Source organism: Schistocerca piceifrons, chromosome 8 (genome assembly GCF_021461385.2).
Source record: "Schistocerca piceifrons isolate TAMUIC-IGC-003096 chromosome 8, iqSchPice1.1, whole genome shotgun sequence".
Lineage (NCBI taxonomy): Eukaryota > Metazoa > Arthropoda > Insecta > Orthoptera > Acrididae > Schistocerca > Schistocerca piceifrons.
Genome location: NC_060145.1, coordinates 73,652,345 through 73,796,523, shown reverse-complemented (window position 1 = coordinate 73,796,523; position 144,179 = coordinate 73,652,345). Strand labels below are relative to the sequence as shown.

The following is a 144,179-nucleotide window of genomic DNA, read 5'->3' as shown; positions in this document are numbered from 1 at the left end:
CCACCGCATAACCCGTCTGCTGTAATTACAACTTCAGCCGTTCTGCCACTAGGTGGCAGGCCGTCTACACCTGACTTGTATACGTCAGGTGTGTCGTGTAGTACCGGCTAAACATAGCGGCTACAGACGAGGCCCACCTCGCTACACGCAATCGCACGCGGGCTGGCTCGGTCCGCGGATGAGGGTCGCGTGTCGTAGGTGGCGCAACAAGGCACTTGAGGCGAGATGCCGCTGCCGCCGCCCACAGCGGCCGCTCCCAATTAATCATCTTTGTGTTTTCCTGCCGGAGCAAAGGGCGGCTCGGCCTCCCGCGCCGGATGTCAACAATTACGGCGGGCGACCGACCGCTCACACCGACGCCTCCAACTGTCGCCGGATTTGTCATCTCTTCGCCGGCCGTGGTGGCCGAGCGGTTCAAGGCGCTAGAGTCTGGAACCGCGCGACCACTACGGTGGCAGGTTCGAATCCTGCCTCGGCCATGGGTGTGTGTGATGTCCTTAGGTTGGTTAGGTTTAAGTAGTTCTAAGTTCTAGGGGACTGATGACCTTAGAAGTTAAGTCCCATAGTGCTCAGAGCCATTTGAACCATTTTTTTTGTCACCTCTTCAGGCGATATGCCAGGGCGCTGTTGGCTCCGGAACCGTAGATTTCACGGGGCGGTTTCGACAGGCCTTAGAGACTTTGTGGAAGACGATACTGTGTAAGGAGAAAACGGCGTATAAGCTGTAGGTGGAGGTCTGCACAGATGAAGTTATCCGCGGGTAATATCCACCTTGCGGACAAAAACCTCCAAACCTGCGCCGACGCGGATTTCCACTTGTGTACCTGTGAATACGTTCGGTAATAATTACTTTGTGGTTAAAAGTTGTAGGACGCTGTCATTATTTCAATTTTCGTCAACTTTTGCAATACAGATGACCAATAATAATGGTATGATTCATCAGTTTCTCCCGGCGTATTTGTTGCTCGAACAGTCCACGGGTATACTGCCGGTTCATAGTGTCCAACGGGCACAATATTTCGGGCAGTTCGTCAGGGCACCTGACGATGGCAACATGTCTGATCGCTGAAATATTGTGCCCCTTGGACACTATGAACCGGCAGTATACCCGTGGACTGTTCGAGCAATAATAACGGGTATTATTATTGAAGTCATTATCTTAGAAGATAGGTTAAGGAAAGCCACACTTACGTTTATAACGTTGTAGACTTAGAAAAAGCTTTCGGAAATATTGACTGGAACACATTTTTGGAAAGAAAAATACAGGAAGCGAAAGGCTATTTACAACTTGTACAGAAGCCAGACGGCAGTTATAAGAGTCGACTGACATGAAAGGTAAGCACGGATTGAGAAGAGAGAGAGAGACAGGGTTGTAAAATGGTTCAGGTGACTCTGAGCACTATGGGACTTAACTTCCTAGAACTGAGAACTACTAAAACCTAACTATCCTAAGGATATCACACACATCCATGCCCGAGGTAGGATTCGTTTCAGACTGTAGCGCCTTGAACCACTCGGCCTCCACGGCCGGCGACAGGGTTGTAGCTTACCCACGATGTTATTCACTCTGTGTACTGAGCAGACAGTAAAGGAAACCAAAGAAAAATTTAGAGTAAAAGTTAAAGCCTGGGGAGAAGAAATAAAAACTTTAAGGTTTATGAATGACACTGTAATTCTGTCACAAACAGTAAGGGACATGGAAGTGCAGTTGAACGGAATGGAGAGTGTCTTGGAAGGAGGATGTAACGTAAACATCAAGCAATGTAATCGATTAAATCAGGTGATACTGAGGATATCGGATTAGGAAAAGAGTTTTGCTATTTTACCAAAAAAGTAACTGATGATCCGAAGTAGAGGGGATGTACAGTGTTATTGGTAATGGCAAGAAAATCCTGTGTCAGAAAGAGATATCTGGTAGCAACGAATATAAATTTAAGTATGAGGAAGTCTTTTCTTAAAGTATTTACATGCATTGTAGCCATGTGTGGAAGTGAAACAAGGACAATTAATAGTCTACACAAGAAGAGAATACAAGCTTTTTGAAATGTGTTGCTACAGATGAATGCTGAAGATGGTGGGCAGATCATGTTACTAATGAGGAGGTACCAAACAGAGATGAGGAGAAAAAAATTTGTTGCACAACCTGACTACAAGAAAGGATCAGTTGATGGGACACATTCAGAGACATTAAGACATAACCAGTTTAGTACTGGAGGGAAGTGTGCTGGGGTAAAAATCATAGAGGGAGACCAGGAAATGAATACAGTGAGCAGATTCAGACAGATGTAGCTTGCAATAGTTACTCGAAGATGAGGAGTCTGAACAGAACAGAGTAGCATAGAAAGCTGCAGCAAATACGGCATCGAACTGAAGCCCACAACAACACAAACAAGGTAAATAAATGGAAATGTCGTGTGGCTAGGGCCTCCCGTCGGGTAGACCGTTCGCCTGGTGCAGGTCTTTCGATTTGACGCCACTTCGGCGACCTGCGCGTCGATGGGGATGAAATGATGATGATTAGGACAACACAACACCCAGTCCCTGAGCGGAGAAAATCTCCGACCCAGCCGGGAATCGAACCCGGGCCCTTAGGATTGACAGTCTGTCACGCTGACCACTCAGCTACCGGGGCGGACACAAACAAGGTGTACGTGTGGTTTAAATGATTCTGTTATGTTTTTTATTCATGACGACAGATGGCTTCGATTTACTACAACATTTTGTTTGTTTTTACTAGTATGTATCCTAAACTTTAATTTGCGCGAGATTCTCGCGCATAACACTCGTGCCTTCTCTCGTTAGAAGTGTTCCTTAGCGCAAGCTTCACCTGCTTGACACTAGGACACAGGAAAATTGGTGTTCATATTTTCTGTTGTAGGTGTTTTAAATGGTTCTGATATTTTTTTATTTTTTAAGACAGAGGTTGGATTAGCACAACCTTTAAAATTTTGATGCGCACAAGCATGTATCCCTGGGTTTTAATGTGCGCGAGTGTCTGGCGCATACCACAAGTGCTCTCTCTCTCGGTGAAACTATCTCCCCTAGTGCTTCCACACCCTCTTCAAACTAGTTCACAGGCTAAGTACTGATAATATGCCGTATTCGCATCGACCATCTCTTCATAATTATGCTGTACAGATGGAGGTGATATTTTAATTTTAACTAGTGACGACGCCTTTGGCACGATTGTTTTATGCATCTCCACTGCAGGATGTGATTTTAGTAAGTGACTAAAAGTTTTTGTGCTTTTAATACTTGGGTAATTTTCGTGGCTACTTAAAGCTATAAGTGTTTTTTCTTCTATCTCAGTTACGTTGCTAAGCTTTTTGCTAATGAATGTGTCTTCCTGTTCAGGTGTATTTTTGCTTCTGATGAAGGTATATTTAGATATACCGAAACCGTGTGTCAAGAACTTCAATAAATCTTTACCCTGCAACTATTTGGCTGTTATCATTTACCGTGAAGATTTTCAACAGTTGCTGCTTCAGTCATATTTAAAATTTTGAAACACAACCAAATCATTATTATTACCCTTTCGGGGCGGAATGCCGCTGCGTTAGATTGAATGCAGTATCCTCGAGACGGCAGATGCGTTGTTGACATCTGCGAAGCCATAATGGCGGCGGCGATCTTCCTGATTTTCCGCACAATTATACGTACATCCTGTTTCCGTCGCCCCAGCACCTGCCTTACCTCTGAGTCACTCCTGTTTCATTTGCAGTAACAGAGGTCACTTACATAATTACACAAAGCTTTCTGAAAGCGGCATAAAGGCTGTTCAATGACACTCCGTCCACTGGGATATTTGCTTCTTGGTTTGAGTGCTGTTAGAGGACTGCATACAGCATGAATAGTGTTAGGTATAGAAAAAAAGGTGGATCTATCAACATTCTCTTAAAATTGTTTAGAAGTGCACAAGTCAACGCTATTTACACTAAGTTGTTTAGAAAATTGATCTATTTCGGCGAATTCAGGTACGTCTGACAAACTAACAATAATGACCAAATTTAACTATGTGCAGGATGTGACGACAACTTGTAACATGACTTCATTTCACGTCCCAATGCTTTGGGAGTGTTAAGCATGCAGTTTCAATAAATCTGTTTCATTAATTAGGTAGAAAGTTCAATTTAAGGAACTTATCAAGATTACGGAAGACTACATTTATTAAAATGTCACCACGATCGACACTGCAGTCTCAGTCTACGGTGTGTGACTTTCAGACTTCAGCAGCCTAAAATTCTTGCCAGGTGTTAGCCTACCGTCAAATGCAACAGCATTTCGGATGGCTTAAAGTGGTTTTACAACTATTTAATATCCACGGATGTGGATGTAGGTAAGACGTGCGGATACGACCCGGATAGCAAATTTCTTATCTGTGCAGAACTCTAGCTGTACTCAACATTTTTGACAATCAAGAAAGAACAATAAGAATATAAGACCGAGAAACAGTTGGTAAGTTTAAAAGGATGTAAGGCAGACATGCAGTCTTTCTCCCCGACTGATCAATTAGTATCTCGAAGAAGCAATAATGGCAACTGAACATGAGTTCAGAGTGAAAATATGAGAGTGATAAGATTCGCTGATGACATTGCTACCTTCTGTGGAAATGAAGATGAATTACTGAACCTGTTAAATGGAATAAAGTCTCACGAGTACAGAGTTGGAATGCGCATAAACCAAAGAAAGGTGTAAATAATGAGGTGGTGGCAGAAAATGATGAGATTAGAAATAAACTTAACATCAAAATAGAGGCCCACGCCTCATTCAAGTCCTGCAGTTCTCCTCCTCTAACACAGAGGACTCCAGTTCCATTAGCGACTCCAATCATTGACATCATTTAACCCTCAATTTTAGTCTCACCTCTGGTACTTTCTTTTATTCCTTTCATTTCTTCTTCAATCTACTGGTTGTACAGTAGAGAGGAAGATTCCAGCTCTGCCTTACACCTTTTTTAATCGGAACGTTTCTCTTTTGGTCTTCCATTCGTCACGTTTCCTTCTGATTTTTATACGCAGCGTTTTTTCCTCTCTTTTCCTACAGCGAATATCTATTTTTCTTAGGATTTCATGTGTCTAGCACCATTGTACGTAGCCATGGGATTTTTCTAGGTCCACAGTTTCTACAAAGATGTCTTGATGTTTTCCAGTTCTTGCTTTGGTCCTCACCTAACAGATCTTTACTTTTCTTTTCCTCTGCTCTATACTTTATTCTGATCAGCAGTTTAGATGCATGAGTTTTCAAGTTAATTGTGTGATAGATCTTGTAATTATCCGTCTTCGCTGTCTATTGGTTTTTGTGTATAAGTCTCTAGTGATAGACCGATGGTATGCGCCTCACTTGTAGGTTCAACACACTATCTTGAATAATCGTTCGGTTACCATGTCTCTCAATGACTTTAAAAATTCTGTAGGAATGTTCTCAACCACTACAGATAGTTTGATGTCATGTCTTGCAAATCTTCGTAAAAAACTGGATCCCTTATGTCTTCCAAATCGGCAACCATTTCTTCTTCCATTACGTCAGCAGACAGTATCTCCGCCTTGTGGAGGGCCTCAGTGTAAACTTTCCACTAATTCGCTCTCTGTTTTCAACATTCGGTCTCCTAATGTTGACTGACACCTTTGCGTTTAAATTTTCCAAAAGTTATCAGATTTTTTGCGCGTGCTGGATGTATCGTAACGGTGACCATTCCATTTTCAATTTCTTCAGCTTTCTCTATTAGCGATACAGTTTTCTGGCACTTCATTTTTGTTTAATTTCTTATGGAAACTGCTTTATTGATGAACGTTTTTGGATTTTCTTCTTTCGCCAATCGTTTTCTCTGTACCTATAAATTCTTCATAGTAATGGTCTTTTAGTTAGTATGTCTTTCAAGCTTCAGCAGTAGTCTTCGGGCACTGTAGTATTAACAATTTTTGATTCCAACGCACATGCCTTTCTCTAAAATTAATGATCCGTTTGAGTCGGATGAAGTAAGTGAGAATGATAACTTGCAAAAAATTAGAGAAGAGGTGTTACATGAGATACTGATTGTGAAGTTTGATATTAATGTAAACTTTCATAAAGAAGAGGAAATGAGAGAAAAAATATTAATTAGTAATTGTCATACGGAGGCGTAGTGTTCAAGTTAAGAGTGTCTCACTTGGTATCATATACGATACGAAGTTCCAACTAAAAGGTTGTGATTTGCATGGAAAACAATGACGAATGGCGCTAACCATAATGAAAATGCTTTTGTAATATTAGTGGTGAGGTGTGCGTGTGGAATTTTGAACTGATAGGATGGGAAAGCTTGTCTTATAATCAGTGGGTAGGCTTTAAATTTTGGGCGTGCATCCGCATGAATTGCAATTCTTCTTCTAATATTTCCGCCATATAGCTTTCAGCCATCTTCAGAGCGAGCTAACAGACTGCCTGAATCTAGTATTGCGCCCTGAAAGCTTGAAGATGCAAATCTGTGCATATATTCATGTCTTTTCGTAGTTATGAAGTATTCAATACGAACTATTCGTCTGATATTGAATGGTTGAATTAAAAATTAATAATAAATCGTTTTTAAAGTGAAACTGTGGCTTTGGGTAGGTACTAGGGACACAGCCAGACTTTTTAACTTTGTCATGTTTACATGTATGTTAAGTTCTACTCCCAGCTGACTAGATTATGATTCCTTTAAATAATCTTTCGACCGATAATGTTCTTGACAGATAAAAGTCATGGAGCAACGATACACTGGGGGAAATAAGTGAAAACAAAGTAGTTATTACTTTTGGACACAAGGTTAACAGAAAGAGTAATTCAGCTACTGTATATGGTCTTTTTCCAGAATAAATAATTCATTCTGCAATGGAGAGCGCATTAAGATCCAAGGTGCTACTCCAGGCAGATGTAAAATAAATGTGCGCAACGGAAAATACTGAGCGCTATAATCAAGATTTGGCCCTGTCTGACTACTGCCTGAAGCAGATCTTAGGATCTCTTAATCGTGATATTATTTCCTCCTTCTTGCTCTTTAACGTGTAAATTACAACCTAAACATGAATGATTACGGGAACTAGTAACTACTGAATGATATATGTTGTTTCAGCTTATACATTTACTGTAGATTACAGACACCTTTATATTATAAATGTTTATATTTCCTAACTAATATTACTGATCAATTTTTCCAAATCTGCCCCAGTTCTACAGACAAGAAAGTCGAACTGCACGGGGTAGCCGTGGGGTCTAAGGCGCCTTGTCACGGCCCGCGCGGCTCACCTGGTCAGAGGTTCGAGTCCTCCCTCTGGCATGGAGGTGTGTGTGTTGTCCTCAGTGTAAGTTAGTTTAAGTTAAGTACTGATAACCTCAGCAGTTTGGTCCCATAAGACATTACCACAAATTTCCAAATGTGTTTTCCAAACTCGAACTCCCAGCCACAAGCACGGAATTCAGATAACATTTCTACGTGAGTATAGACAGAAGAAATGCTCTCTATCAGTGAACGCTGCATACTCAACGACGACTCGCTACACGGAGGCGAAGTTCAGAATCGTATAAGTTCGCAACAGCACAGTGCCTAACTGTTCTAACTACAAAATCTCCTGGGAGCAAAGACAGCAAGTCCGTCTGTATCAACAAAAGCTGATACTAAGCGACCGTCAAACACGGGCACTCAAAACGGAAGACCTCTTTCTCTCCACCGCTGGCTTCCCAGCAAAACTTGGCTCCCCTCCCTCGTAACTGTAGACGGCGAATTATATTCTGGAAACCACGGAATATTCTCCGTCTCTACCGATTCTTCCGAAAGCCGACCAACCATATCTTTAGTAGTCCATCGCGGAAAGTTTGTGAGGAAATACCTATCCTCGTTAATTAGGAATACATACTATGGTACGCTTCCCAGAGCAAAAATTCTCGGAAATAACCCAGCCTGCGTGGTTTACGAGGTAACGCTTCCTCGTTCCTCTCTGCTGCGTCCAAGATTTCCAGACTTTCCGAAGTATTATCCGGTTATCCTTCAAGCACCGCTACAAAACCAGCCGACCGCCGCTGTATTGCACTTCAGGTGAAACGACCCTCCGTCTTCGCTACTTCCTGTGTTAAGCTGGACTAAACACACCTGTGCGGGCTTTTCCACCCAAAGCATGAGTTACGCCTGCCGTTTCATTTCCACTGACGCTCCAACCTCTACTAGTATAGGCAATCATTCATTACGTCGTATTGATAACAAAAACATTCCATCAACTTTCATGCAGTAAGCTTTAACAACTACACTACCGGCCATTAAAATTGCTACACCAAGAAGAAATGCCGATGATAAACGGGTATTCATTGGACAAATATACTAGAACTGACATGTTATTACATTTCCACGCATTTTGGGTACATAGATCCTAAGAAATCAGTACCCAGAACAAACACCTCTGGCCGTAATAACGGCCTTGATATGCCTGGGCACTGAGTCAAACAGAGCTTGGATGGCGCGTACAAGTACAGCTGCCCACGCAGCTTCCACACGATACCACAGTTCATCAAGAGTAGTGATTGGCGTATAGCGACGAGCCATTTGCTCTGCCACCATTGACCAGACGTTTCCAGTTGGTGAGAGATCTGGAGAATGTGCTGGCCAGGGCAGCAGTCGACCATTTTCTGTATCCAGAAAGGCCCGTACAGGACCTGCAACATGCGGTCGTACATTATGCTGCCAAAAATTAGGGTTTCGCTGGGATCGAATGAAGGGTAGAGCCACGGGTCCTATCACATCTGAAATGTAACGTCCACTGTTCAAAGTGCCGTCAATGCGAACAAGACGTGACCGAGACGTGTAACCAATGGCACCCCATACCATCACGCCGGGTAATACGCCATTATGGCGATGACGAATATACGCTTCCAATGTGCGTTCACCACGATGTCGCCAAACACGGATGCGACCATCCTGATGCTGTAAACAGAACCTGGATTCATCAGAAAAAATGACGTTTTGCCATTCGTGTACCCAGGTTCGTCGTTGAGTACACCATAGCAGGCGCTCCTGTCTGTGATGCAGCGTCAAGGGTAACCGCAGCCATGGTCTCCGAGCTGATAGTCCCTGCTGCTGCAAACGTCGTCGAACTGTTCGTGCAGATGGTTGTTGTCTTGCAAACGTCCCCGTCTGCTGACTCAGGGATTGAGACGTGGCTGCACGGTCCGTTACAGCCATGCGGATAAGATGCCTGTCATCTCGACTGCTAGTGGTACGAGGCCGTTGGGATCCCTCCTGAACCCACCGATTCCATATTCTGCTAACAGTCGTTGGATCTCGGCCAGTGCGAGCAGCAATGTTGCGATACGATAAACCGCAATCGCGATAGGCTACAATCCGAGCTTTATAAAAGTCGGAATCGTGATGGTACGCGTTTCTTCTCCTTCCACGAGTCATCACAACAACGTTTCACCAGGCAACGCCGGTCAACTGCTGTTTGTGCATGAGAAATCGGTTAGAAACATTCCTCATATCAGCACGTTGTAGGTGTCGCCGCCGGAGCCAGCCTTGTGTGAATGGTCCGAAAAGCTAATCATTTGCATATCAAAGCATCTTCTTCCTGTCGGTTAAATTTCGCGTCTGTGGCACGTCATCTTCGTGGTGTACCAATTTTAATGGCCAGTAATGTATTGGAAGGTGTACGTGACAATGTCAGTCTTCTTTACATACTCATATATACGATGTACAACCTATCAAATGATACCTACTTCCAGTTGTATATCACAGCAAAGTATGTAGACGAGTGTTTGTAAGGTGCGAAATTAAAGCCACCTTACAAAGGCAGTCTGCAGCAAGAGAGAATGGCGCTTAGGATATTTGGAAAATGGCAATTGACTAGTAGTTCAAGAACAAAAAAATTGTGAAAGGAAATTGAATTTTCCACTGGACGGAAGGGACGACGAAGAGCAGAATGGATGGAAAATGCGTTCTCTAACCTTACAAACGTGGAGATCGCAGGACAGAGGAGGAAAGCGGAAGATACAGATTTATGGATGTGTGCAGTGACAAAGACGAGCAAGAAGAAGGGATTAACATCTGTGGTAAATGTTGATGGAGGAGGTTAAGGACTGATGGATTTGTTACGAACGCATGGCTTTTTTCCCTTTCAGAAATTTCCTCTTGCAAAGTTGCACCAAGAACTGAATATCCCTGAGTCTTGAAAAGCATCCAGCAGTAAACGACTGCTGGAGTGGTGTGCTCCTAAGAAGGCGGATAAAGGCCACAGGACAGTGGACCACATGACGCACAAGCCGATTAGGTCCTTCTGGCGCGTACGCTTAGGGATGCGTGCAGATTTAGTGTTGATTTTCGCAGTAGTTTAAATATAGTGAAATATTTAGCCAATATAGTATTAATTATGGGTAGTATGAAGTAAACGCAGTTATTACGCCAACACGTGGCAGTGAGCTTTCGGAATACGTAAGAGTAAAAATATGTCAAGGGAAAGACAGAAACAAAAACAATGGCCCAACGTGACGCTTACTCCAGAGTTGCCAGTTACCAGGAAAGGCAACATTTGGAGCCCGTGGAGTGGGTCAGAGGCAGATAGAACACTGAGAACGTCACGAAGTATCCTCCGTCTCTTTCTGCATTAAACATCACCGTAACGATATTACACTGCAGGTATGGGCAAGCGTATTCAGAAACAGAGATATGTAAACAGGCAGAATACGGCACTGCGATCATCAAAGCCCATAGAAGACAACAAGTGTCTGGTGCAGTTGTAAGACCTGTTACTGCTGCTACAACGTAGGTTATCAAGATTTAAGTGAGTTTGAACGTCGTGTTATAGTTGGCGCACGAGCGATGGGACAAAGCATCTCCGAGATAGCGAAGAAGTGGGGATTTTCCCGTACGACCACTTCACGAGTGTATCGTGAATATCGGGAATCAGGTAAAACATAAAATCTCCGACATCGTTTCGGCCAGAAAAAGACCCTGAAAGAACGGGACCAACAACGACTGAAGAGAATCGTTCAAGTGACAGAAGTGCAACTCTTCCGCAGATTGTTGCAGTTTTCAGTGCTGGGCCATCAACAAGTGTCAGAGTGGGAACCATTCAACGAAACATAATCGAGATGGGCTTTCGGAGCCGAAGGCCCACTCGTGTACCCTTGATGACTGCACAACACAAAACCTTTGCGCCTCGCCAGGACCCCGTCAACACCGACATTCGTCTGTTGATGACTGGAAACATGTTGCCGGGTCGGGATAGTCTCGTTTGAAATTGTATCTAGTGGATGGACGTGTACGGGTATCGAGACAACCTCATAAATCCTCGGACCCTGCATGTCAGCAGGGGACTGTTCAGGTTGGTGCTGTAAAGGTGTGGGGCGTGTACGGTTGGAGTGATATGGGACCACTGATACGTCTAGATATGCCTCTGACAGGTAATCATCCTGTCACTAGCATCAGTTCATGTTCATTGCACATTCCGACGGACTAGGGCAGTTTCAACAGGACAACGGGACACCCCACGAATCCAGAAATGCAGAGTGGCTCCAGGAATACTCTTCTGAGTTTGAACACTTCCGCTGGCCACCAAATTCCCCAGACATGAGCATTGTTGAGCATATCTGGAATGCCTTGCAACGAACTGTTCAGAAGAGATCTCCACCCCCTCGTACTATTACGGCTTTATGGACAGCCCTACATGATTCACGTTGTCACTTGCCTCCAGCACTACTTCAGTCATTAGTCGAGTCCATGCCACGTCGTGTTGCGGCACTTCTGCGTGCTCGGGGGGCGTTACACAATATTAGGCAGGTGTAACGGTTTCTTTGGCTCTTCAGTGTACAGCGTAATGGACACAGGGTGCTAGCACTATACCCAATCGTTGCTCTGGTATACTTACAAAATTTGACTGAGAACTGTACAAACTAATCGTTAGGTATCCTTGTCATCGATTGCAGAAGACGATTAGCAGTTCAGATGAGAGATGAGTGACAGAATGATCTGCCAAGAAACGTAGGCCCAACTGTTCTCACGGATATGCTGTTCTTCATTAGTTGCACATTCACAATAAAGAAAAGTTGTAATCAGACCAATTACAGTTCAGTTCAAATTAGGTTGTGTTTAGTAAGAGATTTGCATACGAATTTATATTGGGTACCATTTTGTGGCTACATCGTTTTGGTGTTGTTGTTGCGGTCTTCAGTCCTGAGACTGGTTTGATGCAGCTCTCCATGCTACTCTATCCTGTGCAAGCTGCTTCATTTCCCAGTACGCACTGCAGCCTACAACCTTCTGTATCTGCTTAGTGTATTCATCTCTTGGTCTTCCTCTACGATTTTTACCCTCGGCGCTACCCTCCAATACTAAATTCGTGATCCCTTGATGCCTCAGAATATATCCTACCATGCAATCCCTTCTTCTAGTCAAGTTGTGCCACGAATTTCTCTTCTCGCCATTTGCATTCAGTACCTCCTCATTAGTTATGTGATCTACCCATCTAATCTTCAGCATTATTCTGTAGCACCACATTTCGAAAGCTTCTATTCTCTTTTTGTCTGAATTATTTATCGTCCACGTTTCACTTCCATACATGGCTACAATCCATGCAAATACTTTCAGAAACGATTTCCTGACATTTAAATCTATACTCGATGTTAAAAAATTTCTCTTCTTCAGAAACGCTTTCCTTGCCATCGCCAGTCTACATTTTATATCCTCTCTACTTCGACCATCATTAGTTATTTTGCTCCCCAAATAGCAAAACTCATTTACTACTTTAAGCGTCTCATTTCCTAATGTAATACTCTCAGCATAACCCGATTTAATTCGACTACATACCATTATCCTCGTTTTGCTTTTGTTGATGTTCATCTTATATCCTCTTTTCGAGACGCTGTCCATTCCGTTCAGCTGCTCTTCCACGTCCTTTGCTGTGTCTGCCAGAATTACAATGACATCGGCAAACCTCAAAGTTTTAATTTCTTCTCCATGGATTTTAATTCCTACTCCGAATTTTTTTTTTCTTTACTGCTTGCTCAATATACAGATTGAATAACATCGGGGATAGGCTACAACCCTGTCTCGCTCCCTTCCCAATCACTGCTTCCCTTTCATGCCCCTTGACTCTTATAACTGCCAACTGGTTTCCGTACAAATTGTGAATCGCCTTTCGCTCCCTGTATTTCACCCATGCCACCTTCAGAATTTGAAACAGAGTATTCCAGTTGAAACGTCCCCTTAGAAAAATTTATGAATTACTGTACTGATAAAAGTCTTACGCTATTTGATTTTCAAACAGCTGAGCAAAGCTGAACGTACTCAGACATTTCGCTCTTTACCTATTCTGATCATCACTAAACTGACACATAATATTTTTAGCGCAATGCAATCTGACGTTCAATAATCCCTACAAAAGCATGGCCCTGACTAACATTAACCTATACCTTTCACAAATCACTTACCTCGCAAAAATCTTCGTTACTCGAACTACTGCAATACAGCGAGCGCCAATACTGCCAGGTAAATAAAAGATTCGATCTACTGAAGGCACTAACTACTGATAGGCATAGTTATCCAATGAAAGATTTTGATAGAGAACAAACAATGTATTTACCTTAATAGTGTTCAAAAGTCATAAAATACATATCTGTTCATGACATCCAGTCTTACAAATTTACTGTCTCTGATGGACACACGTCAGATCGTCTGCCCTCAAAACTCCGCCATTTCTCTCCCCACATACATCACTGCTGGCGGCTCTCCTCCAACTGCGCAACGCTACGCGCTGTTCGCATCCAGCTGCCCAACACTACAATATCAACTTCCAACAATGCAAACCAGCCACAGACTGCACACAGCGCAGCCAGTGGTTTTCATAAAGAACGATACGGGGCGTTACCAACATAAAAACCTAAACAACCTACTTACAGTACATCTTTTCGACAATACGTAAATTTTATAGTGGAAGGTTGATTTGGACTAAATTTCAAGAGAAGCAAATATATTGCCGAGGTGGTAGGCAGTGGCTGTGAATGGAGCGGGTTTGTCTTTGGTGGAGTTACAACACTCGCTCCATTCAGCACCACCGCCTACTGTCATGGTGTGAGGGACGCTCAAACACTGACCGAAATAAATGTTCTTGCAGTCGAGGCTGGTTTTGTAATCCCTTTTTAGTGTACCTTTAGCTATACCGCTGTTTCTCTACCAGAAATGTTCTCAGAAGTTAATGGCACGGACGGTTCCACGCGTCCGGCATCTGCTGGCGTGTGAAGAAGCGCTGGCGTCTCAAGGCTGAAAGTCGAGACGTCCGTCGTCGGCGGAGCGGTGAATAATTTCCGTAATGGGGCTAATCCTGCGGCGGCGCCACGCGACGCCGCGCCGGCTGGTGGGGGCGGCGATGGGGCGCCGATGTGGGCGGCAGTTGCGGCCCCTCCAGTGGCCCGCCGCTGGTGATGTCACCAGCGGCCGCCGCGCAGCCGCCCTGATAATTGTTGCTTGATGCGACCGAGCGGCTCGGCGTCCAGGCGGCCGCTGACAGCCGGCCATTAAACCAGGCGCCTGCTGCCGGGGGCCGGCGCGCGACCCGCGTTACGTCACCGCCGACATCGACACCGGCAACGACGGCTGCACTCGCCGACAGAGACAGGGCCGCGCACTAGCCGGAAGTCCACAGCTTTCTCCACACCGGAACCCCTAGCGCACTATCCACTGTTTCCTAACCAGTGCTCCGCTGACCCTTGATGACTGCACGACACAAGCCTTTACGCCTCCCCTGGGCCCTTCGACACTGACATCAGACTGTTGATGACTGGAAACATTGTATCGAGCGGACGAATATGTAAGGGCATGAAGACAACGTCTTGAATCCATGGACCCTGCGTGTCAGCAGGGGAGTGTTCAACCTGGTGGAGGATCTGTAATGGTATGGGGCATGTGCAGTTGGAAAGGTATGGGACCCCTGATAGGTCTAGATACGATTCTGACAGGTTGAGAGGTGTCATGAGCCCACTCTCATATTTATGTCTTACTCTGAGTAATTCAATTTTCCTCTCTAATTGCATGCGGTGAAAAGTTGCTATTCCTTCACAAGCGGACTTCCCACTTAGCGTTTCTCGTCACCCGGGTGGTCTGGTGACGGGCGAGTTCTGCTGAGCTTGAAAAGTTTAAGCCGACAGGTGTGAGGGAGTTGAATGGATGCTTTCCTGACGCCGACATTGTCATAAGAGCGGGGGTGACACGCCCCACAGGGCCCTGACGGAGCGGCTGGGTTAGAGATTCCGTTACTTCGCAGAAACTTAGTGAAAACACTTTCAGGCGGGCTACCAGCGAGGCCTGGGAATGACTTGTGTTCACAGGCAGTCTTGGCGGGCAAATTCCCGCATTTTCTGCAATATCGTAACTGTGATTGGCTTGCTCAGGGCATAGCTCCGTGACGTAGCAAAATCGGCGCAGAAATTGGCGCCAAGAATCTCCATTGGTGGAATGGTAGTGCTTTGGCAACAGAGTGGAATTTTCTGCCGGTTTTCGAGTTGCTGATTGGGACGTTTTAACCACGGCCACTGTCGTGGGGGCAGGAATGTTCTGTGTTTGGCTTGTACGTGTGCTCTTGAGAGAGTCGGCTCTCGCCTTTCGGTCAGAGTAGGTTACATGACTGAGCTCTCGCTGCTCTGCACAGCCTGCCTTCCGTTGGCTGCCTAATATACTTTTATTTAATTGTAACTGTTTGACAAAGTTGCTGGAGTTTCGACTTCAACGTAACTTTCCGAGTACAGTTGGCAATTGAGCGTTCTGCGTACAAGCGGCCTATGTTGTCTGTCTTGAGCAGTTTTGGCTAAAGTTGACTATATCGGAGTTACTATGTGACTTCGCTTGTTAAAATGAGTCACTGTACCGTCAGTGATTGTGTGGCGGGCCTTCTTCGTCTCCCACAGAGCCGCATTTGTATTGCTAGGAAGTCTTTAGTCGGGAACAACCAGACCAGGATAATTTGTTTCGGGCTATACTCGCGACATTATCATCACCACAACGGGACGTCGAAGCAACCAGCCATCGCCTCCGGTACGCCAGATCGTGTTCTTGCAGTTAAGAAGACAGCTTGGTAATGTATGTCCGCAGCACCGGCAGATTAGGGAATATTGCTAGGTGATAATCAGAGCTCAGCAGAGCGCGCCTGTTCGTCTTTTCTAAGTTTGTTCTGTCTTGGGTGTTCATTGTCTGAGTTCTCACTACTGTAGCAGCAATTAATGTTGGGTTGGCTGGGTGTATCTCTTAAGATTTGAGTTGCAAGGAATTGGCTCCACATACCACTTCGTTATAAATGTCACAATCTAGCTTATGGACAACTTCACCTTCACAGCATTTATTTGAGTATCCACTTTGCTCCAATTTGATGTATTGTAAATGTTTCATGTGTTTCATGTGTTTTGTTTATTAGTCATAATAAATCAAATTGTTATTTTGGACAGAACTTTCATTCTGTTAATCGGTAGAGCAACCCTTTCATTTCTCGCTATGTTAATGAAACTTTCCTTTATCTAATTAATTTTTATCAAATTAAATTATTGCAGGTGACAAACTCTTTTCTACTCCACTTGCAGGGTCGATTACAGTCAGTTCGCTTTTCTTCTTAATCCATGTGCAACAGCAAAAGTCGGAGTTAGAAAAAGGGGGGGCTTAGAGCATCATTTACATATGAAGATTCGAGAAGAATTTAGTGTTCAGTACACTGCTAGCCCCGGCACCTCGCAAGGTGACACGTACTATGTATGCATCCTGTCTGATCACCTGTATCCATTCATGTCCATTGAGTATTCCGGCAGACTTGGGCAAATCCAGCAGTGCAATGCGACACCCCACACGTCAATAAATGCATAGTGTCTCCAGGAACACTCTTCTGAGTTTAAACACTTCCGCTCGCCACCAGACGTCCCCCCCGAGACATGAGCATTATTGAGCATACCTGGGACCTGGGATGCCTTGCAGTGTGCTGTTCAGAAGAGACCTCCACTCCTTCGTACTCTTACGGAGTTATGGACAGCCCTGCAGGAATCATGGCGTCAATTGCCTCCAGCACTACTTCAGACATTAGTTTGAGTCCATGCACTTCGTGTTGCGCCACTCTGCGTGCTCGCGGGGACCTAGACGATATTAGACAGCTCTACCAGTTTCTTTGGCTCTTCAGTGTAACTCATGAGGTGAAGGAACGTAATAAGAACTTGTACGTTCTCATAACGTTAACATATTCACAGTTTACCGGGTGATCAAAAAGTCAGTATAAATTTGAAACTGAATAAATCACGGAATAATGTAAATAGAGAGGTAGAAATTCAGACACATGCTTGGAATGACATGGGGTTTTATTACCCCAACTAACAACCAAAAAAATACAAAATTTCAAAAATCCCCGACAGATGGCGCTTCATCTGATCAGAATAGCAATAATTAGCATAAAAAAGAAAGACACAGCAAAGATGATGTTCTTTACAGGAAATGCTCAATATGACCACCATCATTCCTGAACAGTAGCTGTAGTTGAGGAATAATGTTGTGAACAGCACTGTAAAGCATTCCGGAGTTATGGTGGGGCATTGGCGTCGGTTGTTGTCTTTCAGCATCCCTAGAGATATCGGTCGATCACGATACACTTGCGACTTCAGGTAACACCAAAGCCAATATTCTCACGGACTGAAGTCTGGGGACCTGGGAGGCCAAGCATGATGAAAGTGGCGGCTGAGCACACGATCATCACCAAACGACGCGCGCAAGAGATCTTTCACGCGTCTAACAATACGAGGTGGAGCGCCATCCTGCATAAACATCGTACGTTCCGGCAGGCGTTTATCAGCCAGGCTGGGGATGATGCGATTCTGTAACATATCGGCGTACCTCTCACGCGTCACGGTAGCAGTTACTAAACCAGAATCACGCATTTCCTCGAATAAAAAAGGCCCCATAACGGTAGATGTCATAAATCCAACCCATACCGTGACTTTCTCGTGCAATGGAGTTTCCACGACAGTTCTAGGATTTTCGGTAGCCCAAATTCTGCAGTTGTGGGCGTTGACAGACCCTCAGAGCGTGAAATGAGCTTCGTCGCTCCACAACACGTTACTCAACCAATCGCCATCTTCCGCCACCCTTTGAAAGGCCCACACCGCAAATGCTCTCCGCTTCACTAAATCGCCAGGTAACAGTTCATGATGTCGATGGATTTTGTACGGATAGCATCGGCGGGTACGTCTGGTAACAGTTCATGATGTCGATGGATTTTGTACGGATAGCATCGGCGGGTACGCCTAAGTGCCAATCAAACAGTAGTGTATGGAGTGCCAGTGCGACGTGCGACTGCACGACCGGTGACTTCCCGTGCATAGACGAACCCGCTACAGTGTCCATTTCTTCCTGAACTGTCTCAGCAGCATTAGGCCTTGTGCTCGGTCGGCCACTACGGTGTCTATCGTCTAAACAACACGTGGCTTCCAACTTCGAAATCATTCTCGCCACAGCTGCATTTGTCAACGGACCTTTACCCGTTCGAATCCTCTTCCTATGGCGATAGGATCGTAATGCTGAACTAGCACATTCCCCATTCTGGTAATACAGCTTCACTAAAAGCGCCTTTTCAGGTAACGTCAACATGCTGCGACTGCTGGTGCGTCTGATTCTCTCTCTCATTACAGCTCCTTTTATACATGATTGTCATGCGCAGTCACTGACGTTTTGCTGTCCAGCGCCATCTGTCGGACATTTTGTGAACTTTGTTTTTCTTTGGTTCTAATAAAACCCCATGTCATTCCAAGCATGTGTGTCAAATTTTACCTGTCTATCTACATTACTCTGTGGTTTATTAAGTTTTCAAATTTGTACTAACTTTTTGATCATCCGGTATTTCCATATAAATATACGTACCTTTGCAATCAGTAAAACGCATAATCCAGCTAGAACATAAATGACCGAAGTTTCAAATCTTTTGATCACCATTTTGCGAAAAATAAAATCGGAGATCTCAGAACTTGAACGCACTCGATTCTTACTCGGTGCGAGAGATCCAGCGTCTATTTAGAAGGTCGGCCTTGTAATACAGGGTGATTCAAAAAGAATACCACAACTTTAGGAATTTAAAACTCTGCAACGACAAAAGGCAGAGCTAAGCACTATCTGTCGGCGAATTAAGGGAGCTATAAAGTTTCATTTAGTTGTACATTTGTTCGCTTGAGGCGCTGTTGACTAGGCGTTTAGCTCAAATGGAAACAGATGAATCTTTCGTTTCAATGATTGTGTTTAGTGATGAAGCAACTTTCCACACTAACGGGAAAGTCAACCGTCACAATGTCTGTATATGGGGCACTGAGAATCCGCGGCAAACAACTCAGTATGAACGTGACTCGCCTAAGGTGAACGTTTTCTGTGCCATTTCAGCCAATAAAGGTTTTGGTCCCTTTTTCTTCGAAGGTGCTACTGTAACTGGACTACAGTATCTGGAGATGTTAGATAATTGGCTGTTCCCTCAGCTCGAACAAGAAGCACAACAATTCATATTTCAGCAGGATGGAGCGCCACCACATTGGCACTTATCTGTCCGTAACTACCTGAACGTCAACTACCCGAGGCGATGGATCGGCCGCCAGACAGCCCGTGACAGAGCACTTCATCACTGCCCTCCAAGAAGCCCTGATCTTACCCCCTGCGATTTTTTCTTATGGGGGTATGTTAAGGATATGGTGTTTCGGCCACCTCTCCCAGCCACCATTGATGATTTGAAACGAGAAATAACAGCAGCTATCCAAACTGTTACGCCTGATATGCTACAGAGAGTGTGGAACGAGTTGGAGTATCGAGTTGATATTGCTCGAGTGTCTGGAGGGGGCCATATTGAACATCTCTGAACTTGTTTTTGAGTGAAAAAAAACCTTTTTAAATACTCTTTGTAATGATGTATAACAGAAGGTTATATTATGTTTCTTTCATTAAATACGCATTTTTAAAGTTGTGGTATTCTTTTTGAATCACCCGGTATTTCTGACTTTGCAGCCGTTATATTCAGGTACAAGAAGCTCTTCTTAGAGCAGATGAGAAGGCAGAAGTGGCAAGATGACGTAATGTGGTGTGTGGTACCGATGACAGGTGGTTTGTTCGGTACGGGTATCATGAGAAAGACCGCCTAAATTGTGGTCCTTTTCCGCGGTTGACTGCTGCATTCGGAAGTTGCGCGCCAAAATTCTTCTGTTATTAATATTAGACAAACTAAACCGCGTGCCGCGCGGGATTAGCCGAGCGATATTAGGCGCTGCGGTCAAGGACTGTGCGGCTGGTCCCGGTGGAGGTTCGAGTCATCCCTCCGACATGGGTCTGTGTGTTTGTCCTTAGGATAATTTAGGTTAAGTAGTGTGTAACCTTAAGGAATGATGACCTTAAGCAGTTAAGTCCCATAAGATTTCACACACATTTGAACACTTTCTAAACCGCGTATTTACTTGCATTTCAAATTAAAGCATCTCTCGATAGCGTCCTATCATTCCATTATTTCACTAGGACAAACAACCAGCAAAATAACAAACAACTGCTTAAAGAAAAGGCACACGAAGCACTTCGGAGATCTTCGGATCGCGCCTAAACTGAATGGCGGGCGAAGTGGTTCGGCTGTAAGATCAGAGCTGGCTCGCCTTTCTCGGATGACAGACACGTGGTATGCCGCGGTCGGCATATGTTAAGACTTTATTAGCTATATATGGTTATATGGACGTGTGATTGAGAACAGTGTGATAATAATTACAGAAATATGCAGTTTATTATTTTGTTGAAGGATGGAAATTACTTACGAGTCTAAAGTGGAATGCAATGGTGCAGTTTCTCGTGTTCTGTCAATAAAAAGCGAGTGGCATCCCATGTAAACAAACTAACAGGAAATTTAATAATTTATTAAAAAACTAAAAACCCCCCTCGATTGCGGAAAAAACACCTAGTGTTAAGTGTTAACCCAGGTTTCGGCGTAGATAACTAAACCTTCCTCAGAACAACAATGAAACCCCCAATATAAAATTACATGCGGGGATTGCCCGAAATTTTACATCGGGCAAACGGGGCGAGCTCTGGGTCTCAGGTGTAAAGAGCATATTCCTACTAGAAGCGGTGACGGTACTAAGAGCTCTACTTATGGGGAACACCTTGTGCAAACGGCTCATGCGCCGAGCCCTCCAATTAATATCGAGTTACTTCATGCCGAGGTTAAGGGCTTAAAACTGGATGTTTTGGAAGAAATGCAGATCTTTAAGCATCTGCAACATGTTAAAGACAATATCCTCAATGACCAACTTCTGCTAAGAAATAGAAATTTTTTTGAAGGTTTCGCGCCTTTACTTTGTTCTTCATACTTGTAAATCTGATGGTCTGGGGATTATCACATGCGCGCGCTGATTGGCTAGCGCGGTTGGTCAAGCTGTTCATCTTCTTTCTTTTTATCCTCATTTTCCTTTTACGATGAAGGTGATTTTAGCCCGTTGAACACCTCACGTTTTATCCCTATATCTTTATTACCACCATGTCTTTAGATTACTTCCCCTCAGCCCCCCCTCCCCCCCCCCCCCCCAAGCTAACTACTGCCTTTAGGTATAGATTTTACACTACTGGAAATGGAAAAAAGAACACATTGACACCGGTGTGTCAAACCCACCATACTTGCTCCGGACACTGCGAGAGGGCTGTACAAGCAATGATCACACGCACGGCACAGCGGACACACCAGGAACCGCGGTGTTGGCCGTCGAATGGCGCTAGCTGCGCAGCATTTGTGCACCGCCGCCGTCAGTGTCAGCCAGTTTGCCGTGGCATACGGAGCTCCATCGCAGTCTTTAACACTGGTAGCATGCCGCGACAGCGTGGACGTGAACCGTATGTGCAGTTGACGGACTTTGAGCGAGGGCGTATAGTGGGCATGCGGGAGGCCGGGTGGACGTACCGCCGAATTGCTCAACACGTGGGGCGTGAGGTCTCCACAGTACATCGATGTTGTCGCCAGTGGTCGGCGGAAGGTGCACGTGCCCGTCGACCTGGGACCGGACCGCAGCGACGCACGGATGCACGCCAAGACCGTAGGATCCTACGCAGTGCCGTAGGGGACCGCACCGCCACTTCCCAGCAAATTAGGGACACTGTTGCTCCTGGGGTATCGGCGAGGACCATTCGCAACCGTCTCCATGAAGCTGGGCTACGGTCCCGCACACCGTTAGGCCGTCTTCCGCTCACGCCCCAACATCGTGCAGCCCGCCTCCAGTGGTGTCGCGACAGGCGTGAATGGAGGGACGAATGGAGACGTGTCGTCTTCAGCGATGAGAGTCGCTTCTGCCTTGGTGCCAATGATGGTCGTATGTGTGTTTGGCGCCGTGCAGGTGAGCGCCACAATCAGGACTGCATACGACCGAGGCACACAGGGCCAACACCCGGCATCATGGTGTGGGGAGCGATCTCCTACACTGGCCGTACACCACTGGTAATCGTCGAGGGGACACTGAATAGTGCACGGTACATCCAAACCGTCATCGAACCCATCGTTCTACCATTCCTAGACCGGCAAGGGAACTTGCTGTTCCAACAGGACAATGCACGTCCGCATGTATCCCGTGCCACCCAACGTGCTCTAGAAGGTGTAAGTCAACTACCCTGGCCAGCAAGATCTCCGGATCTGTCCCCCATTGAGCATGTTTGGGACTGGATGAAGCGTCGTCTCACGCGGTCTGCACGTCCAGCACGAACGTTGGTCCAACTGAGGCGCCAGGTGGAAATGGCATGGCAAGCCGTTCCACAGGACTACATCCAGCATCTCTACGATCGTCTCCATGGGAGAATAGCAGCCTGCATTGCTGCGAAAGGTGGATATACACTGTACTAGTGCCGACATTGTGCATGCTCTGTTGCCTGTGTCTATGTGCCTGTGGTTCTGTCAGTGTGATCATGTGATGTATCTGACCCCAGGAATGTGTCAATAAAGTTTCCCCTTCCTGGGACAATGAATTCACGGTGTTCTTATTTCAATTTCCAGGAGTGTATTAACCAACGATTGCTGACGCGCTGCCATGTTGAAGGTTCTTAAATTTAAATAATTTTCATAATATCAATCCCTCGCTAAGAGTTTATTACAGCCTCAAGATACCGGATTCACGACCTACCTGCTGTTTTCTGCGCAAGGGGACAACACCTGTGGAAGACTGCAGGTCAGTGAACATTAATTAAGACTTATGCTTTCCACTCAGTGCGGTGGAAGCAAGTAGGCACCTGGCGTGTACTGCAATCTCAGTACAAATGAGATCAATGACACGTCGTCTGTGGTAACACAGAGGAGGTATGAAGGGGAGGAATTGTCGAGAGAAGGGATTTATCATACCTCTCTCAGCCTCTCTCTTTTTGAGCTTACTGTAACCTCTATGACTTCTTCGCAGGCACGGCGTCGGTTTGTTCGCACCAGGCCGGGCAGTTGCTGGTGCGTCCGCGAGTGGACAGGAGACGCAATAATTGCCGGTGACTCACCGCGGCGCGGCGCCAGCTGCCAACTCTACAACATCTGCCTCAGCCTCTCCAGCTCCCCTCTCAACTCCTCTCCTTGCTCTGCGAATCGCTGTTAGTCCCACACTCCGCGTCTCCAGGCGCCGCCTCAATTCTCAGCTTTCGCCACTTACCGTCATGCGTCATCCACAGGTCTGCTGCCGAGGCTCGCACTTCAGATTTGCCAACCAGTACTAACGCTAAAGTTATTTTCGTAGTCAACCCATTCAAATGGCATTTTCAGCTACCACTCCATTACATGTAATACATTTAATTTTATTTTTCTGGTTTCAGACATCAATGTTTCATCTGCTTCCACGCTGTACTTCATCTCTTCCTGTTTTCAGCTACACTTCTCATCGTGGTAATTTAGTATTTCAAATCTCGTCGAGAATGTGGTCAAAGTATGCTGACTGGAATATCATATCCACGACGAAACTGTCAATTTTAGTGCATCTGTGCACTTCCTTTTGGAGGGGGAGTCAAATGAAAAAAAAAAGCCCGCATCTCGTGGTCGTGCGGTAGCGTTCTCGCTTCCCACGCCCGGGTTCCCGGGTTCGATTCCCGGCGGGGTCAGGGATTTTCCCTGCCTCGTGATGGCTGGGTGTTGTGTGATGTCCTTAGGTTAGTTAGGTTTAAGTAGTTCTAAGTTCTAGGGCACTGATGACCATAGATGTTAAGTCCCTTAGTGCTCAGAGCCATTTGAACCATTTGAATCAAATGAAAATTGAATACCCACCACATCGGGATCATGCAATGTTTCCGTTCAAAATTAATCACCGCGTGCGTTAAGACATTTACCTCACTAGGAGACGCGACTATCAATTCCTGTTTAGGAGCACGCGGTCGATCGCTGACAGATCCGCAACCGCTCCTACTATTTCATTTCTTCGACCTACTGAAACAAACGCCCACGAGTGTCCTCGTTCAGGTCGCCAAAGACGCAAAAGTCACACGTTGCGAGATCCTGGCTGTACGGAGAACTTTGCAGTGATCCCAAACAAATCACTTAAAAGTAGCGTTCTGTCGACTGGGAGTGTGGGGGCGCGCATTATCGTGCACCGGGATGATTCTGTCCGACAGTACTCCTGGACGTTCTGACTTCATGGCGCGTCGCAGTTTCTGCAAAGTGTTTTCACAGCGCTAAGCATTGATTGTGGTTCCACGCTCTAGGAAGTTGACGAGCGGAGGGCGCTCTGCAGTTGAAGAAGGTCTTCATGACCTTACCGAAACTTGTGTAAACAGCTTTGGTTGCGGAGATGAGGGTGTTTCCACTACTGGCTTTGTCGTTTGCCCTCGAGCTGTCGGAATGCTGTCGGCCGGAATCGTCCTGCTGCGCAGTAACCCAACCCCACACTGCCAGTCGGACGAAGGGTTAGGACATTTGGTTGGGAAACACTGCAGAATCAATCGAATTGCGCAGATCTTTCACCGTTCGATTATTACGTGTTCGGCGATCTGAAGAAAGACGTGCGTCGAGATCGGTTTCAGTCGGACGAGGAAGTGCAAGACTGACTGCAGTTGTTGATTCATCAGCGGCCGACCGCGTTCTACAAAACAGGAATTGATTACCTCGTCTCCCAGTGGGATACATGTCTTAACGGGTTTGGTATAAAGGGAACCATTTAATGGTCCATTTGTGGCGGGTGTACGGTTAGCATTTGACTGCCCCTTATGTATAGCCTTTTAACAAATTTTTGATTTATTCTGCACTTTCCAATTCTTCAATATGCAGCGATTATCTGGAAGCGTTCCTTGCACTACAGACAAACGGCTCGCTGTAATATCCGTATGTATGTATAGTGACGCGCTTCGTTGAGATCCTAACGGACTTTGTTCGCAAGTACTTTACCCTTTCCCTTGACCTTCGGCTGTAATTGTCGTCCTCATATTTTACAAATTAAGACCTCTTCATAATCGATTTCTACACTTATATCTACACTCCTCAAGCTGAAGGAATGTGTAATGCCTGTCTTCCTAACTATAGTTCGCCCTATAGTTGAATATCCCCTAGCCGTGCCTTCCTGACCTTTGTCCAGAAGGTTCATGGTAGTTTGTCCCGCACACTCATTTCGTGGGATACCTCCGGACGTTTTCCCACTTTCTATGCCTCCCAGTTCCTGCAGATCTTACATCGCTTTGTAACGGGACATCCTCCTCTAGCATTACTTTACCTCAACAGTAGTTCTCGATATCAGTACTATTTTTCGAATTTTGCTTGGATCATTATTATCTCAGTTGTTTTTCTGAAAACTTTCGTATAATTTTTTATACACTATGTTATATTTCAAGCTAAAATTTGTGAAAAGGGATTACCTTATTTTCGATGTTACAATCGATAAGTACTAGCTCTGAATGTACAGTTAAAATTACTTTTTTAGAAACCTTTGAAATTACGAATTATTTGGTACACTTCAAATTTCTCTTATTAATAAACAGCAATCTAGTACTGTTTACTATGTTTATATCTGGATTTACTTATTGAATAATAATCGAAATTAATAGAAATTCATTTGTCAAGAAAAATTGTAAAACGTTTGGAATATAGTTATTGGCGCAGAGTGAGGGAATAGTAATCATGCCTCAGATGTGATCGGATGTATTTTTGTATTTTGGGCGAACAATGTAATTTCGGCTTTGTTAAGCTGAAAATTTAAAAGACTGTATGACATACTAAAATGTGACAAAATATATTAATGTAACAACAGAAATTCTGCAACAAGAATCTTTAGATTTAATTAGATCCATTCAACCATGAGAATCTAAAATGTGAGAATTTCAGTTTTAAGAATCAGACCCCTTGACAAGAAGAACTGGAGCCAATTCTACACAAGAAGCTAAGTAGACTAAAAAGTTTATTCTTAACTTCACTCCCCTCAGATTTTTTATAAAAGACTGTGGATAATAACTGGAATTAGGAAGGAGAGGGGAGATTACAACTTCCAATCACTCTCGTGGTGTGCAGCTACCATGAAGTTTTGGCTCTTCACTCCATATAGGACTATTTGACGCCAAAGATCATACCGAACACCACTCTCCATGCAATCATTACTCTTTCATAAGGCAACGAAAAATGATGGGGAATAAAAAAAAAAAAAAGAAATAGTGCTGAACTTTTAACATGAAAACCGTTCCAGATTTTCAGAGTAGATTATGTTTCTACCGTTGCAGAAGTAAACGTATCTGATTAACGATTTCACACCTGCTCGATAACACGCTTTCTACACACAAAGACATACAAAGAAGGAAAATATCATTGCAAAACGAAGAAAGAGTTGTGTTACAAAATCAAAATTTGGTAGCCGTGTTTCTGCATCTGAAAGACGATGTCTGTTCAGACTTCGCGCCCGTCGCATAGCAGTGGCGCGAGTAACGCCACTATGAGGATGAAAATCGGGTTTCCTTCAAATACACGCTGTAACGGTCCTTTGAGTTTGGACACGGTGAGTTGATGTTGGTCAAGAATGCTTTTAAGGTGACAAAGAAGCAATTATCAGCTCCTGACTCAGTTTGAACGAAATCGTGTAATAGCGCTACAAGAATCTGGATGTTCCTTCTGAGTTGCTGCAGAAAGACTTGGTAGCAATCTAGCCACGGTACATGACTGGTGACAGCGGCGGTCACGAGAATGTATGGTCCCAAGAAAACCGGACTCCGAACGGCCACGTGGCACTACAATGGGGAGACCATCGTGTTTGGGGTATGGCTCTGTCGCGTCGCATTGCATCTGCAGCAACAAATTGAGCAGCAGTTGACACCACAGTTATACAACGAACTGTTGCAGGTACTTACTTCGAGGACAGCTTCGAGACAGACACTCTGTCGCTTGGATTGCAGGGACATAAAACCACCGCCATTTGCGACTTCAGCGGCGTGAAGCGAGAGTTCATTGGAGGGCAGGGTGGGGACCTGTTGTGTTTTCTGATGAAAGCTGGTTCTGCCTCACAAGGGAACCTCCCCATCGCACCCCCCCCTCAGATTTAATTATAAGTTGGCACAGTGGATAAGCTTGAAAAACTGAACACAGATCAATCGAGAAAACAGGAAGAAGTGTGTGGAACTACGAAAAAAATAATCAAAATATACAAACTGAGTAGTTCATGTGAATGATAGGCAACATCAAGGACAGTTACGGCTCAGGGGCGGCGTGGTTCCGTGGTTAGCGTGAGCAACTGCAGAACGGGAAATCCTTGGTTCAAATCTACCCTCGAGTGAAAAGTTTAATTGTTTAATTTTCAGTTTATGTGACAAACTCTTATGTTTTCATCACTTTTTGGGACTGATTATCACATCCACAAGAAAACCTAAATCGGGCACGGTAGAAGAATCCTTTTACCCATTCGCCAAGTGTACAAGTTAGGTGGGTCGACAACATATTCCTGTCATGTGACGCAAATGCCGTCACCAGTGTCGTATAGAATATATCAGACGTGTTTTCCTGTGGAGGAATCGGTTGACCTATGACCTTGCGATCAAATGTTTTCGGTTCCCACTGAAGAGGCACATCCTTTCGTCTACTAATCGCACGGATTTGCGGTGCGGTCGCAAAACACAGACACTAAACCTATTACAGTGAACAGAGACGGTAATAAACGAACGGACAGATCATAACTTGGCGAAAATAAAGAAAGTAAACTTTTTACTCTCCGCAGCTGCTCACGCTAACCACGGCACAACGGCGCTCTTGAGCTCAAAGACTCCTTGATGTAGCCTGTCTTCCACATGGACTACTCAGTTCGTATATTTTGCTTATTTTTTTCATAGTTCCACACAACTTCTTCCTGTTTCCTCGATTGATCTGTGTTCAGTTTTTCAAGATCTATCCACTGTGCCAACTTATAACTAAATCTGAGGGGCGTGCGATGGGGAGGTTCCCTAGTCAGTACCAGTGATGGCGACGTGTTGATTAGAATGAGGCCAGTTGGGAGCCTGCAACCAACCCGTCTGTTGAGGTTTCGTATGTCGGCAGGAGCGCCCTCATGGTTATGGCACGAACTCTGACTGAAAATCTGTACATCTGTCATGTGATTCCACTGTATTATATTGCTACTCCTGAACAGCACGCCAGGGAGAGTTATAAAGCAGAATAACGCTCGCCCACATGCCACTGTTTTAACGTAACTGGCTATATTCAGGGTTATTACAAATGATTGAAGCGATTTCACAGCTCTACAATAACTTTATTATTTGAGATATTTTCACAATGCTTTGCACACACATACAAAAACTCAAAAAGTTTTTTTAGGCATTCACAAATGTTCGATATGTTCCCCTTTAGTGATTCGGCAGACATCAAGCCGACAATCAAGTTCCTCCCACACTCGGCGCAGCATGTCCCCATCAATGAGTTCGAAAGCATCGTTGATAGGAGCTCGCAGTTCTGGCACGTTTCTTGGTAGAGGAGGTTTAAACACTGAATCTTTCACATAACCCCACAGAAAGAAGTCGCATGGGGTTAAGTCAGGAGAGCGTGGAGGCCATGACATGAATTGCTGATCATGATCTCCACCACGACCGATCCATCGGTTTTCCAATCTCCTGTGTAAGAAATCTCGAACATCATGATGGAAGTGCGGTGGAGCACCATCCTGTTGAAAGATGAAGTCGGCGCTGTCGGTCTCCAGTTGTGGCATGAGCCAATTTTCCAGCATGTCCAGATACAGGTGTCCTGTAACGTTTTTTTCGCAGAAGAAAAAGGGGCTGTAAACTTTAAACCGTGAGATTGCACAAAACACGTTAACTTTTGTTGAATTGCGAATTTGCTGCACGAATGCGTGAGGATTCTCTACCGCCCAGATTCGCACATTGTGTCTGTTCACTTCACCATTAAGAAAAAATGTTGCTTCATCACTGGAAACAAGTTTCGCACTGAACGCATCCTCTTCCATGAGCTGTTGCAACCGCGCCGAAAATTCAAAGCGTTTGACTTTGTCATCGGGTGTCAGGGCTTGTAGCAATTGTAAACGGTAAGGCTTCTGCTTTAGCCTTTTCCGTAAGATTTTCCAAACCGTCAGCTGTGGTACGTTTAGATCCCTGCTTGCTTTATTCGTCGACTTCCGCGGGCTACGCTTGAAACTTGCCCGCACGCGTTCAACCGTTTCTTCGCTCACTGCAGGCCGACCCGTTGATTTCCTCTTACAGAGGCATCCAGAAGCTTTAAACTGCGCATGCCATCGCCGAATGGAGTTAGCAGTTGGTGGATGTTTGTTGAACTTCGTCCTGAAGTGTCGCTGCACTGTTATGACGGACTGATGTGAGTGCATTTCAAGCTCGACATACGCTTTCTCGGCTCCTGTCCCCATTTTGTCTCACTGCACTCTCGAGCGCTCTGGCGGCAGAAACCTTTAGAGTTTTTCCACGTATCTGTAGTGTGTCGTGACCATATGTCAATGAATGGAGCTACAGTGAATTTATGAAATCGCTTCAATCATTTGTAATAGCCCTGTAGAGTCTCGATATGTTGGCTTGACCCGCTCGATTAACAGATCTGTCTCCAATATAGTACGTATGGAACATCATCGGACGACAACTGCAGTGTCTTACACAAACGGCGTTAACCGTCCTTGTACTGAGCGACCAAATTCAACCGCCGTGGAAGTTCGTTCCACAAAATGACCTCCGGCACCTGTACAACACAATATTTGCACATTTACATTCCTTCGTTCACAATTCCGGCGGTTACACCGGTTGAAAAGTTCCCTTTGAAAACTTATACTGACACACAATATTTTTAGCGCAACGCAATCTGACTTTCAATAATCCCTACGAAAGAATGGCCCTAACTAACATTAACCTATACCTTTCACAAATCACTTACCTCACAAAAATCTTCGTTACTCGAACTCCTGCAATTCAGCGAGCGCCACTACTGCCAGCTAAATAAAAGAGTCAAACTACTGAAGGCACTAGCTACTGATAGGCATAGTTAGCAAATGAAAGATTTTGATAGAGAACAAACAATGTATTTACCTTAATAGAGTTCAAAAGTCATAATATATATAGCAGTTCATGACATCCAGTCTTATAAATGTACTGTCCTACTGTCTCTGATGGACACACGTCCAGATCATCCGCTCTCAAAACTCCGCCATTTCTCTCCCCACATCCACCACTGCTGACGGCTCACCTCCAACTGCGCAACGCTACGCGCTGTTAACAGCCGACTGCCCAACACTACAATAGCGAGTATTACAACAATGCCAACCAGCCACAGACTGCACACAGCACAGCCAGTGATTTTCATACAGAGCGCTACGTGGCGGTGGCGGTGGCGGTGGCGAACCTAAACAGTCTACTTACACGGTTATTATTGCACTAGCAGTTCACATTTGCAATGACTTATCTCGTATTTACATTAAGCTGTGGTCTTGCAACGCTACACATTTAAATATGTTGGTAGGGTTCCTGCACTTAACTCAGGATCCACATAGCACCTAATAAATACACGAAACCCTCCGTTGCCAAATTTACCTTCATTGTAATTTTAATTAACGTGTAAGCCATAAAAACGCTAAACATGGTGGCAAAATGTACTCATCTAAAGGCTACTTAAAAAAGAAATAAAACCACTTAATTTTGTTTCCACAAGAGGAGAATACAACGTCCCAATTCGGACCTCGCTAACACTTACATTTTACTAACATTAAATATAACAAGATAAATAATCATACATGTGACGAGAACAAATGAATAACACTATCAGTCTTTACAGATGAGAATACGACTACATCCACGAAGGTTCGCGCCTTGGCAAGGGAGATACTTAACTTCAACATATAATGTGATTACAATAAGCCCTAATTCCACTCGACAAACGTAGTAACCATATAAGCGAGACAAATGTCCTGAAGGAGGATAGCCGGATGTGCGGTAGTTAAAAGGGCCACTATCAACCCCGTCAGGACGCGACCCCCGTGAACAGGTCAGTTTCAACTACCTGCAACATACACAATGTCATTTGTAGCTTGTTAAAAACAATTAACATGAAAAGGCACAACGCGTAACACACTAATAGCCCGAAAATGCCGGCCGGAGTGGTCGTGCGGTTCTAGTCGCTACAGTCTGGAACCGCGTGACCACTACGGTCGCAGGTTCGAATCCTGCCTCAGGCATGGATGTGTGTGATGTCTTTAGGTTAGTTAGGTTTAAGTAGTTCTAAGTTCTAGGGGACTGATGACTTCAGAAGTTAAGTCCCATAGTGCTCAGAGCCATTTGAACCAAGACCGTAAAATATAAACGACTACTTCACAGAACTAGCTCCTCTTTAGACAAAGCAAATAGCAGAATATTCATAACACGTGAAATACTTCTAACCTATAACATACTAAGGTACCACGTAATAGAATATCGTCTTGAGCTCATAGAATACTCAGTTTGACTTGCCTGTTTATAGGTCTTACAACTCAACAGTATCAGCTTAAGCAAACCCGCGAATACAAAACTCAAAATATAACAGGAATAATGACCGAAGCCACTGACAATGCTAGGCTGCCACACAGAGGAGACAATAGTAATTTACAGCGGCACACAACCGACCTTACATCTCCAATTTAGTATATCAGAATAAACAATTTTGTGTATAATACTTACTTACAGTACCATGACAACCTCCGAATAACACTTATTACCCAAGGTAGGTGCTGGTATCGAAAGGCACATTTAGTAATGCAGAGTTCGAGTGTATTCACTTATTGGAAGGGTTTCAACTTTACATCCCTTTCCACATAGCTCTCTGTTTACACACTTCTATAACTTCTGCAACTAAAGGAGGGCATATAAATCCACATATAACTGACACCGTTTTAAGCAGAATAAAACAGTACCTTAGTTTGGCGCAAATGGCTTCTTTTGCATTACATGTGAGATATCTTCACCATTCAGTAGTACCGAAATATATTCAACAACGCGTGAGAGCAGACGTCGCCGTGGTATCAGCTATTTACTTCACATAATTTCCTGCACAGACACAAGGCAGACGAAGCGTTTTCACCTGCAACACATTTCCTCCGTCACGCCACAGACACATCTCAATTACAGTGGCCAGTAACAGGAACCTATACATGCCCTCGCAGCAGGAAAGCCCCAAAACACAACAGTGCACCACCGCGATACTAAACCCGAGGTCCCATCAAGTTACTGCCGGGATCTCTCGCTGACCCTGCCCATAGCGTACAGGCGTCGTACCACAGGCCTCACGGTAAACGTCAACAAGCCACCTCCCACCCTGCCAATCCTCTCCGCTGTCTCTTTTCTCTCTCTCTCTCTTAACCACCCGACCACCGGCCTGAATCGCGGAAGGCAAAGATGGTGACCCTATAATCGATGGCAGAGATTCCATTCGAAGTGCGAGGACACTGGTGCCAGCCGCGCCACTGCTCATATGTAACCTGGACGAATGTATTCCCGAAATTTCATTATTGTTGTTGTTGCGGTCTTCAGTCCTGAGACTGATTTGGTGCAGCTCTCCATGCTACTCTATCCTGTGCAAGCTTCTTCATCTCCCAGTACCTACTGCATCCTACATCCTTCTGAATCAGCTTAGTGTATTCATCTCTTGGTCTCCCTCTACGATTTTTACCCTCCACGCTGCCCTCCAGTACTAAATTGGAAATCCCTCGATGTCTCAGAACATGTCCTACAACCGATCCCTTCTTCTAGTCAAGTTGTGCCACAAGCTCCTCTTCTCCCCAATTCTATTCAATACCTCCTGATTAGTTATGTGGTCTACCCATCTAATCTTCAGCAGTCTTCTGTAGCACCACATTTCGAGAGCTTCTATTCTCTTCTGGTCCCAACTAGTTATCGTCCACGTTTCACTTCCATACATGGCTACACTCCATACAAATACTTTCAGAAACGACTTCCTGACATTTAAATCTATACGCGATGTTAACAAATTTTTCTTCTTCAGAAACGCTTTCCTTGCCATTGCCTTGCCAATACCCGATTTAATTCGACTGCATTCCATTATCCTCGTTTTGCTTTTGTTGATGTTCATCTTATATCCTCCTTTCAAGACACTGTCCATTCCGTTCAACTGCTCTTCCAAGTCCTTTGCTACCTCTGACAGAATTACAATGTCATCGGCGAACCTCAAAGTTTTTATTTCTTCTCCATGGATTTTAGTACTTACTCCGAACTTTTCTTTTGTTTCCTTTACTGCTTGCTTATTATAAAAATTTAATAACATTGGGGGTTAGGCTACAACCCTGTCTCACTCCCTTCTCAACCACTGCTTCACTTTCATGCCTCGCGACTCTTATAACTGCCATCTGCTTCCTGTACAAATTGTAAATAGCCTTTCGCTCCCTGTATTTTACCCCTGTCACCTTCAGAATTTGAAAGAGAGTATTCCAATCAGCATTGTCAAAAGCTTTCTCTAAGTCTACAAATGCTAGAAACGTAGGTTTGCCTTTCCTTAATCTTTCTCCTAAGATAAGTCGTAGGGTCAGTATTGCCTCACGTGTTCCAACATTTCTACGGAATCCAAACTGATCTTCCCCGAGGTCGGCGTCTATCAGCTTTTCCATTCGTCTGTAAAGAATTCGCGTTACTATTTTGCAGCTGTGACATATTAAACTGATAGTTCGGTAAAATGAAATTTCATTACTCTAGACTAATTATTTTTTGGTGCTGTGATTTCTTTTCCGTCAGTGTAGTCACTGCCTGGTGCGGTGTTTTGCTGCGAAATTGTGATTGGATCGTACCACGTGTGACGCGGAGAACTCCCAAAGACGGAGAGGCCGGAGGCGATAGCGCAATTAATGGCGTGCATCCCAGACGGTGATGCATCGCCGGCGAGGCAATTGGCAGCGGGCCACCGGCCGATCACTCAGCCACCACCTCAGACGTGACGTGACGGCTGCCGAGTCAGCGCGGCGCGTCCCGGGCCCCCCGATGGCCCGATAAATCACGCTGACGTCAGTCGCGTCGTTAGCCGATCGACCTTGAGCCGATGGTCCGTAGGCGGGCCAATCAATGCGGATAGGAGCCAAGGGCTGAAGCGGCTCACACACACGTGATCCCGGGTAGCTGTCTCGACTCCTGTGGGTGTCTCTATTTTGCGTCAACGTGTGACTGCAAGTGCTGCTGCAGTTTACTTGCCACCCACTGATGGTGAGACAGCTCTCCTGTACCTACGTCTATATACACTACTGGCCATTAAAATTGCTACACCACGAAGATTTTGAGCTCGAACTACTCTCTGGCGATATGAGTGGCCAAATCATTCGTTCAAATTGACCAGAATGTTGACCAAGCCAATCTCTCGGTTACATGTTTGCGAACATGAAGTCCATGAATGGCTGCAAATGGTCCCCATGTAGCCGAACATAACCATTTCCACTCAATGACCGGTTCATTTCGATCAGAGGACACAGTCCATTCCATGTAAATAAAGTCCACATCGTTATGGAGCCACCATCATCTTACACAAGGCCCTGTTGACAAGTTGCGCCACACTCGGACGCTGCCATTATTTCTTACCAACTGAAACCGGGAGTCATCCGACCAGGCCGCAGCTTTCCAGTCGTCTAGGATCCAACTGACGTGGTCGCTAGCCCAGGAGAGGCGTTGCAGGCGAATTCGTGCTGTTAGAAAAGGCTCTCGCGTCTGCCCTCTGCTGCATGGCCTATTAATGCCAAATTTCACCTAACTGTTCGTCTTAGGTTCCACATCAATTTGAGCGATAATTTCATGCAATGTTAGTTGTCCGTTAGCCGTAATAACTTTACGCAAATGCCGGTGTTCTCGGTCGTTAAGTTAAGGCCGTCGTCCGCTGCGTTGTCGGGCTATCTACACCTACATCTACATTTATACTCCGCAAGCCACCCAACGGTGTGTGGCAGAGGGCACTTTACGTGCCACTGTCATTATCTCCCTTTCCTGTTCCAGTCGCTTATGGTTAGCGGGAAGAACGACTGCCGGAAAGCCTCCGTGCGCGCTCGAATCTCTCTAATTTTGCATTCGTGATCTCTTCGGGAGGTTTAGGTAGGGGGAAACAATATATTCGATACCTCATCCAGAAACGCACTCTCTCGAAACCTGGACAGCAAGCTACACCGCGGTGCAGAGCGCCTCTCTTGCAGCGTCTGCCACTTGTGTTTGCTAAACATGCCCGTAACGCTATCACGCCTACCAGATAACCCTGTGACGTAACGCGCCGCTCTTCTTTGAATCTTCTCTATCTTCTCTGTCAACTCGACCTGGTACGGATCCCACACTGATGAGCAATACTCAAGTTTAGGTGGAACGAGTGTTTTGTAAGCCACCTCCTTTGTTGGAGGACTACATTTTCTAAGGACTCTCCTAATGAACCTCAACCTGGTACCCGCCTTACCAACAATTAATTTTATATGATCATTCCACTTCAAATCGTTCCGCACGCATATTCCCAGATATTTTACAGAAGTAACTGCTACCAGTGTTTGTTCCGTTATCATATAATCATACAATAAAAGATCCTTCTTTTTATGTATTCGCAATACATTACATTTGTCTATGTTAAGGGTCAGTTGGCACTCCCTGCACCAAGTGCCTGTCCGCTGCAGATCTTCCTGCATTTCGCTGCAATTTTCTAATACTGCAACTTCTCTGTATACTGCAGCATCATCCGCGAAAAGCCGCATGGAACTTCCGACACTATCTACTAGGTCATTTATATATATTGTAAAAGCAATGGTCCCATAACACTCCCCTGCGGCTCGCCAGTGGTTACTTTAACGTCTGTAGACGTCTCTCCATTGAGAATAACATGCTGTGTTCTGTTTGCTTAAAACTCTTCAATCCAGCCACACAGCTGGTCTGATATTCCGTAGGCTCTTACTTTGTTTATCAGGCGACAGTGCGGAACTGTATCGAACGCCTTCCGGAAGTCAAGGAAAATGGCATCTACCTGGGAGCCTGTATCTAATATTTTCTGGGTCTCATGAACAAATAAAGCAAGTTGGGTCTCACACGATCGCTGTTTCCGGAATCCATGTTGATTCCTACAGAATAGATTCTGGGTTTCCAGAAATGACATGATACGCGAGCAAAAAACATGTTCTAAAATTTTACAACAGATCGATGTCAGAGACATAGGCCTATAGATTTGCGCATCTGCTCGATGACCCTTCTTGAAAACTGGAATTACCTGTGCTCTTTTCCAGTCATTTGGAACCTTTCGAGTGAGAGATAACGCCTGGAATTCGGTATTCTCAGCACATTCTGGACACTGTGGGTCTCAGAATATTGAATTCCTCATCGATTTCCGAAATGGAATGTCCCATGTGTCTAGCTCCAACTGTCATTCCGCGTTGACAATCTGTTAGTTCCCGTGGTGCGCCGATAACTGCGCTGGAAACTTTTTCACATGTATCATCTGAGTAGAAATGACAGCTCCGCCAATGCTCTGCCCTTTTATGCCTTGTGTATGCAATTCTACTACCATGTGTATTGTGCATAGCGCAAGTTATAGGGATAGTGGCAACCGTAATGGAGGAAACTCCACATGGGCGTCTAGCTTACCCGCTGGCGACGTATGTGCTCAAAAAAATGGTTCAAGTGGCTCTAAGCGCTGTGGGACTTAACATCTGAGGTCATCAGTCCCCTAGACGTAGAACTACTTAAACCTAACCAACCTAAGTAAATCAGTCATAACCATGTCCGAGGCAGGATTCGAACCTGCGACCATAGCAGCCGCGTGGTTCCGGACTGAAGCACCTAGAACCGCTCGACCACAGCGGCCGGCGACGTAACCGCGTGGTACAGGTGTCACTGTTAAACACCTTTTACCTGTACCCTCAAATGGATGTACCACACTTCGGACGCTTTTCTGGCCCCATGTCCATATGACCTTTTCCACTCCTTATCCTTTCAGGGATAGATTCCTGCGGTTTGTCCCCACTTAACAAAATCACCCCATATAGAAAACCCACAAAGCAAGAAAATTGTACGTAAATGCAGGAAAATATGCAAAACATAAACTGTGTAGGTGCATGGACTAGTTGCTGTCAACGTCAACAAATGTTACGTACTTCACACTCACAGGCTGGAAAATCCCTTGTGGCATGATTCCCCGAATGCCTAAGAGTGGCTGAAATTTCTGGGAGTATGCATATGAGCGTTCAAAGTGGAGTGATCACAGAAAACCAATGGTAGTAAAGGTCGATTCCGTAATGAGATTCACTTGAAGAAGTCTCAGGGAGTATGCAGTAACTTACAAATTTCTCTTCCGACCGAAACTTGAGAACTATTTCTATGTCTGCGATACTCAGGAAACAACACGACATTTTGTAAATCAATCCTGCTGTTTCCTCCATATCGCCTTCTGCAACCGTTCCAGCGTGGTACATTCGACTAGCTGGTAGCATTCACGATCTCACCATGGATGAGCAAATGAAACAGCGATGTTTCCGGCATATCCAAAAAGACAGTGGCCATAAAATTCTTGTTGTTTTAAATTTATTCTCGAAGGAATACGAGGAATGCCTCCGCTAATTCGTGCTTTTTCTGTTTCAGGTGTCCCATGATGCGCCCACGTTTTGTTCACTGGGGTAACACGTTGTGAAAGTGGAATACCTTCCGCCTGATGCCGGATTAAATGCCGAAGAATCCCCTTCACCTTGCCTTCTTCTCGCCAGTTGGCCTGACGTTCATCGAGGAGTTCAGTGTTTTGTGCACGATTCCCAATACACTATCAATGGAGATGTTGAGTCCCGGCGCAACTTGCCTCGCATGAATCAGGCAGTCGGTTTGAACACTTAGACACGGATCAAGATGTCTGAAGTGGACATGCTTAGATACTTTAACCTTTGCTTGTCCCGCACGTCTGTTCAACCTTCGTCAAAATTCTGGCACCAAAATATTATCTTTTGTCGTAAAATTACGCTCTACCTGTAGACTCCAACTAGTTCACGATTAATTTTAGCTCGGGACATTTCATTAAACGCGAACACCCTGTTAAGGTCCACACAATCTGCGGTCAAGTATCCGTCAAATCGACCAACTTGAAATCGTATTTCGAAAGACAGGGACGGACGTACCCCCATCTACCTCATTCTACATTTTACAGACGTGGCATTTGAACGTGGTACTTACATTGAAGAACCAAAGAAACTGGTACACCTGCCTAATATCTTGTAGGGCCTCAGCGAGCACGCAGAAGGGCCGCAACACGACGTGGCATGGACTCGACTAATGTTTGAAGTATATCGGATATGTCCGAAAGAACGGATACCATCTTCATATAGTTACGGCTAACGGGCCATTGACCTGCTTCTTCTGTGCTGGATGCACACGCATTGCCCGAACTCTTACGGGACTCGGTAAGATTGTCTGCCGCGGGTAATGAGTGTAATGTGCAGGGGCACTACGAATGTAGCGTGTGGACATTAAGACGGGAATGTGGATCTCACGGTAAGCGTGCCAGGTATAAATCCCTGCAGTTGCACTATCCTCTTTGCCCTCGGTGGCTCAGATGGATAGAGCGTCTGCCATGTAAGCAGGAGATCACGGGTTCGAGTCCCGGTCGGGGCACACATTTCCAACTGTCCCCGTTCACGTATATCAACACCTGTTGACAGCTTAGGGTTTTTATTTACTTTTCAATGTTTGAAGTAGTCCGCCCGGTTAGCCGTGCAGTCTAACGCATTGTTTTCCGGGCGGGAAGGCGTGCCGGTCACTGGCACGAATCCGCCCGCCGGATTAGTGTCGAGAACCGGTGTGCCGGCCCGTCTGTGGATGGTTTTTAAGGTGGTTTTCCATCTGCCTCGGTGAATGCGGGCTGGTTCCCCTTATTCCGCCTCAGTTACGCTATGTCGGCGATTTTGCGCAAACACTTTCACCACGTACGCGTACACCATAATTACTCTACCACGCAAACATTGGGGTTACACTCGTCTGCAGTGAGACGTTCCCGGGAGGTCCACTCGGGGCCGAACCGCACAAGAAACATGGGTTCGGTGTAGCGCGGCGGATGGGTAAGTGAACTGCTGTAGCCTGTTGTGGGGTTGTGTGCACTGCGGCTACGGCTTGGACGAAGCCACTCTGTCGTTTCTAGGTTCTCAGATCAATACAATACAATACCATACAATGTTTGAAGTAGTGCTGGAGGGAACTGACACTATGAATCCTGCAGGGCTGTCCATAAATCCGTAAGAATACGAGGGGGTGGAGATCACTTCTGAACAGCACGTTGCAAGGCAACCCAGGTATGCTCAATAATGTTCATGTCTGGCCAGCGGAAGTTTTTAAACTCAGAAGAATGTTCCCGGAGCCACTCTGTAGCAATTCTGGACGTGTGGGGCATCGCATTCTCCTGATGGTATTGCCCAAGTCCGTCTGAATGCACAGTTGTCTTGGATGCAGGTGATCAGCCAGGAAGCTTAGGTACGTTTCACCTCTCAGATTCGTATCTAGACGTATTAGGGGTCCCATATCACTCCAACTGCACACGCATTACAGAGCCTCCACCAGCTTGAACACTCCCCTGCTGGCATGCAGGGTCCATGTATTCATGAGGTTGTCTCCATACCCATAAACGTCCATCCGCTCGATACGATTTGAAAAGAGACTCTTCCAACGAGGCAACATATTTCCAGTCATCAACAGTCCAATGTTGATCTTGATGGGCCGACGCGAGGCGTAAAGTTTTGTGCCGTGGAGTCACCAAGGGTACACTAGTAGGCCTTCAGTTTCGAAAGTCCATATCGATGATTTTTCATTGAATGGTTCGCATGCTGCAATTTGTTGATGGCCCAGTATTGAAATCTGCAGCAGTTTGCTGAAGTCTTGCACTTCTGTCACACTGAACGATTCTCTTCAGTCATCGTTGGTCCGGTTCTTGCAGGATCATTTTCCGGCCGCAGTGATGCAGGAGATTTGATGTTTTACCAGATTCCCGAAATTCACGTTACACTCTTGAAATTGTCGTAAGGGAAAAGCCCTACTTCATCGCTGGCTCGGAGATGCTATGTCCCATCGCTACTGTGGCACGTTCAAACTCACTTAAATCTTGATAACCTGCAATTGTAGCAGCATTTACGGATCTAACAACTGCGACAAACACTTGTTGTCTTATATAAGCGTTGCCGAGCACGGCGTGTTCTGCCTCTTTACATATATCTGTATTTCAGTACACATGCCTATACCAGTTTCTTTGGCGCTTCAGTAAATAAGTACAGGGAACAAAAAATTCGCCTCCCCCAGAAGACATTACGTAACATGGCCTTAGCGTTAATAATGGCGTCAATTAGGCGGGCAAACGAGTCAACAAGGTTCCTCTGGTTTGCTGCAACCAGCAGTAGCCAGTCACTTACGATTATAACCCGGATTATTATTTTCATTTTTGTCCAGATCCATCTCCCAATGTTAACATCTTTGTTCCGGTCCCATGCGTTTGTTTGACGTAGTTGTGACGCTCTCCACACCCGCCCCACTGTTCGCCCACCACATGACTGACTGACCCGACCACCACATGTTTCCATAATTATGTAAGTCCTCCACATTTTAGTTTTGGTATGTCAACCCCATGTAAGCTAGTAGTTGCTCCTCTTGTTCGCAGTTGGTGGCACCTGGAGATGAAGATTAAGGCTTAGACACCCACCATGCAAAGAATAAGAAATTACTGGAAAACTGAAGTGAATTTGTTATTATATTAACGTTCCCCAGTTGCCGATGTTCATCTGATCAAATATTTTGTACATCCTGCAAAGTTAACAAATTACACAGGTATGCTACTGGGAACCCGAGAAGTGTCTTTGATGCAAGTAAAACATTATTAGAGTTCAGTCAGGTATTCACAATGTGACCAAGTCGTCGTTGTTCTGCACCAGCCTTGGATGTCACTCGTCCTGCTGCGTGTTGTATTCCAGCTGGCATCTGTCCAGCCAGCTTAGCCATTACACACCCGCCGGCCGCTGTGGATGAGCGGTTCTAGGCACTTCAATCCGGAACCGCGCTGCTGCTGCGGTCGCAGGTTCGAATTCTTCCTCGGGCATGGATGTGTGTGATGTCCTTAGGTTAGGTTTAAGTAGTTCTGAGTCTAGAAGACTGATAACCTCAGAAGTTAAGTCCCATAGTGCTTGGCGCCATTTGAACCGTTTGAACCATTACATACCTAGGTGAGGTTTAGCGAACTCAGAGCTGTGACAACTTGAAAGCGAGCAGTTGCGGTCATTGTTCAGCAGGAAGTGATCTCATGCTGGATGCTGGAGTGTACTTGGTCCCACTCCAAGTTCTATGATGATCCTTGATGACCCATCCGCAATGTACTTACTCTTGCTAGTTGTGTGATCAGTTGACCTCCTCCCTACCACCCGGTAGGTGGTGGATTTCAGCAGCCAGAGATACCTGAGTGTTGATCATGAAGATGGACCCCAAGAGTCACTGTTGCTGACTTCCACATTGAAGTTCAGTGCGGCAGCACCTTGCAGTGTGATGTCATCAGAGGATAGTCAGTTTCTCCACCAGTAGATGGTAGCATGAAGTTCATCAGGTAAAGATCCTCAAGTACATATTCAGCTGGCTCATAGAATGTGCTGGAGCATCAAGGACATTCACTACAGTATCGTAACCATGAAAAATAGTGCTATTATTGTGAATGCCATTGGTCCCAACGATGAATTCATGTTGATAGCTGGAGAGTTGGATCATTTAAAGAGTGCTACCGTGAGGCTACGATGTGAGACTCAGTTTGTAATGAATGTCGTCTTCATTCTGCTATATTCACTTGACAGGTTGTTAACTGCGGTGGCAGTTCCTTGCTATGTGCTCTTGTGAAAGGGATAGAGTTTCTTGCAGCATGTCTTACAAGCTAGTGGATACATTTGTCTTGCCTGCTTTGGTTTTCTGTCACAGTCTCCTTTCTGGTGAATGTGTATCCTCACTCGGCAGACAGTATTGTATAGCATGATAATGCAATGCCTTTGTTGTTCAGAAGTATGATGCAATGTTCTTTCAAACATTAATGCTTGCTGAAAGAACGAGCACTGTGGCGATTACAGCCATTATCAAATACAGGAAATTAACTTGTACTCATGAATATGGACAACCATCAGCTATATAAACGAATGACAAAATTTGTGCCGCACCAGAACTGAAACCTGGATTTACCACATATCGCGAGTGGTCCATTTACTATTAGGTTATCTGATCATGCTTCATGACCAGACGCGAACTTCCACATGTCATCAACCAAGTGCCTAGACTCGTACATCCAATGTGTTTATTCCTGTACAGGGCGACAAGTGTAAATCTGGGTTCGAGTCCTGAACCCCCACAAATTTTCATTGTCGTCATTCCATTATATACTTAATGGTTGTCTTGTCCACATCTGCAGCTGCGAATACATTTCATGGTGTCATAATGTGCAAACGACCTGACCAACTTGTGACGTACTGGCTCACTTCCTATTTTTGCGTCTGTCTCTGGGATGATTTCATTTTGCCTGTAACAATGTTAATGAGTTTAAATAAAATTTCTAATTCCCTAACTCTTACTATCCTGTGCCATAACAGGTCTTATGTAAAGTACCCGACCTAAATTCTCAATGACTGCTCAGAAAATGGTTGAGGAAGATCTATGCTCACTGATAGTCTAAATTCTCAATGACTGCTCAGAAAATGGTTGAGGAAGATCTATGCTCACTGATAGTCTAAATTCTCAATGACTGCTCAGAAAATGGTTGAGGAAGATCTATGCTCACTGATAGTAGCAATACCTTTCAGGTTTGAAACCGATTTGTAACACTTATCTTAGATAACGGGTACACCGTAAAACTGGACAGTACTGTGCATAGACGGACAGTATGGCGTCAGAGTGACGTGGAGGTTACAGCTGGTGACATGGCACAGCGACGTGGCGTCATCCATGTCAGAAGCTTCCTATTGGCTGAATAGGACTTCAATATACATATATTGCAACTCATTAAGTGTATAGTGAAATGTGATGTGACTAAAACTACAGGGGCACTTCATGCAAACAAAAGGAGAGCGCCACTGGCAAGGCATGACACAAGTATCTAGTCCCTGTGGATTATGGTTCCTTTGCAAAATCTGTTCTTACCGCTGCGAATTGTTGACCATTGCATGTAGACTGTCTACATGCACACCTACATCTATATTCAGCAAGCCATCTTATGGTGTATGGTGGAGGGTACTTCGTATACCACTAACACTTCCTACGTTATATGCTGCAGTCACGAATGATCCGCGGAGAAACATTTTTTATAATTCTCCCTGTGAGCTCGAAAGTCTCTGATATCATCTTAATGGTCTTTTCCCGAGATATACGTCTGATGAAGCAATACATTGGTTGACACTTCTAGGCCTCTCTTGAGGCACCTGGCACTGAACGGCTGAGCATCTCCATTGTGCTTGGTGCTTACTGATCGGACCTCCAGATGCGCTGTTTTTCTTTGGATCTTCTTCATTTCCTCTATCAGTTCTGTCAGATCTCTGCAGGTCTTGCGGTTCGGTTCTGTTGATTGAGGGAGGAGACCAAACAGCGAAGTCATCAGTCTCAACGGATTAGGGAAGGAAGTCGGCCGTGCCCTTTCAAAGGAACCATCTCGGCATTTGCCTGGAGCGATTTAGGGAAATCACGGAAAACCTAAATCAGGATGGCCGGACGCGCGATTGAACCGTCGTCCTCCCGAATGCGAGTCCAGTGTGCTAGCCATTGCACCACCTCACTCGGTAGATCTTACGGTATTGCACTACAATTTTCCAGTATTGCGACTTCTCTGTATTCATCAATATCACCATCAAAAAGCTTCATTGACGTTTCACTAGCCTCATCCAGGCCATTTATATATATCGCGAAAAATAATAATCTTGCGCTCGAAAGATGATTTGTTGCGTTCTGTTTGCTAGGAACTCTTCAATCTAAAAACACAGCTAGCCATATTGTTACAGCAACAAATCGGTCAGTTTCATTCACAGGTTGGTCATGAGTACGTTGAAACACTACAGCTCGTTGCTGCCAGTCATATACATCTACATGACTACTCTGTAGTTCACACGCAACTGACTGGCAAAGGCTTCGTCGAACCACTTTCACATTATTTCTCTTGCATTCCACTGCCTAACGGCGCCCAGCAAAACGAACACTTAAATCTTTTCGTACCAGCTCTGATTCCACTTATTTTATTACAGTTATCACTTCTCCCTATGTGGGTGGGTGCCAACAAAATATTTTCGCATTAATAGGACAACGCTGGAGATAGAAATATCCCGAAGAGATCTCACCGAAACGAAAAATGCCTTGGTTTTAACGGTTGCCACTCCAATTCGCGTATATATCCGTGACACTACCTCTCCTATTTCGCGATAATACAAAATAAGCTGCCCTACTTTGAATTCGATGTCGTCCGTCAATCCCATCTCGTAGTGATCCCATACTGAACAGAAATACTCTAGCAGAGGACAGATAAGCGTTGTGTAGTCAGGCACTTCAGTAGTCCTGTTACATCTTCTAAGCACTTTTCCAATAAAATGCAGTCTTTGGTTTCCCTTCCCCACAACGTTATCTATGTTTTCGTTCCAGTGTAAGTTGTTCGTAATGGTTGATTCATAGATATTTCGTTGAATTTACAGGCTTTGGATTTGTGTGATTTATCGTATAACCGAGATTTAGCGAACTCCTTTTAGTGTGCACGTAGATGACCTCGCATTTTCCATGATTTATGGTTAGTTGCCACTATTTGTACCACATAGATGTTGTTGTTGTTGTGGTCTTGATTCCTGAGACAGGTTTGATGCAGCTCTCCATGCTACTCTATCCTGTGCAAGTTTCTTCATCTCCCAGTACCTACTGCAACCTACAGCCTTCTGAATCTGCTTAGTGTATTCATTTCTCGGTCTCCCTCTACGATTTTTATCCTCCACGCTGCCCTCCAATACTAAATTGGTGATCCCTTGATGCCTCAGAACATGTCCTACCAACCGATCCCTTCTCCTAGTCAACCATAGACCTTGCCGTTGGTGGGGAGGCTTGCGTGCCTCAGCGATACAGATAGCCGTACCGTAGATGTGACCACAACGGAGGGGTATCTGTTGAGAGGCCAGACAAACGTATGGTTCCTGAAGAGGGGCAGCAGCCTTTTCAGTAGTTGCAGGGGCAACAGTCTGGATGATTGACTGATCTGGCCTTGTAACACTAACCAAGTGTGTGTGTGTGTTTGAGATTTACGGGCGCTAAACAGCGGGGTCATCAGCGCCCATGTAACACTAACCAAAACGGCCTTGCTGTGCTGGTACTGCGAACGGCTGAAAGCAAGGGGAAACTACGGCCATAATTTTTCCCGAGGGCATGCAGCTTTACCACATAGATATCATGTCTAAATCATTTTGCAATTCTGAAGACCTAACTAGACGGTAAAGGAGGAGCATCATTTACAAACATTCTACGAGGGCTGCTCAGATTGACTCCTAAATTACTTCCATACATGGTGCAGTAACACGGTGAACACCGCCCATGTTCGACGTCAGCGTGTAGTAACCACTCACAGACGGCAGATGGCAGCATAAGCAGTGGAGGATATACTAATTACGCGCTAGCAATAAACAATAGCTACACTAATTACACAAACTACAAGAAAAAAGCAGAAGATTCCAGTGAGGTATCCTCGGCTAAGGGTCGACATATGAAACGTCCCCTTAGAAAAATTAATGAATTACTGTGCTAATAAACCCCTTACGTTATTTGATTTTCAAACTGCTGAGCAAAACGGAACGTACATTTCTCTCTTTACTTATTCTGATCATGACTAAACTGACACACAATATTTTTAGCGCAACGCAATCTGACTTTCACAAATCCCTACAAAAGAATGGCCCTGACTAATAATAACCTATACCTTTCATTAATCACTTACCTCACAAAAATCTTCGTTACTCAAACTACTGCAATACAGCGAGAGCCACTACTGCCAGCTAAATAAAAGATTCGAAGTACGGAAGGGACTAACTACTGATAGGCATAGTTAGCAAATGAAAGATTTTGATAAAGAACAAACAATGTATTTACCTTAATAGTGTTCAAAAATGGTTCAAATGGCTCTAAGCACTATGGGACTTAACATCTGTGGTCATCAGTCCCCTAGAACTTAGAACTACTTAAACCTAACTAACCTAAGGACATCACACACATCCATGCCCGAGGCAGGATTCGAACCTGCGACCGTAGCAGTCGCGCAGTTCCGGACTGAGCGCCTTAACAGCGAGACCACCGCGGCCGGCAATAGTGTTCAAAAGTCATATATATATATATATATATATATATATATATATATATATATATATATATATATATATCTCAGTTCATGACATCCAGACTTACAAATTTACTGTCTCTGATAGACACACGTCCGGATCATCCGCTCTCAAAACTCCGCCATCTCTCTCCCCACATCCAGCACTGCTGGCGGCTCACCTCTAACTGCGCAACGCTACGCGCTGTTAACAGCCAACATCCCAACACTACAATAGCGACTATTGCAACAATGCCGACCAGCCTCAGACTGCACACAGGACAGCCGGTGATTTTCATACAGAGCGCTACGTGCCGTTACCAACATAAAAATCTAAACAGCCTACTTACAATACAAAGTGTACCAGAGAGATGTGGAAAACAGTACAGCCGTAGTGATGCGGAAACGGAGCGATTTATGTTAAGTCCAAAAGCCCGTGATCATTGGCTTGCTGGCCAAGGTTGGAAGCATTTCCGGAACGGCTAAGCTTGTAAACTGTTTGCGTGCCTCCGTGGTTAGAGTATAATGTATTTTATAAAATGGCCTATCCAGAAGCGGTCGAGAGAACTGTAGTGGACCAAAGGCCATAGAGATAAGGATGAACGACGGCTGCAGAAATATGTACAGATGACGTGCAGCTGTTGAGCAACTAACCGCCCAGATGAACCAAGGGTCTACCAACAGTGCCTCCTCAACGACCGTTCAGTGAACGTCGCTGCGTGTGGGCCTCCACAGCAAATGTCTGTTCACGCTCCCATGCTGATTGCTCTTCATCGGCGAGTAAGGCTGGAATTTGCAAGCCAGTGTCGCAGCTTTTGGTCCACGAAGTGGCAGCAGATGGGCTTTACAGGTGATTCACTTCTTATGCTCCATCGGACAGATGGCCGTTGGCGTGTATGGCGTGAAACGACGGAGAGCAATCACGATGCAACAATAGTTGAGGGTATCAGGGAAGTGTGGTAGGTCCGCTGTTGTTTTCTATCCGCCGGCCGGTGTGGCCGTGCGGTTAAAGGCGCTTCAGTCTGGAACCGTGTGACCGCTACGGTCGCAGGTTCGAATCCTGCCTCGGGCATGGATGTGTGTGATGTCCTTAGGTTAGTTAGGTTTAATTAGTTCTAAGTTCTAGGCGACTGATGACCTCAGAGTCATTTGAACCATTCTGTTTTCTATCTACTTAAATGATCTTTTGGATAGGGTAGATAGCAATGTGCGGCTGTTTGCTGATGATGCTGTGGTGTACGGGAAGGTGTCGTTGAGTGACTGTAGGGGGATACAAGATGACTTGGACAGGATTTGTGATTGCTGTAAAGAAGGGCAGCTAACTCTAAATATAGATAAATGTAAATTAATGCAGATGAATAGGAGAAAGAATCATGTAATGTTTGAATACTCCATTAGTAGTCACGTCAATTAAATATTTGGGTGTAACATTGCAGAGCGATATGAAGTGGGACAAGCATGTAATGGCAGCTGTGGGGAAGGCGGATAGTCGTCTTCGGTTCATTGGTAGAATTTTGGGAAGATGTGACTCATCTGTAAAGGAGACCGCTTATAAAACACTAATACAACCTGTTCTTCAGTAATGCTCGAGCGTTTGGTATCCCTACCAGGTGGGACTGAGGGAGGACATAGAAGCAATTAAGAGGCGGGCTGCTAGATTTGTTACTGGTAGGTTTGATCGTCACGCGAGTGTTACGGAAATGCTTCAGGAACTCGGCTGGGAGCCTCTAGAGGAAAGGAGGCTTTCTTTCTGTGAATCGCTACTGAGGAAATTTAGAGAACCAGCATTTGAGCGCTCAGTCCGGAACTGCGCGACTGCTACGGTCGCAGGTTCGAATCCTGCCTCGGGCATGGGTGTGTGTCATGTCCATAGGTTAGATAGGTTTAAGTAGTTCTAAGTTCTAGGGGACTGATGACCACAGATGTTAAGTCCCATAGTGCTCAGAGCCATTTTAACCAGCATTTGAGGCTGACTGCACTACAATTTTACTGCCGCCAACTTACATTTCGCGGAAAGACCACAAAGATAAGACAAGAGAGATTAGGGCTCGTACAGAGGCATATAGGCATCATTTTTCCCTCGTTCTGTTTGGGAATGGAACAGGGAGAGAAGCTGCTAGTTGTGGTACGAGGTACCCTCCGCCACGCGCCGTATGGTGGATTGCGGAGTATGTATTTAGATGTAGATGTAGTCGGGAGAGTCCAGGCTGGAGGCGTCCTCTGGGTGATCTCGTCACTCTGGAAGGTACAATAAATTGGTCAACACAGGTATGCATCTATCCTTGAGGACCATGTCCACCCCCATATGCGGTTTGTTTTGCCTCGGCGCGATAGTATCTACCAGCAGGTCGATACAGTGTATCATGCTGTTTGTTTTTCCTCAGCACAGAGGTATCTACCAGCAGGAGAATGCTGCATATCACACAGCTCACCATTTATGTATATTGTTCGACGAGCACCAGATTGAGTTTACTGTACTTCCCTCGCTACCAAATTCCCCAAATTTAGACTCAATCGAGAATTTGTGGGACCACTTCGATTGGGCTGTTCGCGCCATGGATCCTCAACCGAGAAATATAGTCCAGCTGGGAACGGCACTGGATTCGGCATGGGTCCACATCCCTGTCGGTGCCTTCCAGAACCAAAGTCTCTTCCTGCTCGTCTCGCAGTGGTCCGCTCTCTCAGTGGTGGTTATTCGGGCTTTTGACAGGTGGCCGCATGAATGTGGCTGGACAGTGTAGATTAGAAACAGCGAAGACTTGTAACACTTCCAGACATTCTTGCAAGACTACACGTCGTCCCGCCTTAGAGCGCTGATTGCTTACAACCGACTGGCACATACACGCCGCTTCAATGCCGTAACATACGCCAGCAGCAGAAGATCACGTGACAGACTAGTACCATTTGCGCACTTTCTACAGCGCTCCAAATCGACCATTGAGGTCTTTCTTGGGAATGATTAATACTTTGTTCGGAGAGCTTACACTTGTGAATGGCCTTGGTACCTTACTTATCGACCTAAGTGTTGAGCATTTATCATGGATAGCACGGCGTCTTTTGTGTGGCGCAGCATAGTGGTCTCTCTTCAGCGCGAGAAGCCGTGTGAAACTACAGGACGCCTAGAGAGGAAATTCGGTCACGGGCTGACGTAAGACGAATGTCCGCTGATTTCAGCCCGGCCTGCCGACAATGCAGAAGACATTACGAGTGGTTAATTACGGCTCGTCCAGTCACTTCCTGGTCAGGCCAGGTGCCGCGGCTGCCGCATTAATAATTCAAACGGCGAATAGGAATTACGGGCAGCTCCACAGCAGCAGCGGTGGCAGCGGCGTCCTTCGGAGCGATACGGCTCGCTAGCCCCGCACAACGGCGGACGAACAATGGACGCGGCCAAAAATACTGCGCCTCATAACAAGCGCCTATTGTCACATCCTTCAAAGATCCAGATTGGAAACAATCTGAGATGGAACGGACGGCAGGAAAAGGGCCCGGAAAATAAAAAAAAGAAATGGAAGGGAACGATCTCTCACGGAGTTTAGAGCTCGGCGGAAACCGGAGAGCGCGGTGTGGGAAATGAGGCAGGCGGGCGAGCGAGCAGTCGGACGGGCGCGCGAGGCGGCCCCAAGGCCTGAGCTGGCGCTAGCGTACTGGCTGCTGGCGGCCGCGGCGGCGGCGGTGGCGCGCCAGTGACTCAACATCCTGCCGGCGGGGGCGCTAGGGCGCGACCTCCCGCTCCGGCGCCGTCGCCCGGGGCAACGAGTCCTGATCGCGACGTACGAGCAAATAATGAACCGCATTGACTCACTTCCCGCACCGCACCCAGAGGACGTTTTAAAGTCATTGATAACCGGAGTCCGCCGCAGGGCGCTCTCGCCACTGTGCGTTGCGAGAACAGGACGCGCCTCTCACTCGCTAACAGATCAGCAGGTGCCCGAAAGCGGTTACAAGGTTTACATATAAAGTACGTATCTGGGTCCATATTTACATCTGTTTGCACGTTGCTTGTTATGTTACTAACCCCTCTTCTGGATGACTGTTAGGGGTCGTAATGATTACCTAACAATATCTCCTCTTACGTTTGTTATTTTCTGGATTACTTTATTTTATTGTTATGTGTTAATTTTCTTATCTTTCAAACTAAACTGTAGCACTAGTTACAAGAACTCAAACAATTAAAATTCCACTTCTAGATATCATCGTACGAGGGCAGTTCAATAAGTAATGCAACACATTTTTTTTCTCGGCCAATTTTGGTTGAAAAAACCGGAAATTTCTTGTGGAATATTTTCAAACATTCCCGCTTCGTCTCGTATAGTTTCATTGACTTCCGACAGGTGGCAGCGCTGTACGGAGCTGTTAAAATGGCGTCTGTAATGGATGTGCGTTGCAAACAACGGGCAGTGATCGAGTTTCTTTTGGCGGAAAACCAGGGCATCTCAGATATTCATAGGCGCTTGCAGAATGTCTACGGTGATCTGGCAGTGGACAAAAGCACGGTGAGTCGTTGGGCAAAGCGTGTGTCATCATCGCCGCAAGGCCAAGCAAGACTGTCTGATCTCCCGCGTGCGGGCCGGCTGTGCACAGCTGTGACTCCTGCAATGGCGGAGCGTGCGAACACACTCGTTCGAGATGATCGACGGATCACCATCAAACAATTCAGTGCTCAACTTGACATCTCTGTTGGTAGTGCTGTCACAATTGTTCACCAGTTGGGATATTCAAAGGTTTGTTCCCGCTGGGTCCCTCGTTGTCTAACCGAACACCATAAAGAGCAAAGGAGAACCATCTATGTGGAATTGCTTGCTCGTCATGTGGCTGAGGGTAACAATTTCTTGTCAAAGATTGTTATAGACGATGAAACATGGGTTCATCACTTCAAACCTGAAACAAAACGGCGCCACAGCCACTCCCCTACCAAGAAAAAGTTTAAAGCCATACTCTCAGCCGGTAAAGTCATGGTTACAGTCTTCTGGGACGCTGAAGGGGTTATTCTGTTCGATGTCCTTCCCCATGGTCAAATGATCAACTCTGAAGTGTACTGCGCTACTCTTCACAAATTGAAGAAACGACTTCACCGTGTTCGTAGGCACAAAAATCTGAACGAACTTCTCCTTCTTCATGACAACGCAAGACCTCACACAAGTCTTCGCACCCGAGAGGAGCTCACAAAACTTCAGTGGACTGTTCTTCCTCATGCACCCTACAGCCCCGATCTCGCACCGTCGGATTTCCATATGTTTGGCCCAATGAAGGACGCAATCCGTGGGAGGCACTACGCGGATGATGAAGAAGTTATTGATGCAGTACGACGTTGGCTCCGACATCGACCAGTGGAATGGTACCGTGCAGGCATACAGGCCCTCATTTCAAGGTGGCGTAAGGCCGTAGCATTGAATGGAGATTACGTTGAAAAATAGTGTTGTGTAGCTAAAAGATTGGGGAATAACCTGGTGTATTTCAATGCTGAATAAAACAACCCCTGTTTCAGAAAAAAATGTGTTGCATTACTTATTGAACTGCCCTCGTATATTTAATAACTGTTTACAGATATAGGAGAAACGTGGGAAGGCAGCCGTCGACTATTCTATTTTTCGACAGGTAGGCGTGTAGCCACTTCTCGACCCGCTGTACGATTTCGATGGCTAATTCTCAGTACCAGCCAGGCCAAGCGTTGTGTGGAGGACACGCATATTGTTATCTTGGCTGGGGGCGCGCCAGTGGTGGGTCTGCGAGTCTTGCACAGGGGAGAGGGTGCCTAGGGAGAACTCAGAATGTTACACCCGTCCTCCTAACTAAAAAGCTCGTGGAGCTGCCTTATATTTATAGTGTAACGGAGCCAGTGAGATGCTCTTGACTTGCGGGGAATTATGCCGACCCCTTGTTAAGAAGAGTCAAACACAAAGGACAAGGGTTTGTTAACAGTCAGCAAATCAAACCTACAGCGAATAATTTTCTGTATTTATTTATTTAACTTGGACTGATTAGGGCCATCAGGCCCCCTCTTGCATTGGGCAGGGGTTTCACACATACAGCACCTATTTTACAACATACCTACCTATGAAGTAACAATTTTACGAGGGTTGCCCAAAAAGAAAGGCTTCGCATTTTTTTTCCTCAGCCGAAAACTATGCTATGAATGCGAAAGTTATGTATGTATTATTTAAATTCTCCTGAGTGAGCGCGTCAAGTTTCCGTCACTTCCGACAGATAGCTTAGATGCAGGACAGTTTCAAAATTGCGTCTGTAGGTGATGTACGTTAGAAGCAACGTACCGTCATTGAATTTCTTACTGCAGTGAAAGAAACTATCGGGAATGTTCAGAAACGCTTGTGCAAAGTCTGTGGAGCATATACTGTCGACAGAACTACAATTAGTCGCTGGGCACGGAGGGTGATGTCATCAGAAGGCGATTCGGCCGGGCTCCACGATTTGCAGTGGTCGGGGAGACTATCCACGGCTGTCACACCTGACACACCTGACTTGGCCCCTCGGACGTCCACTTGTTTGGCCATTAAAGGATGCCATTCGTGAAGAGATTTTGGGGACGATGAGGAGGTGATTCATACAGTAAAGTACTGAGTCCGACACCAGGACAAGCATGGATACTGACAGGATATACACGCCCTTGTTTCGCGCTGAAGGAAGGGCGTAGAAACGCATGGAGATTACGTGGAAAAATAGGATGTGTAGATAAAACACCACTCTTTCGTTTGTGTAATTCTCATTATGTTCAATAAAGAACAGTTGAAGAAAAATGCGATTTATTACTTTCTGGACAACCCTCATAATATGACAAACAGTATTAAAATGATCTTGGGTATTAATAACCGCGTCAGCTGTACTATATACAGCTGAAGCGGTTATTAATAGTCCAGATGACTACTCAAAGCTGTGGTTGCACTACTTACAACATTGTCTGCAGTATTAAAATGGTTTCAGTGTCTACAGTGACAACGTGAGTAAATAATACCATGAACTACTAAAGTTAATGCTGCTTAACGCTGCTCCTGCCACTAATAACGATAAATAATAAGAATAGTCATAATGATAATAATGACAATATTAACAATAATGAGGCTGACAGATATAAAAAGAATTTGTAGATGCACAAATTAGATGTTTCCCGATATTATGATTTCTGGGGAAATGAAATTTAAGAAGACTGCTCCAGCTAAGAATACCAGGAAATGAGGATAGTACTTCTTCTTAGGGAAATGACAAAGTATGTTTGCCTTGGGGGGGGGGGGGGTTATCAAGTATGTTGAAGAGGCTTTTCCAACATCCATAAAGGAAACGAGATGTAATTATATGCAGATAGTGGGGCACGTTGGAACAAACGAGGCCAGACTTCTGGCCTCTGAGATGATACTTGGATCATTCCAGCAACTGGCAGGAAAGATTGAGAATACCAGACTGGCCTGATGCCACCTGTTTCAGTATACACAAGCAGCCCTTAGCCGAAATCTTTAGTTTTTAACTAGAAATGACAGTAAAACTTTTACGTAGGATGTTTTATTATGTGACGTGGCCTTTTTGGCGTCAAAATTGTATGACGAGAGCTGTTATGCTCAACTTCTTACGTATGTAATATAAATTCTGATGAAGACTCCCTTAGTTTAGGAGCCGAAACCATGGTCAATTAGACTATAAAATCCATTGCAACCAGTGGGCTGTCTTTACTATACATAAAAAAATCACAACTGTTTTATTTGCAACACTTAGCTTCAACTTCCAGCTACTTATCTCCACAGTCACCTATCCAACTTAGACGTTTGTCGTAGTGTTGTACCAAGTTTCCAATATCCTCATTATAGAAGGCAACCACTAATGCTTTCCACCATTTCTCTACGCTGGCCTACAGCTCGTTGTCTGTGCCACAATGTTGTCTTCATAGCCAGCGGTTCATGTGAGCAGAGACGAAACTCAGAGGGAGACAGTTACGGGCTGTATTGTGGGTAATCAAACATTTCCAATTGAAAACGATGCAGGAGCATCTTCATTGCCCCTGCAGAATGTGGTTGAGAATTGTCTTGAAGAAGAAAACGCAAGACAGTTATGTAATGTTGGCTGCACAGCTTCAGGCGAAATTTCTCACCCGGCCCTCGTACTTGGCGGAGATACTATTGTTCTAGGTATCTTTATGTGCTTTCTGTTTGCTCAGAACTAAAAAGAACGATGTAACGTGATCGACGGGCATACTAGATACACTGCCCACATTAGTGCAAAACTTCATCGGATTTTCACTGTGGTTCCCATTTCGCGACCGATCGTTCCATGCTTTCCAAATAGTCCTCGTATATGAATCGACACCTACTTCAATACCAACTTCCTTTGTTAAGCATGTAAGATCATCATTGTACTTCTCACGTACATTGTCCGCCCAGTCGAGCGTATACGGCACCACACATTCCGCTGACTCATCTTGTAGAAACGCTACTACACACATAAAAAAAGTTTTGCATCACACCGGTTCCCTGAATTCCTGAAGACAGACGTTGACTGTGGATATTGTATCACAGACACAGTCCCTTTGACTGTACAGAGATGTCACCAAACCCTCCCAAAGATGTAAACAACCATGCACGAGCAGCGCCTATTGGACGGAGGGGAACCGACAGCCGATAAGTTCCAATCATTCCACCAGGAAGGAGGTACACGGCTCAACCACGCCTATACGGCCTATACGGCCACTACCGCGGTTAGATCACTTCTGAATTGTTATTTTGTGCCAGAAAGGGCTCTAAACAAGGGAAGAGTCCAGGCGTCTCGGAATGAACCAAAGCGATGTTGTTCGGACATGGAGGAGATACAGAGAGACAGGAATTGTCTTGCTCAGGCCGCTCAGCGGCTCCTACTGCAGTGGATGACCGCTGCCTACGGATTACGGCTCAGAGGAACCCTGGCAGCAACGCCACCATGTTCAATAATGCTTTTCGTGCAGCCACAGGATGTCGTGTTACGACTCAAACTGTGTGCAATAGGCTCCACGATGCGCAACTTCACTCTCGACGTCCATGGCGAGGTCCATCTTTGCAACCACGACTCCATGCAGTGCAGTACAGATGGGCCCAACAACACGCCGAATGGACCGCCCAGGATTGGCATCACGTTCTCTTCACCGATGAGTGTCGCATATGCCTTCAACCAGACAATCGTCGGAGGCGTTTTGGAGGCAACTCAGTCAGGCTGAACGCCTTAGACACACTGGTAAGCGAGTGCAGCAAGGTGGAGGTTCCCTACTGTTTTGGAGTGGTATTATGTAGGGCCGATGTACGCCACTGGTGATCACAGAAGGCGCCGTAATGGCTGTGCGATACGTGAATGTCATCCTCCGACCGATAGTGCAACCATATCGGCAGCATATTGGCGAAGCATTCGTCTTCAGGGACGACATTTCGCGGTCCCATCGTGCACATATTGTGAATGACTTCCTTTAGGATAACGACAACGCTCGAGTAGATTGGTCAGCATGTTCTCCAGACATGAACCCTGTCGAATATGCCAGGGATAGATTGAAAAGCGCTGTTTATGGACGAAGTGACCCACCAACCACTCTGAGCGATCTACTCCTAATCGCAGTTGAGGAGTGGGACTATCTGGGCCAACAGTGCCTTGATGAACTTGTGAATAGTATGCCACGACGAATACAGGCATGCATCAGTGCCAGAGGACGTGCTACTTGGTATTAGAGGTACCGGTATGTACAGCAATCTGGACCACAACCTCTGAAGATATCACTGTGTGGTGGTACAACATGCACTGTGTGGTTTTCATCAGCAATAACAAGGTCGTTGATCTCTGTTCCAGTTTTCTGTACAGGTTCCGGATCTCTCGGAACCGAGGTGATGGAAAACTTTTTTTGATGTGTGTAGTTCATCTACCACTTCTTTCTCACTCTGCTAAATTTCTTGGGTTCCTCTCTGACGAAATGTCAACTTCGGCAACTGTTGCTGTAGATAAAATGCAACGTTTGATTTGTTTATCGTTGCCACTTCTCCGCTTTGTGTCAACACCACTAGCGCTGTTGGGAGTTCCTCGTCGACTAAGCAGTTCACCTATGCCCCGTAGCCTCATGCTATGCTCACCAATCGATACATCCCCTCTAGCCCTCTGTTGCCATTAGTATTTAATATTGTGGTTGTATGGTAGACCAATCCTGGGGCGTCGAATGCCGTAAACATTATTCACCTTTTGCTACCTCGGACTAAAGAGGTTCAATGTCAGTCTAGTACAAAAGTGTGAAGCAAGGAGCAAAGATGGCACGGAGATGCAATCGTCATTCCTACAGCCAACTGAGCGAGTTTGAAAGGGGTCCAATTGTGGCCTTTCGAGAGGCAGGATAGACACTTCGCAAAATTGCCACACAATTTGGACGTTCTGCTTCAGTTCTGCAACGCTCATGGTATCGGTGGTCACGTGAGCATTCTTACACCTGCAGAAGAAGTTGTGGGCTTCCAAAGAGCACGGACATCCTCCATCATCGTCGTATTGTAATATCAGCTGTGGCAGATCGCACGGGTACCGCTGCACAGGTAAGAGGGCTTGACAAATCCTGGCTCAACTGGTGCCGTCAGAGGATCACTTGAAAGATGTAACGTGGTGCCGTGGTTTTCAGCGATGGAAGACGATTCTGGTTGCAAGCACGTGATAGACATTTTCGAGTAATACGTAGACCTGGTGAGCGCTGCCTCGTAGAGTGCATTCGTCCGAGACATGCTGGCCCCACCCCAAACCTTATGGTCTGTTGTTGTTGTTGTTGTTGTGGTCTTCAGTCCTGACACTGGTCTGATGCAGCTCTCCATGCTACTCTATCCCGTGCAAGCTTCTTCATCTCCCAGTAACTACTGCAGCCTACATCCTACTGAAACTGCTTAGTGTATTCGTCTCTTGGTCTCCCTCTACGATTTTTACCCTCCACGCTGACCTCCAGTACTAAATTGGTCATCCCTTGATGCCTCAGAACATGTCCTACCAACCGATCCCTTCTTCTGGTCAAGTTGTGCCACAGACTCCTCTTCTCCCCAATTCTATTTAATACCTCCTCATTAGTTATGTGATCTACCCATCTAATCTTCAGCATTCTTCTGTAGCACCACATTTCGAACGCTTCTATTCTCTACTTGTCTAAACTATTTATCGTCCATGTTTCACTTCCATACATGGCTACACTCCATATAAATACTTTCAGAAACGACTTTCTGACACTTAAATCTATACTCGATGTTAACAAATTTCTCTTCTCCAGAAACGCTTTCATTCTCATTGCCAGTCTACATTTTATATGCTCTCTACTTCGACCATCATCCGTTATTTTGCTCTCCAAATAGCAAAAATCCTTTACTACTTTAAGTGTCTCATTTCCTAATCTAATTCCCTCAGCATCACCCGACTTAATTCGACTACATTCCATTATCCTCGTTTTGCTTTGGTTGATGTTCATCTTATATCCTCCTTTAAAAACACTGTTCATTCCGTTCAACTGCTCTTCCAAGTCCTTTGCTGTCTGACAGAATTACAATGACATCGGCGAACCTCAAAATTTTTATTTCTTCTCCATGGATTTTAATACCTACTCCGAACTTTTCTTTTGTTTTCTTTACTGCTTGCTCATTATACAGATTGAATAGCATCGGGGAGAGGCTACAACCCTGTCTCACTCCCCTCCCAGACACTGCTTTCCTTTCATGTCCCTCGACTCTTATAACTGCCATCCGCTTTCTGTACAAATTGTAAATAGTCTTTCGCTCCCTGTATTTTACCCCTGCCACCTTCAGAATTTGAAAGAGCGTATTCCAGTCAACATTGTCAAAAGCTTTCTCTAAGTCTACAAATGCTAGAAATGTAGGTTTGCCTTTCCTTAATCTTTCTTCTAAGATAAGTCGTAGGGTCAGTATTGCCTCACGTGCTCCTTATGGTCTATCGTGCGGTAAGTGACAGTTCTCGTTCACTTTTGATGACTCTGGAGCGGATGCAAACCGGCGCTCAGTACGTGTAGAATGTTGTTAGACCCGTTAGTTTTGCCGTTCTCGTAACAGGAAAGTTACGTGTCGTTCCAAAAGGATAATGCTTGCCCACCGTCTGTCCGTGAAGCTGAAAGTGCTTAAGGTGCTGGTTAGTCTTCAATCGAGCATTTGTGGGGTTTGATGGGACGAGCAGTGACTCGTGCGGCTCGTTGGCCAACAACTCTCACAGAACTACGCGAAGTAGTCGAGCAGTCGTGACATCACGTATCCCGGGCAGTATTTGCCTTCTGTACGGCTGACTCGATGCCGGAATCAGCGCCTCCTTTGCCGCCCGTTGAGGTCACACCACGTACCACAATGGGTGTTTCAGCATGTATTGATACCTAGTATCTCAGAACCGTTTGTGTTACTGATCTATAAATGTAATCATTTCATGTAATCCGTATGCACTGTTATAACAATATATCTTTAGTGCCAAAAAAAGCCAAAATTATGAAAACATAAAATATAAAATAATAAGAACCAAAATCAACCAATAAAACTTCTAAAAGCGTATGCTAATTTTTTCCGGTATTGTATTGAGAAACTACTTTAACGCTAATTTAAGGACATGACACCTGTTTTCTGGAGATATTTCAATGACCATAGAGCTTTACGTTTCCCTTTAGAGATACAGAAGCTCCCCTGAAGGACCATGTATTAGACGACTCTCGAAAGGAAGACAAAGCATTCTCTCTTTGTCGCTCCGTACCCGATAATGGCTTCCGTTCTACCTCCAGATACCATCTGGTTTCTCTTTGGATGTAAGCGAAATTTCACAGACTTACATCACTGAAACATCCTTGGGACGGATTGTAAGGGTCTGCAAGCAGCACTTTAGCAGATGGTCGCAAATCACGGCCTTAGAGCGTTTGGAGATCGGCCCCTCGGCAGCCACGAGGCGAGACGTGCTTGTTAGGCTTCCGGATGCGGGAGTCAGCTGCCAGACGTCATAGGCTTTTCTTCAGCTCCGTTCAGAACTCACGAATGCTCTGCAGCTGAGTAACAACTGGTTCGATGGCTTTCCGAAGCGGAAGAATTTAAGTGGTTTCCGTGACATAACGAGTCACGGTCGTCGATGAAGGAAGAGTAGACTGCAGAACGAACTTATAGTGATGAGTCAGACATTACGACCGCTGCCCACAGCGAGACTGAATATAGCGTGGTGACGTTGCGCAGATACGTGACACGTTAGTATATACATGGAGAGAAACGAAGACGAAATTGTTCTAGGAACGGTAAGGGCAGCGCATGGAGAAACCAAATGACACAACCTACTTCGTTAAAGGGCAGATCGTTACAGCCCCGTGCCCGGTAGTGAGCATCTAGGAAACGGCGAAGCTGGTCAACTGCTATGAAAAGTGGTGGAGAGACAGTGAAGTGACGAGCAGATGACAACGTGCTGGAAGTCCACACTGACAATAGAACGTGAGCGTCGGAGATTTGGCTACTCTGCAAAGCAAGAAGAATGGCGATCTTTGGCATATCTGACGACTGAGGAGGGTTCTTCTGTAGGTACAGGTGTTCCAGGACACTGTTAAGCACACAGTGTTCAACAACACTCGGTTCTGTAGTCGAAGACTCCTACATGTTCCCATGTTGACACAACGACGTCTCGATTACAATTTCAGTGGGCACGGGATCACCTAAACTGGACAGCGGATCAATGGGTACGTGACGTCTTGCCGAGTGAATCACTTTTCTTGTAAAACCTAGTCGTGCCGAGATACGCCACCTTCCAGGCGAATGGCTGCTCCAGAAATAAACCCCTCCACAGGCACAGCTCGGAGAAGACAGTGTTATGCTCTGTGGAACATTCACCTGCGCTACCATTGGACATGTGGTAATGACCCAAGGGACAACTACCGAACCAACGGCATCCGTGCATACTTTACGGCAATCTCGGCTGCAGTGGCATCTTCCATCAGGATAACTCTTCGTTCTACAAAGTCAGAATCCTGGTACAGCGCTTTGAGAAACATGATAACTCATGTCAGTCTTGGGTATCAAATTTGCCCGATCTGAACCCGATGGATGACATCAGTGACCGCTATAAGGAACCAGCGCCGCGACTACGAACCACCTGGCTGTAATTTACGCGAATTGCATGACCTGTGAGTAGACACCCAGTGTCACAATCTTCATCAAAAATGTAGTAGTCGAATCCACGGCAAGTAGACTCTCCGCTTTATTGTTTTCCAAAGAGAGACCGAAACTGTTAAGTAGGTGGTCACACTGCTCCTCTCTCTTCGTATCTTTTTTTTCTGCTTCAAGATCCCAGATTCAGCAACTATTTTTTGTAATAATTTCCCTTTGCTTACGGTACATCTTTATTTAGTTTAAACTGCCTGGGGAAGTTGTCTAAGTCCTCTCCGTGGGAATGCCGTAGTATTTTCAGTATTTCTGGGCTCGGTTTGTGAGACGACGGTGGTGAATCTTCATCTCACTTTCCCGTTCGAGTGTGGTAAACCGATTCCAAGACAGCTGACGTAGCGCAAATCTCCGATAGTTAGTGAATTGTCTGTATCTGACATTCTCGGTGTCAAATGCAGACACTGCACTAATGCATTACGTGCCAGAGCCAAGGCAACCTGACGAGAAAAATAAGAATAATTCTTAAACCTCCTGTCAGATTAAAACTGTGTGCCGCACCGAGACTGGAACTCGGGATCTTTGCCTTTAGCGGGCAAGTGCTCTACCATTTGAGCTATCCAAGCACGACTCACGCCCCGTCCTCACAGCTTTACTTCTTCCAGTACCTCGCCTCCTACCTTCCAAACTTTACAGAAGCTCTCCTGCGAACCTTGCAGAACCAGCACTCCTGGAAGAAAGGATATTGCGGAGACATGGCTTAGCCACAGCCTGGGGGATGCTTCCAGAATGAGATTTTCACTCTGCAGCGGAGTATGTGCTGTGAGGACGGGGCGTGAGTCGTGCTTGGGTAGCTCAGATGGTATAGCACTTGCCCGCGAAAGGCAAAGGTCCCGAGTTCGAGTCTCGGTCCGGCACACAGTTTTAATCTGCCAGGGGGTTTCATACCAGCGCTGCAGAGTGAAAATATCATTCTGGAAACAATAATTCTTTCCCTCTACGACAGTCAAATAAACGTACGAGGGCTGTTGGGAGGAGACTCTGTGACATTCGGAGATTTGGGTCAGCCCTTGAAGCGTGCTCGGACAGCCGAAGTGGTTAAAGCGACCACTCGCGACAAGTGGGAAATCTGTATTCGAGTTCCGGTCCAGCGCAGATTTTCAAGTGTTTCCAGTAAAGTTGTATAGTTGTGCGGTATTGTATTCGCAGTTTACGAATACATTTCATGACTTAATACGGCTGTCGATCGTCGTACACGTCGGAAGGAAGGCTGTATTGAACTAGACACCATTAAATGCAGACACTGCACTAATGTATTTCAAGCCAAAGCCAAGACAACCCGTCGAGAAAAATGAAAATAAGTCCCCTACCGTGCGGGAATCGTTGCACTTTTTGTTCAACTGGCACATTTCACAGCCGGCCGGGGTGGCTGAGCGATTCTAGGAGCTACAGTCTGGAACCGCGCGTCCGCTGCGGTCGCAGGTTCGAATCCTGCCTCGGGCATGGGTGTGTGTGATGTCCTCAGGTTAGTTAGGTTTAAGTAGTTCTAAGTTCTAGGGGACTGATGACCTCAGAAGTTATGTCCCATAGTGCTCAGAGCCATTTGAACCACATTTCATATTATAAATAATGTTTATCCTGTTTGTGATCTGCAGATCATGGTATTTAATCAGAACGGTAAGCTCTGACGTGTTTCTCGCATGTGACAAAGACTGAGGTAGAGTTCCACTTGTTACGAAACACATGTCGGAGGAGACCTACACTGAATGTGAGAGTAACGCTGTCGAGTAGAGGGCTCTCACACTGCTGCCTGCCACGTCTCGGCACTGCTCGCTCTGGCCAGATTCGTGGCGTCGGTGGAGCGTGGCGGACTTCTTGTAGACGGGGGAAGCCGCTCGGCGGCTGGGATGGCACCGGTGAGCGCCTCCAATTAGGGAGCGGCAGACCGGGCTAGGGCGGCGCCGCCGCCGGCCGTACATAGTTTTATGGCATTCGTCCGACATTCGCGTGATCATCGAGTTGATTGGGTCCATAAAAGCCTTGTTTAGGAGGATGCGCTTTATGGCGCCCGCCGAGCCCGCAACAATTACACCCCAGACCGTCTTCCCGATACGCGCCGCCGCCACCCGCTCCGCCTTGCCGATAAGCTGGTGCAGTACTAACCCACTGAGGGGTACTTACCCCCGGCGCTTACAACAGTGTCCCTGAAATTTGCCGCGTTTCACGAGAATTTCCGCGGGCTGCGATAAAGACGACGCTAGTGGCGGCCCAGCAGCGGTACGTCTACAAACAACGTAGGTGTTTGTGTGTGTGTGTGTGTGTGTGTGTGTGTTTGTGTGCGTACATGCGCTCCTGAGTGAGAGTGTGTGCTTGTCTGTATGTATGTTGCAATCTTATGCTGATGTAATTGCAATTCTGTCAGAGGGCAGTTGAAAGGAAAAGGAAGGAACGGCCATTAGAGTTTAATGTCCAGTCGACAGCGAGGTCATTACAAACGGAGCACAAGCTCGGATTACGAAAGGATAGTGAAGGAAATCGGCCACGCCCTTTTCAAAGGAACCATCCGGGCATTCGCCAGGAGCGATTTAGGCGAACCACGGAGAACCTAAATCAGGATGCCCCGACGGGAATGTAATCCTCCCGTGAGACGTCATCTTATGATGGGTCGTTCTCTTACAATTTTATTCCTATTTAAAGAATGATTTGCATATATCTTGTCCATCATCCTGCTTCTACAGATTCGAATCCTGCCTGGGGCATGGATGTGTGTGATATCCTTAGGTTAGTTAGGTTTAAGTAGTTCTAAGTTCTAGGGGACTGATGACCTCAGAAGTTAAGTCCCATAGTGCTCAGAGCCATGTGAACCATTTGTATCATCATCCTTCTCCGTTTCGCTTCAAACGAAATTCGCTCTTCTTGATAAAATTCGTTTTCACACTTATCTACATGAGTGGTTACTTTGTTCCGATACTGGGGAAACCTTTTATTACTTGAGTTAACGAGATCCTCTCTATCTTCTTCCCTTAGGCTCATGGGAACCTCAATGTTCGGTCAAGAATCAGCCTTTCCGACGGGCCAGACTCGCTAACGCCAACTCAGAAACAGAGTTCATCTAAGTGGCAATAGTAAAAATTTGTCGGCCCTGGCAGCCCGGGAAGGACAAAAGCGTTTCGCCCTACAATTTCTCAGATCGTCCAATTCAGACGCTGTGGGGCATTCCTGTTGACGTTAAGGTGTTCCTGAAATATTATTCGAAATAACTTACCGCTTTGTCCTATATATTTCTTAGGACAATCATTGCATGTAATGCAATATACACCCGCTTCACTATATTCATTTACCACATCTTTTTCCTTGTGCCTGGGTTTTCTGCCTACATCTGAAAATGTAAAATACGCTCATACATTTGCCAATTTTTTCGGATATTGCACCCACGTAAGGTATTGTGCAAAAAACAGAGCGTTCCCTTGTCTGCTCAATTGGTCTAAGTGCTGTAAAATCTGCCTCTAAGATTTCAGAATCACCTTAAATAATCCCCGCTCTGCATTAACAGCCCACTTACTCTAAGAGGAGCCAATATCACAAGCACTTCAGAAGATTTAAAAATACTCAAAAAAAAAAGAAAAGAAAAGCCATATTTTGAATACATTACAGGTAGTGGAAATTTTTAGAAATAAAAAGAAAACGCACAGTTCACGTTAAATAACCAGATGGAATTAATGCACTATAGCATTCTGGTTCATTTTGATTGTTTGTGTGATTAGGTGCTAGTATGTAATAAAATTCTGTACTGTTCTCGCTTGTAAAGGTAGCAACGCAGTGGTGCTAGTCATAAGTACATGACGTCACACTGTCCATATGGTTACGCCGCTTTCACACTATACGGTTTTGACCGTACGGCAAAAAGCCGTACGGCTGTAGGTGTGAAGAAATGTATGGCGCCTTTCACATTATACGGCGACGGCAAAATGCCGCTGCCGTGCCGTGCTGCAGCCGTGTCTTGCCACTACAACAGACGGTCGCCGTACGGCAAGTTCGACAACAGTGGCCTACGTGACTAAGTGCATGCTTTCACACTGGACGGTTTTGAGCCGTACGGCGTCGACTAGTTCGTTGTAGTGTCGTTTTATTCATTTGTGTTTATTCTTGTTTACTGAAAAGTGTAGAAGAATGGATGAAATTGATACTGAACTTTTGATAACCTTGGTGGAAGTAAGACCTGTTCTGTGGGACAAAACTCTAGATGCGTATAGAGATCGTATTGCTACAAAGAATGCTTGGCGGGAAGTTTGCGTAGCACTGAAGCAAGATTTTGATGAGATGGAAGACAAAGATAAAAATGCGTTTGGTAAGTATTTATTTAATATATTAATATTACATTTAATACGTTTTAAACAGTTTTTATTTAACGTTATAAATTTTATTCTAAAAGTAAATCGTTTGTTTATAAGTAAATTACTGCTACCAGTCACGTTTTTTTTGTTTTGTTTATATTTTGCACGACGCGTTTCGGGAAATAATTCCCATCCTTAAGTGCGTTTTTCTCTAAGTTTTCATCATGTGTGGTGTCTTTTTATGTGTCAGGTCTTGCATTCTGTTTTCTTTACTGTAATTTATAAGAGAAACACGCACAAGACCTCACAAATAAAAAAACACTACACATAATGAAAACTTAGAGAAAAAAACGCACTTGAAGATCGGAATTATTTCCCGAAACGCGTCGTACAAAATATAAACAAAACGATTAAAAACGTGAGTGGTAGCAGTAATTTATTTATAAAGAAAACTATTTACTATACAGTCGCAGGCTTTCACAAACAATCTACAAAAAGGAAAAGGCTTGTTAATTTATATCTTTGACATCTGCCATGACACGCTTCCAGCATTTGTCATAAAATATTTACAAAGAGTGTTCCTTATGGCGTTGGCTGTCAGTCCTCCTCTTATGTTGGCATCTTGGGCTAAGTCTTCCAAACCAGTGAAGGATGTGGTGTCTTCAATTATAAATCCATCTCTCTGACGTACAAAATTGTGTAAAACAATGCAAGCTTTAACCATTTTTACTGCAAAATCTGGATGAACATTTAAAGGTCGGTGAAACAACCGCCACTTATTGGTGAGGATGCCAAAAGCACATTCCACATACCTCCTTGCTCTGCACAAACGGTAATTAAATACACGTTTCTCAACTGTCAAGTTTGTTCCCCCAAAAGGCCGGAGCAAATGCGTGTGTAGGCCAAATGCTGCGTCTCCCACGAAGAAGTAGGGTACTTTTGGACCTTCCGTACCAGGCAGACATTGGACGTCTGGAAATTCCAGGGAATTACTTTCTATTGACTTCCATAAACTGGACCGTCTGAACACTGAAGAGTCACAGTCTTTGCCATAACTTCCTACGTCGACATAAATGAACCTGTAGTTGGAATCCGCTACAGCCATCAGAACCACAGAAAAGTATTCTTTGTAATTGAAGTACATTGATCCGCTATTAAATGGGGCAGTAAGACGGATATGTTTTCCATCCACCGCTCCTAAGCAGTGGGGGAAATTAGCAGTACGTTCAAATCCAGCCGCTATTGATTCCCATACCTCTTTGGTCGGTCTTTGTATACATTCTTCCCGCAGTGATGACCAAATTGCTGTGCATACATCATTAACCACTTTACTTGCTGTAGAAATCCCAATTCTGTACTGGAAATGTAAGTCAGTGAAGGAACAACCGCTTGCCAGATACCTGAACAAAACGAAAAAAAATCAGTGACATTTAGTTTGCAGTGGACATTTTTTGTTACAGTTTTGCTTTTTTCTATACAAAATTAAAATGTTTTCATACAGTTTTGTTTTCTTTTGATGTAGGTATAGAAGTAATACGGAGGTGGACCAATCTACGAGACTCCTTTGTGAAGTCAAACATAAAAATTCAAGCTGCGAAAAAAAGTGGCTCAGCAGCAAAGAAAATGAAAAAGTATGTATATTCTGATCAGCTGCAGTTTCTAAAAAAGCTGTATGATGCTCGAGAGACGGAGGACAGTTTTCAATCGGAACGCACCGCCAGACTGGAAGAAGATATAGAAACGCAGGGCTCCGTCGAAAATACTGAGAATGTTTCTGGGCCATTTGATACAGCACCCACACAACAAACATCCAAAAGCGAGTGCCATACAAACAGAAAACATAGAAAACCTGATGCAATCGAAATGAAAATATTACGAGCTCTGGAAGAAGACAAACCTTGCAGCAAAATGTCATTTTTACTTAGTCTGAAGCCTCATCTGGAAAAATTTGATGAACAGGATTATCTTCAGTTTCAGATGGGAGTCCTCAAAGTTATAGAAAATATATATGAAAGGAGAAATATATTGACAGCTCAACCTCCTCCATTTACCCATTACACACCTCCCATGCCCTATAATAATAGATTTCAAGCTTATTCTTATTCACCTATGGAAAATGCTGCTCCAATATCCTCTTACCATACGCATCAGATTCGTCCTCCTCCAGCTGCACCAAACCCAACTACTTTTCTCGAACAACCATTACAGACTTCTCAAGGTCGCAGTTCTTATCAACGAATTAATAAAGTGCCACCACCATACCCTTCGCCTTCCACAAGTAGCCATGAAGGCCCACCATCAACAACGCAGTTCTACAACGTTTTTGCAGAGAGCCTGTCGCCACAAAGTGACAGTACAGTCAGTCCTGCTACAAACTCTTTGGTTTCAACTGCTGATATTGATATTGACTTTTCTACTTCATAATCTGAGCGTAATAAAAATGTAAAACACAAATAAATAAGTAAATAAACAGAACTAGTTTTTATGTATTAAATTACCTTAACGTGATAGCCAGCATTTGAACAGGTTGGATGCAATTGCGGAATTGTGTGTTTTGTCGTTGTAACACATCCTTTAGTTTTCTATGTAATTCGTCAAACGAGGTAATAGACATTCGGAAATAGTTAAAGAATTTATTTCCGTCGTTCCTCAAATCTTCAAAGAGTGTATAAAATAAACCCACTTCGTCTCTTCTCTGGTTAATGGGGTGTACCCACAAAAGACGACCTTTTCTTTTGCGGCGACGATGAAGCAACCACAAAGCAACAACTCGTTTACGGTTCATCTTGATACACACATTAAGCAAACTGAATAGACACCAACAACTGGTCACGTCAAAAAGCCGTGTAATGTGAAAGCAACACAGGCACGGCTAAAACTCGTACGGCTTTTTGCCGTACGGTCAAAACCGTATAGTGTGAAAGCGGCGTTAGCTTCCTTTCCGCCAGCCAGCTGTTCTCTCTTTTATCTTTCGTGCGGGCCGCTCTTACCTTGCGCTGCACTGAGCTGCCCTGCTGATATTTCCGTAAGACACTGCCACCTGATTCTTTCCACACTGTAATTTGCGTGTGACGCGACTAATCATGTAGCAGTGACACTTCTTTATCGCCAATCCGACCTCTCTTTTAAAAAAAAATTATCGTGTGCTCTACAAAATAAATTTTCTTTTTTCTTTTTAGATGCATGCGAATTTTAAAGAACGGGGCACTTCTTATTTACCTTTCGGTCGCTATAGTATTGACGATATTCTCTAAATAGTAAATTTTGACTAGGAGCGATGGGTATGTCTATGATATTTTAACATTGTGAGTATATTTTAGACATTCCTTTACTATCAAACTTTTTTTTCTGTGCCAGTCTTTGATCACAATATAAAGTCTTTCGACGACGACCGGTTTCAGTAAGTAACGACCATATTCAGATCTGTTCTACACCACATGACCAAAGTCTGGAATAAGGAAACATTTGACAGTACCTGGATCACTGTTTGTATTCTCGACTATGTCGCAGCTGGTTCAAATGTGTGTGAAATCTTATGGGACTTAACTGCTAAGGTCATCAGTCCCTAAGCTTACACACTACTTAACCTAAATTATCCTAAGGACAAACACACACACACTCGTGCCCAAGGGAGGACTCGAACCTCCGCCGGGATCAGCAGCACAGTCCACGGCTGCAGCGCCCTAGACCGTCGCAGCTGGTGATTCCTTTACTAATTTTATCATCCGCAAAAATTGGTGACTGTGTACTTTGCTTTTTACCATGTATGTCTACCTGATGATGCGGCTTAAAACCGCGAAACCAATCGTGTCTTAATAAACAACAGTTTTACCAGCTGTGAACGGAGTTCTTCCTAACGTCATTCTTTTCAACAGCTGCGGTTGCCCGGAATATAAAATAGCTTGACAGAATTTATCGTCCACATGCAGTAGCGACTCGATAATGCCATATCTCCCCTACAAAAATTTCACAGCGACTGCCACACAGCTTTCCCTCGTGGAGGCAACGAGATGGCTATTTTTCATCCACCATATATGCCACCTGTTCTACGAGCAGAAATACCGGTTCATAAAATAATTTATTTTGCGATGGCTGGACGCACAACATTTTTACCCGAAGTGAGTTTTTCTGGAAGATTCTCCAGCCATTCTTGCTTGACGCTTCAGTGAACATTGCTGCATGGCTGACAAATTCTGCCTGTGAAAATGTGGACAGGCAACTGCGTATACGATCGGGCAGCCATCCATAGAAATCGTCCATCCGTCAAGAGACGTACGCGCTGCCCACTACTATGATTTTCTACACTGCCTGTTACATGGCTCACCCACTCCTCTGCAGAATTGTTCAACTCATTAAACATGCAGCTAAATAGACAAAAAAAGGAGAGAAATGAGGTGGGTGTTAGTGACGGTCTTCAAAATCACTGATAATATCCATGACAACATACATCACACATGATACAACATGATTCAGTATGATCATTATAAGTGTTTCTGATAATCGGTGCAACACCAATGAAATATGAAACGTATCAGCCCAATACTAGGCTGATGTTTTCAAGTTCCTATAGTGACGTGCATGTACGTGGTGCATTCAAGTTCTAAGGCCTCCGATTTTTTTTCTAATTGACTACTCACCCGAAATCGATTAAACTGGCGTTACTTCTCGACGTAATCGCCCTGCAGACGTACACATTTTTCACAACGCTGGCACCATGATTCCATGGCAGCGGCGAAGGCTTCTTTAGGAGTCTGTTTTGACCACTGGAAAATCGCTGAGGCAATAGCAGCATGGCTGGTGAATGTGCAGCCACGGAGAGTGTCTTTCATTGTTGGAAAAAGCCAAAAGTCACTAGGAGCCAGGTCAGGTGAGTAAGGAGCATGAGGAATCACTTCAAAGTTGTTATCACGAAGAAACTGTTGCGTAACGTTAGCTCGATGTGCAGGTGCGTTGTCTTGGTGAAACAGCACACGCACAGCCCTTCCCGGACGTTTTTGTTGCAGTGCAGGAAGGAATTTGTTCTTCAAAACATTTTTGTAGGATGCACCTGTTACTGTAGTGCCCTTTGGAACGCAATGGGTAGGGATTACGCCCTCGCTGTCCCAGAACATGGACACCATCATTTTTTCAGCACTGGCGGTTACCCGAAATTTTTTTGGTGGCGGTGAATCTGTGTGCTTCCATTGAGCTGACTGGCGCTTTGTTTCTGGATTGAAAATTGGCATCCACGTCTCACCCATTGTCACAACCGACGAAAAGAACAATTCATGCAAATTCAGAAAACGAATAATTGCACGCTGTCCAAGTAAGGAAAACGTCGCCATTTTAAGTATTTAAAACAGTTCTCATTCCCGCCGCTGGCGGTAAAATTCCATCTGCCGTACGGTGCTGCCATCTCTGGGACGTATTGACAATGAACGCGGCCTCATTTTAAAACAATGCGCATGTTCCTATCTCTTTCCAGTCCGGAGAAAAAAAATCGGAGGCCTTAGAACTTGAATGCACCTCGTAAGAAGGCAGGCGGTGGGGTGATTCCCAATGGCGAGGGGCTGTGTACTGTGTGACACCACAGCCAATAGCGTCATTCTGCTGCACTTGTGTTCTTTGAAGACCGTTTAGAAAATTTAGCACTTATTTTCACGTCAGTGTAGTTGTGCTTCAGGAAGTGAAATATTCAGAGAGCGTGGGTATGGGAACTGGAGAGCTGGGTGTTTGCAATTGAGGATGTTCAGGGCTGGCAAATTTTATTTTACCGTTTTATTTATTTTTTGTTTCTTTTCTATACTGTGAAAGAACATCGACAATTTGCTGAACAGGGTTCCCACTTAGCTGCTCGATCTCCCTTTAGCGATCCGGGCGCCGGAGCCATACCGGCAATAGCAGCGGGGCAGGGCTGGCAACGATGGCGCTCGCACCGTTGGCTGCTGAAAGAGCAAGACGCAGGGTAAGTGGAACATTCTTACTCTGTTACAGAGAACTAACTAAGTTCCTAAGTCACACTGCAAGAAACAATACCGCTGTCCGATGACACCGAAAAAAAAAACAAAAAAAAAAACAAGGAAAACGTTACTTACACATTATCAGAGAATTTGATCAGAAACCTTAACACGTTCTGACTTCCTGATATTTATAATAACGCGCACACAGAATGGACACAGGCACAAACGAGTATTCACCACCAACACAGGTAACGTTCCTCAGCTCGCCGCTGTGGTCGAGAGGTTCTAGGCGCTTCAGACCGGAACCACGCTGCTGCTACGGTCGCAGGTTCGAATCCTGCCTCGGGCATGTACGTATGTGATGTCCTTAGGTTGGTTAGTGATACTTGTTACAAACCGGACACAATAGGAAGGACCAGGCCCCTTTGCTTTTTTTCTTTTATCACTCGTTTATTACAGCAGAGAAATACACATTTTAAGACAAAATTTAACTACATGAAATATTGCTCCCAGCAAAGGTTAACATAAGCAATGAAAAAACTTAGTTCTCATAAGGGTTTCTGCTGGCAACAAATTTAAAAAAAAAATGGCTCTGAGCACTATGGGACTCAACTGCTGAGGTCATTAGTCCCCTAGAACTTAGAACTAGTTAAACCTAACTAACCTAAGGACATCACACACATCCATGCCCGAGGCAGGATTCGAACCTGCGACCGTAGCGGTCTCGCGGTTCCAGACTGCAGCGCCAGAACCGCGCGGCCACTTCGGCCGGCTAACAAATTTTAAGGAGGCAATGTAAGGTTTATATCAATTTAGCTCAAACACGTAGCTAGTGATTAAATCACGACACAGACACTTTAACAATTTCGACAACAAATAAAAAGTGCGAATTTGTACTCACAGTAACCAATTAATCAACAGCCTTGCGATTGAATAAGTAGTAGGCCATTTGGAACGAATTAGCAACACCCCGCAACTAGGGGAGTTAATACCAACAGTCTTTAAATGTCTTGCTCCCCATTAAATAAATAAACTTATAGTAATTAAATGAATAACAAATCGAACACACTACGGTCCACTCAAACTCTTCAGTGGAAGCCAAGCTAAAACGAAAGAGTCCATTAACTGACTAACACTGAAGTCACACTAAAGCTCATCTCTGTGTTCCCAGACACACATGGGGCAAACTTATATAAGACAAGATTTTGAAGGGAGCACATCAGTAAAACCGGTAGTGGAGCTAACTCGTGCCACTGAAAATTAAGGTACCAGACCGGGGCACAAGGTGGTATACAATGAGGTTGCCTTAGTGCTATACTGCGCTCCAAAATATTAATTCAAATGCCCAATTCAAAATTAAGTACACATAAACCAGCATTAATTAACACCAGGTCGCTTGAAGGGATGACAACACTTAATTGAAAAGACGAATGCCGGAGGTGGCAGTAACATCAAACACCTTCTCCGAGTCTTAACCAGGAGTCACTTCCCGCTATACAAGTAAACATTTAACCAAGCACAAGGAAGGAACCCCAAAGAGGAAATTCAAATAAAAAAACCCCAAAAGATTATAAAGGACAGGGAACTCCAACTATTTAAATTTAAAAGAATTAGCTCTCTCCAAAGGCAGTGTAAACGCTAAGGCCACACTTAAGAGGCAACCAAAATCGGTTACAGAAGTCTAATACATTTGCTCTTTATCTTTTAAAAGAAACACAAGGCTGCTTAACTGCTGTTGGACGTCCGGTATGGCTCGTGTAGGATACACCAGGCAGCAACCCAAGCTAGGCGGTCGCAAGGCAGGGCGAACAAATCAGGAGAGCAAACAGGCAGGCAGCCAACACATATCCTCCATCCTGAACCGGCAGACCGCGTACAACCAACTCCACATATACGTGGTTGCTTCCCATCTCGTACCTCGCGGCAACTCAGCAGGTAGCTCGAGCAAACGTCAACTGCCACTCGCCCCGCGAATGCGGAAAACAAGGCAAGCAAAGATAAGAAACATCGAAGGATCGATAATGGACATCCAAGAGACTGGCGCGCCAGTAACAAGCGCCACGGCTCAGTTAGGTTTAAGTAGTTTTAAGTTTAGGGGACTGATGACCTCAGATGTTCAGTCCCATAATGGTTAGAGCCATTTGAGCCATTCTTTCTCTACGTGCCCACTTAGTAATCCATATTAGATGCATAACAAGCAAATTGGTACCTCACAATTAGGTTTGGGATAGCTTTAAGCAAAACACATGGAAGGTGGACCCATATATTTCGTCATTTGTTGTTTCAAGGAGCACACTTTATTACTTAACAACAATATTAACATTACAATTAAAAAACTTGTTAAAAGAATCACAGCTCTCACAATCTTAAAAATCTTGAAGGGCCCAATTAATTAAAAACAAATTTTTACGGTTTATAGCATTAAGGCTACGCTTGAAACCAAGTTAATGGCTCCCAAAAACAAGAAAAAGTCACAACAACTACGTGTGGCTGCAAGCGAGTTCAACAACAATTTTATCAGCAAATGGATTGCAGTGATAGCCACTAAATGTAATAACAATTTCAAAGCTTAGGTAACGGTTACACAAGTGGATAATAGCCATCCAAAACACAAAAAGATTCATAAGTCACGCCACTGATTGTGGAAGTTGGAAGGACGGTTAACAATTTATAAGCCTTAATAAAGAAATCCCTTAAGTAATAAAACACACAATCCCTCAAACACTAATACGACCTATTGTTGAGTACTGCTCGAGCGATTGAGATCCCTATCAGGTGGGATTGAGGGAGGACATAGAAGCAATTCAGAGGCGGGCTGCTAGATTTGTTACTGGTAGGTTTGATCATCACGCGAGTGTTCCGGAAATGCTTCAGGAACTCGGGTGGGAGTCTCTAGAGGAAAGGGGGCGTTCTTTTCGTGAATAGCTACTGAGGAAATTTAGAGAACCAGCATTTGAGGCTGACTGCAGTACAGTTTTACTGCCGACAACTTACCTTTCGCGGAAAGACCACAAAGATAAGATAAGAGAGATTAGGGCTCGTAAAGAGGCATATAGGCAGTCATTTTTCCCTCGTTCTGTTTGGGAGTGGAACAGGGAGAGAAGATGCTAGTTGTGGTACGAGGCACCCTCCGCCACGCACCGTATGGTGGATTGCGGAGTATGTATGTAGATGTAGATTTAGAAACAGACAAAACTGAGAAAGTATACAATTTAAATATAAATCCCAACTGGTACACTCCAACAAAACATTCATAATGATCCTTAAATAAAAATACAATTGCTCATAATACAAGAAAGTTGGAAGGACATGCGTTCCTGATAAATCGGCGACACCCTGCCGTGGCACGCATCAAACAATCAACTTGAGGCAGCACAACGAGGTTGGTAGAGGCACCAGATTCCCGGCCAGCCTAGACGCCATGCCACGACGGAAGTGCGGCCGCGGCAGAAAGCGAACACGCCTCAGGCGCCGGGCACTGCGTTCGGGAACACGACGTATGCTGCCGACGCTACCCTGCCAACACACATCTAAAGGGAACAGTAATCTGCGCAAATAAGGCTACAGACATGAATTCCCAAGATGTAGAAAATAGCACAAGTGACTAACGATACACGTTACAAGTTTAACACTCCTTAAAATTACTATCATTCAGAAGCGGAAATACCAGTCCCTGCTGATGCAGTGACTCAAGCATATTCTTCTACAAAGAGTGCTTTGCCTTCGACATAGATTATGTTACAATTTAATTCTGTCCATTGAATTTATGGCAGGGAATACTTGTACACTTGCACGGAATATGACCTGGTACACAGGCTGCCATCAGTAACACTGACCGATGATTATGCACCCAGTCACTCGTAGGTGCGTTAATATAACAGGTCCTATTCCACGTAACACAGACGTGGCCTCGCAGTATCAAGCACCAAAAAATAAGAAAACGACACTTAACTCCACTCAGGTGGGAAGGATCCGTGACATGCAGGATTCCAGCTGGGGTGTTATTGCCTCCAATCCGTACAGGCGGTCATAGAGGTGCCGTAAAATTTAACCTTGGAGAGTAGGCCGGGAACTTGCCGATCAGGTTGCAGACGACGCCCGCTGGACTTCAATTCGCCGCTACCAATCCTTAAGGGAGCCGCCAAGGCTTCCCCCCGACCGATTTAACCATTCGCGGTTTCTCGAGTGCCGTACCGGTCAGCCAGAGTCCCCAAAAAAGAACAACTTGCGTGCTACGTGTTCTCCAGCCAACTGACTCTGCCAGGCCCCACCAAACCAAGAATACACACACCTCGACCAAGGACCTTAGCTCGGGACACACGATCAGATCGATATCGGCAATCCAAGTAGTTAGTGGTGCCAATGGAGCCCCACGGCCTTCAAACAGCGCCCGCTGTAAGCCACGCACAACGTCACTCTGACTAGTGAGCTCACATTTAGTACCTTAATTAGCTTAGCGTCTCTTAGGACTATGTCAGTAGGTCTATATAACAAACTATGACTGCTCCTGCAGGCATTAGCCGTAACGTTAACTAGGATTCAGTTCAAGGTGGGGACCTAACCCTTTCACAGCTAAACAGGCACTAGCCACAAATTAAATCAAACACATTATAATAGTAAGGTGTGCCTGAGGCTACTCGGTCACCACCAAGTCATTATTATGACTAGGTCTATTTTTTTAGACGTAATTGTTAAGCATTTACTTAGATATGGTTACAGCGCATGAGCATCCTATTGACAATAGGATGTTCATGCTTTGTAACCATAGCTAAGCAAATGCTTAACATATAAGTCTAAAAAAGAAAAGGCCTCGTCATAATAATGCGATGTTGGCTTTATATTATCCTTCCTACTCCTAAGTTCTTTTTAGGTGATGAAACTTCGTGCTTAAGCACAAAATTTTCCTAGACAGGCCATACATTGTAAGCACATTGTAAGTAGGCTGTTTATGTTTCCTTATTGGCAACGTTACGTAGCGCTCTGTATGAAAATCACTGGCGGTGCTGTGTGCAGTCAGTGGCTGGTTGGCATTGTTGTAATACTCGCCATTGTAGTGTTGGACGGCTGGATGTGAACAGCGCGTAGCGTTGCGCAGTTGGAGGTGAGCCGCCAGCAGTGGTGGATGTGGGGAAAGAAATGGCGGAGTTTTGAAATTTGTAAGACTGGATGTCATGAACTGCTATATATATTATGACTATTAAGGTAAATACATTGTTTGTTCTCTATCAAAATCTTTCATTTGGTAACTATGCCTATCAGTAGTTAATGCCTTCAGTAGTTAGAATCTTTTATTTAGCTGGCAGTAGTGGCTCTCGCTGTATTGCAGTAGTGCGGGTAACGAAGATTTTTGTGAGGTAAGTGGTTTGTGAAAGGTATAGGTTAATGTTAGTCAGGGCCATTTTTTTGTAGGGATTTTTGAAAGTCAGATTGCGTTGCGCTTAAAATTTTGTGTGTCAGTTTAAGCACAGTTATGTATAATTTTTCTAAGGGGACGTTTCAACATGATGTTTTCCTCGTATCATGACCAACGAATACTTCATAAATGTTAAGACAGTCGATCTAAGTACGTTCTGCTCAGGAAAACATTGACGCCCTTTTCTCAGCTGTACCTTTCTTTTACTTCACTCTGCTAGTAGATCCAAGGTCAGGAGTTAGGTTCGAATCTTGTCGCAACAAGTACCCATGACTCAGTTTATGCGCAGGCGCAAGGTATTGTGTCCTCCTAGGCGGGCCTCATGACGGTACGGTCAGTTCCAGTACAGCACCCGTGGCTGCGGCTTCGCGGTCGCGAACTGAGGCCGAGGCGGTTTCAGATAAGTTTTTACAGTCTGGCGATAATTTATGGATTTGTAGTGTGGTGTCACCGCCAGACACCGCACTTTCTACGTGGTAGCCTTTAAATCGGCCGCGGTCCGTTAGTATACGTCGGACCCGCGTGTCGCCACTATCAGTGGTTGCAGACCGAGCGCCGCCACTCGGCAGGTCTAGAGAGACTTCCTAGCACTCGCCCCAGTTGTACAGCCGACTTTGCTAGTGATGGTTCACTGCCTACTTACGTTCTCATTTGCCGAGACGATAGTTTAGCATAGCCTTCAGCTACGTCATTCGCTACGACCTAGCAAGGCCCCATTATCATTTACTATTGATATTGTGAATCATGTACCGTCAAGGCCGACGTTCATCATTAATGGATTAACGTTAAGTATTCCACCAGCTACGTCCGTTTTTCCCAAATTCTAATTTCCTTGTCCTGTTCCAGACCTCACGCCAGCCTGCCTGAGCTAAACCGCGTGCATTTCGGCCTCCTCTAGTAACACGGTGTTGGCTCTCCTGCCAACCACAACATGTAGTTTTAACTTTACGGTATCCACTATGGACAAACGGTAGTTACTTTTATCCTGAAGAAGGTTGGGTTATCCCGACTGAAACCTAGGTAAATCTAGGTAAACTTTGCAACTGAGGCTGTTGGTTTTTAAAAATTTAAATTAAGTTATTTAGCTGCCTTTTGATGCGCCGATCTCCACTGTTCTGTTGGTAGATCATCTGGCCCAATCGTGTCGCTAAGTTTCATCCTTTCTGTGTCTTCTACAATTTCAAGTTTTGTGATAAAAAATGTTTAAATGTGTGTGAAATCTTATGGGACTTAACTGCTGAGGTCATCAGTCCCTAATCTTACACACTACTTAACCTAAATTATCCTGAGGACAAACACACACACCCATGCCCGAGGGAGGATTCGAATCTCCGCTGGGACCAGCCGCACAGCCCATGACTGCAACGCCTCAGACCGCTCGGCTAATCCTGTGCGGCTTTGTGATCAACACTGTGAGTCATTGAAAGGGTGCCAGTTGTTGGGAACGTGGCAACTCTTCATTTGGTATTGCTTCGTTGGGTTGATATTCCGTGCGCTCGTACTTTGTTCACTGGGCAGCTGTGGAGTATTGTGTGACTGCGCTCACAGCCGAGTGCAGTCGAACTGGCCGACGTCTTTTGGGTCTTGCGCGGCGGTGCCGAGGGCCCGCTGCCTTTATTTACCGCGGAGGGCCTGGCCGGTGACGACCGGTCGCGGCGATGTATCACGGCCGTAATCGTATTTGTCGCGAGGCCGCCGTGGAGGGAGCGGGAGAGAGGTGGGCAGGGAGACACGCGGAGGTAGGAGGACGCGCAGAGCCGCTGCCCGCGGGAATCTAATAAGGGCGGCGCGGCGGCTGCCGGCGCGCTGACGGATGGCGCTCCGGGCCGCCGTACGTCTGGCCGGCCGGCGAGGGACGGCGATGATTTGTAAGGCAGGGTCCTAAGTGGCCGCCCGCTGCGTCGCCGCGGCCTCCGGCGTCCTCCGAGGAACGCCGCGGGCGACCGGCCGGCCACCGCCGCAGCGCCGGGCCCCCCACTCACTCCTCTACAGGAGCCTCCTGGATCACTCAAGTCACCTCCATCTGGTATAGTCTGTCTGTAAACTCAAGAGCAAGCAGCGCTTTTGGTGGGGGAAGTGGTCTTTCCCGGAAGAACCCTGCCACTGGCCTACAGGGCAACCCAATATCAGTTGCCCGTTACCCATCTAGCGGTGTAGTTCGGCGTGCAGTGGGATCTTAGTTGCCAATCTCCGTCAGTTGACTTTATGTACTCACTGATACACTTCAGTATCCGAAAGTGATGGTTAATCGCCCTGCATTGCAAGAAAATGTGCAGAATACGAAGGAGATATTTGCGCAGAACGAACGTTCGATCGTCTCTAACGCTATTACATCTTGTATTAACGGGGCTACACAAAAAGAACAATTGGCTAATACGAGGGCAGTTCAATAAGTAATGCAACACATTTTTTTCTCGGCCAATTTCGGTTGAAAAAACCGGAAATTTCTTGTGGAATATTTTCAAACATTCCCGCTTCGTCTCGTATAGTTTCGTTGACTTCCGACAGGTGGCAGCGCTGTACGGAGCTGTTAAAATGGCGTCTGTAACGGATGTGCGTTGCAAACAACGGGCAGTGATCGAGTTTCTTTTGGCGGAAAACCAGGGCATCTCAGATATTCATAGGCGCTTGCAGAATGTCTACGGTGATCTGGCAGTGGACAAAAGCACGGTGAGTCGTTGGGCAAAGCGTGTGTCATCATCGCCGCAAGGTCAAGCAAGACTGTCTGATCTCCTGCATGCGGGCCGGCCGTACACAGCTGTGACTCCTGCAATGGCGGAGCGTGCGAACACACTCGTTCGAGATGATCGACGGATCACCATCAAACAACTCAGTGCTCAACTTGACATCTCTGTTGGTAGTGCTGTCACAATTGTTCACCAGTTGGGATATTCAAAGGTTTGTTCCCGCTGGGTCCCTCGTTGTCTAACCAAACACCATAAAGAGCAAAGGAGAACCATCTGTGCGGAATTGCTTGCTCGTCATGTGGCTGAGGGTGACAATTTCTTGTCAAAGATTGTTACAGGCGATGAAACATGGGTTCATCACTTCGAACTTGAAACAAAACGGCAATCAATGGAGTGGCGCCACACCCACTCCCCTACCAAGAAAAAGTTTAAAGCCATACCCTCAGCCGGTAAAGTCATGGTTACAGTCTTCTGGGACGCTGAAGGGGTTATTCTGTTCGATGTCCTTCCCCATGGTCAAACGATCAACTCTGAAGTGTATTGTGCTACTCTTCAAAAATTGAAGAAACGACTTCAGCGTGTTTGTAGGCACAAAAATCTGAACGAACTTCTCCTTCTTCATGACAACGCAAGACCTCACACAAGTCTTCGCACCCGAGAGGAGCTCACAAAACTTCAGTGGACTGTTCTTCCTCATGCACCCTACAGCCCCGATTTCTCACCGTCGGATTTCCATATGTTTGGCCCAATGAAGGACGCAATCCGTGGGAGGCACTACGCGGATGATGAAGAAGTTATTGATGCAGTACGACGTTGGCTCTGACACCGACCAGTGGAATGGTACCGTGCAGGCATACAGGCCCTCATTTCAAGGTGGCGTAAGGCCGTAGCATTGAATGGAGATTACGTTGAAAAATAGTGTTGTGTAGCTAAAAGATTGGGGAATAACCTGGTGTATTTCAATGCTGAATAAAACAACCCCTGTTTCAGAAAAAAAAATTTTTGCATTACTTATTGAACTGCCCTCGTATTACCAGTCCCAATCAAAGGGCTGCAGTTTATGCAAACGTCAGCCTCGGCAAAATAGGACGCATAAGGAAGGAACGCGAAAACAAGGCGCATGGTTTACTGGAATCGCCGCGAAGGAAAACTAATAATTTAGGGAGGACAGTTTCACAAAATCGATCATTCGATAAACGATGGAGGACTTTTACATAAACCAAAAAATAATGCCCACATTACGGAAATTACTCACTGGCGTGAAACAAAAAATACATTTTCGTTGCAGAAAGATGTTTTACACAAGACATTACGTGAAATGGGATTTACCTGGAAATACTTTTCAGACATGTTTACGAAGACAATGAGAAAAAAGCAGTGCGAATCGAACTAATACAACACACGTAATTATAAATATCTGGTTACTTTTTAAACACTCTTCGTGTTTCAAGAATTGTTAAGTTTTAATGCAGCCCTTCAAAGAAATCTTCTACCTTTTAGTAGAAACACAAAGCGAGAACAAGCCTTAAATTTTACAGACTGATTGCACTATATATGGTTCGTCTTACGAGGAGGAGGAGGAGATTAGTGTTTAACGTCCCGTCGACAACGAGGTCATTAGAGACGGAGCGCAAGCTCGGGTGAGGGAAGGAAATCGGCCGTGCCCTTTCAAAGGAACCATCCCGGCATTTGCCTGAAGCGATTTAGGGAAATCACGGAAAACCTAAATCAGGATGGCCGGAGACTCGTCTTACGAATAGAGGAACATACATTCATACGAATAGGCATTCGGTTCTATGTTTGTAATAGACTCCTGACCTCCGTTCTTATGTTAATATTATTTACCCTATAACGTTTTGTTTCGGAGAAGTTATTGTGTTTTGTTTTCCTTATACTCTTAACGCGTTTGTCTAAAACTAATCGCAGCCGAGACGTATCTGTACACGGTGTCGTCATAGATTTGAAGCGCACGCCGCGGCAGGGACTGTACTACGTTGTGAAACTGCCTGTAGAAGCGCCTTGTGACGTAGCTGGGTTGGCCAGCTACGTCACAAGGCGCTTCTACAGGCTGGTTGACAACGTAGTACAGTCCCTGCCGCGGCGCGCGCTTCAAATCTGTGACGACACCGTGTACAGATACGTCTTGCTGCGTTTATTTTTAGACAAATGCATTAAGACCATAAAGAATGCAAAAAACGATAGCTTCTTCCGAAACACAACATTATAGGGTAAATAATACTAACATAAGAACGGAGGTCAGGGTTCTACTACAAACATAGGACCAAATGCCTATTCATGTGAATGTATGTTCCTCTATTGCTATTCGTATAACGAACCCCCATATAATGCAATCAGTCTGTAAAATTTAAGGCTTGTTCTTATTTTGTGTTTCTACTAAAAGGTAAAAGTTTTCTTCGAAGGACTGCATTGAAACTTAACAATTCTTGCAACACAAAGAGTGTTTAAAAAGTAAGCAGAAATTTATAGTTTTGTGTACTGCATTAGTCCGATTTGCACTACTTTGTCACTGTTTCGTAAACATGAAACAAAAGTATGTGTTCAATATTATGTGTATTGGGTATTTAATCTGTTGTCAACTGTCAGAAAGGTTACATGTGTTTTGGTAGCATGAACAATTATTCGTTTTGTATAAAAATGAATTAGAGAATCTGTATTAAATTTTGTTATAAGAATGGAATATAGTGTATGAAATTTTTAGAAATGGTAAATATTGCTTTTGATGAGCCTGTTATGAGTAAACCGAGGGCAGATAAGTGGTATAAACATTTCAAGGCAGGCCTTAAAGGACAGCGGTTTTACAAGCATGGATTAGATTAAAAATGCACAGTTAAAGAGACCTATAAACTATCCCGAAGAAACAGTTCCTAAAGTGTTTCAGGGATTGGAAAAATCACTGGCATAAGTGTATAGTATGTAATCGTGAATATTTTGAAGAGGGTAACATTGCTGTAGATTAACAAATAAAGTTCTTGCCACAAAATAAAAATTAATATGTGAACGCATCTCGTATATCAAGCTTTTTGCTTAGAAGTCCAGAATCGGTGTAAATGTTTCGAAGGAAATTTCAGCAGTGTTTAGAATAGCTCTTGCACACATGTTTTAAGCAATATGTCTTAGAATCAGGTGAACAGTGACCGAGATAGAGATTTAGTTTTCCATAAGCATCAAAGGTTTTACGTGATTTTGAAACTGTCTGTAACGATGGGTTTCCTCCCAAAATTGTTAGCTTTCCTTCGTGGCGATTCCAGTAAACCATGCGGCTTGTTTTTCCATTCCTTACTTATGCGTCCTATTAGGTGAGGCTGACGTTTGCATAAATTGCAGCCCTTTGATTGGGATTGGTAATATTAGCTAACAGTTCGTTCTGGGTCGCATCTTTAATACACTCTGTAATAACTTTACAGACTATAAAACGGTCGTTACTCCCCAAATACCTCCTCTTCCTCGTATTCTGCACATTTTCTTGCAATGCTAGTGGGGTCAGGGATTTTCTCTGCCTCGTGATGGCTGGGTGTTGTGTGATGTCCTTAGGTTAGTTAGGTTTAAGTAGTTCTAAGTTCTAGGGGACTGATGACCATAGATGTTAAGTCCCATAGTGCTCAGAGCCATTTGAACCATTTTGCAATGCTAGACGATTATCCATCACTTCCGGATACCGAAGTACATCAGGAAGTATACAAACTTAACTCACTGACACTGGCAACTAAGATCCCACGAACAAAAACGACGTATACCACTGCACGCCGATCTACACCGCTAGACAGGTAACAGGCATCAGGTTTTGGGTGCCCCTATAGTCCGGTGGCAGTGTTCTTCCGGGAAAGGCCACTTCCCCCACCAAAAGCTCGCTCTTGAGTTTACAGACAGACTATATATACCGCACATGTCCAGCAACACACAGATTTTACTCTATATACTCACACACAGATACACCTTGACATTCGCAGGTGGAATTGTCAATGCTGAAGGTTACGACAGGAAAGATCATTCGAAGGAAAAAAGTCTACTAAACGTGGGATCTAAATTGCACGCCTTAAGAGCTATGAACATTAATTCATCGGCCGGCCGGGGTGGCGGTGCGGTTCTAGGCTCTACAGTTTGGAACCGCACGACCGCTACGGTCGCCGGTTCGAATCCTGCCTCGGGCATGGGTGTGTGTGATGTCCTTATTTTAGTTAGGTTTAAGTAGTTCTAAGATCTAGGGGACTGATGACATCAGAAGTTAAGTCCCATAGTGCTGAGAGCCATCTTCAGATTTGTGAAACAGAACTCATCTACTGAATATGTGCTCATAACTCTTAAGGTATACATTTTATAATCCATGTTTCCTAGACATTTTTGCTTTAAATGATCGTTCATGTCACAGTGTTCCATTAAAAGCGCCGTGTTCAGTCGTTGCAAATAGAAGTCAACGTGTCGCTCTTAGCGGAACGAAATCGACAGACGTACCCCACGGATGTGGGATAGAACCATTACTGTTTACAATGTATATAAATGATCTATTAGAAAGATTCGGAAGCTTTTAAAAAATGTTCATAGATAAAGCGGATATCTATAAGAAAGCAGAAACGCCAGAAGACATCATAGATTTGCAGAATGACCTGTAGAGGAGCAATGAATTGTGCAGTTCCTGACAGTTCACCCTGAATGTAGATAAACGTAACATATTCCGCATACACAGAAAAACAAACCGACTACGTCAGAACTATACTATTCTTGACAGATTGCTAGAAAATGTATCTACTATAAATATCCGATAGTAACTATCCAGAACGACCTTAAATGGAATAGCCACATAAAGCAAATCGTAGGAAGTGCAGATGCCAGTCTGAAATACATGGGAAGAAACTTAAAGAAATGTAACTCATCCAAAAAGAAGTGCCATACAAGGCGCTTGTTCCATCGATTCTTGAGTATTGTTCGTCTGTATGTGTTTCTTATCAGGAAGTACTGAGAGGATCCGACGAGAACGGCATGTTTCGTCACGAGATCGTTTAGTCGGCGCGAGAGCGTTACAGGGATCCAAAACAAACCAAAGTGGCACACGTTACAAGAGAGGTGATGCGCATCATGGACACGCTTGCTATTGAAATTTCGAGAGAGCACTTTCCGGGAGGAGTCAGACAACACGTTACTTCCTCCCACACATATATCTCACGAAAATTCGAGAAAAACACAAGATCTTGCTGAGAATCATTCCTTCCACGGGCCATTTACGAGTGAATCAAGGAAGGGCGGATCAGTCACTGGTACCACAAGTACCCTCTGCCACACACTGATAGGTAGCTCGCGGAGTAGGATGTAGGTGTTTGTATAATGACCATCCCTCCTGGGACACAATGTATAACCTAGACTGCAAATTGTCTCTGTGGGACATATCGTCCCAGAATTAAGTTAAAAATAGTTCCTATACCTATCATCCGATTCTGACCAAGGTTCTCGAGACGTTCAACTGGGTTGTAAGGTAAAGTCCCTTCTCAAAATTTTGCAACTTGGATTCTGTGGACCCAACTGCCATCTCATCTGGTACTTGGTTCGAAAGTCCTTGACTAGTGAGTCATAAATAAAAAAGCTCTACTTTCAGGAGTAAGAAATAAAATGTTTTAAAATGTAAAAAAAAAAAAAAAATCTTTTGGTTATGTAACGTCAGTGGTTGGGGCACACATTAATGAAGGGAGCAATGTGAACAGCTCAAGTAAATCTGAAAGGAGAGATTGGAGGTACTTGGCTGGTAGAAAGGCCAAGAACATATGGATGCTGGGGTCATGTTGCGAGTGTGGGTGAGTGTGGGTGAGTCGTCCAGTTTATGTCCAAAGACGTCTTTGGCAATAACGGATGGTCCGCGGCTGGGCATAAGAATTCTTGCCACGAAGATGCTTCCTCAGCGAGACACATCGTTCCACCTCAGGTCAGAGAGCCACAGCAGCGTCCTGTGCTGGTGGCAGCATAGGGAGAACGAGGTGTCACCCGCTGGACATTCCGCATTCCGTAACGCAGCGTGGCTTTCACCTCAACGCTTTCGAAGGCAGCCGCGCCGTGCGCTCAGGTAGAGCTTGGCACCTGTGAACATTGAAGCGGCAAAAAAAAAAAAAAAAAAAAAAAAAAAAAAAAATGGCTCTGAGCGCTATAGGACAACTGCTGAGGTCATCAGTCCCCTAGAACTTAGAACTACTTAAACCTAACTAACCTAACGACATCACACACAACCATGCCCGAGGCAGGATTCGAACCTGCGACCGTAGCGGTCGCGCGGTTCCAGACTGTAGCGCCTAGAACCGCTCGTCCACTCCGGCCGACGCGGTAGGAGCAACAATGGACGATGTCGTATGGGTAAGGTATGGAGGAGAGTTGTACACAGCACCAATGAAGCAGAAGCTGTTAAATGGTTATAATGATGAAATTACTGGTTTCGGAAAATATGTTCTGAATGTATGACTGTACCGTGTTCTGGTGCACACAGATAAAATGGCTGTGAACACCTAATCTATCATAAAACTTTGATTGCAGATGAAAATTTTTAAATCTCATTGCCCCTACCTTCCAACCCTACCTCGCTGCTCTGTGTCGAGACGCGGTATAAGGATTTCAGTATAACTAGGAACAGAATAGAGCAGGGCTTCACAGCAAGCGTGCTCCGGAAGGAATAGCTGAACGCTACTCTACAAGCAGCGAGTACTGTGCGTCTTCCATTGTCACAGGGAATGGCGTGGGGAGCTGAGTGGAGGCTAGCGTAAACGAGGAAACCGACTCTGAGGGAAACGTTTGCATACGTCTAGACTGTTTTTATAGTTGCCGTTGCAATGCAGATCAGTTACCTCAAGCTTTATAGCACCACGAACTGAGTACTGGAAGCTTTTTCATCTGCCCATTCAGTTGCGTTACGACTCCTCGTTCGTCCCCGAACATGACTGGCACTCCATCTACAGACACAAAAACTAATAAATTTCACAACAAATCTACATTTTCTTCGACGCTGATAATAACGTGGCACCCCTGATACTACACGTTCATAAAGTGCTAAAGAACATGCTACAATATCTTTACAGAAATTTAGCGAGGAACGTCATTTCCCATAACCTGTGTGGGACGCATGATTGCCGTGCTTGCTAATGCCACTACACGAAAGTATTCTACCTGACGTGGACACAAAAGTTTAGCAACAACTACCAAATATGGTTTTATTAAATCACCAACCGTGAAAGAGCGCTACGTCTTCACTAAAAGTAGTACAAATGTTGATGGTATTGGGACAGCAAACAGCCACAAATTTATTTTCAGTTCCTTTATTCAAAGGGTACCGTTACCGGTTTCGAATCATTGTGATTCATCCTCAGACGGTTTACACGCTTTCTTTATGACATGTGGTGTCCCAACACCATCAACATTTGTCTTCAAACAACAGCCACGGTCTCCATCATGTCATCATATGACAAAATTGCAAAAAGTAGTACAATTTTGTAGCTCGTCTGAACGGCACCCCTCACTTGAATTTTCTTCCTCTTCATCAGAAAGCTTTCTTTCAAGTTTTAAGACCTCTTGTATGCGCTCAGATTTATTATTTATATGATTGAAAACAATCAGTGGAGACACTAACAAAAGAATAATGTTCAACAGTGCGCGTCGTAATTGATTCACAGCGGTGGAAAGCCAGATGGCACAGTTGGATCTGCCGGAACCCTGCTAAGGAAATGTAATCCACCGACGAAACAATTACTAACCGAAAAGTTCATTTGACTAATTCGTGGATATGCTTGGGAGCCTTACTAGCTAGAATTTATAGAGAAGGTCGACATGACCTAAATACGGATGGTTTATTCATCTCGAGCGAGACACAGAGGTGTTCATCTAACTCCAGTGGCAGACACTGCAAGGTGTCGTGGGTCACGGAGAAGGCTATCATTGAAACTTCTAAGGAAGGGTGGAAGATTACTGTTAAGGTCCCACCGAGGACGAGTTCATTGGATACGAAGTAAATGTACGCAGTGAGAATGGACAGGGAAAGACATTAGCCCTGTCCTTTCAAGGGGACCTTTTCGCCAACCGCCTTAAAGGGCTCCGGAAAGGCTCAAAATCATGAAAAGTTCAATTTTTACTTTTTTGCGTTTTCTGAATCTGCAGGCTATTACCTTTTAATAGATATATAATTTATTCAATTCCGAAGACTACAACTATTTTTAAATTTTTTTTTAAATGTGTTCTACATGGGCGTGACCCACTGTGGCGCTGTTAAACTGCTGTCAAATGGTGTTATTATTAACGTCCGTGTTCATCAGGTACATTTTAGTGATGTGAGATAAAGTATGTGTTGTGGCTAACCTGTGACGGTTCAATATATATCGCTGGTGTGATTGTCGATTGTTTCATGTTTATTTACTCTGTCGTTATCTCGAAAATATTCGTAATTAATTCTGTTTCTTGAGTCTCTGTTTTGTTGAAGTATAATAATGAGTAAAAGTAAAGTTATTAGAAATCCTCTGAAGGCTTTTAAGAAAAGGAGAAATGTTGGAAAGCCAAAGGTATGTGTTATTACTGTAAACAATAAAGACGATAACCAAGTGAGTGAACCTAACCTCTCAAGTACACCTGCCCATAGCAGTCAAAGTGGGAAAGAAAATACTTCACAGAAGAAGCTTGGTTCAATGAGTGAAAACTATGAATGTTTTATGGGCGAATCGGATGTGAATGAAATATTTGATATGTCAGTTCTCAAAGGAATTTTTTCAAACTGTGTACGATGTATTCATTGTAGTGAAGTTGGTCTGGAACTCTCCATAATAAAGCACGTAGGACTTGCTAGTGAAATACAACTGAAATGTGATAAGTGTTCATACATGACGTCCTTTTGGAACAGTGTTGCAGTAACTGCAACTGAAGAAAATGGTAGCAAAATCTACGAACACAACAACGAGCGATGCTTGCTTTAGACAAGGAACGCCTTCCGGCTGCAGACAGGGCTGTAAAGAGTTTAGAAATACAAGCAAGAGTAAACAGGAGGAGGAACAAGAGGAAGCTGGAGGAGGAGTTTGGAGAGGATGAAGATATGCACTAAAAAGTTAATCCAATCTTTGTCGCTAGATTCCCAAAACTTTTATTTTCTCATACTAATTACATGTTTTTTAAGGATCTTCCAAACATATTTGGTCCAAACTTTCAGTAAATGTTACACAGTACCTTCTGCATAATTTAACACAGCCTTTTTCCAAAAAACTGTAAATTTTTGAATATATAAATAAAAAATTGCAAAAAAATGTTGTGAATTTTCATTACAATTGAAAAAAAATCATCTTTAATAACTGAACTAAAATTTTGTAAAATACCTGTGTTAAGTTGTAGCCCATATTCCAATAAATAATCTGTAAAAAGTTCAACTTCCTACCTCAAATACTTTGTGAGGAAAGATGTAATTTATAAGCGTTATTTTAACATTGCAAGTATAGGGCGTTCCGGAGCCCCTTAAGCGGTTTGAGGAAATCTCCATACTAGAACTCCATACGAAAACTCTTGTAAGCTCGGCCACGTTTTGTAAATGCTGAGCAACTGTGCTGCTATAAAACATAGAATAGTGTGTGTTAAAGAAATTTCCAGAGAATTATACAGCAATCACGTAGCGTAGGTGCAAAAACCGCGATAACTTTAAAATGCATACACAAATACAGGACGAACAGCGACGTCTAGAAATGTCCACCACTGCACCAAACCAGTGACGAGTACAAAACGAGACCCCAACACTAAAATAAGGAAACTTATAAGAGCCATCTGACGATGTATATGTAACAAATCCGAAACCGGTAATAATTTGTTTTAACTTTTTCAACCATACTTGTGGCTGGATTCTCCTTAAGTCATACACCGTATATCACTATTGCCTTCCAACCTAACCTAGACTTAAAGCTAAGCTACAAATCAACCAGTCACCACAACCACCAGCAAAAAGCCACTTATCACAGCAAGAGTCCTGGTCCCCGCGGAAGTGTAGTGTCAGTGCAAGCGTTCCGAACCCGTACGTGGATGGGGCACGCTATACTGTTTTAGTGGCTAGTGACTTTCCCATGAAGACGGGTATTTATCAACATATGTTAGAAAAAAACAAGATAAAATTTCTAGAAGGATGCGGTACGCTGCTCAGAAGTTCTATTAGAAGGAGTAGGAAATGGCTTATGAAAGTTCCTTCGTTCTGCTTCTGAGGTTGACTGATTAGGAAGGCCCGAATGTTCTAAAAGTTTGTGGCATGTGAAATAAAGGGAATCGGACAACAGTCTATGCATGTAATAGGTGTGTAGCATCTGGAATGCAAATGCTTATTTCAAAACTGTTTAACATTTCTGAAGCCGGGAACTAGTGGTCCTCGCGAGAAACAAAATTGCTTTCCCTATTCGGTAGAACTACATGAATTCAAAATGCGTTCCCTTGCAGTTTTTCTGGCCGTCCTGCAGTCTAGTTAGCATTCACGCCATAAGTTATGCGTGTTCTTTGAAGGCAGATCTGGAAGCTCTTTCCACGAACATGTCGTCTTCTAAAGTTGTGTCCTCAGCGCAGAAGGCAGCTCGTCGGTCGTGGGGTCTTCTTCGGTGCTGTGTGTGTGCTATCTTTCCGGAATTGTTTCGCAAAAGAGTTTCTAAATTCTCTAAATTCTCAAAATTAGTGGGTGTGCACCTGTCGATGTGTTGACGGTTGTCGACGACCTCACCCTGCTGCGATCCTGTAAGTTGTTTCAACATTGTATACACCAGAACAAACTCAAGCCTCAACCTAAAACATATTCACAGCTACTTACTATTCGACTGTTCTGTACATTAACACAGGGACACTTTTCCCAGGCATATAGGGTATACATAAAGTGCGGAAACACTTTCAATTATTTGTATACCAAAAAATGTTTTCCTTCACCCCTGTTCCCAAAACTCCCGAAGATAGACGTTGAGTGTGGATGTTGTATCGCAGACGCAATCCGCTTGACTGTTCTGAGATGTCACTAAACCCTCCCAAAGATGTAAACAACGATGCATGAGCAGCGCCTGTCAGGCAGAGGGGGTCCGACAGCCGATCAGTTCTAGTCATTCCACCAGGAAGGACGTACAAGGCTCGTGTTGTCTGTAGTTCAACCACGCCTAGACGGTCAATACCGCGGTTTGATCGCGTCCGCACTGTTATTTTGTGCCAGGAAACGCTCTCAACAAGGGAAGTGTCCAGGCGTCTCAGAGTGAACCAAAGCGAGACAGGAACTGTCGATGACATGCCTCGCCCAGGCCGCCCAAGGGCAACTACTGCAGTGGATGGCCGCTGCCTACGAAATGTGGCTTGGAGGAACCTGACAGCAACTCCACCATGTTGGATAATGCTTTTCGCGGAACCACAGGACGTCTTGTTACGACTCCGACTGTGTGCAATAGGCTGCACGATGCGCAGCTTCACTCCCGACGTTCATGGCGAGGTCCATCTTTGCAACCACGACACCATGCAGCGCAGTGCAGACGGGCCCAACAAAATGTCGAATGGACCGCTGATGATTGGCATAACGTTCTTTTCACCAATGAGTGTCTCATATACCTTCACCCAGACAATCGTCGGGAGACGTGTTTGGATCAACCAGGTCAGGCTGAACGCCTTAGACACACTGTGCAGCGAGTGCAGCTGGGTGGAGGTTTCCTGCTGTTTTGGGATGGCATTATGTGGGGCCAACGTAAGCCGTTGGTGATCGTGGAGGACGCCGTAAAGGCTGTACGATACGTGAATGCCATCCTCCGTCCGATTCATATCGGCAGTATATTGGCGAGGCATTTGTCTTCGTGGACAACAATTCGCGCCACCATCTTTGCACATCTTGTGAATGACTTCCTTCAGGATGACGACATCGCTCGACTGTAGTGACAAGCATGTTCTCCAGAATGAACCCTGTCGAACATGCCTGGGACAGAGCTACGAAAAGGGCTGTTTATGGACGACATGACCCACCAACCACTCTGAGGGATCTGCGCCGAATCACCGTTGAGGAGTGGGACAATCTGGACCAACAGTGCCTTGATGAATTTGTGGATAGTATGCCACGACGAATACAGGCCTGCATCAATGCAAGAGGACGTGTCACTGGGTATTAGAGGTACCGGTGTGTACAGCAATCTGGACCACCACCTCTGAAGGTCTCGCTGTATGTGTGGTTTTCATGAGTAATAAAAAAGACGAAAATGATGTTTATGTTGATCTCTATTCCGATTTTCTCTACAGGGTCCGGGACTCTCGGAACCGAGGTGATTCAAAACTTTTTGTGTATATGCACTCTCTCTGTAAACACTAACGTCACGAAATAACCGAAGAAGACCGGCGTCAGAAGTGAAAATTAACAACCGACAGGTGAGATAACATTACTCTTTTCGTCTGTTGTTTGTCAAGGATTCCATGCAGAACGTAAGTAAAGCATCTATCTCTATTTATATGTTCACTTCCTAATTTAATTTCGACTGTTCCCTTAATAACATTATCCCAGTAACTGGAAGTGCAAGCCACAATCCGCGTGTTGCTATATTTCATAGGGTGACTGTTGCCAAGACATACATTGGTCATACACTGGTCAGACTACAAAGATTGTGCAGGACCGGTGTACTGAGCATAAGCGGCGTCACAGACGTCTACAACAGCCGAGCGAATCTGCTCTTCCAGAACACTGCCTTTGAACCGGTCATCCTATAGACTACAACAACACGGAGATTCTGACATACACTTCCTGCTATTGGGATAGTGTTACTAAGGAAGCAGTCGAGCAATTAGCAAGGAACCTTGTAAATAGAGATGGAAGTTTCTGTTTAAATTCTGCTTCGAATCCTGTTCTCTCCCTTGTGAATAAACAGAGGGACAGAGTTAGTGTTATTAATTTAATGGTTATTAATTTTCGCTATCGATTACTTCTAACGCTGGTTATCTTCGGTTGTGTGGTGGCGCTAGTGTCTACAGTGTGTGTATGCGAGTTGTGTGTGTGTGTGTGTGTGTGTGTGTGTGTGTGTGTGTGTGTGTTTGTTTGTTTTATCTTTCCGGACATGCTCTAGAATCTGAGGTTTTATATTCTCTTACACAACACATATTTTCTTCAATTTCGCCAAGAAAATGTCGAAACATCTGCGGTTGTAGACGACATCACCCAGCTGTATTCCCTTCAGTTATCTGAACAGTTTAAAGTTCTTAACCACCTAAAAAAATTGGTTCCGTAGTATCTAGGAGTTCAGAAATTGGTAACCGTAGTAAAAAGTACCCTTGTCTTCAGTTCAGTAATTCACAGGGAATAAAATTTCAATATAACCAATCCTGAAGCCAGCGCCACATGTGAACTTCTTTACGGAATGTATTTAACTGGAGTTGCAGCACTCGAGATCATGTTTCAATTAAATAACACTTAATCAACTTATAACTTATGTGTCATTCGTTTGCCTGACAAACTACAGAATTGCCCGTTACATAAATGGCTTCAAATGGCTCTGAGCACTATGGGACTTAACAGCTATGGTCATCAGTCCCCTAGAACTTAGAACTACTTAAACCTAACTAACCTAAGGACAGCACACAACACCCAGCCACCACGAGGCAGAGAAAATCCCTGACCCCGCCGGGAATCGAACCCGGGAACCCGGGCGTGGGAAGTGAGAACGCTACCGCACGACCACGAGATGCGGGCTAAATGGCTTCAAGAGGACTGTATTTAATGTAATGCAGATAGTATTCTCAATCACCTTGCCGTTTCAGATTAGAATACTCTCTTGCAGCACGAAGTCACGTGTGTGGACTAATCACTGGCGTCTCATTGGCTAGGAAATTCCATCATAACAGCAGTTTTCACTCTCAGTTGGTCCTGAGGAAGACGGTAGAAATAATAGTCAAAAGTTCAAAATTTGATACTATTTCGAGAAGTTAAGAAAACCAAGGACGTTGTAAACAAATGTAGACTGCCAAAACAAGTGCTTCATCAAATACGTGACATTCTAAAGTGGATGTAATCATATAGTATCTGTGTCATCAGGAACTCTGAAAAGAAAAATGAAAATGATATCCTGATAACATGTTCAGAGTCTGGGTAACAGAGAACTACCTTACAGGAATAAGAAATGACCTTAAGTTTAGTTTCTTTGATCGCAGAAAGTTTGCTACACTGTAAAGGAAAAAAAAAAGACTTTTGGTTTTTTTAACTCCACCTTCTGTAAAACGCAATATTATGGTCTTTCTCTGATGACATCATATTGGCCATTGACTGTAGAAATTGTTTGTTTCACAATTGCAGTTTTGGCGTTTGGGCCATTTTCAAGTGGTACAGCAAAAGATTTTGCTTCAGCACACGTCATACTTTCTAATCCTCCGACGTGTGTACATGTCACCTGTATTTCTAGAGTGAAAAGCCTTTTGCAGTGCCACTTGAAAACGGTCCAAAGACTGAAGCTGCAGTTGTGAAATGCAGTCAACAGGGATTATGATGTCCTTAAAATATATAGCGATTCCCATGTGTCGTCTCCGGTAAGTCTTGTTTTATTTATGGTACTGCATTAATTCTAGAGATGGGAATGTACAAGACAGCCTGCTTTCATGCGTTTTATGACTAGAGAGCACGTTACGCTTTCTGTCATATTGTACATACTTACTGTCTTTCCTTTTAGGTTGTAGCTATACACCTATTTTTCACGCTTTCTTTCACTTCACTCTCAGCTAGCTTCGCCCGTTTTCATCACGAGACGAAATTTAGCAAATCATACGCCACCATACCCCTCGAGAGGTGTTGTGTTATCTGACTTCATAGAGATATTGGTGTGAGGCCAATAAACGATACATATCAAAATGAACGGTTAAATAATACGTTCAGTGAATTACGAAGCATATGTTGCATTACAAATTTTCCTTTGGCATATGTTTGGGTATTTTGTAGTGCCAGAAGGAACAGTGATTCAAATCGAGATTTTTGAGCAAAAGACAGCTGAGCCAAACAGAAGTAGTTAGACACTACCGTATGAAGAATGGTTCGAGGTGCGTTAAAAAACTAACGGAAATTTTTGTTTTTTCGAAATAATTTTGGTTATTCGTGTGCACCAATGTTATCCCCATCAAAATAGTCCCCATTCGACTTTATACCTTTACGCCATTGTTTTTTTCTGGAACTCGGTCTCTGGGGGTAGCTTATAACTCTCTCAGCGATGCGTTTTAAATCTCATCTATGCTTTGAAAATGGTGGCTTTTTGGGACATAATTTATTTTAGGGACATAAAAAAGTCACATGGGATGTTTGGCGAATACGGACACTGCGTTTCATCAGAGTATCGTTTTCGTCGAAAATTGTACGAAGAAGCAACGAAGTGTGAGCAGGTGCGTTATTGTAGTACAAATGTGTGAATTTTTTCACCACAAATCCAGGCTTATTTTTCGGATTGCTTCACCCAAACGGCCCTGAACTTCTAGGTACTACGTCTTATTGATCGATCTCGTGGCGGGTACTCATGCTGCACTATGCCATTACACCAAAGAACACTGTGAGAAAAATCTTTATATTTCACCGCAATTGTCGAACTTTTATCGATTGTGGTGATCCAGAATGCTCCCACTGGGATGACTGAGCCTTAATTTCGAAGAAATATCCTTAAATGCATGTTGATCGTCTGTTACGACACGTTTCAGTACCGCTGCATTGTTGTTGACTTACGTTAGCAACTTGTAAGCTACTTGTTTCACTGCTATTTTATTGCAAATTCAACACTTTGAGAAAAAGTTTTGGTGTCACATGTTTCCTACTAAAACAACCGGGAAAACGTTCATGGCTTGAGTCATCTGATTGATACAGTACTATCATAATCGATTTTTCTGATCGTGATTCGTGGATTATTTACCATCATTTCCTTCACTTTCTCCACGATATCTTCGCTTGACGAAATGCTGGGGCGTCAAGGGGCTCCACGACCGTCTTCGAAACACATACACAATTCCTACTCCGTTGTTTTACTCTCACGTGACTCACAGGACCCATGCTTAACACTTGTAAACGTTTGCTGCAAAACGGTTCTTATAGTAGAATTTGACAGAAACGCTCTGAAACCTTTTTGTTGTCTTGGCAGAAGAGCCAAGACCGTGTTACTAGAGGAGGCCGAAATGCACGCGTTTTAGCTCACGCAGGCTGACGTGAGGAGGAAAGAACTATACTGACGTGAGGTCTGGAACATGATAAGGAATTAGAATTCAGAAAGCGGACGTAGAGAGTTTGATACTTTAATCCATTAATGATGAACGTCGCTCTTGACGGTACATGATTCACAATATTATCAGTTGAAAATACATTCTTGAAGAATATGGCGCCTTGCTAGGTCGTAGCAAATGACGTAGCTGAAGGCTACGCTAAACTGTCGTCTCTGCAAATGAGAGCGTATGTAGCCAGTGAACCATCGCTAGCAAAGTCGGCTGTACAACTGGGGCGAGTGCTAGGGAGTCTCTCTAGACTAGACCTGCCGTGTGGCGGCGCTCGGTCTGCAATCACTGATAGTGGCGACACTCGGGTCCGACGTATACTAACCGACCGCGGCCGATTTAAAGGTTACCACCTAGCAAGTGTGGTGTCTGGCGGTGACACCACACTTTTTATACTAAATAAGCTGTCGCCGATACAACCAAAACTTGTGTAACCCTTTTGGCGCCTGACAAGACTTAAGTATTTAATGTGATAAACACTATAAATTTTCGAACTTCCTTATTAATAGAACAATGAAAAAAAACCAGACCAGTTGGACGAATACAACATGTGAAATTACAAAATTTCTGTTGCTATTGAACATACCTCGTAAAGATGGGAAAGGGCATCTGTCGACCTTATTGGATTCAAGGAAAAGGGGAAAACCAGCCGATCGGGGTTATGACCACCGTCTGTGTTGAAAATGAGTTCGGTGCCCCAACGATTCTCAAGCTCTGGCGGTGTGTCCTGAGAACAGCGAGTATATTGCTACTGCGGAAGACGGGAAGGACACTGCTGTGTCGATAGTCGGCTGTCAGTAAGGAATCCCCGCCGCCTAGCCGCCCTAACGTGTCCATCCGTCAGCAGAGGGCCGCGATCGGGCGATAACCATCTGAAGGGGCCGGCGAACGGTTCTGGTTGTGGTTGTGGTGGGGGGCAGTAGGTATGTCGCCGCCCGGACATCGCTCGCGCGGCGCCCACTGACGTAATTATATAGTGCGGGCGCGCGATCGTAAATCGCCGGTTTTACAGCCGATTGCTGCCCGCCTCTGCGTATATTTATATTTTTCTGAGCTTTCCCAGAGAATGCGAGGAACTCAGCACCGACTGTCGAGAGGTCCGTTTTAGGGATCTGTAAATTCGTGGCGTAGTCGTTCCAAACGACGCGAGACATTGTACTCGTTTTCCTTTTCTCTCTGCCTCTCTCTCTTTCCACTGACACTGTCAACCCTGTGCCAAACATTTCATCTGTCCACATGTCATCTGAAACTGGTGGCGGGACCGATAGTAGAGATAAGTGTCACGGAAATGGCGGAATATTTTCCCATCAAAAAGCAAGTATTCGCAGTATTCTGAATTTCTACAGAAAAGGAGCTCTGTCATTTGGTTACTAGTTAAACCACTACTTCCAAACATTCTGTATTATAACTACCTTCCCCTTCCCCGCCAAGAGTGGTGTCGTAATTCAGATTTTAATGCAACACAAGACTGAATCGCTAGGAGCATTGTCTGGTGGATGGTATGAAACAAGGCATGCTGCTTTTGGGGAGCCAACAATGCATATGAAACTCCTCTTATGTTTAGTTAACATCCAGAATGCGTAAGATCTGATTATTTTCTGTGTGAAATTGTAGCCTAACTCTCGCCAAACTCTGGTGATTTTTCATTCAAAAAGTTATCTTTGTGGCGATCAGGCATGGGTAAGCCGTGGTTATGAGAAAGAATACGTTTTGTACGAATACTAACCGTGCTGTCTAAAAAAAAAGTACTGTTTCAAATGGTTCAAATGGCTCTGAGCACTATGGGACTCAACTGCTGAGGTCATTAGTCCCCTAGAACTTAGAACTAGTTAAACCTAACTAACCTAAGGACATCACACACATCCATGCCCGAGGCAGGATTCGAACCTGCGACCGTAGCGGTCTTGCGGTTCCAGACTGCAGCGCCTTTAACCGCACGGCCACTTCGGCCGGCGTACTGTTTCATTTCCCAGTATTAAAGTTCTTAATTTTACCTGAAAGACTTTGATCTGGAAGGTTAACAGTTCATACCACTTACTGCTTTTACTGAATTCTTAAGTATTTTTCTCTCATCTGTGGCTAGCCGCAGCCATGTCCATATTACCAATTAGTTTCACTTTCAAAAACAGAGATTAAATATATCCGTCTTGCTTTTTCAGATTAAACAATCACGCTCCAACAGTTACGGTAGCCTTAATAAATGTTCAAACAATGCTACAGCCCGCCAACAATTACTGTTGACTAACACTGTAAGGTTGTGGGGGTTTTGTTTTTGCTTGCTTATTCTTGAATTGAGAACAACTGTGTGAGGTGAAATGACAAGTTTAATGACGCAATATTTCTCACCAAATTACGACTTTTCACACAGTTTTCAACTCGCCAACATAAAAGCAGCGCAATGGATAACGCATCTTGCCAACATCAAAAGTGAAATAAGTTTATACACAACAATGTTCAATATTAACTCTCTGAAAGAACATTAATCTCAAGCACAATATTATGAAAGTTTAATTGGAAGTTTCTTTACATTAATCATAAGCAAAATAATATGAAAGTTTAATTGGATGTTTCTTTACAACACTGCTCCTACACATACGTTATGATGTTGGCCAGTACTACGAAAGTCGTCCGATTCTGGCTCAAAGTTCGGTACTATTTAGGATGACAATCAAGTCTACGGTGGATGGTTAGTCAAGTGACAAATTTGAGCGCTAGATTACCCAAGGCCGCTCTTGTATACAGTGGACGCGAGCTAGTGAACCAACGAAGTTTACGCCTCTGCACGCGGTATTTACCTTAAGCTACCACATGTTGCTGTCTGCAAGGTCGCTCTCTCCCACTGAAATTCCTACAAAACAAATCTGGCCTTTGCTGCACTTTCCAGCAGAAACTTTCCCTATGTTTCCCTATGTTTCTCGTTATGCGAGAAAATACGTACTCATCTCTAGTCTGATTATGTAGTGATATACACGCGCATGGTTGGAGCAGCATGCATATTATGGCGCCCTCTCAGTTCTCACAAGAACAATTATCTAATTTGGCTGGTTCGTTTCTCCACAGTTGGAACTAAACGTTGCTACAGCTAATTTTAGCTGGAGTGCAGCCGCTGTGAACGCAGTGTCCACACCAATTTCTTCTCTGCATAGTACGGAGCATTAAGCGCTCCGTTCTGCGATTGATGCCAGTTCAGAGAAGAGTCCACACACCAAATTTCTCTCTTGTCCTACTCATGGCAGAGCTGCTTCCCTTAACTTGGGTTCCTTTTTCACGTCACGGCTTTTTTCGATCAATAGGAGCATTCCTCTCATTTTGAAGAAACACCATCTACCAATCGCAACTTCACTTCTATAAAACTGGATCGAAACTTTAGTAGTTTTCTTCTTCCTAGCGAGTTTCCGCCAATTGGACGTTTTGTGGCCGTTCCAGACGCCTAAAATACATTGACCTTTCCATGTATCGCACTCGCTGGACAAAAATGCGTCACTTGCTTTTGTTCGTATCCCGTTTTCTAAAACTTCTTCTCTGCTCTTGTACCAATGCCCTAGCTACAAGCGGCCCTCCAGCTTGAATCACCTGGCTCGGGGTCACTATCCTCCTATCTGTCATCCCTTTAAGTGGTTGCTGGCGTAACTCCCACATCGCAGCTTCACTACACCATTGTGGAGCTGGCTTTTCAAAACCAAAAGCGACTTGGCTCGCGTTGCCTGATCTAGGTAGACACACATTGTATAAGAATGGTGTGTTAATTACTGTCGACTGACTGTCATCCCTTTTTGCATTACATATTGTGTAAGGTGGCAAGAACTATGCCCCTTACGTGAAGTCATTAAAGATCACCTAACTCACGTTGAGCGAACAGTAGGGCTGAAGAAAAGTGACTGACATGAAAACTTTGTGGAAATGCGTCTTTTTACTGGAGGCTAGTCTATCCCAGGGAAGTATACAGAGTTGACCGTGGCCGGCTGGGGAGCGGCGAAGGGAAGCGATAATAGGCAGCTTAGAGCGGCTCAATCTCTGAGAAAGCGATAACGGGGCGTGGCCACCAGCTGCTGTAAGATGAGTGACAGTGAGTGGGTCGTTGACCCCATGCTGGTGTACTGGAAAGCAGATGGAGAACTTGTACGCCTGTTGATAAATGTCTGTCATCCCGTTTTAGGTGAAACATGTGAGCAAGCCACGCAAAGCTATGGTGGAGTGGTCAACAGAGGCCAAAATATGTGTGTTCGTGACTATAGCAACTTCACGCTGAATTCACGGTCCGCAGAGTCTGAAGTAAATCAGGTGAAGAGCGACAGAATGAAATACGCCAGCCTCCGATGGGAACATAGGACCAAGGAGTTTGAAGTACTCTCCTGGGAGTCAGTATTCTGGAAAAATGGGTGTTTTGTGCAGACGCTAACCTTGATGGGTGGCTTGGGAGGAGCTAAATAGCAGAAGTTGAGAGGAAGGGAAATTTTGTTGGAATTTGTTCACTTCCCAGAGCAGGCATTCGTCGGCGCTGGGAAGCAACGCATAATTAACGTGACTTGCACTGCAATTGGCCTAAGTGATTTTGCTGGAGGGGAAACTGAGGCGAAGAGCGGACTGTGAGAAGTCCCCGCAGTGGTCTTCCATTCCCAGCTTGCCTAGAGTGTGGACGTGGTGTTCCTTACTAAGCTTGCCTGAGGAAGAGTGAGCATCTCTGAAGTTTAGGACAGCAAATGGAATGATTGAGCTCAGAGATAGAAAGTTTTGGTTCAGCCATGTACTGAGCAAGATAGCTAGGAGTGAATAGAAGAGCGCAGCCTTGCAGCACCACGAGGCCGGCCGACGTCCTCACAATGACGACGCCCCGCCACGCTGAATTCAGTGATATTGCACCCGCTCCGGCTGATTAATTTGTTGGATCATGTCGGCAAAGTTTCCACGAGGGGTTCATGGGCCGTGTATTGGGGAACTCTTCTCGCACTTCGCATTATGCCTGGGTCAGTCGATAGGAATTAATTTTGATTTATCGCGCTTTACTCCGCGTAAACACAATTTACGTATTACCACTACCTGATAGGAGAGTCTTGTAGTGTAATGATTGAAGGTCGGGAGTTAAAATAAATTTGTGCTAATCGACCGCATCTGTTTTCAATCAAGTAGTTGAAATCCCAAGTCACTTTCTTAATTAATTTTATGTTCAACATTTGCATCTGGTGTTCAATAGCTGAATATAACATCAATGTGCACTCCTTTTTAATTAAAAGTGATCAATTCCGAATCAATTAATGTCAACACTGCCTCCGCAGTTCAATCAGGAGTCACAGGGCCATATTACTATCTTTGCATTATCTGATATTGCGGCAATCTTGCACTCTCTGTTGATCTGTTAGTCAATTAGTTAGGGTGAACACACGCCAAAACCAGATAAGTGACGGGTGGGGTGTTACAATTGATAGCCAAATGTTCTCATAACTGTATATGCACGTTAGGTATCATCTTCACCTTCTCTCTGCGATATGCAAACGTCTCACGTAAGGTGCAAATCTGACCATTTATTCTGCCACCTTACAACACTGACAATGCTGATGCCAGCAGTCCCTGCTAGCACAGTGATTGTGCAAAGGGAGTTAAAGAGAATGGGGTACATTTGTCGTGCAGCTCCTCATAAGCCTCGCATTTCGGTAGTCAGTACTAAGTGACACTTCTCGTGGTGTAAGGAGAGACGGAACTGGACAACGAGTGGTCTACATCTACATCTACATGATTACTCTGCAATTCACATTTAAATGCTTGGCAGAGGGTTCATCGAACCACAGTCATACTATCTCTCTACCATTCCACTCCCGAACAGCGCGCGGGAAAAACGAACACCTAAACCTTTCTGTTCGAGCTCTGATTTCTCTTATTTTATTTTGATGATCATTCCTACTTATGTAGGTTGGGCTCAACAAAATCGCATTCGGAAGATAAAGTTGGTGACTGAAATTTCGTAAATAGATCTCGCTGCGACGAAAAACATCTTTGCTTTAATGACTTCCATCCCAACTCGCGTATCGTATCTGCCACACTCTCTCCCCTATTACGTGATAATACAAAACAAGCTGCCCTTTTTTGCTTCCTTTCGATGTCCTCCGTCAATACCACCTGGTAAGGACCCCACACCACGCAACAATATTCTAACAGAGGACGAATGAGTGTTGTGTAAGCTGTCTCTTTAGTGGACTTGTTGCATCTTCTAAGTGTCCTGCCAATGAAACGCAACCTTTGGCTCGCCTTCCGCACAATATTATCTATGTGGTCTTTCCAACTGAAGTTGTTCGTAATTTTAACACCGAGGTGCTTAGTTGAATTGACAGCCTTGAGAATTGTACTATATATCGAGTAATCGAATTCCAATGAATTTTTTTTTGTTTGGTTTGGAGTAATGAACCACAATATACCCTGTGCTAACCCGATGGAAGGGTTTGGGTGTTACGGGTGTCTGGACAACGTTACTAGCCATTGTACGTAGTGCCAGCACTGAAGTATTCAGGTTAAACAAACGTGGCGTGTGTCTTGCATTTGACTGGCCAAGTCGTGCATCCACTCTCAGTTATAAAATTATTTGTTAAAACAACAGTTTCGTCAGGCAAGGTCGATCATCCAACTCCATTTTTATTTATAACACTAAAATATCCTCCAAGACCAAATATTTTTCTTTCATTTATTGATATCCGGTTCAGGGAGAACATTCAGTCATTGATTTGCACACAGGTAACAGTCAAACAGCTGTAAAGGTTATTCTTCATAACTAAATAACAGCCAGTCTCTTTCCTGTATAAAATTTTCGCCTGCCGTAAAGTCCTTCATCATTTCTCAAATTATGTCGTTAAAACTGTCTTACAACGAAAATCCATTTCATTAAAGTCCAATATACGTCGCACATGCGTGGAGTGTCGTAAAAGTTACAGCCGGTCAGGGTTCACTTGGTTCTCACTTTTCCAGTCCCGACTAGGGAACTGTGTAGTCGTATCTCAGGTACGGTGACGGCCATTAAGCCGCAATCAAGTTTTTTATTCGTTGGCATATGTTGTATCAAACCAAAGCACTCGATTTGTGAAATCTGCTTCAATATTGTTGCAGGGATATTGTTGCACCGCACCATTTTCTAAATATGCCTTTACCCTAGTTTTAGTGATTTCAATTACAGCGTAGTTCGTGAACCTAGAATTAGTCTTCCACTTTGTACTGGAATGTGCGGTATTTTACCACTTATTGATACATTCAAACTGTGAGAGGCGGATAGGGAGTCAAAGACGATACCATGTCTTTAGTGGTCATTGCTCTTACTGAATATGCAGGTATGTCTCACAACCTACCATCATAGTTTTCATTATGTCAGCACCTCTGGCCAATCTTCCAAACAGCGCGGAAGCTCTGTTGGATACGTTGCTGGTTCAGCACTCTTGAGGGAAAATTTACCGCTGCAGAGCTAAAGATTTATCCTGGAAATAAACCTGAGCTGAAGCAACGAAATTTCTCCGTGATGTCCTATACTTTATAGATCTCAGTCCAGCCTTCCTCAGCTTCTGCGAAATTAGGAACGTGGGAGAGACGCAATGACAGAAATGTAGCTGTGAGGGCGAATGGTCAGTGGTGTATGGGTAGATCTAGTGACGCCGTATCACATCCTGCATTCGGTAGCGTACAGTTTAGTGTGTGGCAGTCAGATAGTCGTTTGGAACCGATTTCGGAAGAACGTGTTTCCAACAGACGAAATACTCCGGAGAATATAGCTTTGTCCTTCATCGTGAGACCAGATAGAAGCTATTTCCCACCAGCCAAGAGTCGTGCTTGAGTGTGGTTGATAGCCGCGCGGCATTAGCCGAAAGGTCTAGGGGGTTTCAGTCGTGGACTGTGCGGCTGGTCCCGGCGGAGGTTCGAGTCCTCCCTCGGGCATGGATGTGTGTGTTGTCCTTAGGATAATTTAGGTTAAGTACTGTGTAAGCTTAGGGACTGGTGACCTTAGCAGTTAAGTGCCATAAGATTTTACACACATTTGGACAGTATGGTTGATACGCCATTTCATTTTCCACTCATTACACTGCAAGGAATGTATCAATGTCTTTTACACAGTTTTCTTTGTTTTACTCCAATCTTACGCTGGATTTTATTGTAATCATATGTTGTTCTTTCACTCTATCAGTACCCATGTTTCTTTGGCACAACGTACCAAACACACTACAAAACACAAAGTAACTGGTGAATAATGTTTAGAGTTTATTATAAGATAAATTTTTTTTCACTTTTGTGATTATGTGAAAACGGAGCCCTTACAGGATCACTTTGTCCGTCTGTCTGTCCTACTTTTAAAACCTCTTCTTTCCAGGAACGGGTAGAGGTAGCAAATTATAACGTATGTAGAGTATAAAAACTGTAAGGTTCTAAGTCAATGCAAAATACGACAAACGTTGACACTAACTTATCAGATCTTCAGTTTAACTACATACATATACGTATTGGGCCTTGTGGTCTAGCGCCTAACATTCCACTCTTCGATTTACGTTTCGTGTGTCGGTGTCGTAGGTCATCTTGTATCTGGTGTTTGTGCAGCTCTTTCTGACAAGATGTCGTCTCGCGCCGTGTTGTCTAACGTGCTGTCAGCTTCGGTTTTGATAAATCCTCACGGCATGTGCAGCCCGGCTCTTTGCGGTACACGACTGGTTGGTGGACAAGACCAACGTCACTACAGAGCAACTGCATACTGTATATTTTGAATCGGAATTACATGTGCTTTTTTTTCACATATCTTGACCCGCTTCAGCTTGACGGGAAACTGTTACGTCACGTTACTCAGGTCGCCTTTACTTATCATGGTGGTTCCACTAGCATGGTTTTTAATCTTCTACCAGCATAAAAAACTGATCTTCTCCCACAGGATTTTGCAGCTGAGGCAACCCCGGTTAAAAATCAAAGTGGATCTTTGAAATATAATGTTCGTGATTTTTCCCTTGCTGAGAAAAGAAAGAAAGGAAACTAGTATGGACATAAACACCGTCACCCCCGTGGTGCTGGACTCTGTTATTCAAAAATTCAAAACAAGCGTCTTTGAAGCAGAACCCAGGACGATGATGCAGGTGAGGGACGCTTTTCTTTGGCTCACTCTTCGGATTGACTTCCAATGAAGGACCCTTTTTCTGGCCTGAGTTTCGAACGAGGTAGCACCTGATCAGACGGTTACTGGTAAGTCATCTTGGCGATTCTCCTGTCATCCAGACCGCCTCGTCGGCGCCGCCCCTTAATGTATATGTATCAGGACCGCAGTTACCTGCCCCGGCTCTGTTGGATACCTCTCCAGTTGTCTCAGCTTCCCAAACTGCTTCTGCGCCTCCTGTCACCGCCTCCAATCCACAGTCTCTTGATGAGCACAGCTTGATGGATTCCCAAGGGCAGGAGGACCCCGTCGATACTAGAGAAATCTCCACATGCGAACCCCTGTCCATCGAATAGTGGAGGGCGAAGATCTCTCTCTCTCTCTGTTTCAATCAGATATTCTGCACGACCAACTGAAAGGTGGCTACACTGAGCCACAGCGCCAGAGAGTTTTGTTTCGCCGCCTCCACTGGCAGTGATTATTGAGAAGTAGCGGAGGGCAGTGCATGTTGAGAACTCGTAGTAGTCAGTGCTCGCTGAGATGTCGTAGTGAAAGGTTCTTGTCGAAAAGTCGTAGTGGAGAGTGCTTGTTCCATGTTTTATGCAGTTGTTTGATGGGATAAGATGTTGTTCTAATGGAGATATTGTAATGATCAGAGTGCTTTTCGTCAATATATGAAGGTAAAAGAAAAAAAAAATTCCTTTTCTTTTTATTATCTCAATGTCTTAAATAATGCGTCATTACAGGTTCAGTCAACAAAGCATCTGGCTTGTATTCTTGTATTAGAGTGTAATTCTGGTTTTCTTGCGCAATTATAGTATTTCTATTTTTTTAGCACTTCAGTATAAATGGTATTTGAAATTTCTTGTCTTATTGAAGAAGAACCGTGGCAGATGTGTACGTTGAATCACACTTCCACACACAGAACAGTTACACTTCTGCTTTGTTGTTGCGTAGGTTTTATAGTTGCTGGGGACTTAATTAATTAATTGCGTTAACGAAAAAGTTCATTTCATTCTTTGTTGTTGTTCTATGCAGTCAGATTGCGTACAAAAACTAATCAGGGCCAACCGTTTACGAGACAACGTAACCGAACAGACAGCTACTAAATCAAAAACTTAAAAGTATTTGCATTCTTTTTAAATAATTAAGCCCCCATGCACAACCCACAAAACCGCATGAGGTAGCGGCAATTCCGAGGAGCTGAGAGAGTCGCATCACGCAAGAAGAATAAACAGATGGAGGATCGGAGCTGTGTTCAGACTTCTTCTTCCTCCGTTTCGTTCATTGATTCTGCCATGGACATTGGTACACAGCTCCGTTCGATGATGGTTTTGTAATTTTGTTGTTTTTGTTCCACTTCAATTGTCTATGCAAGCATACATTTCCTCACTTCGGATATTAACAGGATTGGATCAGATCTCCGGCTCGACGTTTTGCGATAGTGTATATATTACTCTGGTGACGACTTTATTTTTGTATAAGCAGTGTTATTTGACTAGTTTTAAATTCCTGGATTCTCGATCTTTTTTAATGTGGGGTCCGACCTTTCTACGAGCACTACCTTATTTTATAGGGAAAGAATTCCATTATGAGATTTCGAAGTTCTCGGTAATGAGAGGGGTATAGAATGCAGCTTTTGTGATCTCACTTTACTTCTTCTTTATGGCCCTTTGGGCTCTAGTCGTTTTATGGATGCTTGCGTTTCTAAAAAGAGGAAATCATTTACCTACTTCCCTAAATATTTTACAAAGATTCTATTGGGTGGTGGTTTTAATTCTGTTCTCCGGCTGGTAGACCAGTCCCCTAATTACAATTTTAGTAAGTAACTCAGTCACATGGTATGCTTCTTGTGCCTAAGTGAGGCGTGTGTTTGACAGCATTCTACACTTGTTGGATACACTTATTTTACTGCCACTTCTAGCTGCCGACTCGATCACTTTTACCTTTCGTTGAGGGGCCAGCTTTTCGACCCTGACGTGACACCCGCCTGCTTTATTGATCATTGTGCTGTACCCGTCAAATTATGCGCAGCTGCCGGTAAAATTGTATTGTCTTCCCTGCTCAATATACCCTATCTACAAGACCATTCGCTAGGTGTATGGACCCATTGCTCTTTTAATACAGAACGGTACTCGTCTGTTGTGGAATGGTCGACACTGCATGCCAAGCGCAAATTCGTAAACTCTCATACGTTTTGGTGCCGCAAGGGCGGCAGACGTCCGGCACACCCAAGAATTTTATTCTGTATTACGTCAACTTAGGATAGTGCTACGCAAGCTCCTTTACTGATTATAGGTGTACTGCGAATTAAAGTCAAATTGTTACAATTAAAACAATTTCAGGTGGAAGGACTAGGGACGAGGTCTCGACCACGTTCTACGTCACAAGATGGACTGACGTCACTATACCATCTCATCCGTATGTGGGCGCGCAGGAGACGTGTTTGCCTTGCATCCCTCTGACGATATTCGTGTGTCGACGTCCGATCGTGACATTTTCAAAAAAAATAGCTCTGAGCACTATGGGACTTAACATCTTAGGTCATCAGTCCCCTAGAACTTAGAACTACTTAAACCTAAGTAACCTAAGGACACCACACACATCCATGCCCGAGGCGGGATTCGAACCTGCGACCGTAGCAGTCGTGCGGTTCCGGACTGACATTTTCAGTTTACTTTTTAACTACGTTACTAAACTGTATGATGCTCACGTTCTGGCTGAAAATTTTCCTGAAGACTTTTCCCCTTTGCTGAATTGCGTCGTCAGGGTTGAATAAAATGAGATGTTTTTGAGTGATTTCCAGGACGATATACATGAATTTGAAAGAGAGTATTCCAGTCAACATTGTCAAAAGTTTTCTAAGTCTACAAATGCTAGAAACGTAGGTTTGCCTTTCCTTAATCTTACTTAGAAGAAAGATTAAGGAAAGGCAAACCTACGTTTCTAGCATTTGTAGACTTAGAGAAAGCTTTTGACAATGTTGATTGGAATACTCTCTTTCAAATTCTAAAGGTGGCAGGGGTAAAATACAGGGAGCGAAAGGCTGTTTACAATTTGTACAGAAACCATATGGCAGTTATAAGAGTCGCGGGGCATGAAAGTGAAGCAGTGGTTGAGAAGGGAGTGAGACAGGGTTGTAGCCTAACCCCAATGTTATTCAATCTGTATAATAAGCAAGCAGTAAAGGAAAGAAAAGAAAAGTTCGGAGTAAGTACTAAAATCCATGGAGAAGAAATAAAAACTTTGAGGTTCGCCGATGACAGTGCAATTCTGTCAAAGACAGCAAAGGGCTTGCAAGAGCAGTTGAACGGAATGGACAGTGTCTTGAAAGGAGGGTATAAGATGAACATCAACAAAAGCAAAACGAGGATAATGGAATGTAGTCGAATTAAGTCGGGTGATGTTGAGGGAATTAGATTAGGAAATGAGACACTTAAAATAGTAAAGGAGTTTTGCTATTTGGGGAGCAAAATAATGATGGTCGAAGTAGAGAGGATATAAAATGTAGACTGGCAATGGCAAGGAAAGCGTTTCTGAAGAAGAGTAATTTGTAGACATCGAGTATAGATTTAAATGTCAGGAAGTCGTTTCTCAAAGTATTTGTATGGAGTGTAGCCATGTATGGAAGTGAAACATGGACGATAAATAGTTTGGACAAGAAGAGAATAGAAGCTTTCGAAATATGGTGCTACAGAAGAATGCTGAAGATTAGATGGGTAGATCACATAATTAATGAGGAGGTATTGAATAGAACTGGGGAGAAGAGGAGTTTGTGGCACAACTTAGCTACAAGAAGGGATCGGTTGGTAGGACATGTTCTGAGGCATCAAGGGATCATCAATTTGGTATTGGGGGGCAGCGTGGAGGGTAAAAATCGTAGAGGGAGACCAAGAGATAAATACACTGAGCAGATTCAGAAGGATGTAGGTTGCAGTAGGTACTGGGAGATGAAGAAGCTTGCACAGGATAGAGTAGCATGGAGAGCTGCATGAAATTAGTCTCATGACTGAAGACCACAACGACAACAACATATATTAATGGTGTCACAGGGCCTGGATCGGATGGTATTGCTAAAGAGTTTTATGTCAATTTTTGGTCTCTCATAGGTGACACAATAACGTCCATGGTCAAAGAAGTGATACAGGGTATCTCGCTTCCTCCCCCTTTCAACGAAGATAAAATGGTCCTCATCCCGAAACTCGTGGCTCGACCTGATCTCGACTCACTTCCTCCGATTACTCTCCTAAATTTGGACTATAAAATTGTCGCTCAAGGTCGGTTGACTGTCTTTGTGTTGTTCTTAGGACCCTTGCTTCGGAGTATTGCCAAGCATCTACATGGTTGGACTGTATTCGAAGAAAGATTCTTGTTCCGCGCTCACGCCGATGACGTCATGGTGTTAGTACGAAATGCCGACGACATTTTCGGGCTCAAGGGTGGCTTGGATTCCTCCTTTTGTCGCCTTCGTGGTGCCCACATTAATGACCGCAAATGCACGTTCCTGCCGTTGCGGTTCTTTAAGCAAGTGGTAATCAGCGGCGGTGATCGATTGCCACAAGAACTTAGGGGTCATAGTAGATCACAATCCGACCAAAAACACGGTACTTAACCGGCGAGAGGTTGCGACTTGTGCTCAGGGAGTGATTCTTGAACAGGAGCGCCGTTCCCTTAGTCTCTTTCACCAAGTGCAGGTCGGAGACACGTATATTTTCAGTAAAACTTATTACATTGTACGATATTCCCGCTTCCGGAGATGGTGACTCGCAGACTCAAACAACTATCCGGTTAGTCCTTGTGGCGACGACACATCGTTACAGTTCAGTATGAAGTGATAGCAAGTCCGCGCAAGAACAGAGGGTTAGGTGTTCCCGATATTAAGGTGAAGGTGTTCATCTTGTTTGTACGACGCAGTGTCATAATGTGTACACAGGCGCCATATTCCGTCACATCTCGTTTATTTTTTGTCTTCAAGCGGTTAGTATGACTCTTCCCGTCGATCTCGTATGGATTAGCCCCAAATTGCGACGCATCCGCGAATGTTTTGTAATTGTCAGTTTCTTAGGTAATGATACCCTTTCAAAGACGACTTATTTCCGTTTGGGATCAATCCTTCTTTCCCCTCCCCTACTGAAATACCTTCCCCATCGGCATCCTGGCAAACTGTCTGGTCTCATTTTAGTCTTCCTATATTACCGGCGGACATCGCTTCGTCGTGGTATAGGGTCATTCATCGTTTGATACCAACTGTCGGCCATCTTTTCGCATAGGCATGTCATCGCACTGATACCTTACTCCACAGGCTGGTCTCTTGCAGACGGGGTCATTGGCTCTGGATTCGCCAACACCTGTATTTCCTTTTCCGAGGGCCTGAATCCGCTTTTTCGGATGAATTTCTTATTCATCCAGACGTAAATTTCTTTCCTCACACGAAAACGAAAACGATCGTCCTGGCTCTTGGATCACAACGTTCACTACGTTGTTGAGGGAGAACGACCCTGATCTTTCACAAATATCTGGAGACCACGCAATGGAAGTAGCTGCGGTTCTCACGTTACCGAGCGCTTCTTGCAAATATGCTTTTTTGTGTTAACTGACAGAGTATTGGTTAAATTCCACTGTGGCCTTTCATTCCTCCCTGTTTCCGGTGCCCAGTCACGTGAATCCCTGCTCTGTTCACTTTTCTTTCTTACACTTAAAGATCGGTAAAGCGCCTGCCTGAGAAGCAAGATATCACGGGAACGGAGCTTGGTCGGACCACGGATTATTCAGTCTCCGTTTTAACCTATCCTTTCAACGATGTGAGGCTTCACCAGTAACGACACCTAGTTAGGATTTCACATTAAACTGAAGATCCCGTTTCCCCTGTTGGATAACTATGGTAGGTTAGGAACACTCAAATCGTCGAACTAGTGTGCATCTGAAACATTTGCAACAGGCCACTGACTCACACCAAATTATTATTATTGTTATTGTCTATACACAAAACTAAGTTTGTGCATAACTAAGTCCCAGAAAGCGAGTTCTACTCGCACGTGACAGGAATTGTTTTGGTGATCTGCCCTATTTCTTTGGTGATCTGACTCTCTTAAGACATGATAAGTTTCCATTTCGCGCGGTGCCGCACAGCTTGTAGCGAAGTAACAACGTCTCTGGAGTACATCCGAGAGGGAACGTCGCTCAAGCGCTAAGAGCTTTGCCGGCAGAAGAAAAGGTTCCGATTTCGAATCCCACTAGGGCAGAGAGTTTTAGGTGATGTAGCGTGTGCATTACCATTCCCTGCGCAGCTCCATTCTCCTGGATTGCAGCCTGATACCAACAAGGGAAACTCCCCATTGCACTCCCACTCACGTTAAGTTGTAAGAGAGCCCACTGGACAGGTTGTCAAAAACTAGACACAGACCAAGCGTGACAACAGGAAGGTGTACTGAAATGTGAAAAAAAGTAAAATTGAAACATTGAACGGTCCAAGGATAAGGTGTGTTAATTAGACCTGCATGAAATAGCAACACTATCTTGGTTAGTCCGGGCCGGCACGGTAGCTCAGCGTGTTCGGTCAGAGGGGTTAGCTGGCCTCTGGAAAAAAAAAAAAAAAATTCGACTGAACGGGTCAGTGACGAACTTGAATGGGTGTCATGGGACGCTCGCTCTGAACAAACCCAAAGGAAAAGAAAGAAGTAGTCACGGTGTTGGTTCGCCATGTGGGCGTGCGGTATTCAAACCTCCTTCACGCCATTTTTTTAAAAAAATTTCCGCAGTTCGCTGTATTCGTTGTTGATGTAACGTCCGTTTGCAACAGACAAGTGTGAGGTAGGGACTTACCATGACACTGATTCTCCACAACTAGTCTATTAACAGCCGAAAGGAAGTGGCGCTCAAATGGGTATCGCGAACATTCGATGACAAGGCGATAAGTCAACCGAATCCTCTAGCGGAAAACACGTCTCGTGTGTCACACAGGGCACTAGTGACAGTACGTGTGTCATATGGTAGGAATCTCTTATCGACGCACCTAATTTGTACACCTGGTAAGTGAGTGAGATACGCCTCCTTGCTCGATTTAGGGTTCGTGCGAATATGAATGTGATCACTCGCAATCAAATGATGAAAACATAGAAATCTGTCACATAAGCTGCAACAAATGAGCGCAACAGTTTCACAATTACACGGCTTTTCTGTGCTCTGTCAAAACATTTGTTTTTAAAGTTTTTGAAGTTGCGTTACGTTGCGGAAGTTCTGGATCTTGAATTTCTTTGTTGTAACATAGTTCACACCAGTTTATTTGTTGTTTTCATTTCTGTGAAATGTCTACGCGGTATTTCGCCTGCTCTCACTATACGTCACATTGCAACGGTAACGTATTGTTACCATATGACTCATATTCAACAACCAATGTATAGTATTCCAACTGCCAAGACTACAGAAAGAAAACAAACATTTCAGTGACCGGACGGACAGTTTACAATGTTGCGAAAGAAAAGTGGGGATAAATGGTACGAGGGAGCTCTGAACACGACTCGTTCGGTTCAGAGTCCAACAACGTAACCACTGAAACACGACGCCGCGGCTGTCCTATTTTTCTCGATATTGCACGTCTTAAGCTTCGATCATTGACTGTTTTTATTTTATTTATTTTATTTTTCACCATTCAGTACACCTTCTTCCTGTTTTCAAGCTTGATCTGTACTCAGTTTTTGATGGGCTGTCCACTTGGTCATCTTACCACTAAATCTGAGAGGGTTGCCATGGGGAGTTTCCTTTGTAAGCATAGAGAGTTCAAGTATCTATGGTGCCCAAGTTTGGTATAATGAGAAAAGTTCTTTTCCTTTTGCGCTCTTACTAAACTATACGTACTCGTAGATCTATATCCATATCTGTGAAATTTTTGAAATGCCCCAGTGTAAGGTCTCTGCGGGATCGATCTGTAGTTGGAGGTAAAATATTTTGAGAGTTGGTTGGTTGGTTGATTTGGGGGGAGGCAACCAGAAGGTGAGGTCATTGGTCCCATCGGATTAGGGAAGGATGGAGAAAGAGGTCGGCCGTGCCATTTCAAAGGAACTGTCTCGGCATTTGCCTGAAGCGATTTAGGGAAATCACGGAAAACCTAAATCAGAATGGCCGCGAGAGGATTTGAACCGTCGTCCTCCCGAATGCGAGGGTAGTGTGCTAACCGCTGCGCCACCTCGCTCGGCATTTCTAGAGCAGTCACCTAAAGTTGATCATTCAGATTTTGATAGTACGCTTTCGCCGGATCGTTGATGTCTGTCTTAAAATTCTACCAGTTCAGTTCTTTCATCGCCTCCCTAATGTGCTCCCATAGGTGAAACAAACCTGTGAACATCTGTTCTCTCTTCCTTTGCGTAATTTTAGTATCCCCTGATAGTCCTAACTGGTATGGATCCGAAACACTAGAGCATATTCTGGTACTTTGTGGACCACACGAGTCTTTGCAAGTTATCTCCTTTACAGAATGATTTTCCCAGGAGCCTACAAAAGTACCCATGTTTCCCATCTCTATTACCGATGACTAAATGTATGTGATTACTCCATTTTACATGAACATTTAAAGTGACTTGCCAGTTCTTAGACCATCTATGAATTTTACCAAGATCTGATCGAATATTTGTGCCGCCTTTTACAGGCAGTGCTTCCTTATACGTAACAGTTAATACATATGTGAATAGTTTGAGGTTAAAAAGTCTGAGGTTGCGAAAAATGTCAGCAGATTACAAGTGCTCCACTACACATCTCTGTGGTACGCCTGAAGTTATTTCTAGTGCTATATGTCTCCTTCCAAAGTAATGTCAAAAATGGCTCTGAGCACTATGGGACTTAACTTCTAAGGTCATCAGTCCCCTAGAACTTAGAACTACATAAACCTAAGTAACCTAAGAACATCACACACATCCATGCCCGAGGCAGGATTCGAACCTGCGACCGTAGCGGTCGCGCGGGTCCAGACTGTAGCGCCTAGAACCGCTCGGCCACTTCGGCCGGCAAAGTAACATCATGTGCCCCTTCTACTAAGGTCCGCACTTCCGTTCATAAGCTTTATTATGGTACTGAACCAAATGCTTTCCAAAAGCCAAGAATACTGGAAGTATCTGACTTGATCCTTGGCTTTCAGGATGACATGTGAGAAAATCGTGAGTTGAGTTTCGCATGATGGATGGTTTCGAAATCCATGCTGGTTGGCCTGGAGAAGGCCATTCTTTTCGAGGTACGTTCTCGCTCAAGAATGTGTAACGCGAATCCAGTCTTAGTGATGTTATCGAACATGTATATATTTGCCCCACGATAACTGGGTGTGTTTCTAATCCAAGAAGCAAACAGATGATTAGCAACGTGCGAACATGTGAACAGTGACTGTCTATATGATCAGATTTCCTGACTAGATCGTTGGCCAACATACCATCGCAATTTGAAATCGGATGAACTACGCCAAAGCAGGCAAATATTTTTGAAATCGAAATAATTGAGGACTCTGGTCGTCAGAAAGTTATTTTGACACGAATTATTGAGCCGAAAGTAAAAAGTTCGCAACTGAGTCGAAAATATGCAGTCGCTAAGAAATCTCCACCTGGCAGGCTTAGAGGAACACGATCCAATTTAAACCATTTTAGACGACAGTGAATGTGTATTCCGAAGGGAAAACACTCTAAATCATCTGCAACTATTAACTGGCTGACAATGATATTACGACCCATCTGGAGCGGAGATTGACGGTCCAAATGTTTTCGATGCTAATATTCCAGGCGTGGGCGTGAATAATGTTATTCTGTCTACGAGGTTCAACTATTATATCAGACGCTAGAAGAAACCCCCAAATCAGCTGGGACATTAGCTGTTCGTTAAACATAAAATGGAGCCACTGCTATTCTTGAAATAAGCTGCGTAGCCCCTTCAAGGTTTTACGGCGAGGCAGGAGCACGAGGATTTAAGGGAAGGGTGACAGAACACCTTGTCACGTGACTTGTGACGTAAGCTGTAACCGAGATTTGTTGAAGTGTGCCCTTGACTTATACGCCGACGCCCTTTGGGCCGATAGAATAATCGTTTCAGCTGTCCGACGGAACGGCCCATGCCCGTATCTCATAGCATTATCACGCTGTGGGATTCACCTATTCTCCTAAATATGATAATTTTATTCGGCTTCACGGTGGGTCTCGTATTCCACGAACAGTGCACATTAGTTAGGTTTCAGTTTCGTGTATAAACTTGATTGTATTATCTTCCATAGGCAATCGTCCCAATGAACGGCTACCAGAGAATTGCCTTGTGGCTAGGGCCTCCCGTCGGGTAGACCGTTCGCCTGGTGCAACATTCCAAGTTGACGCCACTTCGGCGACTTGCATGTCGATGGGGATGAAATGATAATGATAAGGACAACACAACATCCAGTCACTGAGCGGAAAAAAGAATCCGACCCAGCCGGGAATCTAACCCGGGCCGTTTGGCAGGGCATTCCGTCGCGCTGACCACTCTGCTACCAGCGGCGGACACCAGAGAATTATGAAGTTGTTGAAAAATTAATCCATTGAGTCAATAAAGAACGAGCGAGTGTCCGGTATCGTGACACTGTGGCTGATATTTTTCTTCAATGCTATCGATGCTATGTACAACTACTCCAGTTTTCCGTGTAAAGAATCATTTATTCTACGAAGAGCAATTACATACAGTGAGAGGCCCAAAAAAAAAAAACAGTTGTTAAAACATGGTTCGTATGTTTCGCATCATAGTTTGCGAGAATCAAGCAAAAATATTAGGGAACACCAACACGATCGTGTTCGACAATCCTGGACGGACCCTCCCATGGAGAGAGGTGGGAACACGTAGTACACCTAGGAACATTGTCATAGGTTTGGTGGTCCAGTTGTAGTGTAAGGGGGATAATGTTGCACGGGCTCACATCCAAATAATTAAACACTGCACCCTCATAGGTCAACGTTACTGTGATATTGTACTTCTTCCTCACGAACGTCTTTTCAGAGATGCATTCGGCCCTGACTTAATTTTTATGCATGACAATGACCGTCCGCATGGAAAAGCTGAAGTGGAGGAGCACTTCGAATGGACTGATCTGCCCGCCGCGTGACTTAAATCCTTTCAAGCTCGTGTGGGATGCACCGGCGAGACATACTGCAGAAAGTCCGCATGCACCGATGACCACCCAGCAGTTCTCAACCGTGTTGGTGGGGAAGGGAGCGTCCTACGACAAGAACTCCTTACCAGCTATGACGCCAGCAGATTTCAGAGCATGCATTACCGTCTGTGGTGGCCGCACACTCTATTAACAACCATGGCCAGCCTATTGTAATACACGCGATACTATCATAAATCGCGGTGACTTTAGTACAGTGCTTTGATAGTGTCATTCCTCTTCGTGTGACAGCTACTTGTTTCAGCAACCTTCTACACTCTACTGTAGCGGTTAATTCTCATGATGTTTAAGATAGGTATTAGTAACTAATTCCAAAGTTTACTCTTTTACAAAATAATATGCAAATAACCCATAAATCAAAGATCACAGCAAAAATATAACGTCAGCTAGAAATACAAAATAAGATGCAAATAACCCATAAATCAAAGATCACAGCAAAAATATAACGTCAGCTAGAAAAAGCTGGTGAAATTACAGCCCCAATTCATGTATAATACTTGTCGTTGTTGCTGTTGTGGTCTTCAGTCCAGAGACTGATTTGTCGCAGCTCTCCATGCTACTCTATCCTTTGCAAGCTTCTTTATCTCCTACTACCTACTGCAACCTACATCCTTCTGAATCTGTTTAGTGTATGCATATCTTGGTCCCCCTCTTCGATTTTTACTCTCCACGCTGCCCTCCAATACTAAATTGGTGATCCCTTGATACCTCAGAATATGTCCTATCAACCGATCCCTTCTTCTAGTCAAGTTGTGCCACAAATTTCTTTTCTTCCCACTTCTATTCAATACCTCCTCATTAGTTATGTGATCTACCCATCTAATCTTCAGCATTCTTCTGTAGCACCAGATTTTGAAAGCTTCTATTCTCTTCTTGTCTATACTATTTATCGTCCACGTTTCACTTCCATACATGGCTACACTCCATACAAATACTTGCAGAAACGACCTCCTGACACTTTAATCTATACTCGATGTTAACAAATTTCTCTTCTTCAGAAACGCTTTCCTTGCTACTTATGGTAGCTATAATTTTAACGTAATTTTATTCTCTTTAAGTTTCATGTGCAACTAATGAAAGTTGTTAGGCTGGATTATCTTACGTATAGACGACAGAAGTCCTATTTCCCAGAATGAAAAGGAATCAGCAAACAAGCGACAATACAGTGATGTGTTTTATGTGCACTTTTTTATAGCAATACGTACATAGATGTAATTTTGTGGGTTTTGCAACGAGAGAGCGAAACTACAGGGTCAACCAGAACTCCACCGAAAAACTTTCATATGTGGTAGTACGGATTAAAATAAGAAGAAAAGTCACTAAACTTGGAGTCTAAAATGCATACCGTAAGAGCTATGACCACTTGTTCATCTTTGTTACTGTGCAACACATCTTTTCTACTGAAAGCTCTTTACTTTCCTGATTGAAGATATGGTTGTATGGACAAAAACAAGGAACAAATCTCCAGTAAACATGGGAACTACAGGGCATACCTTAAGTGGTATGAACAATGAAGCACATCTCTTCTACTGTACAAAGTGCTCACACTTCGAAAGGTGCGATTTTCAGAGCCCATGTTTATTGGATATTTTTTCAGTATTTTGTCTATACAATTTGCTCCCAAAATAAGTAATCAAAGAGTTTCACAGTGGAAGGGACGTGTTTCACAATATCGAAGACGAACAGGTGTTCATAACTCTTTAAGTTGTGCATTTTAGAGCCCATGTTTGCTAGACCTTTTTCTGGTTTATATGCATACTACCACCTCTACCTACTTCCCCTGTACAGAGGCTGTGCTGAGGCCGTGTTGCTCTCGGGCGGTTCGCTTTGAGACATCGACGATTGACGTTGAGTACTGACGAGCGACGTCTCATTTGCGACTGAAAAGTTTAAAAATTTTTGGCGTTATGTCTACGAGTGTGTAGAGTTCCTGCAGACGACCAGGACCTTAGAGAATTTTTCGACAGTCGCACTTGTGGACGCCAACTCTGAACAGCAGAGTAGCATTACACGTGTGAAATTTCTGAATATGTTGCGGACTTCACGACTAAGCTGCAGTGTCGTGTCTGAAGATCGGGGAATTTAGGCGAAGCTTAGTGGACTTCGGAAAGTAGCCCACAACTGGTTTTTCGGACTTCAGTTTTGAACAGCAACGTGGTGTGCCAGATCGTGCGTTCTTGATGAAGCTAGAGAATCAGTCTGCCGTTATTATCGTGGCATTAGGCAAGTCTTCAGTTAATGAACTTATAAAAAGTCAACAGAACGATAACAGGGTGTGTGGCCGGCCCCTAGACACATACTAAACCAGCGAACTTTAGAAACCGGTCAGGCATTAAATTAAACCATTTGACACGCAGAGACCGTGTGAGGTTGGTTAGCTGATTTGGGGGAGCGAACCAAGCAGCGAGGTCATCTGTCCCATCGAATTAGGGAAGGGTCGGGAAGGTAGTCGACCGTGCCGTTTCAAAGGAACCATCCCTGCATTTGCCTGAAGCGATTTACGGAAATCCTAGATCAGGATGGCTGGACTCGGATTTGATTCGTCGTCCTCCCGAATGCGAGTCCAGTGTGTTAGACAGTGTGAGTGTAGGCAACAGTTGGTAGCAAGCGTCATTGGTATACTCAGACCAATACAGTATCAGACTCTGCGAGAAAGGCATTCTACTCGTATGTTATGCTGTGGTTGGCTGTTGATATTAGTAGATCATATATTTCTACAAGAGACAGTAAATGTATTGCTTTCCTGTGTACATCTCGAAAAAAGGTCTTGAGCTTTGAGCTCACGTGGATGCTCACCAACAACTCTTTCCCGCGAACCATTCGTGACTGGAACGTGGATAGTTGCAAGTGACAGGGATACGTTTCGCCGCACACCATTGCGTGTCTATAGAAGTATGAGGGAGGGAGGGGACGGGGTGCTGAAAAGCAATACCACTGGATTCTTGATGTGAGAACACTTAAAGATTTTTTAAGAAAAACAAACGTTATTAACATGTCTACAAATTTGCATCCCTCTGTCTCTAGAGTGCACAGACTTGTAGCGTGTAACATAGCTGTATGTAACGTGACTTCTTTGGTGCGTGAGTAACTTCGTGCTGCAATCGAGTTTCGTGTTCGAAGAGTTGTCCACACACACGGGGCACCCCGTCCTTCAGAATGAAGATGCCGGACCACACGACAGCGCTGAGACGTCTGCAGCAATCCGACGTCTTGGCTTCACTGCCGATTATTGTCCATAGAGTGCCGACTTTGCCCCATCCTATTTACGTTTGTTTCCAAAACTTAAAAAACACCTTCCGGACACCACTTCTATAGTGATGAAGCGGTGCAAACAGAGATGAGACTGTGGTTCCGTCAACAGAGTTAGACATGCTGTAGTGAGACAGTATCAGCAAAATGGTCGCTTGTTGGGGGAGAATGTTTTCGTCGCCAGGGTGACCATGCCGAGAAATAAAAATATGTGGAGATGAAGAATAAAGATGTGGAATTTTGATACTATATGTCTTATTTGTTTAATAAACTTTGAGTTTTCGCATGAAAAATTTTCAGTCATTACTTTTCAGCTCTCGTACAATATACACTCGTGCCATACGCCGCACTACGGATGGGAAAAACCGACCGGTTAAAAGCGATACCGATTTTTAGTTCAGAATAACCGGTATTTTTCGATATTTGTTTGGTGTCCGTTATAGCAGGTGCTTCTTATTTTAAACTAATAACCGAATAAGGAAAAGAAGTATCAATTAGCCACAACTGCAGTACTAAAACTTTTCGTTTTTAAATAAACTTTTTTTAAAGAAAGGACTAATATTTACTCGTAAATTTTGATTTGGTTTGAAATATCGCGTCATTGTAGAGAATGGAGAGAGCGAGCAGTGCTATTTTAATGCGTGTAGGAGTAGTGTTAAAGAGTTACCCCCACGTAGCCTACATGGTAGCTTCTCGCTGTCATCGCAGGACATCCGTTGTATCGCAGAATTGCACCAACCCTAGTCTAGAAATATTTTTGCGAAGTTACGTAGCAATGAAGTGCAATGCTTCATTTGCTTTAAAAGATTAAAGATTTTCCTGGCATTTGTATTAAACAGTAAAAGAGGAAGGAAATTATGGTAACCGTCATAAATTAAAATACAACAATTCATTCTCACAGGATGGCAACATAGTGAAAGAACTGGAAGCGAGGTGTAGCAAAACTAATGCAGTGAGCGCTCAGCTACAATCTACTCTCTTCTGCAAGAAGGAAGTCAGTACCAAGACTAAGTTATCTGTGCACCGTTCAATCTTTCGACCAACTTTGTTCTATGGGAGCGAAAGCTGGGTGGATTCAGGTTACCTTATCAATAAGGTTGAGGTTACAGATATGAAAGTAGCTAGGATGATTGCAGGTACTGGTAGATGGGAAGGAGGGTGTCCACAATGAGGAAATCAAAGAAAAACTGGGAATGAACTCTATAGGTGTAGCAGTCAGGGCGAACAGGCTTAGATGGTGGGGTCATGTTACACGCATGGGAGAAGCAACGTTACCCAAGAGACTCATGGGTTCAGCGGTAGAGGGTAGGAGGAGTCGGGGTAGACCAAGGAGAAGGTACCTGGATTCGGTTAAGGTTCAAATGGCTCTGAGCGCTATGGGACTTAACATCTGAGGTCATCAGTCCCCTAGAACTTTGAACTACTTAAACCTAACTAACCCAAGGACATCACACACATCCATGCCCGAGGCAGGATTCGAACCTGCGACCGTAGCAATCGCGCGGTTCCGGACTACAGCGCCTAGAACCGCATGGCCACCGCGGCCGGCAATAGTCCTTCAACCTCAGTTTTCATCCTTTATATGTTTTTTGAGCAGAGTTTCAAAACATTGGAATCAGTAGGAGGATACTACTGAAATTAGTATTCGTCTACTTACGAATGTTCCAGAAATGCAACCGCGCGGGTTTAACCGAGCGGTCTAGGGCGCTGTATTCATGGACTGTGCGGCTGGTCACGGCGGAGGTTCGAGTCCTCCCTCGGGCATGGGTGTTTGTGTTTGTCTTTAGGATAATTTAGGTTAAGTAGTGTGTAAGCTTAGGGACTGATGACCTTAGCAGTTAAGTCCCATAAGATTTCACACACATTTGAACATCCAGAAATACAACGAACGGTGGAAGGACTAAGCTTTCTTTTATTTGCCTATTTAATTTACTATTTTGAGTCCAAATTTTTCTACGTTTGCTCGATTTCTATCTTATCACAGGAATAAAAAAACCGAAAATCGGTTATTTTAGAAACTGGTTATTTTGAGCGGATTCAACAGCTAGACCGATATAACCCAGTTGATTCAAGGATAACCGCCTAAACCACCATACCTATCCCGCACCTAGCCTCAACATTCGGGCATCAAATAGCGCATATCTTCAAATGGGACACCCTTCCCATGACGTTTGGCCACTCACTTTAATTGAGTCACAGACCTCTGGTTTAGTTTTCTCGCTCGTACCCATGCTGTCGCTTCAGGCGTTGTGTTATTCGAATAGCTAACCTTCCAAAGTAGAAGCGGAAAGGCAATTAGGCAGTACTGCGAGACATGACGGTTGGCGTCAGTTTACTCGCAGGAGTGCAGATCCTGCAGGCAGCCAATGCCGTGCCCCGCTCGTTCCTAACGGGGAAGCGCAATAGCGCGACGAGATCGTAGATCGATGCAGATGGCGACATTCCATTCCGCCGCGAGCCGCCCCCACCTCGCGCCGGCGCTCCGCTCCGTTCCCGAAGCGGCAGATAAAAACGAATAGAAACAGCCACTCTTCATTTGCGTACAAATAGGCCGTCAGGCGCCCGCCGGCCGGCAATGATCTCCTCTGTGAAATCTGAGATGGACATTCGCGATAGTAAAGACAAGTATTAGTCGCCGGTGCTCGCGAGACAGGGGCAATTTAGAAACATGTTGAATAGTGCAGCGGGATGCCTCGCCTCCCCCCTCCACGCCCGAGGCGCAGATAAAATTCCTCTGGCGACCGTGCCAGGATCCGGATGTAAACACGTGTCACGCGTGCCACAGCAAGAGGTTGCAGGCGGACAGCCTCTGGGAAATTTGCTGGAATTTCTTATTTACGGAGTTCTCATAAAGGTAGAAATCTGTCAGAATTCCTACCCATTCTTATGAGCCAAAGAATGATTAACGCCCCTCACTGTCCAGTTACAGTCAAAAACAACGTGGAATATACTCTGGTGCAGATGATTTCTCTAACATAGAATACCTGCCCATTTGGTCGAAAACAATGTGTGTTCAAGTTATAAGAAAGCCTCTAATAACGAGTTTATTGGTGAATCTCTCTTCACATCGAATCAGGAGGGACTGTAGTTTATTTTTATTTATTTATTTTTCCGTGGAACCAAATTAAGGATAAGTCTCCATGGTCATGGAACGAGTCAATACATGAAATTATAACACGATAGTAGAAACAGATAAAATGAAATATAAGTAACATATTCAGGCGACAATTCGTAAGTTTAAATAAAGAAAATCAATAATGTAACACTGGAATTTGCTTAATGTTTCAGCTCTTCCAGGAGCTCCTCGACAGAATAGAAGGAGTGAGCCATGAGGAAACTCTTCAGTTTAGACTTAAAAGTGTTTGGGCTACTGCTACGATGTTCGAGTTCTTGCGGTAGCTTATTGAAAATGGATGCAGCAGAATAGTGCACTCCTTTCTGCACAAGAGTCAAGGAAGTGTATTTCAAATGCAGATTTGATTTCTGCCTAGTATTAACTGAGTGAAAGCTGCTAACACTTGGGAATAAGTTAATATTGCTAACAACAAACGACATTAAAGAAAATATATACTGTGAGGGCAATGTCAGAATCCCCAGACTATTGAATAGGGGTCGACAAGAGGTTCTCGAACTTACACCACATATAGCTCGAACAGCCCGTTTTTGAGCCAAATATACCCTTTTTGAATCATAAGAATCACTCAAAAAAATAATACCATATGACATAAGCGTATGAAAATATGAGAAGTAGACTACTTTTCGTGTTGAACTGTCACTTATTTCAGATACTGTTCTAATGGTAAATAAAGCAGCATTTAGTTTCTGAACAAGATCCTGAACATGGGCTTTCCACAACAGCGTACTATCTATCCGAACGCCTAGGAACTTGAACTGTTCCGTCTCGCTTATAATATTCCCATTCTGTCTGATCAAAATATCGGTTCTTGTTGAATTGTGAGTTAGGAACTGTAAAAACTGAGTCTTACTGTGATTTAGCATCAAATTATTTTCCACAAGCCACGAACTTGGCTCAAATGGCTCTGAGCACTATGGGACTCAACTGCTGTGGTCATCAGTCCCCTAGAACTTAGAACTACTTAAACCTAACTAACCTAAGGACATCACACACATCCATGCCCGAGGCAGGATTCGAATCTGCGACCGTAGCAGTCGCACGGCTCCGGATTGCGCGCCTAGAACCGCGAGACCACCGCGGCCGACCACGAAGTTATTTCATGAACTGCATTATTCGATAACTGCATTTCAAACGAAAATGAGTCCACCATTATTTCGGTACAACGAAGCTCTCTAAATTGACTTTTTATTTATTTATTACTTGGGGGGGGGGGGGGGGGGGACGGTTTGTGCTGTTGCTTCTTTGCTTGTAGCAGCATGGTGACTACGCCACAGGAGGAATCATTTTTCGTGTTGCAGTCTACTTGAAATCAATCCATTATTCAAGTGCAACGTCCATTCCACCTTCTATTCAGCAAATAACACCTCTGCACAAGCAGATTTATGATTGGCATAAAAATGTCTTAGAAACTAGTGACTTATGCGCAGGGAAGAGCTCTTATCGCCCAAGCATGTCTGTTGAGAATGTCGAGCGTACCGAGATGCATTCACACGGAGCCCTTGGAAGTCTACCAGAGGGGCAGGCCAGGAAGTTGAGCCGGCCGCGGTGGTCGAGCAGTTCTAGGCGCTTCAGTCCGGAACCGCTTACGGTCGCAGGATCGAATCCTGCCTCGGGCATGGATGTGTGTGGTGTCCTTAGGTTAGTTAGGTTTAAGTAGTTCTAAGTTCTAGGTGACTGATGACCTCAGATGTTAAGTCCCATAGTGCTCAGAGCCATTTCAACCATTTTGAACCAGGAAGTTGAACTTCCTCAAACAACGATGCGGCACGTTCTGAAACAGCGCCTGCATATGAAGTCTCACAAGTTGCAGTTACTGCATCAGTTGTGTCCCGGTGACCATAACAGAGTGTATGAATTTCGCTTTTCCTCCAGGATGAGGCATAGGACACTTGTTCCGAACGACCCATTTTTTTCGGACGAATCGACGTTTAAGCTATCGAATGAAGTAAACCGCCATAATGCAAGAATTTATGGGTCACAAAACCTTGCCATCGTCGTCGAACATGAAACGGATTCACTGAAACTGAATGTGTTCTGTGCCTTTCTGTTCACAAAGTTTATGAACATTTCTGTTTTGTAGAGGAAACTGTGTCAGGAATGTCATACCTGGACATGTTGCAAAAATGGTTGTTATCTCAAGTTCACAACGATTCCAATGACTTCATTTTCATTCTTGACGGTGCTCAAAAAATAGCTCTGAGCACTATGGGACTTAACTTCTGAGGTCATCAGTCCCCTAGAACTTAGAACTACTTAAACCTAACTAACCTAAGGACATCACACACATCTATGTCGAAGAGGCAGGATTCGAAGCTGCGACCGTAGCAGTCGCGAGGTTCCGGACTGAGCGCCTAGAACCACTCGGCCACCGTGGCCGGCTTGACGGTGCTCTATCTCACTTTCACCATCCCATACCGTTAGATTGGAAGAAGTGGACAAGAAGATCCTGTTCACTGTTTCTGGCCTCCCATGTCACCATACCTCACAACTTGCGATTTTTGTTCCGTGCAAGTACATAAAATGCAGAGTCTTTGCCCCACAAATTGTGGCTGCTTATCAAGATATGAGATATGGAATTGTTGAAACTGCCGATTCAATAAACATGGACCTACTGATCCGTGTGTGGAATGAAATAAGTCACCGGTTCGATGATTCTCGAGCAACGCATAGTGCTCGTGTTCCATATGTGGTATAGCGCCTGTGCGAACAAAATATTGAACCTTCCTCTATCCAGTGACAAGCGCAATGTGTTTCTGTCTTTTCCAGTTTGTCTGTTCAAAATGTTCAAATGTGTGCGAAATCTTATGGGACTTAACTGCTAAGGTCATCAGTCTCTAAGCTTACACAGCATTTAACCTAAATTATCCTAAGGACAAACACACACACACCCTGTAAGTAGGCTGTTTAGGTTTTTACGTTGGTAACGCCACATAGCGCTCTGTATGAAAATCACTGACTGTGCTGTGTGCACCCTGTATCTGGTTTGCGTTGTTGGAATATTTGCTATTGTAGTGGTGGGCAGTTGGATGTAAACGGCGCGCAGCGTTGCGCAGTTGGAGGTGAACCGCCAGCAGTGGTGGATGTGGGAAGAGAGATGGCAGAGTTATGAGAGTAGTTGATCTGGACGTGTGTCCGTCAGAAAAACGAAATTTGTAAGACTGGATGTTATGAATTGTTATGTATATTATGATTTTTGAATACTACGAAGGTAAATATATTGTTTGTTATCTATCAGAATCTTTCATTTGCTAACTATGCCTATCAGTAGTTAGTGCCTTCAGTAGTTAGAATCATTTATTTAGCTGGCAGTATTGGCGCTCGCTGTATTGCAGTAGTTCGAGTAACGAAGAGTTTTGTGAGGTAAGTTATTGATGAAAGGTATAGGTTATTGTTAGTCAGGGCCAGTCTTTTGTAGGGATTATTGAAAGTCAGATTGCTTTGCGCTAAAAATATTGTGTGTCAGTTTAGAGTTGATCAGAATAAGTAATGAGAGAAATGTGTGAGTACGCTCAGTTCAGCTCAGCTGTTTGAAAATCAAATAGCGTAAGAGGTTTATCAGCACAGTAATTCATAAATTTTTCTAAGGGGAGGTTTCAACCCATGCCCGAGGGAGGACTCGAACCTCCGCCGGGAGCAGCAGTTTGTCTGTAAAAATAACTGAAATCACATTGCGTGTGTGTAGTTTTAAAACAGTCAGTCTCGTGAGCGAGCAAGACAACATCTTGGATAACATTTGGTGGCACATGACGCGTGGTTGAATATCGGTGTGATGTTATGTTCCTTGCTTTAGGGAAGGCATTCTATATACTTTCGTACTATCCTTCAGTGAACAAAATAAGACCATGTCAAGCATCAGACCACAAATGTGAATGCACTAAGGACTTCATAACAGATAGGCATAATCGATTTATGTAAAGATAATTTCGCGAGTACCCCAATGGGGTGATATTAGGCCGTTACTGTATATGATATACACAAAAGGTCTAGGGGAAAACGCAGGATGTTACACGAGACTGCTGGAAGACGACGCTCTCGTCTGCATGAAGGTTGGAAAACCTACCGAAATGCAGGAAGGCCTGTGGAGGATCGATGATTACTGCAAGGACTCGCAATTGTCCCTGAACGTAAAGAAATGTAACGTGTAATAGGCGAAAAGAGCAAGTCCTGTTCCAATACACTATTAGCCATAAAACACTGAGAACAAGAAGAACTGGAAGACACATTGACATAACCGTCCGAAGCTTCCTAAACTGATTTTAAGAAAATCAGATGCCATTTTGACATTCAGCGGAAGGATTTTAAGGAAATTTAATTTATCGAAGTTGCTTGCAAAATATAACACTGGTTCTTGTGCTTTGTTCATTAGTCCGGGGTCCTTAACAGATTGGATAGTAGAAGACATAGACAAGTTCCAACGAAGAGCGGCGCATCTCGTGAATGTTTAGTTAAGCGTGAGAGGGCCGGGAGATGCTCCACAAACCCTCAGAGGCAGGTAGGTGCTGCGAGAGAGGCGTTCCTAATCACAGAGAACCTGTTGAATTTTCCGGAGCATACATGGCAGGCAGCTTCGTGCATCATACGTCTCGCGAAAATACCGAGACGCGAAAATCACATAAATTGAACCTCATACGGGTATTTACTGACAGTCCTTCTTCCCAAGCAGCTATGGGAAAGGAACAGGGAAGGAGCGAACTGACAGCAGTACCAGAAATACACTTCGTCACACAACGTAAAATTTTTTGCTAAATATAGATGTACATGGTGTAAGCGGTAACAGTTTGCGACGTACCAGAGTAGTATAGGGGACGTCGGGGCGAAAAGTTTGATATGGGACAACTTAGGTCTATCAACTTGGGGAAACCATTTCAAAGTTACGTCCAAAAACCACCTAAACGACAGTGCATAGGCGCCGCGTGGGATTTTTAATACCCTCGCACTCTTACGTCACCGGCATAGTCAGATATTATGTTAACATCATTAATTCAATCTTTCTCCTGAGGGTAACGAAAAAGAGACCTTTCTAAACTTTATGAAAATCAAATTACTTTTAAAATTGATCTAAACTTAATCCTTACAAGCAAAGTAATTTCGTAGTAACAAGGTCAGACAAACAAGACGAAGTTAATTTTAGTTAATACTGTAAAAATTTTCAATAATTTAGAATAAAATTGAGACAGAACGTAAATTTTACATTTTGTAGGTGCAAGAAAAATGAGGATTTTAATATTCAAGGATGATTTTACCCAAAAGCAGTTTGGAAGTTTCTTTTTTGGATAATTTGATGCTTTCCCCAGCCTGCTAGACCACAAGTGTCCTGTACGAAACTGTTCGTCTTGACAAACACCACTGTGGAACGTTGTAAAAAGTTATCCTTTACACCCTGTAGATGAAAATGCACAGTGTCCACACCTTGGAACAGCAGTTAAGAGACCACTATCTTCAAAGTCGACGACCAAGACAAAAGATGATATCAGTCCCAAGCCTCCTGCAGAAATCGACCTTACCAGGAAGGCTTGACAGAGACCTGTCATTCCTGACGCAGGATCGTGCCTACAAGACAGGGCGTGCTGACAACGTGGGAAGAGAGCCGGCTGCAGAAACTTCTCTGCAGCTGACGTCCATAGCTCGCGGTCGAGTGGTTGCCGGCATCATAGCTCTGCGTGTTCGGTCGGAGGATTAGCTGCCCTCAGAAAAAAAAAAAAAACGCTGCGTTAATGGGTCAAGCGTCATTATACGTCCGCCCTGCAGAAATACAACGGCCAATAACGAACAAAATGAGATAAAAAATAAGTGGTCAGTGACGCTGTCTCTAGATCGCAGGGTCCCGGGTTCGATTCCCGTCCGCGGCCGGGGCGGAGATTTTCTTTGCTTGGGGATTCGGTGTTTGTGCTGTCCTAACCATTTCCCTCACAAAGACGCGAAAGTCGATGAAGTCGCTTGCACGGGACGGCCAAAGAACTCTAAACAGGTTCCCCAGTTCCGTAATGCAATACCCTCATTTCCTTCCAGAAGCTAACAGCCGAAAAAAGACCAAAGGTTTTTCCGGTAAATAACAGGATGCATCTACATGGGCCGTGTTAGGGAACGGGCTTATCGTTCGACGCTCTGTGAAAAACATGATACACTGGTTGAGAGACTATTAAAGTAAATCGTGACATGAACACGAAATAGACAATTGTGACAATTCGTCGAAAATGAAGTATGCACTTGCTGGCATTTCGACCACATCCATTCGTTGCCCGACTCTGGAACCCAAACGCCACAGAGGCACTGTCGCTGCAGCAATCCGTGTTGCAGTAAGCGGATAAACTTGCCTGCATTATACAGCCCCGGTGCAATCACTGCCCTGATTTCTCGCACGCTTAGCGGCTTTGTTTTGTTTATTCATTGTTATTTCAATTTCATACCAAGTGGCGAGCAAGCAGCGGATACAAGAGTACTTCAGCTAAAAGTTACACATTGTTAAAAGATGATTTAAAATACATAAAAACATACAACAATAAATGAAACTAGTCGGTGGACAGTACCTGTAATTTTTAATACATTTGAGATAATTTTATGTGGCAGTTAAAATATAATTACTGTTAGTAATGTTAATGGAAACCACAGCATTAAAGGCACGTAACGTGTATCCACAGGACATGTGGCCTGTAACTGAAGAAGTGTCATGATGATCTCTCCATTGGCAAAAGATTCCGGAATAGTCCTCCATTCGGATCTCCGGAAGGGGACTGTCAAGGAGGAGGGGGTTACCATGAGAAAAAGATGGAATAATCAACGAAAGGATAACGTTCTACGAGTCTGGGTGTGGAATGTCAGAAGCTTGAACGTGGCAGGGAAACTAGAAAATCTGAAACGGGAAATGCAAAGGCTCTATTTAGATATAGTAGTGGTCAGTGAAGTGAAGTGGTCAGATGAGTATAGGGTAATATCAACAGCAGCAGAAATTTTTATAACGGGAGTATGATTCGTTATGAATAGGAGGACACGGCAGAGAGTGTGTTACTGTGAACAGTTCAGTGACAGGGTTGTTCTTATCAGAATCGACAGCAAACCAACACCGACAACGATGGATCAAGTATACTTGCCGACGTCGCAAGCTGAAGATGAAGAGAGAGAGAAAGTGTATGAGGATATTGAATGGGTAATAAGGATAATACAGTATGTAAAGGGGGATGAATATCTAACAGTCATGGGGGACTGGAATGCATTTGTAGGTGAAGGAGTAAAAGAAAATGTTACAGGAGAATATGGGCTTGGGACAAGGAATGAGAGAGGAGAAATACTAATTGAGTTCTGTAACAAGTTTCAGATAGTAATAACGAATACTCTGTTCACGAATCACAAGAGGAGGAGATATACTTGGAAAAGGCACGGTGATACGGGAAGATTTCAGTTAGATTACATCCTGGTCAGAGAGACGTTTCGAAATCAGATACTGGATTGCAATGTGTACCCAAGAGCAGACATAGACTCAGATCACAATATAGTAATGATGAAGAGTAGGCTGGAGTTTAAGACATTAGTCAGGAAGAATCAATACGCAGAGAAGTGGGATACGGAAGCACTAAGGAATGACGAGATACGCTTGTAGTTCTCTAAGGCTATAGATACAGCAGTAAGGAGTAGCTCAGTAGGCAGTACCCTGAGGAGGAATGGACATCTCTAAAAAGGGCCATCACAGAAGTTGGGAAGGAAAACATAGGTACAAAGAAGGTAATTGCGAGGAAACCATGGGTAACAGAAAAAATACTTCAATTGATCGATGAAAGGAGCAAGTACAAAAACGTTCCGGGAAACTCAGGAAAAGAGAAATACAAGTCGCTGAGGAATGAAATAAATAGGAAGTGCAGGGAAGCTAAGACGAAATGGTTGCAGGAAAAATCTGAAAACATCGAAAAAGAAATGATTGTCGGTAGAACTGACTCACCATACAGGAAAATCAAAACAACCCTCGGTCACATTAAGAGCACATTAAGAGTGCAACGGGAATTCCACTGTTAAATGCAGAGGAGAGAGCGGATAGGCGGAAAGAATACATCGAAAGCCTCTACGAGGGGGAAGATTTGCCTGATGTCATAGAAGAAGAAAGAGGAGTCGATTTAGAAGAGATAGGGGATCCAGTATTAGCATCAGAATTTAAAAGAGCTTTGGAGGACATAAGATCAAATAAGGCAGAAGGGATAGATAACATTCCATCAAAATTTCTAAAATCATTGGAGGAAGTGGCAACAAAACGAGTCTTCACGTTGGTGTGTAGAATGTATGGGTCTGGCGACATACCATCTGACTTTCGGAAAAGCATCATCGACACAATTCCGAAGACGGCAAGAGCTGACAAGTGCGAGATTTATCGCACAATCAGCTTAACAGCTCATGATTCAAGTTGCATGCATACATATTCGGAAGAAGAAAATTGAGGATGTGCTAGATGACGATCAGTTTGGCTTTAGGAAAGGTAAAAGCACGAGAGAGGCAATTCTGAGGTTGCGGTTAATAATGGAAGCAAGACTGAAGAAAAATCAAGACACGTTCATAGGATTTGTCGACCTGGAAAAAGCGCTCGACAGTGTAAAATGGTGCAAGATGTTTGAAATTCTGAAAAAACTATGGGTAAGCTATAGGGAGAGACGGGTTATATACAATATGTACAACAGCCAAGAGGGAATAATAAGAGTGGACGACCAAGAACGAATTGCTCGTATAAAAAGGGTGTAAAACAAGTGTGTAGCCTTTCGCCCCTAATTTTCAATCTGTACATCGAGGAAGCAGTGATGGAAATAAAAGAAAGGTTCAAGAGTGGAATTAAAATTCAAGGTGAAAGGATATGAATGATACTATTCGCTGATGACATTGCTATCTTGAGTGAAAGTGAAGAAGAATTACATGATCTGCTGAACGGAATAACCAGTCTAATGAGTACAGAGTATGGCTTGCGAGTAAATCGAAGAAAGGCAAAGGTAATGAGAAGTAGTAGAAACAAAATCAACGAGAACCTTAACATCAGGATTGATGGTCACGAAGTAGATGAAGTTAAGGAATTCTGCTACCTAGGCAGTAAAATAACCAATAGCGGACGAAGCAAGGAGGACACCAAAAGCAGAAGCGGAATGGCAAAAAGGTCATTCCTGCCCAAGAGAAGTCGGCTAATATCAAATATCGGCCTTAATTTGAGCAAGAAATTTCAGAGGATGTACGACAGGAGTACAGCATTGTATGGCGGTGAAACATGGACTGTGGGAAAACCGGAACAAAGGAAAATCGAAGCATTTGAGATGTAGTGCTACAGACAAGTGTTGAAAATTGGGTGGACAGATAAGGTAAGGAATGAGGAGGTACTGCGCAGAATCGAAGAGGAAAGGAACATGTGGAAAACACTGATAAGGAGAAGGAACAGGATGATAAGACATCTGTTAAAACATGAGGGAATGACTTCCGTGGTACTAGAGGGATCTGTAGCGGGCAAAAACTGTAGAGGAAGACAGGGATTGGAATACATCCAGCAAATAATTGAGGGTGTAGGTTGCAAGTGCTACTCTGAGATGAAGAGGTTAGCACAGGAGAGGAATTCGTGGTGGTCAGCATCAAACCAGTCAGAAGAGTGATGCCCAAATAAAAAAAAAAAAAAAGGTTACTGATGCTACGGTTTAACTGTGATGCTGGTGGTGCATGAAACTGTGTAAGACGTGTATATTTCTATTGCCTATTGTGAAACCACAATTTATGAAATCTGTTTTATATTTTATTAATAGCATTAAGTAGGAATAATTAATATTTGTCATGTTGGAAGTAATTGTGGTAGCAGGGAATGTCTGCACCAAAGTATTGTTGACAAGAGAGACCGCACATTGATATAATTTTAAAAAGGGCGGGAGAGACAGCATATGTATACATTTTAAGAAAGGATCGGGAAAGACCCCGCATTGATACATTTTGTAATGGTAGCAGGGATTGTCTGCACCAGAAAGCATTGTTGGCAGGAGAGACCGCACTTTAGCGTTCGTAGGAAGTCAGTAGTAAGCGAGATGTGAAGCGAGTCGGTAGCAGGTCTGAAGCGAGAGGTTGAGAGGAGCGGTGTGCCTGCCAGTCACCAGCTATGATTTACCAGAGAATATAAACGGATGTACAGAGACATCAACTAACTATTATCATAAGAGGAACTAATATTATTGAATTATTATTTTGAGAAACTCAAGACTACTGAAGGTATGTTTGCGCGTTGCTAGTTGTAAGATTATTGTAAAAAGTAAGTCCCACTTAAACGTTTGTAAAATCATTTCATTCAGAATATAATTAATTTTTGCCAGCAATATTGCATTACTGATTATAATCCACCCCAAAAACCATCAACGTAAAACATTGCAAAATTTTGTTGTTGTCAAGAAAAAGTTTAACTATGAATTACGTAACGTCGTTCAAACTAATTAAAGAATAACGTCAGCTTTGCTATTAAACAATAACGTCAGCTTTGGTAATGAATACCGCCACTTATTATGACAGCCCACCAGCAGCTAATAAAGTATAGCAAAACAGAGTAAGTATATTCATGTCGCAGTTCGATGTAGCAGTCAGATGGCGATCCAGTAACAGTAAAAAATGTAAGGAACAGTTTTTGGTTATTGCAGATAACGACTGAGGGCCACGACGACGACACATTCTATGTTTCGTCGAAATAATCAGAAAATCACTTTTAATAAGCAGCAATTAAATTTATATGCGAAGATTGAGAAAGAGAATTAATTTCGAAGGGAAGATTTCATTTGTAATTATTAAGCAAGAGGTAGAAATCCTAAGGGAAGGTTTCATAGGTTATTGTAAAAGGGAAGGTTGCGTAACAACAGAGATATAGGGGAGGCGGGAAGGTTTCACCTGAAAAGAGATATAGAGGAGACGGGAAGGTTTCAACTGATCATGGTCATGACTGAGGTGTAATATTTAAATGGCTGTGTAACGCCAAGTAGCGACTGAAAGTCAATAAGGCGGAGGAAGGCGGAACATGGAATGATGGTGTGAGGTGCAGCGTTGCGACTAGGGTTGGAAAGAGGCGCACATCTCAGGGCGGATCTCATCATTGGGGAGTGGGAGTTGATTCAAGTTCCGGCGAGCAAGGATAGATAAAGAATGAAGGTTCATGGAAAGTGCTATACGGATGTAGTGGCGCAGCAATGTACCTGGACTGGCGATTAGTTGGTGAGATACTGGTTGCCTGGAGTGGGTTTCGCGATTAATTTATTGATTCAGAAAGTGGTCTAGGAAGTAAAGAAGGTGTCACAAGTGGGTGAATTGGCTCAAGATGCAAGCTTTCGAAGACAGGCGGATGCAGAAGGTGTGGCAGAGGGCGTGTCTTTGTAGCATTTCAAGGGACTTGCTGAACTTACAGGAAGCGGAGATCCGGGTAATGTTCGCGTATGTTGCGAGGGGGAAAATGAGGGATATATAGGTGAGGCTAGTGGTAGAAGGTTGCAGATGCTCAGTGTAAATGTTGTTGCAGAATTTTTGTTGTTACGTTAATATATTTTGTCACAGTTTAGTGTATCATAGAGACTTTTGAATTTTCACATTAAAAAACCCGAAATTACACTGTTCGGCCAAAATACAAAAATACTTCCTATCACATCAGAGACATACTCACTACTACTTCATTCAGCGGAAATAACAATGCTTCAAAGGGTTTACGATTTTCTTGACAAATGAATTTCTATTAGTTTCGTCTATTATTTCATAAATGAATCCAGAAATAAACGTCATAAACACTACAAGATTGCTTAATTAATTATAGAAATTTTAAGTGTGCCAAATAAATCGTAATTTCAAATATTTCTAAAAAAATAATTTTAACTGTACCTTGAGAGCTAGTCACTTATCGATTGTAACACTGAAAATGAAGAAATTACTTGTCGTAAATTTTAGCTTGAAATGTAACATATTGTGTATAAAATTATGTAAAAGTTTTCAGAAATGGAGCTGAGATAATACTTAGCTGTCCAAAATTCGAAAAATAATACTGGTATCAACAACTACTGTTGAGGAAAGGTAATGCTAGAGGAGGATGGCCCGTTACACTCTTATTCGCCTATTTTAACAAAGCATAGAGGTGCAGTTGGCCTAAGTAATCGATGAACCTTTGGTGTCTGCCACAAATGGAACTTAAAAGCATATTACTAAATTGTTAATTTTTTTCCAAATGGCATTACATACATTCAACCCTAGTTTCAAATCATTTTATATCCTATTAGTTTCTTCTCATTATCATGTTTCATACTAAAATTTTTTATTATTCTTCAAGCACTTGTGTTGCGGGAAATACTTTTCTGATGCAAGATACAGTAGTGTCTGAACGTACTAAAGTGTTCAGATTAAACGAAAGAACTCAGCGAGAGATGTTCTCTGCATAACAGTATTTTTCTAATATGATTTCTTTCTAGCGTTTTATACAAAACTACCGACACGTCCCTCCCTCCTTTTCTCAAGTGGAGCACTAAGTATCTACGGCTGGACCACTTGTATGGCGTACCGATAATAAATTGCACACACAAATCTTCCTTATGAATCAATCTGTTAATGAAAACTGTATCAAAATCCCTAGAGTATCTTCACCTACAGATAGAACAAAGGGGTGGGAGACTTCATAATAATTGTATACAGGGTTATTCCGTGATGATGTTACAAACTTTGAGATTCTGCAGATGGGTAAATGTACCAGTTTGTGGTAAGTGACCCTGGCCCGGAAAGTTGTGAGCAAAAATCGTTCACGTATTTCTGAGAGTGGACCTCTTCTTCTGTGTGCTCTTTGCTCTCCATATGGACCAAAACAGGAACAAATGTTCAGAAAACACTGGCTCTAGAGTTCTTGCCGTAAGAGCTTTGCTTCGACGAAACACCCCTCTTCTACTGAATAAGTCCTCTTAGTCCTTAAGGTATACCCTTCAGAACCCAAACTTACTAGGCATTTCTTTTTATTTTGCTCCATACTACCTTTTCCCAAAATACAGAAAGCAAAGAGCATGCACCAGAAAAGGGCCACAGTCAGATATCAGAACGATTTTCGCTTAAATCTTGCAACCCCGCAATTTCTGGACCAGGGTGCCTTACCTCCATCATTCCTGAAAGTTTGTAACATCATCACGGGAACGCCCTGAAGATTTATAAATTCTGGTCACGCTTCTGTGCTCTCTGGAGTTGCGGCGACTGTTTACTGCTTTTCCCACCAGATTCCGCCTCTCCTGCAGCTGACCAACCCGTAGGCCCTATAACTGTCACGAGATGTCACTCCAAAAGTCATTTAAATATGGAATACTCGTCATTACTATAATTATACATTACATACACGAATCTTCCTCGTGAATCAGTTTAGAAGTGAAAAATTTCCTAAAATCTCTCCATTAGTTCCTGAAACTAGCTTTCGTATAAAGTCAGAAAAACTGAGTGAGGGACTTTAATTTTATAATATATATACAAGATGAGACATGCTTCATCTCTGGACGGGAGTAGATGGTACGAAAACTGCGTATAAGTCGGCGAATAAGTAAAGAAAAATTGCCAACGGAGAATTTATCAGTAACGAGGAAGTCGTAATTTACACGCATATCGCTCCTTAGAAATTTAACGATACTGCGTATGAGCTCGATAACTGCCGCAAGTAATGCAAACGCGGAGCGATCATCGACTGTGAAACCACTCTTAGAAATCTGACCGTCTTGCAAAACGTGCTTCAGAGAGCATCTGTTCCATCGTGGAAGGATAGGATCCAGCGTCCAGCGGCGAAACAGGAAAGCAACGAGTAGCGGTCTTAATGGCTCAGAGCTTCGACGTGTAATAAGCCGCCGTGCTGAGTTATCGTAATGGCGAGACTGCTATACGGCAGCCGTCAAACAATAATGGCCGCTACCGGCTGTCTGGACGGCGCTGATTGGCCGGCAGTACGCGAGGAAGCGCTGAGACGCGAACCCAGATCTCACCCCGCGATCGTCTCAGGCGGTCGGTAAGACCACGTTGTCGGTAGTTTCTGATACAAACGACGTCCCATCGTTTTATAACATGTTCCTTATTTTCGATCCATGTCATAATATTTCGACTGTGCCGCTCCTTTCGACGTCAGAGACAAGCTACAAATCTTTATATTGCAGTATTCCAGTAAGATGTATCGGCTCGGGAAAAAAAAAAAACGATCAGCTTTGTAGATGGTGCAAGTGGTTCAAAACCTTCTGACAAACAAGTACACTATTGGCCATTAAAATTGCTACACCACGAAGATGACGTGATACATACGCGAAATTTAACCGACGGGAAGAAGATGCTGTGATATGCAAATGATTAGCGTTTCAGAGCATTCGCACAAGGTCAGCGCCGGTGGCGACACCTACAACGTGCTAACATGACGAAAGTTCTAGTATAATATATTTAGTTGTCCAATGAATACCCGTTTACCATCTGCATTTCTTCTTGGTGTAGCAATTTTAATGGCCAGTAGTGTACTAAATGGCTGCCCCGAAGTGACTGAAGAACGCAAAGTCAGAATACCTTTTCTGCTCGCACATTAGGTTCTCAAGTCGTATAATGATATAAAGCACAAATCCAGAAATGAGTGAAGAATTCTTTATCACTTACGGACCAACAGGAACCTTTTGCCTAACTACATCGTGGCGGACTATAGAGATGACAAGAATCTGAAGCCAGGTCAAAGTTCCATGCTCTGAGATCAATATTCTACATTTACGTAATATAGAGATCATTGGATCTACATGCCAGTAGCCCTGTTCAGATCGATACAGAACCATAGGTTGAACCAAATTTATGACGTGAATGCCTCGAACTCTCCCACGCTGGCGACATGCTGCCGCGGCGTCTGATTCTTTGAAGTGACGCAGAAAGAAAGAATGCCATGCTCAGATATTTTCTGAGGGCTACGGGGCGGCCGTAGCGTACACACAGAAGCGAGTGGTGTAGACACCAGCTAGAGTGGATCATAGCACGAGTTTCGCGACCTGACATTATTTCCCAAAAGTAGACCTGTTCGGCCTAATGAAATTCAGCAACTTTCTGCCGACAAAGGAGGCTATTAAGACACTTTCTGCGACGCATCACCCAACAAGGCGAGCGCGAGATTCCTTCTCAGACATATTGCTGCAGTACATTCACTGTACTGGTTGGTCCATTGATAGCGACCGGGCCAAATATCTCACGAAATAAGCATCAAACGAAAAAACTACAAAAAACGAAACTCGTCTAGCTTGAAGGGGGTAACCAGATGGCGCTATGGTTGGCCCGCTAGATGGCGCTGCCATAGGTCAAACTGATATCAGCTCCGTTTTTTTAAAAATAGGAACCCCATTTTTTATTTCCTATTCGTTTAGTGCGTAAAGAAATATGAATGTTTTTTAGTTGGACCACTTTTTTCGTTTTGTGATAGATGGCGCTGTATAGTCACAAACGTATAACTACGTGGTATCACGTAACATTCCGCCAGTGCGGACGGTATTTGCTTCGTGATACATTCCGTGTTAAAATGGACCATTTACTAACTGCGGAAAAGGTCGATATCGTGTTCGTGTTTGGCTATTATGATCAAAATGCCCAACTGGCGTGTGCTATGTTCGCTGCTCGGTATTCTGGACGACATCATCCAAGTGTCCGGACTATTCGCCAGATAGTTACATTATTTAAGGAAACAGGAAGTGTTCAGCCACGTGTGAAACGTCAACCACGACCTGCAACAAATGATGATGCCCAAGTAGGTGTTTTAGCTGCTGTCGCGGCTAATCCGCACATCAGTAGCAGACAAATTGCGCGAGAATCGAGAATCTCAAAAACGTCGGTGTTGAGAATGCTACATCAAAATCGATTGCCCCCGTACCATATTTCTATGCACCAGGAATTGCATGGCGACTTCTTTGAAAGTCGTGTACAGTTCTGCCACTTGGCACAAGAGAAATTACGGGACGATGAGAGATTTTTTGCAAACTTTCTATATAGCCACGAAGCGTCATTCACCAACAGCGGTAACGAAAACCGGCATAATATGCAGTATTGGGCAACGGAAAATCCACGATGGCTGCGACAAGTGGAACATCAGCGACCTTGGCGGGTTAATGTATGATGCATCATTATGGGAGGAAGGATAATTGGCCCCTATTTTATCGATGGCAATCTAAATGGTGCAATGTATGCTGATTTCCAAAGTAATGTTCTACCACTGTTCTACAAGATGTTTCACTGCATGACAGAATGGCGATGTACTTCCAACACGTTGGATGTCCGGCACATAGCTCGCGTGTGGTTGAAGCGGTATTGAATAGCATATTTCTTGACAGGTGGATTGATCGTCGAAGCACCATACCATGGCCCGGACGTTCACCGGATCTGACGTCCCCGGATTTGTTTCTGTGGGGAAAGTTGAAGGATATCTGCTATCGTGATCCACCGACAACGCCTGACAACATGCGTCAGCGCATTGTCAATGCATGTGCGAACATTACAGAAGGTGAACTACTCGCTATTGAGAGGAATGTCGTTACACATATTGACAAATGCATTGAGGTTGACGGACATCATTTTGACCATTTGTTGCATTAATGTGGTATTTACAGGTCATCACGATGTAACAGCATGCGTTCTCAGAAATGATAAGTTCACAAAGGCACATGCACGACATTGGAACAACCGAAAGAAAATGTTCAAACGTGCCTACGTTTTGAATTTTAATTTAAAAAACCTACCTGTTGCCAACTGTTCGTCTAAAATTGTGAGCCGTATGTTTGTGACTATTACAGCGCCACCTATCACAAAGCGAAGAAAGTGGTCCAACTAAAACATTCATATTTCTTTACGTACTACACGAATATGTAATAAAAAAGGGGATTCCTATTTTTAAAAAAACGCAGTTGATATCCGTTTGAGCTATGGCAGCGCCATCTAGCGGGCCAACCAAATTGCCATCTGGTTTCCCCCTTCAAACTAGACAAGTTTCGTTCCTTGTAGTTTTTTCGTTTGACGCTTATTTCGTGAGATATTTGGCCCGGTCACGATCAAGGAATCATCCTGTATGCGACAGTAACGTCATAAACTTATGGGAATGTTTGTTGCATATGGTCAACACCTGCAAAAGGTTAGAGATTGTCATTGCTATATGGTGTTCTACTAGGCACTGCTGACACACTGCAAAAATGGCTCTGAGCACTATGGGATGCAACATCTTAGGTCATAAGTCCCCTAGAACTTAGAACTACTTAAACCTAACTAACCTAAGGACATCACACACACCCACGCCCGAGGCAGGATTCGAACCTGCGACCGTAGCAGCCTCGTGGTTCGAACTGCAGTGCCAGAACCGCACGGCCACCTAGGCCGGCTGACACACTGCAGATCGATTGAACCACATGCTAGAAAATGACAGTTTTTACTTGCTGGATGTGGGTGCAGTTTACGGAGGACTACTAGCACAGTAGCGGAGCCACGTTACCTTTCATATTTAATTTGCGAGAAGTCAAGGGAGTCACGGGACAGCTATTCAATCATTTTCTTAGCATTCTTATTTAATTTACAAGAAGTCATTAGTTACCCGATCACCTTCTTCGTCCTTTCTTTTTTGCGTATTCTTATTCTGTTCTTCGTAGGCACTCTCTCCCTGGAAATAATGACTTCATTTCTGCGAGGAGGCTATTTAAGCCGAACCTTTCATCAGCTGCGAAATTACGCGGGGCCCCGGCTGGCTGGCTGTCAGAGCTGGCGCGGCCGCATCGTCAGGCAATAACAAGTGTGGCCCTGCCTGCCTGCCTGGTCCGCCTTTGACGCTCGGCTTTCCCACTCGTGTTAATTAGTCCGAACGGAGAAGGCGGGGGATATCTCCAAGGGGGGAGCATCCGCGATGGGAGCGTGTGCGGCGCGACAAGCGGCAAGGAAGGACCGTTCGGCTGCCCGATTACAACAGTAGTCGCAATGATTAAACCCGTACCGGGTCACGGGGTACTGGGATTCATGGCTCGGAGGGAATTCGCCTACAAGTACACCTTTGAGAGCAAAACGGCAACACAGTGGAAGGAATCTAGTCCACTGTCGATCATTTGTTCGTGTGAATCGAAAACAAAGCCCCCCCCCCCCAAAAAAAAATTACACAATGGATGTTTTTCTGATTTCACAGCCAATCGAAGAATGGGGGAAATGGACAGATGTTGAACCAAATTGTCCAGAGTGGACGTCTGGTTTTGAGGAAAAAGAAGTACGTTTGGTTGCTTGAAAGTAATCATGGTAGTAAAGGAAAAAATTGGCTACATGCGAACAGGACTCGTGCACTGAGGGTTCCATCCAAATTATGTATACAGGGTGTTACAAAAAGGTACGGCCAAACTTTCAGGAATCATTCCTCACACACAAATAAAGAAAAGATGTTATGTGGACATGTGTCCGGAAACGCTTACTTTCCATGTTAGAGCTCATTTTATTACTTCCCTTCAAATCACATTAATCATGGAATGGAAACACACAGCAACAGAACGTACCAGCGTGACTTCAAACACTTCGTTACGGGAAATGTTCAAAATGTCCTCCGTTAGCGAGGATACATGCATCCACCCTCCGTCGCATGGAATCCCTGATGCGCTGATGCAGCCCTGGAGAATGGTGTATTGCATCACAGCCGTCCACAATACGAGCACAAAGAGTCTCTACATTTGGTACCGGGGTTGCATAGACAAGAGCTTTCAAATGCCCCCATAAATGAAGTCAAGAGGGTTGAGGTCAGGAGAGTGTGGAGGCCATGGAATTGGTCCGCCTCTACCAATCCATCGGTCACCGAATCTGTTGTTGAGAAGCGTACGAACGCTTCGACTCAAATGTGCAGGAGCTCCATCGTGCATGAACCACATGTTGTGTCGTACTTGTAAAGGCACATTTTCTAGCAGCACAGGTAGAGTATCCCGTATGAAATCATGATAACGTGCTCCATTGAGCGTAGTTGGAAGAACATGGGACCCAATCAAGACATCACCAACAATGCCTGCCCAAACGTTCACAGAAAATCTGTGTTCATGACGTGATTGCACAATTGCGTGCGGATTCTCGTCAGCCCACACATTTTGATTGTGAAAATTTACAATTTGATCACGTTGGAACGAAGCCTCATCCGTAAAGAGAGCATTTACACTGAAATGAGGACTGACACATTGTTGGATGAACCATTCGCAGAAGTGTACCCGTGGAGGCCAATCAGCTGCTGATAGTGCCCGCACACGCTGTACATGGTACGGAAACAACTGGTTCTCCCGTAGCACTCTCCATACAGCGACGTGGTCAACGTTACCTTGTGCACCAGCAACTTCTCTGACGCTGACATTAGGGTTATCGTCAACTGCACGAAGAATTGCCTCGTCCATTGCAGGTGTCCTCGTCGTTCTAGGCCTTCCCCAGTCGCGAGTCATAGGATGGAATGTTCCGTGCTCCCTAAGACGCCGATCAATTGCTTCCAACGTCTTCCTGTCGGGACACCTTCGTTCTGGAAATCTGTCTCGATACAAACGTACCGCGCCACGGCTATTGCCCCGCGCTAATCCATACATCAAGGGGCATCTGCCAACTCCGCATTAGTAAACATTCCACTGACTGCAAAACCACGTTCGTGATGAACACTAACCTGTTGATGCTACGAACTGATGTGCTTGATGCTAGTACTGTAGAGCAATGAGTCGCGTGTCAACACAAGCAAGTCAACATTACCTTCCTTCAATTGGGCCAACTGGCGGTGAATCGAGGAAGTACAGTACATACTGACGAAACTAAAATGAGCTCTAACATGGAAATTAAGCGTTTCCGGACACATGTCCACATAACATCTTTTCTTTATTTGTGTGTGAGGAATGTTTCCTGAAAGTTTGGCCGTACCTTTTTGTAACACCCTGTATAGGCTGTTCAGCCATTCCGGGAATCAAGGATCTCGACGCTTCTGCCTGATACCGACTTTGATACTGGCGAGACAGCGGTCCCAGGGATTCCAAGATTCGAGCAGCGTGTTTCGCCACAGGTTCATTTAGTAAGCGCGAAAGCGTCAGTATCGTGCTCAGCCAACTCCCGTGGCAGACTCCGCGTCACGGTGAGGTTTACTGAGTTTCGGATGCCTAACTTCCGAGAAGAGTCAACCAGTTTATTGCTTCGTCCTAAGTACATCTCGTGAAAGTACAATGAAGATATACGGAGGGTAGCCCCCACTCGTACGCGACTGGAACAAGAAAATGGGGGAGAGATAGGGACGCACGAATAACCTCCCCGCCACATACAATAAGGTGGCTTGCGTATCTATGCCACATGTAAGTCTACGTCTGAATGTACACTCCACAAGCCAACCTACGGTGTGTGGCGGAGGGTACTTTGTATCACTGTCACTTCCCCCTTCCCTATTGCATTCACGAATGACATGTGTGAAGAACGACTGTCGATAAATCTCTGTATAGTGTCTGATTTTCGAGAGACGTATGTGGAGAAAATTAGATGTGGCCACTCTTCTTGGAATATATGCTCTCTGAAACTAAATAATAAACCTCTCCGTGAATCACAACGCCCCTGTTTGCTGAGCACTTCCGTAATGCTCTCACGCTGACTAAATGATATCCTGACGAAAATCGTCTTCTTCGTTGTATATTCTATACCTCATCTATTAATTCAATTTGTTAAGGGACCCAGCACTGGCCAAACAAATGCTTTGTAAGCCATTTCTTTCACGGATGAATTACATTTCCTTATTATTTCCTTGAATCTCAGCCTGGAGGCTACTTTTCCCACCATTTGTTTCGTATTTTCGTTCCACTTACGGTGGTTGCAAATGGTTACTACAGGATATTTTTTAATACTGTATGCAGTGGTTTGTCACGAATAATACACTGAAGCGCTAAAGAAACTGGTGTAGGCATGGTTGGGGGTTGGGGTTGTTTGGGGGGGAAGAGACCAAACTGCGAGGTCATCGGTCTCATCGGATTAGGGAAGGACGCGGAAGGAAATCGGCCGTGCCCTTTCTCAGGAACCATCCCGGCATTTGCCTGGGGAGATTTAGGGAAATCACGGAAAACCTAAATCAGTATGGCCGGACGCGGGATTGAACCGTCGTCCTCCCGAATGCGAGTCCAGTGTGCTAACCACTGCGCCACCTCGCTCAGTGTGTAGGCATGCTTATTCAAGTACAGAGATATGTAAACAGCCCTGCGGTCAGCAACGCCTGCATAAGATAACAAGCGTCTGGCGCAGTTGTTAGATTGGTTATACTACTGCTGCAATCGCAGGCTATCAAGACGTAAGTCAGTCTGAGCGTGGTGTTATAGTCAGCGCACGAGCGATGGGACACAGCATCTCCGAGGTAGCGATGAAATGGAAATTTTTCCGTGTGACAATTTCACGAGTGTACCGTGAACATAAGGAATTCGGTAAAACATCAAATCTCCGACACCGCTGGGGCCGGAAAAAGATCCTGTAAGAACGAGACCAACGACTACTAAAGAGAATCGTTCAACTTGACAGAAGTGCATCTCTTCCGTAAACTGCTGCAGATTTCAATGCCGGGCAATCAACAAGTGTCAGTGTGAGAACCATTCATCGAAACATCATCGATCTGGGCTTTCGGAGCCAAAGGCCCACTCGTCTACGCTATCCTTGATGACTGCGCGACACAAAGCTTTACGCCTCGCCTGGTCCCGTCAACACCGACGTTGGATTCTTGATGAGTGGAAACATGTTGCCTGCTCGTACGAGTCTCGTTTCAAATTGTATCGAGCGGATGGACATGTACTGGTATGGAGACAACTTTATGAATCCATGGACCCTGCATGTCAGCAGGGGACTGCTCAAGCTGGTGGAGGCTCTGTAATAGCGCTGGGCGTGTCCAGTTGGAGTGATATCGGACTGCTGATACGTCTAGAAACTACTCTGGCAGGTGACACGTAAGTAAGCATCCTGTCTGATCACCTGCATCCATGCATGTCCATTGTGCATCCCGAAGGAGTAGGACAAATCCAACAGGACATTGCGATACCCCACACATTCAGAAATGCTACAGAGTGGCTCCACGAACACTTCTCTGTGTTTAAACACTTCCACCAAACTCTGCAAACATGAACATTATTGAGCATATCTGGGATGCCTTGCAAC

The 144,179-nt window shown here is 44.3% G+C and overlaps 1 non-coding gene across 1 annotated transcript; it reads left to right on the top strand.

Moving 5' to 3' along the window:
• The first annotated feature begins 38,935 nt into the window (after positions 1-38,935).
• Positions 38,936-39,010, top strand: Trnat-ugu. The gene has a single exon. It is a non-coding gene; the product is annotated as a tRNA-Thr (tRNA).
• The last annotated feature ends 105,169 nt before the right edge of the window (positions 39,011-144,179 follow it).